Source organism: Neoarius graeffei, chromosome 9 (genome assembly GCF_027579695.1).
Source record: "Neoarius graeffei isolate fNeoGra1 chromosome 9, fNeoGra1.pri, whole genome shotgun sequence".
NCBI classification, from domain to species: domain Eukaryota; kingdom Metazoa; phylum Chordata; class Actinopteri; order Siluriformes; family Ariidae; genus Neoarius; species Neoarius graeffei.
The window spans coordinates 71,724,285-71,866,592 of record NC_083577.1 but is presented as its reverse complement, the minus strand read 5'-3'; the positions used below and the strand labels follow the sequence as shown (position 1 = coordinate 71,866,592).

The 142,308-nt window shown below is 41.6% G+C and overlaps 3 protein-coding genes across 4 annotated transcripts; 1 reads left to right on the top strand and 2 right to left on the bottom strand.

Moving 5' to 3' along the window:
* The first annotated feature begins 22,760 nt into the window (after positions 1-22,760).
* Positions 22,761-29,986, top strand: ihha (Indian hedgehog signaling molecule a). Its single transcript, XM_060928847.1, has 3 exons — positions 22,761-23,874; positions 25,877-26,138; positions 28,303-29,986. The coding sequence occupies exons 1-3, from the start codon at positions 23,575-23,577 to the stop codon at positions 28,980-28,982; spliced, it is 1,242 nt and encodes a 413-aa protein (XP_060784830.1). The 5' UTR covers positions 22,761-23,574; the 3' UTR covers positions 28,983-29,986.
* Positions 29,987-30,732: 746 nt separating this feature from the next.
* slc23a3 (solute carrier family 23 member 3) lies at positions 30,733-46,055 on the bottom strand. The gene is made up of 12 exons (XM_060928845.1): positions 45,924-46,055; positions 39,130-39,266; positions 38,964-39,034; positions 38,754-38,827; positions 36,487-36,668; positions 36,111-36,210; positions 33,968-34,166; positions 33,457-33,707; positions 33,183-33,288; positions 32,927-33,094; positions 32,733-32,828; positions 30,733-30,971 (listed from the first exon to the last, which is right to left on the bottom strand). Exons 1-12 carry the CDS (start codon positions 46,053-46,055, stop codon positions 30,733-30,735), a joined length of 1,755 nt encoding a protein of 584 aa, XP_060784828.1.
* A 4,948-nt stretch (positions 46,056-51,003) lies between these two features.
* Positions 51,004-92,884, bottom strand: LOC132891332 (myc box-dependent-interacting protein 1). 2 transcript variants are annotated; one of them, XM_060928844.1, is made up of 19 exons: positions 92,706-92,884; positions 89,962-90,042; positions 87,126-87,180; positions 86,937-87,031; positions 83,777-83,872; positions 83,560-83,670; positions 83,303-83,395; positions 77,425-77,510; positions 63,732-63,807; positions 63,582-63,637; positions 62,865-62,934; positions 58,287-58,409; positions 58,058-58,150; positions 57,093-57,114; positions 56,539-56,732; positions 56,205-56,243; positions 53,364-53,423; positions 53,139-53,240; positions 51,004-51,339 (listed from the first exon to the last, which is right to left on the bottom strand). In XM_060928844.1, exons 1-19 carry the CDS (start codon positions 92,790-92,792, stop codon positions 51,238-51,240), a joined length of 1,641 nt encoding a protein of 546 aa, XP_060784827.1. In that variant the 5' UTR covers positions 92,793-92,884; the 3' UTR covers positions 51,004-51,237. The 2 variants fall into 2 exon arrangements, with proteins under 2 accessions (XP_060784827.1, XP_060784826.1); XM_060928843.1 differs by lacking the exon at positions 56,539-56,732 and having other exon boundaries at positions 57,097-57,114.
* Positions 92,885-142,308: the final 49,424 nt, after the last annotated feature.

The following is a 142,308-nucleotide window of genomic DNA, read 5'->3' as shown; positions in this document are numbered from 1 at the left end:
CTGTCCTATCCAATAAAGGTGGAAAAAGCCCAAAAAAGAGAATAATTTAAAAGCAGTGCCAGCAAACATAAGTGCAATCAATTCAAGTAATAGTTAAGAAATAAAGGGTTTACAAAACAAGTTGGAGAATTCATTTAAAAAATTTTAGTAAGCTTTCTTGTTTTTTTTTGCCATTTTTTCCACAGCGCAAGCTAACGGCTACAAAAAACCTGGTGTTCTACTGAGCGGAAGTATACACCCCATGTCCCCCCCCTTCCCCTTTCGCATAGATTTTGTGGATGTCATAGGAGAGAAATCAACAACAGATATCAAAATCAAAACCGAACCATAAACAAATTTTTATTTACTTATTTATTTAATTTATTGTTTGATTTTTTTCCCCCTTTGTGATGGTCACGGAGGTGATCTGATCCATTTAAATAGCTGCCGGAACACAGAATGAAATGAAAATAGCTGCCGGATCCGACGACGGAGGTTCCGGATCTTGTTCCGTCATGTTCCGGCTCAAATTAAGCCCTGAGTGCAACAATTTAACGTTCCTCAATGTAAAATTGCAAAGAGTTTGGGGATCACATCATCTATGGTACATAATATCATTAAAAGAGTCAGAGAATCTGGAGAAATCTCTGTCTGCAAGAGACAAGGCTGAAAACTGACATTGGATGCCTGTGATCTTCAGGCCCTCAGGAGACACTGCATTAAAAGCAGACATGTGTCTGTCGTGGAAATCACTGTATGGGCTCAAGAACACTTTAGAAAACCATCGTCTGTGAAAACAGTTCATTACTGCATCAATAAATGCAAGTTAAAACCAGATATAAATATCATCCAGAAACACTGCCACCTTCCCTGGGTCCTCTTTTACGATGGACTGAGGCAAAGTGGACAATTGTCCCGAGATCTGACGAATCAAAAGTAGAAATTATTTTTAGAAATCATGGACAGCACATCCTCCAGGCTAAAGAGGAGAGGGACCATCCGGCTTGTTTCAAAAGCCACCGTCTGTGATGGTATGAGGGTGCATTAGTGCACATGACATGGGTAGCTTGTACATCTGGGAAGGCATCATTAATGCTAAATGATATATACACGTCAGAGCAATATGCTGCTATCCAGACACAATCTTTTTCAGGGAAGGCCTTCCTTCTTTCAGCAAGACAATGCCAAACTGCTTTCTGCACATATTAAAACTGCATGGCTCCACAGTAAAAGAGTCTGGGTGCTAAACTGGCCTGCCTGCAGCCCAGACCTGTCTCCCGTTTAAAACATTTGGCGCATTATGAAGCGCAAAATACAACAAAGGAGACCCTGAACTGTTGAGCAACTGAAATTGTATTACAGGCAAGAATGGGACAATATTCTTCCTTCAAAACTACAGCAATCAGTCTCTTCAGTTCCCAAACGTTTACAGTGTCGCTAAAAGTAGAGGTAATGCACCACAGTAGTAAACATGCCCCTGTCCCAACTTTTTTGAAATGTGTTGCTGATATCAAATTAAAAATGGACATATATTTTTCAAAAAACAATAAAATTTCTCAGTTTCAACATTTGATGTGTTGTCTTTGGACTATTTTCAATGAAATATAGGCTTTCCATGATTTGCAAATGATCACATTCTGTTTTTATTTACAGTTTACACAGCATCCCAACTTTTTTGAAATTGGGGTTGTAGCTTCCTAGAATACTTTGCTTTGACACTGAGCATCTCATCTCATCTCATTATCTCTAGCCGCTTTATCCTTCTACAGGGTCGCAGGCAAGCTGGAGCCTATCCCAGCTGACTACGGGCGAAAGGCGGGGTACACCCTGGACAAGTCGCCAGGTCATCACAGGGCCGACACATAGACACAGACAACCATTCACACTCACATTCACACCTACGGTCAATTTAGAGTCACCAGTTAACCTAACCTGCATGTCTTTGGACTGTGGGGGAAACCGGAGCACCCGGAGGAAACCCACGCGGACACGGGGAGAACATGCAAACTCCACACAGAAAGGCCCTCGCCAGCCCCGGGGCTCGAACCCAGGACCTTCTTGCTGTGAGGCGACAGCGCTAACCACTACACCACTGTGCCGCCGACACTGAGCATATATATTTTTTAAAAATCTTTCATAAGACCATCTAAGTTGATCATATTATCTTATTGCTTGATAGCCAGCAGTCATTGCCTAAGCACACACTCATATATACTTTTTGAATGCCCCATTCCAGGTTTTGTCCTCCGTTGTTCTTATAAGAGCATCCACTCTTCTAGGAAGGCTTTCCACTAGATTTTGGAGCACAGTGGTGGGGATTTGCCCATTCAGCCACAAGAGCATTAATGAGGTCAGGCACTGATGTTGAGTGAGGAAGTGTGGTGTGCAGTCAGTAATCTAGTTCATCTCAAAGGTGTTCAGTGGGGTTGAGTTCAGGGCTCTGTACAGGCTACTTGAGTTCTTCTACATCAACTTTAGCAAGCCATGTCTTTATGGAGCTTGCTTCAGGGGCATGTTTGGGCCACTTAGGTCCAGTAAAAGGAAATTACAATGCTATATATGCTTTTGACCATCAGGTGTCCACAAACCTTTGGCCATATTGTGTACCTGTTACAAACTTTATCTCTTATCACCTGTTCTTGCAGACACTGATAGAAACACTGATGTTATTTCAGGACACATTCTCTATATATTTTGCATGTGCTGATATTTTTATGTCATTATTAAAAAATAGTTACATTTAGTTCTCCATTTAGGTATCTGTAAGCAGAGGTGGACTATAACGAAGTACATTTACTTGAGTACTGTACTTAAGTACACTTTTTGAGTATCTGTACTTTACTTGAATATATTTTTTTGGAAAATTCTGACTTTAAATTCACTACATTTGAAAGGCAACCATCGTACTTTTCACTCCACTACATTTCTATCAAGATCCTTGTTACTCGTTACTATGAAGCAGCTTTGAAAGTGGATGTTTTTTTTTTTTCCTGAAACGTGATTGGTTTTTTCGCAGGTGACACTGAGACAGCCGATCAGTGATCACTAGGGTCATGTCACGTCCATAGACTGTATAAAATCAAGTTCAGTGATTTCGCAAGAGCATTATTTAACACGATCAGTTGATGGCAGAATGGAAGGAGGCGGTTCTTCTGGAGAATGCACACACACCCATGGCCCATGAACCCATGTTTCAGTTTTCAGAAAGGATTAAAGATTTGTTTCATTTTAAATGTTTGCTTTGCTTGCCTAAAACGAACCACATCACAGCCTACAGAAGCTCGTCATCTGACCTGCGGAAGCATATTGAGGTATATAAACGTTTTATTCCAAGAGAAAGCTTGCAATGAAGTTGTCTGTGCTTTTAGAGCTAGCGATAATGTTGCAATAGCTATGCAGTCTGGTTAGTCAAATGACTTTCTATGGATTTGCCTGCCAAGTTGTCGTAGCCTTGTCCACGGTCAACATTAACACATAGCTTGGACACTGTTAGTTAGCATGTAAAAACAGAGTTATGCTAACATGAATAACGTTAACTTATCTGAAGTCCTTTCAGAAATATGTTTTGCATAATCTTGCCAAATAAACAGAATGTAGAAATCTTTCTTTTCTAGTAGCGTTAGCTACTCAATATGATGAGTTTGAAAAGCGTTTGCTAGCATGTCAGGTGGAGCTTCACTGACTAGCTAGCTTAACATTAAACCACCATGATGGCACAGCATGCGTTCATTTTGTGAATTCACATTTCTATCTTTGGTAACGGCATTAGGTTTTGTAAGTGTTGTGGCAATAATACAACGATGCATTGACAGAAAATATACTTTTCATACTTAAGTATTTTTAAAAGCAAGTACTTCAGTACTTTAACTTAAGTAAAAAAAATTGACTGTACTTTCACTTGTATCAGAGTAACATTTAACTAGTCGGATCTGTACTTTGACTTAAGTAATGAAGTTGGGTACTTTGTCCACCTCTGTCTATGGCCGAATCCCATTTCACCCCTTGGACCAACCCCTTGGCCCTTCCCCTCCATTTTGCGCGTTCACGTGAAGGGGTAGGGGTATCCCAATCCCAGTTAACGCGGAGGGGTAGGGGAAGGGGTAGGGCTTCTGTACCCCTCCAAACGGAGATTTTCCTGGAGCTGACTCCGAACGAAGGGGTTTGAGTGATTTCCCACAATGCCATGCGGATTTCAGCGAGATTTCATGCGGATTTCAGAAAGATGGCGGTTCCCGCGGCGAAAGATTGTCATAAATGTATTTTCTCCATTATTTACGTGTTTTAAGTTGTTATCCAGAGGAAACACGCCGCTTGATTCGCTTTCGAGCTGAGAATGAGCAGCGATTTCTGAAATCCAAGCTGCTGCTAAAAAGCTTTGGGAGTGAGTATTGTTTTCGGTTGCTTGACTGCGTACGTTTTGTTCTGTTATTCTCGCTTTTATTGTTTACATGAGTGTTCTGACACCTCATTCTGTCGGATGTGGTGCACGAAGCGCCAAAGATATCCCATTCAGTGGTGTTAGTTAACAAATCACACCCTGCCAGCAGAGATTTCTGCCTTTGGCTCTGACTGTAGCGGCTGGTCGCAGCCAATGACGCGTCGCGTTTTGCTAACGTAAACGCTGACGGAGGTACGCGATGACGTATGCGATCGTTGAAGGGCTATCCCAATACGTAAGGGTTGAATTTCAAGCCCTATCCCTTGTAGCTCAGTTTCAAGGGGAAGGGCCAAGGGGAAGGCGGAGGGGAAGGGGGAGGGGTAGGGGTAGAAATTAGAATTGGGATTGGGCCTATAAGTCGCCTACATCTACTGCAGCCTGCTGAAATGAAACTTCAAAAAATTTAATGTATTAAATGTTAAATTAGTAGTCATTTAGATAAACATATTATTAAAACCTGGAATGATAGTGATCCACTGTGAACTTCCTGGAAGAAATGTGGTCAAAAAAAATCTTGACTGACCATGATTGGACTTCATTTAAATGGCTTGTGAAGTCAAATTGTAAAAAAAAAAAAAAGGACAGTAGATCTCATGGCTATGTTTAAGAGTGAAAATAAGAGCATTTCCACATGCACAAAATGACGAGAACTCAGAGGATTGGGACTAAACAGCTGTGTGGCCAGAAGAAAACCACTTGTTAATGAGGCTAATCAGAAGAAAAGGCTTCAATTTGCTAGTGAGCAGAAAGATTGGACTCTGGAGCAACGGAAAAAGGTCGTGTGGTCTGATGAGTCTGGATTTACCCGATTCCAGAGTGATGGGAGTGTCAGGGTAAGAAGGGAAGCACATGAAGCGATGAACCCATCACACATAGTGGCCACTGTACAAGCCTCTGGAGGCAGTGTTATGATCTGGGGTTAATTCAATTGGTCAGGTCAAGACTCAGCAACGTTATGGGGCAATAAAATGAAGTCAGGTGACGACCTGAATGTACTGAATGACCAGGTTATTACATCAATGGATTTTTCCTCCCTGATGGCACAAATGGTGAAAGAGTGGTTCAGGAAGCATGAGGAATCATTTTCACACATGAACTGGCCACCACAGAGTCCTGACCTTACGCCCATTGAGAATCTTTGGGATGTGCTGGAGAAGACTTTACAGAGCGGGTCGACTCTCCTGTAGTCAATTCAAGATCTCAGCAAAAAAAAAAACCTGTGCAACTCTGGATGGAAATAAACGTTGTGATGTTGGATAGTTGTTGAAACAATACCATGGTGAATACATGTTGTAATCAGAGTTAAATGCAGTTCAAACAAATATTAAATTGTGCCTTTTTTTTTGTCCGAGCCATGTACATGCAAGCATTTGGTGTCCCCCAAAAAAATTTAAATTAACTAAATGAATGAATTAGTCATTTTTTCAATAACGTCTGAGAAAATCCTTGATAGGATGAATTTCTTTTCACCCTTTTACCATTTTCATGGCAATGAAATAACCTTTTTCTGAGAAATCAGTGACTCACAGAGTAGGCGCCTGTTTTAACTCCCTGTAATGTGGTGTCGCTTAGTTAGCTTATTTTTCTGAGTCTCTTTTTCCTTGGGGTTTCTCTGAATCACCTTTACTATGGGAATGATAAACTTATCCTCATTCTACAGACCTTAACACAAACACCTAGCTACATTTAGGGCAGCCTATTGCGCTATGGTTTTACACACAGATGATGAAATAGGACATTCACCATCAAAGTCCACTGTGAGGTATTTATGGAGAATAATTTTCCTCCATCTGAAATGTGGAAAAAAGGAGTCTTGTTTTCAGGTTGTTTGCTATGGTTGACTTGTCCTTAGGTGAAGAAGAACGAGCTAAGTCTTCTGTGTCCTGCTTCCTAACCTCAGAGTTAACCCCAGACTCCGTCTGCCCCCACGCTGCACGACTTAAATAGGGACAGTATGGGGCTTTATGGCAGAACCTCGGATAGAGAGTGTGTGCATGTGTGTGTGGAGGTGGCAAGGCAGTGATTAATGCTGTTTATGGTGATTTAACGTGTTTATGAGAACAGTATTCTGCACAGTTTGGCTAAACCATAATTGTCTGATTAATCAGTTATGAGGTCGCACTGACTCAATAACAATGTGCGGTAAAACGACAGTCAACAATGGAAACAGTTCCTTCCTATTAGAAGAAGAGTTTAACTCTGTAAATCATAATGGAATACTAAGAAGTATTCAAGACCATTTTGATATCTTTAATATTTACTGTGTGTGCTGCCTTCCTGAAAGTGATGTGACCTTTTTTTTTTTAATCATCAATCATAGTTTGCTACTACTACATTTGATTCACCATGCCAGAGACATTAGGGAATGTACTTGGAATATAATTTTTAAAGGTCTTTTTTTTTTCGACAGGGCTGCTATTCCTTAAATGTAACTATTCTTTTTTTTTTAACACCAAAGTAATAATACTTTGATGTGATTATCATTTTATGTACTTTACCCACCCGGGCAAAGAGGCAGGGTCAGTTGAAACAGTGTCTCAGCAATGTGTGACCTAGATTCTTTCCTTACGTTATCTCCAAATGTCTGGCATTCACTGACTACTTGGCTCTGATGGATGTATTTTTATTTAAAATAAAATTTGTTATTTGACTCCCTTTATTTTTTCACCCTCTATCTATATAGCGGGCGGCACGGTGGTGTAGTGGTTAGCGCTGTCGCCTCACAGCAAGAAGGTCCTGGGTTCGAGCCCCATGGCCGGCGAGGGCCTTTCTGTGTGGAGTTTGCATGTTCTCCCCGTGTCCGCGTGGGTTTCCTCCGGGTGCTCCGGTTTCCCCCACAGTCCAAAGACATGCAGGTTAGGTTAACTGGTGACTCTAAATTGACCGTAGGTGTGAATGTGAGTGTGAATGGTTGTCTGTGTCTATGTGTCAGCCCTGTGATGACCCGGCGACTTGTCCAGGGTGTACCCCGCCTTTCGCCCGTAGTCAGCTGGGATAGGCTCCAGCTTGCCTGCGACCCTGTAGAAGGATAAAGCGGCTAGAGATAATGAGATGAGATGAGATGTTTCAGTAGGCGGGCGGCAAGGTGATGTAAGGGTTAGCACTGTTTCCTCATAACAAGAAGATCCTGGGTTCGAGGCCGGCGAGGGCATTTCTGTGTGGAGTTTGCATGTTCTCCCTGTGTCCGCGTAGGTTTCCTCCGGGTGCTCCGGTTTCCCCCACCGTCCAAAGACATGCAGGTTAGGTTAATTGGTTGCTCTAAATTGACCGTAGGTGTGAACGTGAGTGTGAATGGTTGTTTGTCTCTGTGTCAGCCCTGAGATAACCTGGCGACTTGTCCAGGGCGTACCCTGCCTCTCGCCCATAGTCAGCTGGGATAGGCTCCAGCTTGCCTGCGACCCTGTAGAACAGGATACGCGGCTACAGATAATGGATGGATGGATGTTTCAGTAGGTTAGACAAATGATCTAATGCAATGATACTTGGATGGATAGATGTACTTTTTTATTGATTGATCCCCAAGGGGAAAGTTGTGACATGAATACGCAATATACCTTAAAATTAGTCCATTTCTGTTTTCTTGAAATTGAGTGTTTGTCATGAGTAGGAATAGATTCCCAGGAAATCTCAATCCAGACATTACTAACACCCCTTGCTGTAAAGATCAATATTGACCCTTGTGGTAATTATAACTTCCTCAGCATGACTAACCCTACTGGGGGATATGTCAACAGCAAGCTTTTATGATTTGGATTCCCTGATCAAGGTCGGGTGAAATTTTATTTGGTTAACTTCAATATTTATTTCTTACCACTGCATTGCTGACCTCTGCTGTGCTCCCGGTTTGCCCTAAAACATTAAAATGAGTTTTAAAATATTACTCAGCAAGCGCTACAGTTTACATTAATGGTATCGTGCTGCCGGATATACAAAAAGTGCTTTTAATATCTGCGTACTTCCATCTAAGAACCAATTTGCTTCTAGTTATGACATTATGTCATGATGAAAAAGCCTGTGTATAGGAGCAGCATGCGCTTTCTGTTCTCTCCCTTTCTGCCTTGTCAATCAATGAGGAAAAAAGTAGTTAAATCTTGCTGTTAGCCATACATGTAATTACAGCTTGCCAAACTGTTACTAAATATGCTCTCACTGGGTTTCTGGTTTTGTTTTTTCCTCCCCTTTCCCCTTTTGAAGGAGTTCTAATTGGTGGAGACAGTGTGTCAGGATTAGAGGCTGGGTGTTTTAAACCCCAACACCCCCCAAAACCACACGGTCCCCCCTCCTCTTTAGGCTCTGAACTGCGTTGCAGTTTCTGTGAAGACTTCGCAGATCTGTGTTTACTGTGGTCTGCTTTTCAGCACCTCTGCACTGTTCCCAAATGACACCTACTGTACAAAACCCTATCCCAGGTCACGGCTGCAAATATATTCTCACACACAATACGGGCAGGGATACGGGTGGACAATCTGGCTGCACTTTGTTAGACCAGACTTCTTTGCTGGCTTTCCTTTCAGCTCGGTCTGGAAGAGCATTTCCCTTTAGGCTGTTTATCATACAGTATGCACGAGTTACACTTTAACCAATTATGATAATTAGAACAAAAGCAAATACGGTGAACGTGAACAGAATTGTTCACTTATTGGTGTGTAGAAATGCAAATATCAGGAAGGTATTTCCGCACATTCCAGAGGGACAGAATTTTGAATCGGCTTTAAATTATGGAGACTACAAAATGAACCATGACTGATCTAGTATATCCAGTACTGATCTGTTTAAAATCCGAAAGCCCGGCATTTGACCTTTACGACAAGACCAAAAATGACCATCGTATTTGTGTTATTTGTATTATTTGTATGTCAGATGCCATGGTAGCAGCCTCCTGCTCTGATGCTGTAGAGAACAGATCTGGAGGTGTAGGACAGGTGTATGAACGCAATCAATCAGCTTCTATCATCACCTCGTCCTGTCAGTGCTGTCGACTCTGCGTCCACTTCACTGAAGGTGCTGCACTTTTGGTGCACCTCAGCCGTCTCCACTCCACACACTTCCTGTCTCAGCAGCACGGCTTAAGCAAACACAGCACACAAAAGCCCCACAGTGCCACAGCCTGTGAGCCAAACGTGTGATACTGTCTAAGCCCTGGTCCACGCTACTGTTGGAGTTGCTCAGCCAAGGATGTGTTTGTGTTCGGTTTTGATGAACATTTGATCCACTAATTAAACCTTCTTCTTCTTCTTCTTCTTCTTCTTCTTCTTCTTCATTTTATTAACTCTCAAACTCATACACAAGGCGTAAACGGACATGATGTGTGAGAGGAAAGAGAGACCAGACTTCACACGATACCCAAGACAGTATATCATATATGATATATCATCACACAATATATCATTACACCCTGTTGTCCCTCAGCAGCATATATCTAACAGGCTTGTACTTGGACCACGTGTTTGGTTTCATGTTAAGTGAAATAGAATTGAAACAAATGAGCAATCAGTAGAATCTTTGGGAGTAACCTGAAGCAATTGTGTGCCCACACAATAAATATATGAAGAATAAAAAAAGCATGGCCATGTAATGCCCATGCCCGCTGCCTGACAAGGCTGACCTCCTGCTGGGAGCATGGAGCCACATGTCTGTGTATTGGCCAGACTGAATTTCCTACATTCACCTACCAGGCTGCTTAATGCTACAACCTCAGATTAATCATTTGGCCTAGGTGGAAGCAGCAGTGGACACGGAGTTCATACATGTTAAGCAGAAGTACCTTAAAGGTCGAGTTTTGCTTTAAAATATATAAAATATTTGATACAGCCTGTGCATTAAGTTTACATAATGTCACAGTACAGCCTCACCCTCATAGTAGAAGCATTTTGAGTTTTAAAGTATACAGATCATTAATAGCTTGTTTACAGTTGCTGTAATTTTCCATAATGGTACTGCTGTACAGGATGCCTGTTATGGTAAAAGAGTTTCAATATCATATCAGCTGAGTACTAATTAACCTGGCTTTGGCTGCTTGTTCATAGGAAATGTGTGCGACACAGCATCATACTTGAGTTATGTCGCTTTTTATTTGCTTTTTTTTCACGACTGTGTTGCAACAGAGTTCAGTAGACCTGGAGCTGTGAAAGGATCCGGTAATAAAAGGCTAAAGGAGACCAATCTATTTACCTCCTTCTCTTTCTCTCTTTCTCTCTCTCGCTGCTTCCCCTTTATTCCTCAGGTAAAACATTTACAGACACTCAGTCAATAAATGTTCAAGCTGTTCTGTCAAGTGAACTTGTGCAGGTAATGCAAAACCTGCCCATTCGAGACTTGTCGGACAGCTCAGACTAAATCTTAGTTTCAACTGCTCGGGCTTTCTCTGCCTTTTTTAAAGCAGGTTTGCTGATTTTTGTGGGACGAAGGATCTTTGTTTAGCCTGTCAAATAAAACCTCCAGTTTAAATAAACAAAACGTTGAACTTGTCAAATAAAAACCACCAACTTGTTTGATTTTGGAACAACCATTTGGAAGGGTTGAACTTTCAGTGGTTTCACCAAGAATCTATACACGACTGCTTCATGTGCAACCTTTTTGGGTAGGAATAGGTCAAATAAACATTTAGATGTGAAAAAAAAACACACACACACAAGTACAAGCCAAAAAAATGTTGGACTTGGTTGGTCAGTACAGCTTCCTTCATTTTCAAAACTCTCTATTGTATCTCTCATCGTATTACATACTCTACAACACAGACATTAACAAGTCAAAGAATAGATCTGAGTAGTGGCACACACATGGATTTATATGTTTATAGTGCCAAAAAAACACACCACTGAGTCTGGAGTCCAACACAGCTGGACATTGAACTGATGTGATTTCCTATCACATCTGGCCTTACAGACCACAAAGTTTTCTCCCATTCTCCGTCCATCGCTCTCTCTCGCTCTCTCTGTTTCACACACATACACGCACACATACATACGCACACGCACTGGTCTAGCAAAGTCCACTACTGCTCTAAAAATATCAAGAGCTGCAAATGCAAATAATTATATAAAAGCTCATGAGCACAAATATATAAATATAAAGTACATAATGAATTTATTGATATTTGCTTTTTCAGAGCTGAGGGAGTGGCGGAGCAGTGGCGCACCAGAGCGGCCCTGGTGCTCTTTAAAGTGGTGCTCTGGGCTGTGGGAATGTACGCTTTTGGGTCGTGGCACTGAGCGATGGTGAGCAACCCTGGCTTTCACTCACACAACATCCCTGATCGCTTCGCTTGCCCGTTCAGGCTATACCTTTCATTTCAAGAGCTTTCCATAACACGCCAGCCACCATATTAAGTGTCAGGATATTTCTGCCTTTCCTCTCTCTAGCTCTCTTTCCATCTCTCTCTCTCTCTCTCTCTCTCTCTCTCTCTCATTTTCTCATTTTGTTCCTTTTTCTCTCTTCCTGTACTTCTTATTCTTTTGCTCTTAATTTACAGAAGTCTAATTTATGTCCCGGAAAGGCTGTTCTAAAGAGATAGTGTATATGTTGATTAAAGCTTAGGAGACAATGGCATTAGTCATTATTATTTCCACTGATTAGGAAGTCGATCCGATGAATTCTGCTCTTCTGAAGTAGCGTGATTGAGCGCCAGCTGTTGACGCGTCCACTCCAAGATCAGACGGTGGTGTTTTGGTTACGGTGCATCTGGACGCTTGTCTCTGATTGCACTTGTCTGCTTTAAATCACCATTGATGACAAATTTGAGCTGAGGTGGGGTCTTTAGCACACGCTAGCTTGGGCCAGCAGCAGCTCCCGGTTTTCGGTGGCTGTGTGGGAGTTGCCATTATTACTTCCTTCAGATTTTAATCTTTTGTGAACATGAAGTTTATTCAATGAGCCCATTTCAATTTCCTTCCTACTCTGGATTTCAACTTTCAATTGTGAGTACACACTGAAACCCTCCACCCATGTCTATATGTGGAAATAAAGTTCAAATGACTATAAGTAGATATCCTTAGATGTACGGGAACTTTATAAGTTGTCCGTCACGTGAGCTGATCATTTATGAGCCGATTATTTAAGTTTTAAACGCTCCAAATTTAAACTAATGGCCGTCATGTGCGTAAAGCAGTTAAATCACTGACTATAACTCTGCTCGGATTGAAGTCTATAAAGCAAAGCAGTAGAGTAAATATAACCTTACTGTAAACATCCTGCTCAGTATAATTGCCATAGCGCAGTTCCTTGACGTATAGCTGTGCTCAACCAGGCCTTCTTTTCTCACCTCTGCAGTCTACACGAGCTGAAAGAGCTTTGGACTAATTTAAACACAACACATATCTGTAAGTGAAGGTACAAATACAGTACACACACAAATCGTGATGACAGAAAAGCTATCAGCAATAAATCAGACTGTGGTTTCTGGATGATATAACTAACTCCAGTCAGTCTGCTACTTTTAAGAACTTTTTCTTCAAGCATTCCCCTTGATGATATGTGAGCCTGCATTCATTGCAGTGCGGTATTTTTGTCCATTATGGTGCTAGGTGAGCACGTTTGTGGTGTGGCCGTGTTTACCTGTGGTCAGATCTGCTATACTGCCCTGCTGTGAGCCTTCGTCTACATATAGGTGAGAAAGGGAGTGAGGGGACCTGAAAACAGATGCGGAAAAAGTTAAAATTAGAAGAAAAGGCCCTACTATTTTTCAGTACTACAGCCATAAACAAAATACCAGTCAGAATGACCAGGGTGTTCATTCACTAATTTAATTGGTTTGCTAAATACTGAACCTCACATAAAACAAAAATAATAATTAAAAACAAAAAAACAACAACCTTTGTACATGACTTCGTCATTCAGGTACAGACTTATCTGATAAATCGTCTGTCCCTCTCCAGGTGTCAGTCATCCCACGTGCTAACTGTTTTTAACCTTTTACAGACTCTGTGATTGATGAAACAAAAGGGATAGAAGCAAGAAGCAAAAGAGAAGAGGAGAGAATGGGTCCTGCGTGTCCATATTGTATGGGTTTGTCTCGTGATCCTCTGTGGGATGCCGCTGTCACCCCGGCTGTGGCTAGCTGCTCTGCTGCTGCTGCAGGCTTCAAAGAGTGCAAGCCTGCCCACAGCCCTAATTAGAGGGTCCCTGCCCGGAGCTGGGGACAAGCTAGCGGAAAGTGTGCGCAAGTGCACACACCACGCTTCGCTAGCAGCAAGCCGACATGGGCCGGGGATGAAGGGAGGAGTAGCGACCTCATCAAATCTGTCCCATGATTCCTCTGCTTTTCTCTCTTATCCACAAGCACACTTTTCTCACTTCCTGTTTTATTCTCACTTCTGTTTTATTCCCTGTATCTTCTATGTGAACACCGTACAGAGAAAAGGACGCATTGAAAGAAATGTCTTGATTAATGAAAGATGAACAGCAGCTAGCAGGAAATTACATGTAGCGCTCATGTTATAGCTTCTATTCACGTACGTGTGCGTAACAACCCAAGACAGCTGCTGTGGAGATGGATGTGGAGAAACATGTGCCGCCCAAAACCCCAAACCCAAATGAAAAAACAATCACTATGCTTCAGTAATTGCCATGACAACTCATCCTCATCCCTCTCTTTCCATTATCCTCTCCTTCCTTTTTCGCTCCGTAAGCAGACTTGGTATACTAAGGCTGTTTATGTTAACGCTGGTCCATCATTGTTTATGTTACCTCAGGTTTTAACTGTTTTAACCATATTGTCACAGCCTAGTTAAAGGAAACGGGCTGTTAGCCAGCACACAGCTGGCAGGGCCAGCAGCGGTGTAGTAAAATATAAATATAATAAGAACGTTTTTGAGCTGGTGTATCCATTCTGAGCAGTGAAACATCACCACAATGACCACAGCTGTGGCATACGTGCAGGAACGAGAAAAAAAAAAAAAAGGCCAGGCCTCAGGAGCCTAAGAGAAGGAGCCAGCAGGAGCAAGGAGTAGGCAAAGATGTGCAGCATGTGCTTCAGCTCCATATTTAATGCTGGAGTCAGCACGTTTGTCCTAAACATTGGTAGCATCCTCATCAACTTCAGAGACATGCTCGTGATTCTTTGCTTCGACTTTAAACGACTTATAGTCTCTATACGTGTATGTCTTCACTTCACATCTGAATGGAACTGAATTTGTCACAGGATCTATTCCTAGTGTGATGCAATAACAGTTTTGAAGACTAAATTTGAAATTAAATGCTGACAGTCCAAGACCGAACTGCTCTTCCTAATAACAGTCTTATATTTAGCTGAGAGGATTTAGGCCAACGGAGATCAGGGAGGATTTTGGGTAACCAGGAAAAAGGAAAAAGAGGAGGTGGTTCTGAAGGTATAGCAACAGAAAGAGAAAGCGAGGGGGCAGCTTCCACAGGCTGCCATTGATGCATTGAGTTATTCAGGGCTCTGGACTTTGGGCCTCAATTACAGCTATTTGGCAGGAGCACTTACGCAGAGAGACGCGGCTGTGGCAAGTCCGGACCACGCTGCCCGACCCTTCGCTCTTCCCCTGGGCAGTGCTTTGTTTTTTTAGCAGGCCGCTAGCTCAGGCCGCTTTTAGCCTCTGCTTTTAGACATCTCTGGTATTATTTTTTCCTTGCTCGCTCCAACGATGGCCTCAGCCGTTCAGGGAGCCCAAGTGCTTGGAGAAGGAACAAAATGATCAGTCACTGACAGTGTGCTTCCTGTATGCAAAACATTCTATGACATGAGACTCATCTCTTCATTTTGCCCCAAGAAAACCTTCAACCCCTGCTGATTTCAGTGTAGAGCTGGATTAACTAATGCAGAGACTCAAAAGTTTGTGATTGAGGCTCTTATAATGAAGAGAGAGAGAGAGAGAGAGAGAGAGAGAGAGAGGACTTCTCCATAAGGCTGTTGGGGACAGCAGGAAGTGGTGAGGGCAAAAAAACAGCAACTATTACCTTGAGGAGAACGAAAGGCCGACTGAAACACCGAATCCCACCGCAATCCACAAGAACGCCAGTCCTGCAGTATAAAAACAACTAAAAACAGAGTTGTTTACTATTTAATACCAGGAAAACACCATTTTGCCTATGCTCTCTCTCTCTCTCTCTCTCTCTCCCCCAATATATCTTTTGTGGGTTAAGTCCTTGGGTAGCTCTAGTCCTCATGTGACAGCCTTTCGCTTACTTTACTATCACTGATTGGCTGCCGTTATGTGAAAAGCACTCATCTCCCCCTGGTTTATCCCTCGTGTCCTGTCATTTCACAAGAGAAAATTAATAACTCTGCTACATCAATGGTCTTGGGCTGCAATATAAACTGCTGCAATCTCGCTCTTACTCTCTCTCTCTCTCTCTCTCTCTCTCTCTCTTTCTCTCTCGCACGCCTGATGCTCAGCAACCACTGCAGCACTCATAGGCATTCAGACTGCGGGCTCTGCTCTTCGAGGGTGGAAGGGAATTCTGATTGGATATGAATTTCGATTGGATATGAACACAACAGTCTAGTTCAACAGGCAGGCCTTCAGGCAGCCATGTTCTTAAATGTATTTCCTCTAAAGGGACATGGTTTACTCTCTCTAAAGGACACACTCCATAGGATCCAGACACTCTGTAATTGGGTCTCTGTGACCTACTGTACAGTTTTATCTGACATACAAGTCCAATATACTAAAGCTGCTTTCATTTCAGCCATAAAAAGATATTTATTACAAGTGCAGTGTTGCATATTCTCCTGCCTTTCTAAGCGATTGACACAAATTAGGCAATTAAACTCAACACCAGCTCCATTCAATGAAGAGACAAATTATTGTAAGTGATGAGCAAAAGCATGGTGAAAGAGTGAATGAGGATGAGAGAGCAGTCTTTTTTTGGAAGAAAGAGTAAACGAGAATGAGAGAGCAGTCTTTTTTTGGAAGAAATAGTGAACGAGAATGAGATAGCGGTCTTTTTTTGGAAGACATAGTGAAAAAGAATGAGATAGCAGTCTTTTTTTGGAAGAAATAGTGAAAGAGAATGAGATCGCGGCCTTTTTTTGGAAGAAACAGCGAACGAGAATGAGATACGGTAGCAGTCTTTTTTTGGAAGAAACAGTGAACAAGAATGAGATAGCAGTCTTTTTTGGAAGACACAGCGAGCGGGAATGAGAGCAGTCTTTTTTATAAGAAATAGTGAATGAGAATGAGATAGCAGTCTTTTTTGGAAGAAATAGCGAACAAGAATGAAATAGTGGTCTTTTTTTGGAAGAAACAGCGAGCGAAAATGAGAGCATTCTTTTTTCTGAAGAAATGGTGAATGGAATGACATAGCAGTCTTTTTTTGGAAGACATAGTGAAAGAGAATGAGATAGCAGTCTTTTTTGGAAGAAATAGTGAATGAGAATGAGATAGCAGTCTTTTTTTGAAGAAATAGTGAATGAGAATGACATAGCAGCCTTTTTTGGGAAGAAATAGTGAATGAGAATGAGATAACAGTCTTTTTTGGAATAAATAGTGAACAAGAATGAGATAGCGGTCCTTTTTTGGAAGAAACAGTGAACGAGAATGAGATAGCGGTCTTTTTTGGAAGAAATAGCAAACGAGAATGAGATAGCGGTCTTTTTTTGGAAGAAATAGTGAACAAGAAGGAGATAGCAGTCTTTTTTGGAAGAAATAGTGAACGAGAATGAGATAGCGGTCTTTCTTTTTGGAAGAAATAGTGAACAAGAATGAGAAAGCGGTCTTTTTTTGGAATAAATAGTGAAAGAAAATGAGATAGCAGTCTTTTTTGGAATAAATATTAAACGAGAATGAGATAGCAGTCTTTTTTGGAATAAATATTAAATGAGAATGAGATAGCAGTCTGGTTTTGGAAGAAACAGCAGATGAGAATGAGATAGCAGTCTTTTTTTGGAAGAAACAGCGAACGAGAATGAGATAGCAGTCTTTTTTTGGAAGAAACAGTGAACCAGAATGAGATAGCAGTCTTTTTTGGAAGAAATAGTGAACGATAATGAGAGCAGTCTTTTTTTGGAAGAAACAGCGAACGAGAATGAGATAGCAGTCTTTTTTTGGAAGAAATAGTGAATGAGAATGAGATAGCAGTCTTTTTTGGAAGAAATAGTGAACGATAATGAGAGCAGTCTTTTTTTTGGAAGAAACAGCGAGCGAGAATGAGATAGCAGTCTTTTTTTGGAAGAAACAGCGAACGAGAATGAGATAGCAGTCTTTTAGAAATAGTAAATGATAATGAGATAGCATTCTTTTTTTTGGAAGAAGTAGCGAACAAGAATGAGATAGCAGTCTTTTTTTCGGAAGAAATAGTGAACGAGAATGAGACAGCAGTCTTTTTTTTGGAAGAAATGGTGAATGAGAATGACATAGCGGTCTTTTTTTGGAAGACATAGTGAATGAGAATGAGATAGTGGTCTTTTTTGGAAGAAATAGCGAACGAGAACGAGATAGCAGTCTTTTTTGGAAGAAATAGTGAATGAGAATGAGATAGCAGTCTTTTTTTGGAAGAAACAGTGAATGAGAATGAAATAGCAGTCTTTTTTGGAAGAAACAGCGAACGAGAATGAGATACTGGTCTTTTTTTGGAAGAAGCAGTGAACGTGAATGAGATAGCAGGTTTTTTTGGAAGAAACAGCGAACGAGAATGAGATAGCAGTCTTTTTTTTGGAAGAAACAGTGAGTGAGAATGAGATATGGGTCTTTCTTTTTGGAAGAAATAGTGAACGAGAATGAGATAGCAGTCTTTTTTGGAAGAAACAGTGAACCAGAATGAGATAGTGGTTTTTCTTTTTGGAAGAAATAGTGAACGAGAATGAGATAGCAGTCTTTTTTTGGAAGAAACAGTGAACGAGAATGAGATAGCGGTCTTTCTTTTTGGAAGAAATAGTGAATGAGAATGAGATAGGAGTCTTTTTTTAGAAGAAATAGTGAACGAGAATGAGATAGCAGTCTTTCTTTTTGGAAGAAATAGTGAACGAGAATGAGATAGGGGTATTGTTTTGGAAGAAATAGTGAAGGAGAATGAGATAGCGGTCTTTTTTTAGAAGAAATAGTGAACGAGAATGAGATAGCTGTCTGTTTTGTTAGAAATAGTGAACGAGAATGAGATAGCAGTCTTTTTTCAGAAGAAATAGTGAATGAGAATGAGATAGCAGTCTTTTTTCAGAAGAAATGGTGAAAGAGAATGAGATAGCAGTCTTTTTTTGGAAGAAATAGTGAACGAGAATGAGATAGCAGTCTTTTTTTTTAAGAAATATCGAATGAGAATGAAATAGCGGTCTTTTTTGGAAGAAATAGTGAACGATAATGAGAGCAGTCTTTTTTTGGAAGAAGCAGCGAGCGAGATTGAGATAGCAGTCTTTTTTTGGAAGAAACAGCAAGTGAGAATGAGATAGCAGTCTTTTAGAAATAGTAAATGATAATGAGATAGCATTCTTTTTTTGGAAGAAGTAGCGAACAAGAATGAGATAGCAGTCTTTTTTTGGAAGAAATAGCAAATGAGAATGAGATAGCAGTCTTTTTTTTGGAAGAAATGGTGAATGAGAATGACATAGCGGTCTTTTTTTGGAAGACATAATGAATGAGAACGAGATAGCGCTCTTTTTTGGAAGAAATAGCGAACGAGAACGAGATAGCGGTCTTTTTTGGAAGAAATAGTGAACGAGAATGAGATAGCAGTCTTTTTTTGGAAGAAACAGCGAACAAGAATGAGATAGCAGTCTTTTTTTGGAAGAAATAGCAAATGAGAATGAGATAGCAGTCTTTTTTTTGGAAGAAATGGTGAATGAGAACGAGATAGCGCTCTTTTTTGGAAGAAATAGCGAACGAGAACGAGATAGCGGTCTTTTTTGGAAGAAATAGTGAACGAGAATGAAATAGCAGTCTTTTTTGGAAGAAACAGCAAACGAGAATGAAATAGCAGTCTTTTTTTGGAAGAAACAGCGAACGAGAATGAGATACTGGTCTTTTTTTGGAAGAAGCAGCGAAGAAGAATGAGATAGCAGTCTTTTTTTTGGAAGAAACAGCAAGTGAGAATGAGATATGGGTCTTTCTTTTTGGAAGAAATAGTGAACGAGAATGAGATAGCAGTCTTTTTTGGAAGACACAGTGAACCAGAATGAGATAGTGGTTTTTCTTTTTGGAAGAAATAGTGAACGAGAATGAGATAGCAGTCTTTTTTTGGAAGAAACAGTGAACGAGAATGAGATAGCGGGCTTTCTTTTTGGAAGAAATAGTGAACAAGAATGAGATAGGAGTCTTTTTTTAGAAGAAATAGTGAACGAGAATGAGATAGCGGTCTTTCTTTTTGGAAGAAATAGTGAACGAGAATGAGATGGGGTATTGTTTTGGAAGAAATAGTGAAGGAGAATGAGATAGCGGTCTTTTTTTAGAAGAAATAGTGAACGAGAATGAGATAGCTGTCTGTTTTGTTAGAAATAGTGAACGAGAATGAGATAGCAGTCTTTTTTCGGAAGAAATAGTGAACGAGAATGAGATAGCAGTCTTTTTTCAGAAGAAATGGTGAAAGAGAATGAGATAGCAGTCTTTTTTCGGAAGAAATAGTGAACGAGAATGAGATAGCAGTTTTTTTTTGGAAGAAATAGTGAACGAGAATGAGATAGAAGTGCTTGATTTTACTCTTTACTTCTCTGTCCCACATGAGGACAGACAGACCTAAACAGAACGAAAATATCGTATTATTAAATACTCTGCAGAACCAAAATACTTTATCCACACAAATAATAAAAAATATAAATCAATGCCAGACCGCAAACGTTGGTAAAATTTGCTTTTGAAATGGGCACAAAACCACAAGCTTCATTTTGGCAAATATTTGAGGAGCTAATTTAGAAGACGTGCGGCTGTTTTTCTTTCTCGTTTAAGAAAGAGCTAACAGAGTGCAAGTGTCACAGATCTAGCTTTTCTCAAAGCTTTTGCCACCGGCCCACCGACAGGCAGACTCATCGACAGAGGCACACAGTCCTCCATCTGTGTAAGTGGAGCATCCTCACTCTCTCTCTCTCTCTCTCTCTCTCTCTCTCTCAGTGCGGTAAAATAAGAGCCGCGCCTGTGAAAGCTTGTTCCTAATTATACCCTGCCCTCTCCCCCTTACCTGCTCCATCTGCAATTAGAACAGTGGAGCCCTCAGGAGAGTCGTGCCACTGTCCATCACCTGAGTACAGCCTGGTAAAGACTGCAGCCCTGTGACTGAAGATTAAATTAGGCTGTATTCTCAAAGACAGAACAATACTGTATATGCAATCACTTTGCTGATTGTGGATAACTGCTTCGTGCACTTTGCTTCTCTGAGCTGGTGCTACAGAGGTTGTTGACCTGGCAAATTAGAACCATGATATGGAGTATGAGCACTGCTTCTTTTATGACTTACAAATTATCCTGTGAGGAAAAGGCTGATTTTACTTTCTTCCTTAGTAGCTAAATCTGTTCCAATTTAAACACTTTGGACACAAGGGAAGATTCATACTTTATAGAGGAATAAGCACACGAGGTGGCAGACGTCACCATGAAAACGAGATTTATTACCCCCCAACTCCGACCTCACACTCTTCTCATCTCTGAGAGATTTATTACACCCCTGCTCCAAAGGAGGGAGGGTATACTGGTTTACTTACCTCTGTCTGTCCGTCCGTCGTCTGTCCGAAACACCCTTTTTCTCAGCAACCATAAACCCTAGCCACTTGGTACTTGGTACCAAACTTCAGCTTGGGGTTCTATACCGTGTATACCATTTTCAGGTCTGTCGCACATTGACTTCCTGTTTATCGACTGAATGTATTTACGAAACATACAGCATGGATTTACAAAATTTTCATCACATTTTTCTCAGCAACTACAATTCATATGTAACTGCTTGATATTTGGTACCGAGCTTCAGCTTGGGGTTCTATACCATGTATACCGTTTTCAGGTCTATCACACATCGACTTCCTGTTTACCGACTGAATGTATTTACGAAACATATAGCATGGATTTACAAAATTTTGATCACATTTTTCTCAGCAACTACAAATCACAACTGCTTGATATTTGGTACCGAGCTTCAGCTTGGGGTTCTATACTGTGTATACCGTTTTCAGGTCTGTCGCACATCGACTTCCTGTTTACCGACTGAATGTATTTACGAAACATACAACATGGATTTACAAAATTTTCATCACATTTTTCTCAGCAACTACAATTCATATGTAACTGCTTGATATTTGGTATCGAGCTTCAGCTTGGGGTTCTATACCGTGTATACCGTTTTCAGGTCTGTCCCACATCGACTTTCTGTTTACCGACTGAATGTATTTACGAAACATATAGCATGGATTTACAAAATTTTGATCACATTTTTCTCAGCAACTACAAATCACAACTGCTTGATATTTGGTACTGAGCTTCAGCTTGGGGTTCTATACCGTGTATACCGTTTTCAGGTCTGTCACACATCAACTTCCTGTTTACTGACTGAATGTATTTATGAAACCTATAGCGTGGATTTTGATGCTATTTCAAGAAGCAAAATGCTATTTCAAAATGACAGTTTACCAGGATGCTATTTGAAACCCCTGGCGAGAACACTGTCCATCCATCCATCCATCCATCCATCCATTATCTGTAGCCACTTATCCTGTCCTACAGGGTCGCAGGCAAGCTGGAGCCTATCCCAGCTGACTATGGGCAAGAGGCGGGGTACACCCTGGACAAGTCGCCAGGTCATCACAGGGCCGACACATAGACACAGACAACCATTCACACCTACGGTCAATTAGCCTAACCTGCATGCCTTTGGACTGTGGGGGAAACCGGAGCACCTGGAGGAAACCCACGCGGACACGAGGAGAACATGCAAACTCCACACAGAAAGGCCCCTGTCGGCTGCTGGGCTCAAACCCAGGACCTTCTTGTTGTGAGTCGACAGTTCTCGCCCTGGCGAGAACACTGCTCTTTACTTATTTGTTTCATGGTTAATTATTTCTTGAAGTCAACATTCATAATAAGTGTCCAATTCCTTCGATCGCTCGCATTCTGATATAAGCAAGAGCGGTGGCTGTAGCTCACAGTTGATCTTGTTAATCCTAGTATGTAGACTTCATGCAGACTTAATACATCACTCCTCCTTCATGCTTACTGAAATCATTAGAATGGACACTTTAGCTAATACAATAATGTCATTATTTGGTCATTCATTTACACTCAAGAACCAAGTGTCCTATCCATACTTGGATGGTACTAACACTTTGCCAACTCATGACCCGGAACCTAGATACACTACTAATCAAATGAGTATAACAAATCAGTGCAGTCGGTGTGTGTGTGTGTGTGTGTGTGGTTTGTATATCTACTCACGTGTGCGCACGCTCACCGGGTCAGTGTAGGAGGAGGAGGAAACGAAGGCTGCTGTTAGTCTGAGGTTTGAGGTGACTCAGGGCCACAACACTGCGCGCCGATCCGCGCCGGAGACCAAGTGCACTTTAGTGATCAATGCAGAGGTTGGAAAACTGTGGTGTAGTACACAAAGTGGGAAAACAACAACAGTCCTGCTGCATCAGCGGCGTGCTTGCGTGCGTGTGTGTGTGTCAGAGTGGCCGAGTCGGCGGTCCGTGGCAGAGCCGGTGTGTATCGCGGGGGAGGAGGAGTGGCGCAGGCGGGCAGCATAGGGGCAGGAGTGCAGGAGCGCCAGGGCGCGGTCTTCTTTACTGATCACTCCAGCTCCAGAGGCGAGTGGACGAAGTGCGCCAGAAAGGCAAAGACGAGCGCAGAACATGAGGATTCCTCCTCACAGCAGCCGGCTCTCAGTCTGCCCTGTGCACCCTGCCAGTGTGTCACTGCGCACCGCTTTCTGCGCCAAGTTAGCCGAAATCCACGGACTTACCCGGCTTCCGAAATAAATGGACTCGTTCTCGTTTTCATTTGGCGTATGGAGAGGCACTGTCCTCTCGGCACCACCGGACCTTGCTTTTGTTTTGACGCTTTGCGCTTCTTGCGCCGCATGCCAACCTCTCCGTAGACCGCGCGTCCTTTTTTACGCACAGACCATGACGAGGATAAAAGCAATAAGGAATTAAAGATCCTTCGATTCATTGATTTAATAAGGAGCTGATAGAAGGAGAGTGCGGAGGAAAAGGGCTTGACAGTTTGAGTTTCACCCTTGACCCGTTGGCCCCCGGAGCACTCCGTGTTTGGGGGCTTTCTTTGGGGGTAATGCGTGTTCCTGCGGTGCTGGGGCTCCTGGTCGCCTGCGCGCTGATCTGCGCCCCGGTGAGTGAAGCGTGCGGCCCGGGCCGGGGATACGGCAAGCGGCGGCCTCCTAAAAAACTCACGCCACTCAACTACAAGCAGTTCAGCCCGAACGTGGCCGAGAAGACGCTGGGCGCCAGCGGCAGACTCGAGGGCAAGATCACGAGGAACTCGGAGCGCTTCAAGGAGCTCACGCCCAACTACAACCCCGACATCATCTTCAAGGATGAGGAGAACACGGGTGCGGATCGGCTCATGACCCAGGTAAGAGATTCGATTACGGGGCCATTAGGAGATGCGCTCGGCGCCGGGGATCCGGTTACACGGCGCGTTTGGAGCAGCAGCCGCGCACCGGTCCGGGTCTCTCTCTCTCTCTCTCTCTCTCTCTCTCTCTCAGACACACACACACACACACACACTGCTATCGATCGCCGCTGCTTCTGCTTTCATCTGGACCACGTTAAAGAGGGATTGATCTTTCTGAAGGCTTCTTCTACACCCAGTCACAATGTTCATCAGCACCTGAGGCTCCTGTCATTTTCAGTGCAACCCTGGTGGCATGGCTCTGTTTTATATTTCACTAAACAGTCCTACTGCAGCACTTCTTTGGACTTCATACTTCTACACTGCACATGTAAACATCTGCAGTGTCAAACTCTAAAGTGTTGAAGTCCAGTCCAGCTGAAACAGATGAGTGAATTCAAGATTAGTTTCATTTAACATGACTCAAATTGCTTATTTGCCAAATCCTATTTCCTTTTTTAACCCCTCTCCTCCTTAATTGCTACCCCTTATGAATTTTAATCAATTCTTTTACAGGTCTTACAAGCAATTCTCTCTCTCTCTCTCTCTCTCTCTCTCTCTCTCTCTCTCTCTATATATATATATATATATATATATATATATATATATAATGGTCAAAGTTTGATCTCAGACATGGAAAATAGTTATCAAATAACTGATAGTTGATTAAAAAAAAGCAGCATTCAGACATTCACCATTATCTCGCCCTAAATTCTGAAATGCATCCATGTTGATTGTTTCAAAAATAATCAAAATTCATCATTTGAATTTTATTCCGCATAACAGTGTACTTGCAAGGAGGTAACAGGTGCTTTACTATGACAGAAAGCTCTATTAACTGCCAGCACAATCATTTAATAACACTTGACAGCATCTTATATGCCTTATTTAGGGCCCATAAACCATCTGACAGTTACGTCAACAATAATAATAATACAAAATATATATATATCGCCAAAGCCGTTGTGGTTTTTTGCTTTCAGAACAAATATTGCTGAAAATAGCAGGCTGTCGTGTTTGTGTTCTGTGTGTTGGCAGCGTGGGCTTGTTTCTATAATGAAAGTCAAAATATGACTAATATACAAGGAATATAAAAACTTGAAAATGTGAAAATACCATATGTCAAAAGGGAAAAAAAATATGTTGTTAGTATTTTTCCAGGCTTCTTTTTAAAACGATGAATGAATAAAGGTGCTATGCTGTATATCATGCCTTTGGGTGGGGGAAAAAAAACCCCAAACAAACCTGCTGTTATAGCTTGATGAAACCATCCTGCCACTATAGTTTGCTAACATGTTTGTGGAAGTAAAAATGTGTAACTGCTTGGCATTTGACACAAAATATTAACCCAGGGAATTTCATCTATGATATATGTCACGTTTCTATAGGTTAGACATTTCGAGATCATGGATAAAGGGGTGCAGATGTTTGTATAATCTTTTTGTAATATGTTTCTATGTAAAATTTCCTTGACTCTGCAGTATAAATGCTGCTTAAGCACTTTTCATGTGTAGGAGACACGTCACATTGTATGTGCTGCTATGATCATAAACTTTGACCATCTCTGGTGGTGAACTTTGTGCTTTGCTGATCACTCGTTGATTGCGTGTCAACATATTTTCCTCTATTACTATGAGTTAAATCTTCTTCGTGTTACAGTCCTACTTACGACCTCTTTCCAATCCTCACTCCCAGCATAATTTGCCATTAATATTATTGATCTTATATTAATTATTAATACCAAATGTGTATCCACGAACGGATGTGTCTTACTTTAACCACTGGCTGTTTTTTTGCTTGTAGAATTCACCAACGCACTATCCGTACACCTTTTCGGGACAGAATTAGGCCAATGCTTAGTCTTAGTCTCAATGATGAAGCAGACCTGCATTGCTCTAGTTTCCAAAGAACTGCATTTTCCATCTTACGTGTATAATCTTGATGCAAATGTCTGATCTTGCAGCGTTGTAAGGACAAGCTGAACTCGTTGGCCATCTCCGTCATGAACATGTGGCCAGGTGTGAAGCTGAGAGTCACTGAGGGCTGGGATGAAGACGGCAATCATCTTGAAGAATCGCTGCACTATGAAGGCAGAGCAGTAGATATCACCACCTCTGACCGTGATCGTAATAAATACGGCATGTTGGCAAGGCTGGCGGTGGAGGCTGGCTTCGACTGGGTTTATTACGAGTCCACAGGACACGTCCACTGCAGCGTGAAGTCAGGTAGGAACAAGACTTCACACTTTAAGGCTATCAGATTGTCAAGGTCATACCAATGTCACATTTTAGGCTGCAGTACTGATTTATGATGAATAATCAGGAATATTTTAGAAGTGGGACAGTCGTCACCTTTAATGTTATAGCAAGCAGATTTCTTGGGTCAGAGATAATGTACATCCATGAACATCACATCCATGCGGCATTATAATAATGTTATAATAGTTAAATGCTGCTCAGTAACGTTATCCTTAGACTAAATGACCATTATATACTGTTTGTTAATTATTACTGTGCAATACACAAACAGCTGGAAAGTACTGGATTTAATTGTTTGCCTGTTAATTGAAAAGTGTACCTTTCAGCCGATACGTTTACAGCCACGGTTAGTTAGTCACGCTAATATTAGACATTTTGGACTAGACACACACCAGATTCAACAACAAGAGTCGACAGAAACGTCGATGCTTGGCGTGATAGACTCCTGGGTGTGGCCAGTTTGGCAGTAGTGCTCAGGTGTGTCCAGCTGTGGATTGTGGTCTGTTCTCATTAGTAGGTGAGGTAAGTGGGAGACTTGGGTTGGAGGTGATGACCAGGTAACAGACCACATCATTAGGCCATAAACACCTCCCTATACTCATGTCATTCGGGAATAAATTACCAACCAGGAAGGAAAGACTGGAATTTTGCTAGTTATAACTCTTCCATTGTCTGCGTTATCAAAATCATCTCTTGTACACTGTGAGTAATGTTTGACTGAATCAGAGCTAATTCCTTACTTTGTCAGGAGCAGATCACTCTGTGTCCTTCTTCGCCCACTGACTTGTCTATTCTTGTTCTATACTTTTTATTATTTGTATATTTTGTGACACTGGAACAGGTAATTTGTCCATTTCAGTCAGAAACAATGTTGCATGAATAGATTTTGACCTCTTTTTGCGCTCTTTTTAGACACACACACAAAAAACCTGACCCTATGTCTGATGACTCGTGTGTTAACGCAACACTTAAGTTTGAAAAATGTCTGGTTTGGGCCCCTGTTGGGGAACGGGACTTCTGTGTGTGTGTGGACGTTTATGAAGCACTTTTGTTATCACTCTGATATGGAGTGCAAACACAGGCAAGCCCTGTTGTCTGCACCAGCCTTATCAAAGTCCTTTATAGGTGTGTGCTGCCACGCAACGAGCAGGACCGCTGCATGTGACTAAATGGTATTGGATTAGGTCAAAATTGAATATGATATTGGACTGGTGTTCTGAATTTGCAAGCTAATCATCAAAGCGCATGATTTTGCTAGCTTTGTTCGTCTTTTTTTTTTCTTTTTTCCTTTTTACGTAGCGCTGCAATATTTTTTATTTTAGTGGAGAAGAGATGCGGTGATATTCTTATGTGATCCTGTGACCCATTCAGTCAAAGCACACTGACCTCTAAACCCCTCCCTTTGTAGTTGTAGAAACAGAGTTTCATAATGTGTACCTTTGGGTCCTATAATGTAGGTGTGGAAAGGGCAGAGAGCAGCCTGAGAGAGCGAGAGACTAGGTGAGACAGAGCGTTAAAGGTAGAGCAAGTTACTAAAGTGCTTCTGAGATGATTAACCTGCTCCTTTGTTTTCCAGATGGTTATTCCGTTGTTCCTTTTCTAAGATCTCTTATCTCAGCTATGTCTTATCACCTGGCCTTGGTCCTCACCTTTCCCAAATATTTGTGTTCGGCTCTACGGAGACTTGACTCTCGTTGCCGGCTCTATAGCATCTTGCAAAGGCTGACCCAGTCACTTTTGCAGGAGGGAAGCCGAGCCTGCGTTAAAGGCCTGTGGTTATTTATTAGCTTATATTGTATTTTTATGCGTCGACTCAAGTTGAGCGAAAAGAGAAAACTCATTAGCTTTAAGAATGGTGTTTAAAATGTTTGCCTGCACGCAAAGTTGTTTTGCCACTGTAGCCGACTTTCCATTTTATTGACGCGCTTGGATCGAGTTAGTTAGAGAGGAGCAGAGAGACAGCGAACGGTGGAGTGAAGTATCACAGCATTCACATTCAAATCAATCACTGCTTAGTGTAACGGATTCCTGTTTAAGTTTAGAAGTGTTTTTATAGCCAAGTGTTGCTGATTATTGTTAGTCGTGTCAGACAAATTTCTAAATAATGTGTGTGTCTGTCTCTTTTTATAAGAACACTCTGTGGCTGCTAAGACAGGTGGCTGTTTTCCGGGAGGAGCTCTGGTCAGTCTTGAGAATGGGAGCAGGAAGGCCATGCAGGATCTGCAGCTCGGTGAACGAGTCTTGGCATCGTTGCATGGTGACGGCAGCGGGCAGCTCATCTTCAGCGAGGTCATCGCTTTCTTAGACCGCCAGTCCTCCAGCCGCACACTGTTTTATACAATAGAGACAGAATCCGGTGCTACGTTAAGCCTCACCGCTGCCCACCTTGTGTTTGTGGCTGAGGGGAACTGCTCGGGCCCGGCGCCCAGGGGACAGCTCAGGACTGTGTTTGCCAGTCAAGTGCAGCTGGGTCAGTGTGTGGTTTCGGCTCAGGGCCCAGGACAAGAAGGAAGGCTGTCTCGGGTGATTAGGGTTCATCTACGGGAGGACACTGGAGTGTTCGCGCCTCTCACCATGCACGGCACAGTCGTGGTTAATGACATTGTGTCCTCCTGCTATGCCGCCATGGATGAACACTGGCTTGCTCACATTGCTTTGGGCCCACTAAGGGCACTTCATCTTTGGGGAGGGCCGATGGGCCACCAGGCTGAAGGGGTGCACTGGTACTCCTCACTACTGCACTGGATAGGAACACACATAGTTGACCCGAAACACTTTCACCCCTGGAGTGTGATCGCTTCTGACAGATGAGAGGGAGAGAAATGAAATGAAATGAAATGCAAGAGAGAAAATCAGACAGAATGAGAGAACTGGACAAATGAAATAATTTTGTCCCACGAAAAAGCTTTTCTCTTTAAAGACTTGCAAAGTGCAGTAATTCCCTGGGCGCGTTCTCACTTGAAGGACATCCCCGAAACGATTAAAAAAACCCACATGTAAAAATATTCGAAATGGGTTTCTTTTATTGCCTACACTGGAGCATACTCACAAACACACAAACACGCACACTTCTACACATATGTGCATACATGATATTAATAACCATGAGGTAATGCAACAGAGGTAAGCTGTAGATAAATTAGCTCAGGTAAGCAGTAGCTCAGACATAGGAATGCAGTCTTAGTCTGTCTGATACTGTAGCTGTTTCAGTATAATAAAGCGTTATATGGAGATAACATGGGCTTGGGACACACAATCAAATGCAGTTATTATTAAAAGGCAACTAAGAAAAATCAACCAGATCTGCTATTTATCAGGAATTGTCACTCCTGATTCTGTCGTACCATTGTCTCAGTTATTTGTTACGTCCTATTCCTCTCTTACAAGTCCAAACTTTTCGACTTTTCATCGCTGTAATGTTTCATGTTTTTCCTGCTGGAAATGTTCTTTGTAACTTTATCACGTATTTAATAGTCACATTGTACACTGTATTTCTACATATAGCATACACAAGGGGTAAAATACACAACATTGCGACCTTAGTTATACTAATTAAGCTATACTGTGCTACTTACTATTTATTAACTTCACTCAGTACAGATGTGTCAGACAGCAGCCTGGTCAGCATCCTTTGTAAATGCTCAGTATGTTAATTCCCTACGTATGCTTTATGGAGTGATACTCACAATCTGGCGTGCTTTATTTACCTTTTTTTTTGTGGCATTATTAACTTTTTACCAAAAAGATGTCAAAATTATATGTTCATAAAAATATTTAAAGATCTATTTTTCAAAATTAAACTATATGGAAATATGTGGGTGCCTCTCCTGTTTTTTTTTCTTTCCTGTTACAACTTCCATGGAATATGATCATTTATTCTATCCACATTCACTGGATATGAGCAATCGTGCGCTCTGATTGGTCACTCTACTACTAGGATATCAGCTCATATACTGTGAGTAGAGAAAAACAAAATGGCGGAGCGTGTTGCTGAACCAACCGAGGATGAAATAAAAACTAGCCGAAAACAAAATATACCAGAAAAAAAACCCAAAAAGCAACAAAATATGTAATAAAAAGTATTTGATAGTAAGAACGTCCCCCCCAAAAAAAATTATTATCGCATTTTTCACAAATTGTTCCTGTCATTTCGCTGGTTTGTTTACATTCTAAGTGGGAATGATTTTGTCAGACATTTTGTATAAAGTTTTTATTTATCGAATTTGCAAAAAAATGAAAATAAAAATGTTCTGTTTCTCAAAATCCAGTGAATGTGAATATAATAAAATAATTATTCCACTCAATCTCATCGTACATGGATTATAGCCGACTCGGCGTTATGCATCTCGTCGGCTATCAGCTCACGTACGACTCGATTTCGTAGAATAACTTAAATATACAGCCAGATTTGGCATCATGCTTCTCATTTTAAACCAAGAGTCCTGGTAACAGAACATTCCATGAAAGACCAATGTTATGACAAAGTGCAACATAAAAACATCCAGTATTTGCTGCAGTTCAGCTTTATCAGCAACACGTACAGTACATGCTGTCGATCAGTCTACTGAGGTAATAAGTTTGACATCTCTGCAGACGTCACTGTGATTTTCTCCACCTCCAGGCTCCTACAGGCACAGAAAGGAAAGGTACGGAGACCGGGCCAATCCAGCACTTTCCTCACAGGTTGTGGAACCTCGTACACGGTCACTAGGCTTTGGCTGTTTTCTTGGGGCTTATTGGCTAACGATTGTATCTTCTTAGAGCTCTGATCCCGTTCAAGCCCCCTCTCAGACAGGGTTCCTGGATCACAAAATGACATGTGTTAAAGACCAGGTTCTTCTTCTATAATAATAATAACAACAAGACCATCAATGACGGTGTAGCTCACTCCGGCCCCGTCTCGTCCAGAACGAACGATCTAAAGTGGGCTACCTTGCACAATAAATGTTGCAAGCTATATACACTATAGAAGCTACATCCACCTGAGGAATATCTACCTATTTGCCAGAAAGAATCCAAAACGGCGAACGAGAAGAAGCGATTTTTGTTGAACTGTTCATTAAGACTTAGTCCATAACTTCATTAATAATTGTAATTAAGAAAATCTGGGTAGAAGTTATATGCACACTGGGTACCCCTACCTTCATGCTAGAAAGAATCAAAATCAGTGAAGAATTGGGGGAGAAGAAATGATTTGTATGGAAACTGCTTATGAGGGCTTAATTACTCCATATCTTCATTATTAATTGCAATTATGCAAATTTGGGTAGAAGCTACAGATATGCACCCCAGGCAGACCCACCTTCCTGCCAAAAAGAATAAAAATCAGTGAAGAATTGAGAGAGAAGAAGCGATTTTTGTGAAATGTGGACAACGCCGGACAGACTACACATGATGGCATAAACTCATCGCCTGTCGGCCGGATGAGGAGATAATAATAATAATAATAATAATAATAATAGAATAATTTTAAAAGAGAATATTTACATCTTTTGGGGAGGGAGGGAGGAAAGAAAGAAAGAAAGAAAGAAAGAAAGAAAGAAAGAAAGAAAGAAAGAAAGGAAATAAGGAAGGAAGCAAGAAAGAGAAAGGAAGGAAGGAAGGCAAGGCAAGTTTATTTATATAACACATTTCATACACAGTGGCAGTTCAATGTGCTTTACAGAAGTAAAAGCAAAACAGTAAACAATAGAAAATAAAATTACATAAAATAAATGGAGTAGAAATAAAATAATAAAATGAGATAAAAGTTCAATTAAAAAAACAAAAAAAAACAGCAGAATAAAATAGAATAAAACTTAAGTAAAATTTAAAACATGGAGAGACTGTAAAAGTAAAGAGTTTAAGGAAGGAAGGAAGGAAGGAAGGAAGGAAGGAAGGAAGGAAGGAAGGAAGGAAGGAAGGAAAAGAAAGAAAAAGGAAATAAGGAAGGAAGCAAGAAAGAGAAAGGAAGGAAGGAAGGAAGGAAGGAAGGAAGGAAGGAAGGAAGGAAGGAAAATAAAGAAAAAGGAAGAAAGAAAGAAAGAAAGAAAGAAAGAAAGAAAGAAAGAAAGAAAGAAAGGAAGGAAGAAAAATTAAACAAGCAAACAAACAAAAAGAAAGAAAGACGGGAGATATTAACATTAAGAGGATGAAGAAAAGAAACAGAGAAAACACAAAGAAAGAAAGAAATGAAGAAAAGAGAAAGAATTTGAAAATTGTGGCAGGGAGAGAAAAAGAAGGGGCAAAAAGGAATGAGAGAGAGAGAGAGAGAGAGAGAGAGAGAGAGAGAGAGAGAATAAAGATGAGAAAGAGCATATCAGAATAGCAGGGAAAAAAGGGAAAAAGAAAGGAGAAACGAAAATAAAGAGTAGTCCGTAAGTGAGAGAAAGGGGTATATACAGTATATACCTTCACTGTGTGTGTGTGTGTGTGTGTGTGTGTGTGTGTGTGTGAGAGAGAGAGAGAGAGAGAGAGAGAGAGAGAGACAGAGTCAGACATTCCACCTATATGTTTCAAAGGGAAAAGTCCATCAATTTTATAAAATACACTGTATTTTACAGGAGTGCATGTGTTCAGTACCTGAAACTGTGTGGTCCAGTAGAAAAGACAAAATGCTGATTAAAAACACAGGCAGCATCAGACAAGACTGCAAAAATATATCAAGACCGTGTACACCTAAATGCAGAAAGATCAAACTCAGTGCACGCCATCCAAAATGATCACATGACCCTGTTTTCCAGTGAGATGAGAATGTCTGAATGTCTTCATCCTACCAGTGTCGATAAATCCAGACTGCATTCTGAACCAGTGAGGAAGCACTAGAGACATGAACACTGTGAAGCCGGTGTTGAAAATGTTGCGCCCCGAGTCCACATCTGTGTACTGGAGGTACGTTATTCCTGTCGCTGCAGCCACTGTGTAGGTCACACTGAGGACAGCACCTTGAAATGGTGAGATAAAGATAGAAATTTATACCTAAGGTGTGATCTTCATAGGGTTTAGAGTGTGTGAGGACGAAAGGATGATCACCATGGATCGCCAGAGGGACTGAAGTGAGCAGCTGAGTTAGTTGTAGGAACAGACCAAGAACCAGCAGCATCACAGCGGCGAGCTGCACTGTGGCTCGAGACCCACACTGAGAGAGAGAGAGAGAGAGAGAGAGAGAAATGAAAGCATTAGTGTAAAATATACCTGAAGATCTCAATCCCTAAACCCTTAAGTAAAGACTCTTGTACATTCAGAAGGTTTCATGCGATTGAAACGAAACATCACTGAGGAACCACTGTAAGGTTTTCCATTGTACCTGGCTCAGGCTGGTCATACATGCATTCGGCACACTGCTGCAGAGCCCCACTGGCGCCCCCATCAGCCCGGCGAGTACGCTGCCCAGCCCCTCAACACTCACCCCCCTGTTACACGCCTGTGCTGGAGGTGTAGGAGCTTTCAGGAGCCGGGCTGTTAACACATACACCACCTGAGAGCTGATACAAGAGGACAACCCTGCTGCAGTTCCAGCTGCAATACTATCACCAGACAGCAGGGGGAGCCCAAGACCTGCACGTAGAAAGGAGACAAAACTGCCTAATCAATCATATTTGGGAAAGTATTAGCTTGTGCTATTTAGCTATTCGAATTTAGTGTTGCAAAATAAAAGTTGATACTAATACGATCAGGAAAGTCTATATTTTCATACAAACCAGACCAACACTACAAGAAACAAATCACCTCAGGCCATGTCTGAATACGTAAATAAGACCCTTCTTTCACAATATCAGTGTCTCCTTTATGGATCATGATGTTCCATGTGAGAATACTTGGTAAGGGCAGGCTAAGCCACGTTGCTGAAGGATCTGGAGAAAGCAGGTTCGATGAATTTGCAGCCATCCAATCCTGAAAAGGGGTTGCGTTTAAACCATCCTTGAAAAGCAGTTCAGAGACAGAGTGCGAAGTGATGCATCCCCAGTGGTGCAGGGCAGCACACACAATCCACACCAGCAGCACAGACAGCAGCACCTACACACACACACGGGATGCTAATGTAACCCTAGTCTTAACCGAGTTCATCTCTGGCAGTATTCTGGAGCTTAGAACATCTACTATAGAGCAAGTAAGCTTCAGTATTGGAGGAAATGAATCAATAATGATCAGATTAACATTTCATTGGACCCTCTTTCATTACGGTAAAGTCATTGTATATGAAGATCACTCATAAATAGAATGTTATTTATCTAAAGCATATTATTCATGTTTATTATTTATTAACAGTAGGCTACAGTAGTCAGAGTCCACAACAAGAATTGTTTTAAACTTCATTAGTGATTAAAAAAATGATAAAAGCATGTCAAAGTATCTCATCTCATTATCTCTAGCCGCTTTATCCTGTTCTACAGGGTCGCAGGCAAGCTGGAGCTTATCCCAGCTGACTACGGGCAAAAGGCGGGGTACACCCTGGACAAGTCGCCAGGTCATCACAGGGCTGACACCTAGACACAGACAACCATTCACACCTACGGTCAATTTAGAGTCACCAGTTAACCTAACCTGCATGTCTTTGGACTGTGGGGGAAACCGGAGCACCCGGAGGAAACCCACGCGGACACGGGGAGAACATGCAAACTCCGCACAGAAAGGCCCTCGCCGGCCACGGGGCTCGAACCCGGACCTTCTTGCTGTGAGGCAACAGCGCTAACCACTACACCACCGTGCCGCCCTCGCAATAATAATAATGCTTCTTGAAAAATACAATAAAACACATCCTTACCATCAAATACTTTCATTCCATATTTTGTTGCTTTTTTTTAGTATTTTTTGTGGTTTTGTTTTCAAGTAGAGTTTCTATCCTTGGTTGGCTCAGCAGTACGCACCGCCATTTTGTTTTTCTCTACTCGTGGTATACGAGCTGATAGCCTAGTAGTAGAGCAGCCAATCAGAGCGCATGATTGCTCATATCCAGTGATTGTGGATAGAATAAAAGTCGTCAATACACTTCATTTATTAAACTCTAAAATATTATTCCAGAGAACATTATGCAGTGCAATAGTTGTTTTTAGATTTAAAAAAATTGAATTATATTTAAAAAAAAAACATCCAAGTGCAAATGCTTGGTTCAATCGGTTTCTTTATTCCTAGTGATTCTCACAGAGATGTACTGTAGTTAATTCATTACTGATTTTTGTAAAGTTTTTTACTGTAAAGTTTTTGTTTTGACCTTTTAATTTTTTAGATTAGAAAATGCTCTAAACCTACCTAAAGATTACATGGTGCTAAATAATGTTTTTACAATAACTTAATAAGTAAAGTGCATCGAGGCGGCACGGTGGTGTAGTGGTTAGCGCTGTTGCCTCACAGCAAGAAGGTCCGGGTTCGAGCCCCGTGGCTGGCGAGGGCCTTTCTGTGTGGAGTTTGCATGTTGTCCGTGTGGGTTTCCTCCGGGTGCTCCGGTTTCCCCCACAGTCCAAAGACATGCAGGTTAGGTTAACTGGTGACTCTAAATTAACCGTGAGTGTGAATGGTTGTCTGTGTCTATGTGTCAGCCCTGTGATGACCTGGTGACTTGTCCAGGGTGTACCCCGCCTTTTACCCCGTAGTCAGCTGGGATAGGCTCCAGCTTGCCTGCGACCCTGTGGAACAGGATAAAGCGGCTAGAGATAATGAGATGAGATGAGTAAAGTGCATCGAGTAATGAAGTTAACATGTGAGGAGCATGTGTGTTAATATTTAAATGAAATATACAGATGGTAGCGAATGAACTATGTGATAATTTATTAAAGCATGTGATGTATAGACAATATATTAAGATATTTCATGATTTCTGCATCAACTAAATTATATAATCATATATTATATTATCTTTAATGTAACAACTGAATAAAACAGTTCTTGGTACTGGACCCAGAATTTGTTCTCGGTTGCGTATTTAGTATCATGGAAACTTGCTGGATGTAAATCTGTACTCACTGAGAGCATACTGACAGCGGAGCACAGCGAGAGCTTTATGTGGGCAGACAGAGTCCAGCAACGCAGGTGCTGAGACAGACACACCAGCAAAACTACAGTCCTGAAAACACAAGTACATGTGTTTGCTTGTATTTGACCTATGCAGAGATCTAGCCTAACTCTTTTAATTTAACTATGTGAATTCAATAAAACCATATCTTAAAATATTTTTATTATCCATTCATAAGTATGCATGTCCAATAAAACAGAATAACTATTTAGTATGATTATAATTTATCATTTCATAAACAGGAATTGCAAAACCTTGTGTACTAATCATCACATGCAGTACCACCATGATATGATATCGTGAAGCACAAGCTAAAGTGATGCTCACAGCAGAGCAAAGCCCCAGTGGTCTGAGCAGAGCAGAGCTGCCTCTCTGTAGATGGAGAATCCCAGCATGCAACACACAGGAGTGAGGACGAGTGGGCCACATCGGGTCAGCATGGCTCCACCCACACCACACAAACCCACTGCCAACTGCACCAGACCTGCTACTACAGACACGCCCTGCAACTAAACAAACACGCATTAACAGAAGGATGGATCAGTAAATGCTGTCAGGAAAAAAAAAAGCCACTAAACTCGGGTACAAACACTTCAGTCTCGTAGAAAAAGGGCTAAACTACGTATATAAAGGAGGTGCATGTAGAAATATAGTTTTTGAAGAAGAAACCTTTATTTGTCACATGCACACTTCAAGCACAGTGAAATTCATCCTCTGCATTTAACCCATCTGAAGCAGTGAACACATGCACACACACCCAGAGCAGTGGGCAGCCATACTACAGCACCCAGGGAGCAGTCAGGGGTTAGGTACCTTGCTCAAGGGCACTTCAGCCCAAGGCCACCCCACATCAACCTAACTGCATGCCTTTGGGGGAAACCGGAGCACCCGGAGGAAAACCACGCAGACATGGGGAGAACATGCAAACTCCACACAGAAAGGCCCTCACCGGCCGCTGGGTTCAAACCCAGAACCTTCTTGCTGTGAGGCGACAGCGCTAACCACTACACCACCGTGCCGCCATTAGTTTTACTCTGAAGGGGAATTATTAGACATAGCATGATATCAGATTTTCTTTTCTCATACTGATTTAGAAACCTTCATTAATACTCATCTGATTTTTTTTTTGTAAAAACCACAAAGCTTTAACAAAAAAAAGTAAAATTTTAAAAATCCAGTGTCTTGACACAAAAAGCCCTTACACTGCAAATACAATAAAGTATAAAGCATAAATATAATTTTTTTGAATGAATAAAAACAATCATCACTTTATTATGTAAACATCTCATCTCATCTCATTATCTCTAGCTGCTTTATCCTGTTCTACAGGGTCGCAGGCAAGCTGGAGCCTATCCCAGCTGACTACGGGCGAAAGGCGGGGTACACCCTGGACAAGTCGCCAGGTCATCACAGGGCTGACACATAGACACAGACAACCATTCACACTCACATTCACACCTACGGTCAATTTAGAATCACCAGTTAGCCTAACCTGCATGTCTTTGGACTGTGGGGGAAACCGGAGCACCCGGAGGAAACCCACGCGGACACGGGGAGAACATGCAAACTCCACAAAGAAAGGCCCCCGTCAGCCACTGAGCTCGAACCCAGGATCTTCTTGCTGTGATGCGACAGTGCTAACCACTACACCACTTTGCTGCCCACAGGGCTGAATCAAATTCCTTTATTTCTCTGATACCTGATTATTCATTCATTTATGCTAGTATCAGCCCAATATTGATTCTGTTTTGGTGCTATCTCTAGCAATTATGCACCTTAATAAAAACAACGCACCATTTTTAATACCATACTGACATGAGTTTGATTCATGTTAAACATGGAAAGTCTGAGAGCATTGTTCCTGGGGAATGTAAACTAAAGTGTATGTCATCTCATTATCTGTAGCCGCTTTATCCTGTTCTACAGGGTCGCAGGCAAGCTGGAGCCTATCCCAGCTGACTACGGGCGAAAGGCGGGGTACACCCTGGACAAGTCGCCAGGTCATCACAGGGCTGACACCTAGACACAGACAACCATTCACACTCACACCTACGGTCAATTTAGAGTCACCAGTTAACCTAACCTTTGGACTGTGGGGGAAACCGGAGCACCCGGAGGAAACCCACACGGACACGGGGAGAACATGCAAACTCCACACAGAAAGGCCCTCGCCGGCCACGGGGCTCGAACCCGGACCTTCTTGCTGTGAGGCGACAGCGCTAACCACTACACCACCGTGCTGCCCCTAAAGTGTATGTCTCTGGTATATTTATATTGTAGATATAATTGCAGAGTACAATTGTAATTCATTAATTGTGCAATTAATTGTAGAGGATCTTACAGACCACTGTTGTTAATGTGGCAAGCAAAAATATCCAAATATATTTTTCAAGTGAATAAAATGACAATTTTACAGTGCATATACAGCAATATACTGTATATTTACAGCTCTTCTGTCAACTAAATAGGTTCGACAGGTTGTGTGGTAAAGTAGGTTGAAGATTATAGCACCCAGTCAGTGTGGTGCTGATGCTGTGAGGTAATAGGAAGAGGGGTGGTCTGAGGGTTCAGGACCACGGACAGCAGTGCAGCACCTCTCTCAGTTGGTGTGGCGGGACCTCAAACTGCTCTGATTGATCACACTGCCCCCTGCAGGCTGCATGGCTCCCTGCACAAACAGAAAGCAATTTACATCAGGCCATAAAGAAAGGTTTACAATTATGATTCAGATTGCCGAGAAGCCGAAATGCACCATAAATCCTGATTTGATTGCTTTACAAAAAGGTATGGCATTGGGGACTGACTTGGCCGTGCACAAAGCAAGACAAGAGCTGGAACCAGGAAGTCCAACGATGGAGCCTGGATCAATGGCAAACTGAGAACAAGATAGAGAGTATAGATCCAATGTAACACACTGTCCATGTAGAAGGAGTGGGAAAATGACAGAAAAAGTAGAAAGAAAATATTTACCGTGATCCAAAACAAGTCTGGAGGAGTGTAGAAACACCAGAGTAAAAGAACACAGAGGCAGCTGTTTTTTCCTTCTCAGCCTGAGGCACTAATGCTCCAACCACCAATGCACACAGAGAGGCATGGACCATAACATGCTGCACACCAGAGAGAGAGAGAGAGAGAGAGAGAAGGGGGGGCTGTTGGTCTCAGGCTAACAGACAAGAATTTGTGTAAACTTGCTAAAACCTTTCTTGATTAACAATACTTTGTATTTTATAAAGTACAGGAGTTAAATTAGGATGGACAGAGAACAGAGGAACTCTAGTCCTTTGGTACAGCATTTAAACATGTTTGATATTGATAGTATAAGCCCTAATAATAACAACGAGACCGTCAATGACGGCATAGCTCACTCCGGCCCAGTCTAATCCAGAAAGAAGAATCTAAATTGGGCCACCTTGCGCAATAAATGTTGCAAGCTATATACACTATATACAAGCTATATGTAGAAACGACATACACCCTATAGGAACACCGACCTATTTGCCAGAAAGAATCCAAAACGGCGACCGAGAAGAAGCGATTTTTGTTGAACTGCTCATTAAGGCTTAATTAGTCCATAACTTTATTAATAATTGTAATGAAGCAAATCTGGGTAGAAGTTATATGCACCCTAGGTACCCTTACCTTCATGCCAGAAGGAATCAAAATCGGTGAAGAATTGAGGGAGAAAAAGCGATTTGTGTGGAAACTGCTCATTAGGGATTGATTAATTACTTCAGATCTTCATTATTAATTGCAATTATGCAAATTTGGGTAGAAGCTACGTATATGCAGACCTACCTTCCTGCCAAAAATAATAAAAATCAGTGAAGAATTGAGAGAGAAGAAGCGATTTGCGTGAAATGTGGACAGCGGACAACACATGATAACAAACTAATCGCCTGTTGGCCGCGTGAGCTATATTCTGTATATATGGACTATACAGTGGTGCTTGAAAGTTTGGGAACCTTTTAGAATTTTCTATATTTCTGCATAAATATGACTTAAAACATCATCAGATTTTCACACAAGTCTTAAAAGTAGATAAAGAGAACCCAGTTAAACAAATGAGACAAAAATATTATACTTGGTCATTTATTTATTGAGGAAAATGATCCAATATTACATATCTGTGAGTGGCAAAAGTATGTGAACTTCTAGGATTAGCAGCTAATTTGAAGGTGAAATTAGAGTCAGGTGTTTTCAATCAATGAGATGACAATCAGGTGTGAGTGGGCACCCTGTTTTATTTAAAGAACAGGGATCTATCAAAGTGTGATCTTCACAACACATATTTGTGGAAGTGTATCATGGCACGAACAAAGGAGATTTCTGAGGACCTCAGAAAAAGCGTTGTTGATGCTCATCAGTTTGGAAAAGGTTATAAAACCATCTCTAAAGAGTTTGGACTCCACCAATCCACAGTCAGACAGATTGTGTACAAATGGAGAAAATTCATGACCATTGTTACCCTCCCCAGGAGTGGTCGACCAACAAAGATCACTCCAAGAGCAAGGCGTGTAATAATCGGTGAGGTCACAAAGGACCCCAGGGTAACTTCTAAGCAACTGAAGGCCTCTCTCACATTGGCTAATGTTAATGTTCATGAGTCCACCATCAGGAGAACACTGAACAACAATGGTGTGCATGGCAGGGTTGCAAGGAGAAAGCCACTGCTCTCCAAAAAGAACATTGCTGCTCATCTGCAGTTAGCTAAAGATCACATGGACAAGCCAAAAGGCTATTGGAAAAATGTTTTGTGGATGGATGAGACCAAAATAGAACTTTTTGGTTTCAATGAGAAAAGTTATGTTTGGAGAAAGGAAAACACTGCATTCCAGCATAAGAACCTTATCCCATCTGTGAAACATGGTGGTGGTAGTATCATGGTTTGGGCCTGTTTTGCTGAATCTGGGCCAGGACAGCTTGTCATCATTGATGGAACAATGAATTTTGAATTATATCAACGAATTCTAAAGGAAAATGTCCATCTGTCCATGAATTGAATCTCAAGAGAAGGTGGGTTATGCAGTAAGACAACGACCCTAAGCACACAAGTTGTTCTACCAAAAAATGGTTAAAGAAGAATAAAGTTAATGTTTTGGAAAGGCCAAGTCAAAGTCCTAACCTTAATCCAATCGAAATGTTGTGGAAGGACCTGAAGTGAGCAGTTCATGTGAGGAAACCCACCAACATCCCAGAGTTGAAGCTGTTCTGTATGGAGGAATGGGCTAAAATTCCTCCAAGCCGGTGTGCAGGACTGATCAACAGTTACCAGAAATGTTTAGTTACAGTTATTGCTGCACAAGGGGGTCACAACAGATACTGAAAGCAAAGGTTCACATACTTTTGCCACTCACAGATATGTAATATTGGATCATTTTCCTCAATAAATAAATGACCAAGTATAATATTTTTGTCTCATTTGTTTAACTGGGTTCTCTTTATCTACTTTTAGGACGTGTGAAAATCTGATGATGTTTTAGGTCATATTTATGCAGAAATATAGAAAATTCTAAAGGGTTCACAAACTTTCAAGCACCACTGTATACAGATGATGATGACCTGTGTGTAGCATGGAGCATGAAAGCATGGTAGCCTGATGTGAGAGGGCCAGCACCAGATGGAGAATGTATAAATCAGTAAGCAGCCTATTATATACAGTGGATATAAAAAGTGTACACACCCTGTTAAAATGACTGGTTTTTCTGATGTTTAAAAAAAAAAGAGACCACGATAAATAATTTCAAAAATTTTCCCACCTTTAATATGACCTATAACCTGTACAATTCAATTAAAAAAACAAACAAATCTTTTTGAGGGAAAAGCATCAAAAATAAAAAATGTATAATAAGCTGGTTGCATAAGTATGCACACCTTTAAACTAATACTTCGTTGAAGCACCTTTTGATTTAATTATATTCAGTCTTTTTGGGTCAGAGTCTATCAGCCTGCCACATCTAGACTTGGCAATATTTGCCCACTCTTCCTTGCAAAAGTGCTCCAAATCTGTCAGATTGCGAGGGCGTCTCTTGTGCACAGCCCTCTTCAGGTCACCCCACAGATTTTCAATTGGATTTAGGTCTGGGCTCTGGCTGAGCCATTCCAAAACTTTTTTGGGGTCATTGTCATGCTGAAAGATGAAATTCCTCTTCATCTTCAGCTTTCTAACAGACACCTGAAGATTTTGGGCCAAAACTGACTGGTATTTAGAACTGTTCATAATTCCCTCCACCTTGAATAAAGCCCCTGTTCCAGCTGAAGAAAAACAACCCCCAAACACAATGCTGCCACCATCATGCTTCACCGTGGGTATGGGGTTCTTTTGGTGATGCGCAGTGTTGTTTTTGCACCAAACATACCTTTTGGAATTGTGGCCAAAAAGTTCAACCTTGGTTTCATCAGACCAGAACACATTTTCCCACATGCTTTTGGGAAAGTTGATGTTTTTTTTTTTTTTTCAAAATTTAGCCAGACCTGGATGTTTTTCTTTGACCCTACCTCATAGTCCAGACATATGGAGAATACAGGAGATTGTTGTCACATGTAGTACACAACCAGTACTTGCCAGAAATTCCTGCAGCTCCTTCAGTGTTGCTGTCGGCCTCTTGGCAGCCTCCCTGACCAGTTTTGATCTTGTCTTTTCATCAATTTTGGAGGGACGTCCAGTTCTCGGTAATGTCACTGTTGTCCCATATTTTCTCCACTTCTTGATGACTGTGCACTGTGCTCCATGGTATATCTAATGCCGTGGAAATGTTTTTGTCCCCTTCTCCTGACTGATACCTTTCAACAATGAGATCCCTTTGATGCTTTGTAAGCTCTCTGTGAACCCTGGCTTTGGCTGCAGGATGCAACTGAGTAAATGTCTGAACTTTATTTGGGGTTAATCAGTCATTTTAATTAATGGCAGGTGTGAACCCAAAAAGACCGAATGCTGTAATTAAATCAAAAGGTGCTTCAACAAAAGTATTAGTTTAAGGGTGTGCACACTTATGCAACCAGTTTATCGTACATTTTTTTTTATCCCCCCCTCCCAACAGATTTGTTTGTTTTTCAATTGAATTGTACAGGTTATAGATCACATTAAAGGTGGACAAAGTTTTGAAATTATTTATCATGGTCTCTTTTTTTAACATCAGAAAAACCTACCATTTTAATGGGGTGTGTACACTTTCTATATCCACTGTATATAGAAACTATCTATATGTGTGTGTGTCCATACTAGCTATAAAGCCTATTTATTTATTGCATGTGTGAATACATATATAGACATAGTGACAGCTTGAAGCTGAGTGTGTGCTTATAGCAGAGCGGAGCGACGTGCCATACTTAAGAGAATATGGTAATGCTTCAACCTGATTTGTTTTTTGTGACCATAGGGAACCTCATCAAAACTGCAAGGCAACGTATCTCAAACATCTGACCACCGGACAACGAAATTTGTATCTTTATTCACACAAGATAGGTTTTTATCCAGTGCTTATTTTTAATTTGCTTTTTTTTAAAAATGTGGGATTCTTTACCAACACATTTTACATTCACTCATCGGGGGCTTTGCTTTCAGGCAATGCCTAAATACAGGGTGTCTCAAAAAAATGTACCCACTCTTTAAATTACAATAAATGCATTGTTTATTGACTTAGAAACAAGATTGGTGACCGTGGTCTTCCTGAACGCTCCTTATGGATACCATGCACAGTTCCACCTGATTCAAACTTGTCTCGGATACAAGCAATGGTGTGGCGTGTTGGAGGATCTTTGTGAAAATGTCTTCTAAATTGTCTTTGCACTTCCATGATGTTTTTATGCTTCCAGTAGCACTTTACGATAAATTTTCCTTTCTTCAAAACTTAGTCGTACTTTTGCAATTACAGTATTAGGGCTAATTTGATCTGAAAAGAAATGAAAGATCCAAGGAGTTATGAGGAGTCAAAATGTGAGTACATTTTTTTGGGACACTGTGTGTATATATATATATATATATATATATATATATATATATATATATACACAGGGTGTTTCAAAAAATTTGATATAATTTCACAAATCTTTGCTAATTCTCATTCAATTGACCTCAAATTTTAACAGCATGTTTAATATTTTTTGTTTTTAACCTTTTTAGCTATAGAAATGCCATTCGCTGGAAAAGAAAAGGCGTTTTGTGTGTTAGAGTACGCTCGAACAAGACTGTGCAGCGTGCATTTATGAGAGAATTCTCTAAAAAAAAAAAAAAAAGCACTGTTACCAGAAAAGACTGTTACGAAAGACATACTGCAGTGTGTTTGTTTGGCAGGAGCTGGACTACCGACTTGACGTGTGCCGTGTCTCAGGCGGTGCAAATATTGAAAATTTGCTAAATCGTTCATGGAATCCACATACCTTTGAATTTCTCATTTGAATTTTGAGGAATAAATCTTATATTGCTCAACATTAAGCCTGTTTAGTTTCATTTGCCTAGACTATGTAATTTCTGGGATATTTACATCTCAAATTTTTTGAAACACCCTGTATATTAGCTTTGAATGTCTGCATTGGCTCGCATGGTCTGAATCCTTTTTCCATGGACGGTGTTGGAATCTTGTTGGCACAGCATCAGGTTTGACTCTCACGTGACCTGTGTAGCCCAAGAGCTCAGCCTGTAGATTCCTTTCAGAGCAATCGAGTTCAAAACGGTCCTCGCAAACAACAGAATTTCTACTGAAGGAGAGTTTCTAAAGCGTGACCTGTTCTCAAGTTGTGTAGCCACTGTTTAGCAAGTCGTTTATGTTGCTCAGGTGTCAGCAATGGAACAGAGGAAAAAAATGCTTTCCTTTATCACGTTTATTATTTTTGCAACCATGTTTTGTACATCCGGCTACATCACGGCGTCAGGAGCAGCGAGCCATTCGAGATACAGGAAACCCATCAATGATACTATGCCATACTGACCTTTGGCACCACCCACAAAATGGCTGCACTCATGAGTGAACAGGAATACAAAAGAATTTTAAAGCACTGCTTTATGCGACACAGTGTGACAGTACGGGAGAGTCAGAATGCTTTTGTGTAAAATGTGTAATATTTCCAGCCTGTGTTTATTTTTTGATGCTGGAACCCTTTAAGGAGGGTTAGATTATTAACATAAAATGTGATGTTAGATTTAATGCTTTGCACAGATTTGCAGGAAAAAAAAAATCAGATATCATTTAGATGCCAAATTGGACAAACAAAAAGGGAAAACTGAAAATTTAACCTCAGGTCGTGCAAATATAGTTGAATTAAGCTTTTAGGACATAAATGTACACCTTTACCATGATATTCCTGTAAGTAATTCCAGTTTAGAAAAAAAATAAATAAGTAAAAAAATACAAACTTGTGCTTTTAGTGAAAATTATAATTAACCGATGAATGCTTATAGACACCCTTTGTACTGGTCATTATATGAATTTCATTACTCAGGATCAGAATTACAAACAACCCACATCACATACAGTACAAAAAAAACCATACAAATAATCTCACACACTTAATATTTGACTTGATGTTATTTTTGTAAAGAAACTTTTATTCAACATTGCAACATCTGCATGCAAATATGTGAATGTATTTAAAAAAAGGTATAAAAAAAGAAGACGACAACCAATAAACCCAAGTGGTAGCAATGATTTAAATTTAACCTGGTGCACAGTTGCTAGCGTATATATTGACGTAACACTTAATTGAACAAAGTGATTCTTTGGCAATCCTTTCGGTCAGAGGCAAAGTGAATTACAACAAACACCTCATACCTGCAGTGCCAAGGCTATATTTAGCACGAGCGGAGGACGGCGATCCACTTTAAGATTCTTCAGTGTGTCAGCTTTATTAAACTCCTGCTGAGGACATGCTGCCATCCACTTACAGCTGTCTGGCTTCACCATTTCCGCTGCGCCAGGTCAGTAGAGAGCAAATCCTCTTAGTTCTGCAGCTTTTGCTTTCAGTAGGAACCGAATCCCTTCAGGAGACTGTATTATTGACAGAGTGAATGCCTTCAGAGAAAGGCCTCCCTCTCTCTCGCTCTTTTTTTTTGTGTGTGTGTGTGTGTGTGGTTTAAATCATATGATGACCTTTGACTACTGGATTGTGAAAGCCGAATTGTTTGTGATAACTACCTGGATGTTTCCACTTAATCATTATCTTCTCTCAGAGGAACAGGAACACTGAACTCTGTGCAGAATAAGCGCACTAGATTTTAGGCCTGTGAGTGCATTTTTCTTTAAAACTAGACTGCCTTTCAGATTTTTCAAATTTAGGTCATAAAAAGCTTCAACTCTGGGATGTTGTTGGGTTTCCTCACATGAACTGCTCGCTTCAGGTCCTTCCACAACATTTCGATTGGATTAAGGTCAAGACTTTGACTTGGCCATTCCAAAACATTAACTTTATTCTTATTTAACCATTCTCTGGTAGAACGACTTGTGTGCTTAGGGTCGTTGTCTTGCTGCATGACCCACCTTCTCTTAAGATTCAGTTCATGGACAGATGTCCTGACATTTTCCTTTAGAATTCGTTGGTATAATTCAGAATTCATTGTTCCATCAATGATGGCAAGCCTTCCTGGCCCAGATGCAGCAAAACAGGCCCAAACCATGATACTACCACCACCATGTTTCACAGATGGGATAAGGTTCTTTTGTGTTTTCCTTTCTCCAAACATAATGCTTCTTATTTAAACCAAAAAGTTCTATTTTGGTCTCATCCATCCACAAAACATTTTTCCAATAGCCTTCTGGCTTGTCAACGTGATCTTTAGCAAACTGCAGGCAAGCAGCAATGTTCTTTTTGGAGAGCTGTGGCTTTCTCCTTGCAACCCTGCCATGCACACCACTGTTGTTCAGTGTTCTCCTGATGGTGGACTCATGAACATTAGCCAATGTGAGAGAGGCCTTCAGTTGCTTAGAAGTTACCCTGGGGTCCTTTGTGACCTCGCCAACTATTACACACCTTGCTCTTGAAGTGATCTTTGTTGGTCGACCACTCCTGGGGAGGGTAACAATGGTCTTGAATTTCCTCCATTTGTACACAATCTGACTGTGGATTGGTGGAGTCCAAACTCTTTAGAGATGGTTTTGTAACCTTTTCCAGCCTGATGAGCATCAACAACGCTTTTTCTGAGGTCCTCAGAAATCTCCTTTGTTTGTGTCATGATACACTAAAGGGTTCGCAAACTTTCAAGCACTACTGTAAACATGCATCACAATGACCAAATTTCAGAGGGAACTAAATTTCACTGATTTTATGAAATTGAAAGGCTGTCTAGCTTTAATTTTTATTTTTTGCTGCAAACAATTAGCAATTTACTGCTTTATAGTAACAAATTTCACATTTGATCTCTCTCGCTCACACACACCTTGAAAAATATAAAAGCATGCTTGAATATGGCACTGTTTCTTTAGTTTGATATTTTTGCACAAATACATTTAACCTTAACAATAAATAATCAATCCCACACTGAGCAGTCTTTGCTCTGTTTCTAGGGCAGGAGGGCCATGATACTGCAACTCAGGTGCATCATTTGCTAATGTCGTTTCTCGAGTATGCAATGAGTGAGTGGTGGAAGCACCGACTATAAGAGACTGTAAAATGACAGTTATACCATACTGAATCAACATCTGTTCATAGTGCACCAGGGATTTAAACAAGCTGTCTATGCACAGTCTACTATACATCACTGCTACTCTTTTCATATCACCACATCTCAAACTTAACAGTTATTCCACGAAATAGAGTCGTACATGAGCTGATAGCTGATGAGGTGCGTAGCGCTGAGTTCCCTATAAGCCATGTACAAAGAAATTGAGTGGAATAACTTTTATTCTATCTACATTCACTGGATTTTGAGAAACAGGACATTTTTATTTTTTGCAAATTCAATCAATAAAAACTTTATATAAAACATCTGACAAAATCATTTCCACTTAGGCGAACTTCTTAAAACCTATCGATGGCTGCACAAATCGTCAAAGTGTCCATCTTGCTGTATAGAATAGTTTTAGACATTTATTTAATTAACATCGAGGTACAGAATAGCTTTAGACATTTATTTAATTCTTCTTTGGACATTTCAGCTCTGTAATTTTCAAACTTCTTTGAGCTTTTGAGCCACTCTTTAAAAAAAAGAAGGTTCTTACTATCAACTACTTTCATTCCATATTTTGTTGCTTTTTTTTTTGAGGTTTTGTTTTCAAGTAGAGTTTTTATTTCATCCTAGGTTGGTTCAGCAACACGTGCCGCCATTTTGTTTTTCTCTACACCCGGTATATGAGCCGATATCCTAGTAGTAGACTAGCCAATCAGAGCGCATGGTTGCTCATATCCAGTAAATGTGGATAGAATAATAAACCATATCTGGTGAACAGTAAAAAGGAGCATATGGTAGTAGGATTAAATTAACATTTATTCGAGCTGACTTGACAGTAAGCTACACAAGTTTAGAAGAATATTATTCATGGCTTAGAAGCAGAAGGTGGACCTGGACAAGAAAGCCACCTCAGCAAGAGAACATAAAACACATCTACACACTTCACACAGAGATAAGCATGCTTAGATCTCATTCACACAATGATCATATGTATACTGTAGGTATGTGTACTGTAGAATATCATGTCTTCATCGAGGACACAGAACAAAATATCACCATTTACAAATGCACTGGCACAAGAATAGAAGCAAATACACTCTTATAATGAAGTACATGAAGGACAAGTGTGTTTTCGACCCCGTAAGTGTTTTCTCTAATGAAACCGAATCAAATCGTACCAACTAGACCCCCATCAAGTGCTTCAGTAATTCGCTTATCCTCCTTCAGTGAGATGTAATTAAATTTTTCTGAAGCGTAAAAAAGTCAAGATTACGCACAAGCACTTGATTGGATGAAGCTCTTTCATGCTTTCTCATTAGAAGAAGTGTCTTAATGAAGGAAGATCAATAAGAAAGGAGTAAAACACTCTTCGCACACAGCACATGGAGTGTGCATCAGGTTTTATCTCTGCCTCTGTGCAACTCGTGACCAGGTTCAAATTCATATCAGATATACAGTGATGCACAAGGGAAGTTACAGTTCCAAGTGAACTAATGCACACATGATGAGCATCTATAAAGAATTAAAAACATGACAGGAGGTCTATGGATTACTAAGAAATCCAGCTAAGTGTCCAGTCCATGGCACTTTACGCACTCATCAGGCTCTCTTTTCACTGTCGTTTTACTCGCAACGTACAAAAATAAAACTATAACCACAGAGAAAGAGGGTGGAATAAATATAGTATAGTGCATATTTCTGCTTGAACAATGTGACCCATCGGATTATTAAAAAAAAAAAAAAAAAATCACAGCAGAAACTGAAATCCTTCAAGCCCAAGAAATGTGACTCACTCTCTCACACACAGAGAGAGAAAGAAAGAAAGAAAGAAAGAAAGAAAGAAAGAAAGAAAGAAACACACAGAGAAAGACAGACAGAATGCTGTGGCAGGAGTAGTAAGATATTATTACATATTAACAGTGGTGAAACGTGACTATTAGAGCTGGGACTTGAGCTCAGCCAAACCTTAGCCAGACACCAAAAAAGCAACAGGGCAAAGGATTTTGTAAGGGATTAGCGGCAGGCTGCCAGGTCGCTCTGTTGTGTATAGCTGTCGATGTTGATTTTAAAAGTAACTAAGTAAGTAAATTACATCGAGAAATGAACACTTAAGTCTGAGTGAAAAATACTGTCATGATCGTGCAGCATGGAAGAACAGTTTGGAGACAGAAATCTTAGTTTCTCGGTCGTTAGCCTGTGCTACTTGCTCTTGATAGCACTGGCTTGACTGCTTTATTAGCATTCGCCAACACTACTGATGAACGCTATACCGGCTGGAAGGTGACTTCACTGCTGCGCTGATGGTGCCGGCTCGCGGTTAAGCTCGCATTGGCCTTCGAGCAGGCTGAGGGTGATACATTTTTGGTCTCTCCCACTATAAATCAAGCTCTGTTTAGTTAATTCATCTGTCACTTCTTACATAAATGTACACTGCCATGGCCTTCTGTCCCGGCAATGAAGTCCTAACCAATGAGTGAGCAGCTCTAAACTCTTCTCAGCCTAGAGACAAAAAAAAAAATTCTTATTGGATAACTATTTTAATGTTTTCAGGACAGTAACGCTTTCATTTGAGGTAAATTTGATAGAAAATGAGGCCAAATTAAAATTAGAAGAGAATAATTATAATGAAATTATAAAAGAATGAAAAATAAATAAATAAATAAATACAACATTTGAAATGCTGACATGTTTGGGCCGTCTCTGAAGGCCTAGAAGGCTCTGATGGTTCCCCTGTGCATATTAACATATCCGGAGAAAAGGGGTCACGGACATGTCGTGCATTACTATGAAATAATGTTTTGTTTTTTTAAATAAAATGAAAGAAATATATTTACATTGCCTTAAAAAAAAAAAAAAATCTGAGGGCCAGACAGGGCACAGTGTTTATGCTTATTTTTCTACCTTTTCTCCTGAGTGGAATATCTGTTCCTTACTGTCTAAATTAGCTGCATACGTCACTGGTAATTAGCTGCATATATTTAGAGTTTGACAGTGTGACAGTAAATTTGAGTACTTTGAGGTCTGCTAGTTAGAGTCTCTACTATAAATAATCATGAAATGATCAAGTTCTCCTAATTCTCAGCCGATATTGGATTATATCTATTCAAGGAGCATCATGCACACGTTCTCATCTGTATTAGTAAAATAGCTATATTACTCATAGGTATTATTTACTGACTTCCTATATTCATCTAGCTGTTTTAAACTGACAAGAAAAGACTTAAAAGCTTACATGGATGTGTGTAAATTCTGACTGGGACATATATGTCTTATAGCTGTGTACAACATCACAACACAAAAGTCCAGTATACTGACAAAGTCTGACAACCCCTCTGTATATTCGAGTCCCATGTGCCGAAGTGGGCTGCCTGCGTCGCTGCAGTGACAATTCGCATATTTCCCTTCTCAATGAGCATCCAGAAGTGTAAAGACGAAAAAAGGAATCACGAAAAGAACAAATGGCGAAAGTCATATCCTGGCTTTTACATCTTCCGTGTGAAGTTCTCAGGAAACACTCCTTTTTTGCTGAGATCCTTCATCTGAACCCAGTCAGCCTCTTTTACTCCCATTAACCAACCGTCATCCTGCAAAACACACACACACACACACACACACACACACACACACACACACACACACACACACACACCTTTAAAGGAGAACTGAAGTCATTTTTAAACTTGCTTTATTTCTTAATTAATGTGTTATTCAATTACGTTTTCGGTTTTAGTAACCTTATATCATGACTCGTATTGGCAACTAATTGCAATTAAATATACTTCTCGGCCTATTCAGTTTTTAGCCATGTTGAATGTCGTTCGTTTGGTCCATGACAGGCATCACTTATCTGCACGATCTTCACGAGACTTGTGCGAGACGTGAAAACATGAAGTGTCATACTCGGCATCTTGCGTCACATTTATTCCACCAAATGAACGGTTTTCCAAATGAAATATTGCACAAAAATGAGTTTAAATGACGATTACTGCCTACTTTTTTTCAAGCTTTCCTGACTGCTATCAAAACAAACAAGTCTTCCGGCTTGTTTACAGCAGCATTTGAAAGAGGGCGTGCGTGTTTGACAACCCTTGTGTCTGAAATTGCTCCCTACTCACAGTACTATATAGTGGGGACGCCGTTTTGTAGTGCTGTCCGAAACCGTAGTGAGGATTATTTACACTCTATATAGTGCACTCAAAGTATGCATCACGAAAAGTAGTGTACAACCGATGGTCACTAACCAAAGCAATATATCCCATCATGCATTGCAGTCACGCTGAAAGAAATCAAATTAAAAGTCTCAAATTTGATTTAATAAAAGGCAGCGGCAAAAAAGAAAGTATTCAAGCCTTGATTTAAAAAAAGAAAACTGAAAAGATGCAGGTACTTTGTATTGATTAATGTGGGAAATGCACCCAGTATAATATGGATTTAATCACAAAAATGCATGCATGTATTTATTATTTTGAAAACCCACCAGCCAACTGATCTGGCACGTTTTAAATACCAGCGCGACGGACAAGTGTCCGAAAGCATTTTTTCATTTTACCAATGAGCTCACTATATAGTCCTCTAGTGAACTATATAGGGAGTAGTGAACGAATGAGCAATTTCAGACACAGGGAACATTGACAGATGTTGGTCACTTTGATTTCCACTGTACGTTTTACTTCCGTCCTACGATGTCTTGCACAGGTCTCAACAAATCTTGTTTACGGCCATTGCTTTGACATACGGACTGATATATTACAGAGCATATTTCAAACACTGGGCGGCACGGTGGTGTAGTGGTTAGCGCTGTCGCCTCACAGCAAGAAGGTCCTGGGTTCGAGCCCCGGGGCCGGCGAGGGCCTTTCTGTGCGGAGTTTGCATGTTCTCCCCGTGTCCGCGTGGGTTTCCTCCGGGTGCTCCGGTTTCCCCCACAGTCCAAAGACATGCAGGTTAGGTTAACTGGTGACTCTAAATTGACCGTAGGTGTGAATGTGAGTCTATGTGTCAGCCCTGTGATGACCTGGCGACTTGTCCAGGGTGTACCCCGCCTTTCGCCCGTAGTCAGCTGGGATAGGCTCCAGCTTGCCTGCGACCCTGTAGAAGGATAAAGCGGCTAGAGATAATGAGATGAGATTTCAAACACTCATAACTTGCTATAGCAGCGACAAAATAGCTATCAGAAATGCATTCCTATCTTTAATAAAATGAGATAAATAGAATTTTGATGATAAAAAAATTTGCCTTCGGTTCTCCTTTAAAATATTCTGATCTAAGCTGTTAGAGATGAGGCATATTCAAGTGTGGAATGATCTAGTAATTCAAGAAGCTCTTAGAAAGACACACACCATTCTATTATGACTAAAATGCAGATAAAAACAGGAGGATTGCTGACCTGTTCCTCTGGGTTATCATACGTCACTACAAGCACCACATCTCCTGCCTTCATCTCCAGCTCATCTGAGTCATTGGCAGCATAATCATGCATCGCTTGGACCTGAAGTGAATAAACGGAATGGATTTGTTTTTAATCAAGCAGTCTGGGGATGGTTTTGTTCACATATCAACAGCAACTCGAAACAGGTTTGTAAAAAGTGCGAGATCAGAAATCTAGACTTACTTTGTACAGGAAGCTTGGTGGCATTTCTACCTCCGTGCTCTCATTAGTTGTTTCCACTGTCTAGAGGTAAAGAGCAAATGTATGAGTATTTAAAGAGAAAAAAAACCCCACAGGATTCTGCTTCCTCTAAAAATATTGGACACTCATTTTGCCTCTAGCATCTACGTCCAGTGTCTTGCAAAAGTATTCATCCCCCTTGGTGTTTGCCATGTTTTGTCACATTACAAGCTGGAATTAACAGATTTTTGGAGGGTTGGCACCATTTGAGTTACACAACATGCCTACAACTTTAAAGGTGCAAATTGTTGTTTTATTGTGACAAACAATAAGATGAAAAAACAGAAATCTGGAGTGTGTATAAGTATTCACCCCCTTTCATATGAAACCCCTAAATAAGAGCTGGTCCAACTAATTCACTTAAGTCACATAATTAGCTGATTAAACTCCACCTGTGTGCAATCAAAGTGTCACATGATCTGTCACATGATGTCTGTATAAAATCAACCTGTTCTGGAAGGACCCTGACTCTGCTACACTACTAAGCAAGCAAAATGAAAACCAAGGAGCCTCCAAACAGGTCAGAGACAAAGTTGTGGAGAAGTATAGATCAGGGTTGGGTTATAAACAAATATCCTAAACTTTGAATATCCCAGGGAGCACCATTAAATCCATTATAGCAAAATGGAATGACTATGGCACCACCACAAACCTGATAAGAGAAGGCCGCTCACCAAAACTCACAGACTGGGCAAGGAGAGCATTAATCAGAGATGCAAAAAAGACACCAAAGATAACACTGAAGGAGCTGCAAAGCTCCACAGTGGAGATGGGAGTATCTGTCCATAGGACCACTTTAAGCCATACACTCCACAGAGTGGGGCTTTATGGAAAAGTAGCCAGAAGAAAGAGAAAGGCAGTGCTTAAGAAAACACGTTTGGAGTTTGTCCAACAGTATGTGGCAGACTCCCAAAACACATGGAAAAAGATTCTCTGGTCAGATGAGACTAAAATTTATCTTTTTGGCCATCAGGGGAAATGCCGTGTGTGGTGCAAACCCAACACCCTGAGAACACCATTCCTACAGTGAAGCATGGTGGTGGCAGCATCATGCTGTGGGGATATTTTTCATCTACAGGGACAGGAAAGCTGGTCAGGACTGAAGGAAAGATGGATGGCACTAAATACAGGGCAATTCTGAAGGAAAACCTGTTCAAGTCGGCCAGAGGTTTGAGACTGGGACAAAGGTTCATGGTCTAGCAGGACAATGACCCAAAAACATGCTGCTAAAGCTACACTGGAGTGGTTTAAAGGGAAACATTTAAATGTCTTGGAATGGCCTAATCAAAGCCCAGACCTCAATCCAATTGAGAATCTGTGGCACAGCTTGAAGATTGCTGTACACCAACGCAACCCATCTAATTTGAAGGAGTTGGAGCAGTTTTGCCTTGAGGAATGGGCAAAAATCCCAGTGGCTAGATGTGCTAAGCTAATAGAGAAATACCCCAAGAGACTTGCAGCTGTAATTGCAGCAAAAGGTGGCTCTACGAAGTATTAACTTGGGGGGGGGGTGTATCTATGCACTCTAGATTTCTTTTTTCATCTTAAATTACTGTTTCTGTCACAATAAAACAACAATCTGCACCTTTAACCTTTAAACGTTAATCAAAAGAAATTTTAAATTTTGAACCAGTTCACCATTTTGACAACACACATCTAATCAGTGGGAAAACACTGGGAGTGACATCAGAGTGAAATATCGGAAATTATTATACATACACGCCACTTTTTCCATAGAATAAAAACATGTATTCTATTCCCTTCTAGTGGGTTTACTGATAGCATGCGACATCATATCACTTATCCTCCATGTATTACACCACTCTCCCCAATGGAGAATGAGTGTGCAATATTGTTACAATATTTCACGTTGTCAAGACAACACGACGTCACACGTCAGACCTCAAGCGAAGATCCAATGACAAAACTTTTCTGCTACGCATGCACAGAACCATTTGTTCGTCGGCCAGGAAAGAGAGAAGACACGGTAAATCCAGTGCTACTGCTAGGATTAGCTATGCTGTAATTAAGCACTAAATAAATAAACTGAAACTGAAGAGGCAATGAACACCAGAAAGGCTACAAAAACTTCATTAGATATTAATGCATATTTACAAGAGAGAAACAAGCCAACAGACATAAAATAACTGGAAAAGAGACACGTCAGGGATGTAAAACTTCCATGCTAGTGAGTGACCGTAACAATTTGTCAACAAACATGGCCGTGAGGTTTGCTTTGTTAAAAGTGGAAGATTTTGAGAGAATTTTGGCTGCCAGGTCACTCCGCTGTGTGTAGTTGAAGTTGATTTTATAAAGTAACTAAGTAAATTACATGGGGGGGATATATAAATAAAATATTCGGCTTGACTCATCTTTGACTCATTCAATATCATGCTAGTTGAATGGAATATATCTGATATACTACTCAACGCCAGACAATATTATTTAAATATATGTTACTCAGAGCCGTGATGTATTTCATATGAAAAATACAAGCTATTCACCACGAAGATAAACTTCATATCTTTAAGCCATCGTGTGATTTTCTTTTTATTATTATATAGGACACAAACAAAAAGTACCCAAATTTATCAAAAGAAAAGAATTCATCGATTTCCTTATGAATGACATAGAGAGATTGATGGCACAGTTTTGGATCTCCATGTCCCAGATGTTGCTCGTATGAAAAATACGGTACGAGTGGCATATTTCCTAGTAAAATACTCATGTCCATATATCATCACCTAGTGATGCTGAAACTATGTACTGTATGTGGATACTCACTGATGCTGGCTGTTCTGTGGTAGCTGCACTTTCTGCTGCCTACAAAACACAGACAGACAAAAGAAAAGAGGAAAAATGCACAGAGAGACAGACAAATAGAGAAGGACAAACACAGACAGAACACAAAAACAGCAGCAACATAAATCTCTGCACTCAAACATATAAACACCCAGTTCAACCTACTAATTAACACTACGACTTCTACTACCACCATGCCCCAATTGCCATGCCAAGTGACGTCATGCCTGACTGGTGGTGCCCGCAGCAACATGCCTTCAGTCTGGCTCCTCATCAGCCAGTGAAGGCATAGGCACAGTCTCATCTAGAACAATACCTGAGCCCCATCACTTTGCCAACCCTCAGCCTTCACCGACTGGGACCCATCATCCCAAGTGGGCTCTGCAGCTGGAGCATGTACTGGTTGGCTGCCATCATCATCATCCCAGGTAGGATAAACAGGCTGGGCAGTACACACAGGCTGACTGCTATCATCATCCCATGACTTGGCTGCTTCAGTGTAGCTTTCATCTTGCTGCAGGGGGGCGAGGGTGAGGGAAGGTGGTAGAGGGCAGTGGATAAGGGGCATATGGAAGCCAGGTGGAACCATGGCCAGGGATCATTCAGAGGGAACAGTGAAGGAGTGTGAAAGATGTGAGCATTGCTATAACTGCAGATTTATAAACAAAAAATTGGTCTCGGTCGAGAGTAAAGTGCTCTTTTGTGGAGAAATACCGAAGAGACTTGAAGATAAGATACTGAAGACAGACAAAACAGAACAGAGACATTTACACATACGTAGTAAATGTATAAGTGTATGTCATTTGAAAGAAAAAGGAAAAGGGAGGGCAACCCTTGGATATGGATAACGAAGACTGAAAGTTTGTGCACTTACCTCCCATGAATCCCAGTTCTTCAGTGCATCATGGTAAAGAGAAGAAAAAACAAGATCAACTGTGAGCTACTGCTGACTTGCGTATCCCCCCCCCGCTCTCGCTTATATCAGAATGCAAGCAATCGAAGGAATAGGACACTTATTATGAACGTTGACTTCAACAAATAATTAACCCTGAAGTAAGTAAAGAGCAGTGTTCTCCCCAGGGATTTCAAATAGCACCCTGGTAAACTGACATTTTGAAATAACATTTTGCTTCTTGAAATGGCATCAAAATCCACACTATACATTTTGTAAATATATTCAGTCGGTAAACAGGAAGTCGATGTGCGAAAGACCTGAAAACCGTACACATGGTATAGAACCCCAAGTGGAAGCTCAGTACCAAAATGTCAAGCAGTTGTGATTTGTAGTTGCTGAGAAAAATGTAACGAAAAAAATCGTAAATCCATGCAAAGTTTTGTAAATACATTCAATCGGTAAACAGGAAGTCAATGTGTGACGGACCTGAAAACGGTATGCACGGTATAGAACCCCAAGCGGAAGCTCAGTACTAAATATCAAGCAGTTGTGATGTGTAGTTGCTGAGAAAAATGTAACGAAAATTTTGTAAATCCACCCCATGTTTCATAAATACATTCAGTTGGTAAACAGGAAGTCAATGTGCGACAGACCTGAAAACAGTAAATACGGTATGGAACCCCAAGCTGAAGTTTGGTACCAAGTGACTATGATGTGGTTGCTAAGAAAGTGTGTTTCGGACGGATGGAGATACGGACGGACGGAGGCAAACCAGTATCCGCCCCCCCCACCCCTTGGAGCAGGGGTATAATAGTTTAAAAAATGATGCAGAATGGATTTAATGAAATGCCAATTTTTAAAATGTTCGCCAAAAAGTGGTTTTGTATTGTGAAGTCTTGTGTGTGTAATATTATATAAAACATAACACAGTGGAGAAGACCTGTGGTGCTGAAACAGTGGCTGCCGGTGTGGTGGCTGCCTGCAGTGCATCCAGGTCCATGTCCAAAAGATTACTAGTGACTGGAGCATCAAACTATCAGAGGGGAAGGAAAAAAAAAAAAAAAAAAACCCAGTCTCATTACCTTTTCATGGTTTTCAATGTTCTTAGAGATTCTCCCAAGTATGTAACAAACACACGGAAACTGCGGGTATAAAAATAGAACACTGACTTGTGTAGGAGACGTAACACTAATGCTGACAGCAGAAGCCTCATCGAACAGGTTAATAATGTTATTCTGCTTCAGGTCCTTGGATGGAGTGACTTTAGGTGGTGGAGGAACTGCAGGTTTCAGCTGTTGCACACAAACACACAAACTTTAACAGCATACAATACGTGGAAAAATGGTGTTGTAGTCTTACAAAGCAATTCATCACAAAAGCACTAATATACTATACATCCCTCATGTTTTTGAATGAGCAAAAGGAAAATATATACAGTACTGTGGAAAAGTCTTAGGCCACCTACAACCCCGATTCCAAAAAAGTTGGGACAAAGTACAAATTGTACATAAAAACGGAATGCAATAATTTACAAATCTCAAAAACTGATGTTGTATTCAAATAGAACAAAGACAACATATCAAATGTCGAAAGTGAGACATTTTGAAATGTCATGCCAAATATTGGCTCATTTGAAATTTCATGACAGCAACACATCTCAAAAAAGTTGGGACAGGGGCAATAAGAGGCTGGAAAAGTTAAAGGTACAAAAAAAGGAACAGCTGGAGGACCAAATTGCAGCTCATTAGGTCAATTGGCAATAGGTCATTAACATGACTGGGTATAAAAAGAGCATCTTGGAGTGGCAGCGGCTTTCAGAAGTAAAGATGGGAAGAGGATCACCAATCCCCCTAATTCTGCGCTGACAAATAGTGGAGCAATATCAGAAAGGAGTTCGACAGTGTAAAATTGCAAAGAGTTTGAACATATCTACAGTACATAATATCATCAAAAGATTCAGAGAATCTGGAAGAATCTCTGTGCGTAAGGGTCAAGGCAGGAAAACCATACTGGGTGCCCGTGATCTTCGGGCCCTTAGACGGCACTGCATCACATACAGGCATGCTTCTGTATTGGAAATCACAAAATGGGCTCAGGAATATTTCCAGAGAACATTATCTGTGAACACAATTCACCGTGCCATCCGCCGTTGCCAGCTAAAACTCTGTAGTTCAAAGAAGAAGCCATATCTAAACATGATCCAGAAGCGCAGACGTCTTCTCTGGGCCAAGGCTCATTTAAAATGGACTGTGGCAAAGTGGAAAACTGTTCTGTGGTCAGACGAATCAAAATTTGAAGTTCTTTATGGAAATCAGGGACACCGTGTCATTTGGACTAAAGATGAGAAGGACGACCAAAGTTGTTATCGGCGCTCAGTTCAGAAGCCTGCATCTCTGATGGTATGGGGTTGCATTAGTGCGTGTGGCATGGGCAGCTTACACATCTGGAAAGACACCATCAATGCTGAAAGGTATATCCAGGTTCTAGAGCAACATATGCTCCCATCCAGATGACGTCCCTTTCAGGGAAGACCTTGCATTTTCCAACATGACAATGCCAAACCACATACTGCATCAATTACAGCATCATGGCTGCGTAGAAGGGTCCGGGTACTGAACTGGCCAGCCTGCAGTCCAGATCTTTCACCCACAGAAAACATTTGGCGCATCATAAAACGGAAGATATGACAAAAAAGACCTAAGACAATTGAGCAACTAGAATCCTACATTAGACAAGAATGGGTTAACATTCCTATCCCTAAACTTGAGCAACTTGTCTTCTCAGTCCCCAGACGTTTACAGACTGTTGTAAAGAGAAAAGGGGATGTCTCACAGTGGGAAACATGGCCTTGTCCCAACTTTTTTGAGATGTGTTGTCATGAAATTTAAAGTCACCTAATTTTTCTCTTTAAATGATGCATTTTCTCAGTTTAAACATTTGATATGTCATCCATGTTCTATTCTGAATAAAATATGGAATTTTGAAACTTCCACATCATTGCATTCCGTTTTTATTTACAATTTGTATTTTGCCCCAACTTTTTTGGAATCGGGGTTGTATTTTTTTTAATACAAACTTTGTTATAGATTTCTATTTTATGACTTCTACATTATCAAGTCAGTACAAAAACATTTTAGGAGTCCAAACATTTGTTTTCCAGCACAAAATTAAATGTTACAGAAAAAAAAAAAAAAAAGTTTGTATCTGAGCAGCATATTACAGAAGAGATTAAAAAAAGAAAAAAACAATGAAAATTACTGGGTTTTGGTGCAAAATTAAGAAGCAAGTGTGACAAAGTGTCCAGAAGAACTGTGGCTGGTTCTGCAAGATGCTCAGTAAAACCTACAGCTCATTTCCTTATAAACCTGCACTCATTGTACCGGAGACTACTTTTTTTCCCCCCAAAGCAAAAGGGTCGTCTCACACCAAATATTGACTTTGTTTAATTTATTACGGGTTACTGATTATCCATCCATCCATCACCTGTAGCCGCTTATCCTGTCCTACAGGGTCGCAGGCAAGCTGGAGCCTATCCCAGTAGACTATGGGCAAAAGGCGGGATACACCCTGGACAAGTCGCCAGATCATCTCAGAGCTGACACAGAGATAAACAACCATTCACACTCACATTCACATCTACGGTCAATTTAGAGCCACCAATTAGCCTAACCTGCATGTCTTTGGACTGTGGCGGAAACCAGAGCACCCAGAGGAAACCCACACAGACGCGGGGAGAACATGCAAACTCCACACAGAAAGACCCTCATCGACTGCTGGGTTCGAACCCAGGACCTTCTTGCTGTGAGGCAACAGCGCTAACCACTACACCACCCCTACTGATTATGGTTTATAATATTTTTGAAACATTTAATTTCATTATTTTAAGCCATTTTTGGTCTACAGCGTTTCTTTACATATGCCCAAGACTTTTGCACAGGACTGTGTGTCTATTTATTTTATTTTTTTCAAAAAACTGATTGTGTATTCTGCAATAAGAATGATGCTCTCAGTCTCCAGGGCAGATTTTATAAAGGCAGCTTCAAACACTGATAATTAACAGTTATTCCACGAAATAGAGTCATACAGTACATGAGCTGATAGCCGACGAGGCACGTAGCACCAAGTTGGCGATAAGCCATGAATGAGGAGATTGAGTGGAATAACTGTTTTATTAAATCCACATTCACTGGATTTTGAGAAAGAGCATTTTTATTTTTTGCAAATTTGATAAATAAAAACTTTATATAAAATGTCTGACAAAATCATTTCCACTTCGAATGTCAACAAACCGGCGAAATGACAGTAGCAATTTGTGAAAAATGCTATAATAATTCTTGAAAAAAAAATTCTTACGATTAAATACTTTTATTCCATATTTTGTTGCTTTTTTTGTATTTTGGGGGGTTTTGTTTTCAAGTCGAGTTTTTATTTCATCCTCGGTTGGTTCAGCAACACGTTCTGCCATCTTGTTTTGCTCTACTCATGGTATATGAGCTGATATCCTAGTAGTAGAGTCAGGCTTGTAGTACTCAAGTTCAGGACTCTGACTCAAGTCCAACTCATGCCCCAATTTTAAAGACTTGTGACTTGACTTGGACTTGAGCACTGGTGATGTGGACTCGTGCATTAACTGCATTCGGAGTCGGAAACTGGAGACGAGGACAGATTTTTACGTAACATGCCATAATAATTTGGCATAAGATATTTATATCTACATTAATTTTTGTACCAATTTCGTGCAAGAGTGTCACACGTGTGCGCCTTGGCACGTATATCAGATAGACTCTCGGGTGTGCTCCGGACAGTGCGTGCGTCAAGCGGACTCTCGTATGCGCACCGTAAATGACTTGCATCCGCACAAGATTAAAGGCGCAATCAACGTGCCGATATAAAAACTGTGAAAACATACTTACTTTGCGAAGTATTGAGTTGCATTGCTGATACATTACCGAGCCTCATTTCCTTGTTTGGTTTCCTGATTTCCTGTTTCTCGTCTTTGATAGCCTGTTTGTGCCTCGCTCGACCTATTGCCTGCCGTTCTGGATTGTTTACCTGTTTTCACTTGTATTAATAAACACACCTTCTGCACTTCCATCCGTCTCCCAACCATTTCTGATAGAATACTTCACACTCCCTGACAAAAGAAGTACCTTCACCTGTTCATACGTCATGCTCAGGAACAAACTAATGTTAATGGCGCTAAAACAGCCACCGTCAAATGGTGCAGCTGGAGTCTTGTTCTCAGACTCGACTCGGCTCAATAGTGGACTCGACTCAAAGTTTTTTTTTAATGACTTCGACTTGAGCACTGAAGCTAACTTGAACACTGGGGACTTGAGACTGGACTCGAGGTTTAGTGACCCAACTACGACACTGAGTAGAGTAGCCAATCCGAGTGCTTGATTGCTCATATCCAGTGAATGTGGATAGAGTAATGTATGTTAGTAAATGTGTGCAAGGGTGTGTGTTACAGGAGACAGATCTTAAAACTGAGTAGTTCCAAAAGCAAAGAGTGGGCATTAGAGAATATTAAGATCATATTTAGAAAGGGAGCTGTAAACATCTGATAACATTTTCACTATTCAGTGACACTAATAGCATTTTTGCCTAAAACAAATTCCCTTCATCATGCTATAGGGTATGCAAACATTTGCACCCCAAGTCCAAGAAAGCGTGACTAGTGCGAATATAATAAAACAGAGGTGTTCGTGAAGGTCTCCATTTCAACAACGCAAAATTACGTGTACCTTTGATGGAGATTTCGGGATAGCTGGTACTGCTGGACTCAGGGTGTGATTGGTATCTTGGCTTTGGTCACTGGAAGATCAAGAACAGATATAAAATTATATAAATCTAATCACACGACACCACTGACTACGTGGTACTTTGTACACTCATGCTTGTTACAGATCAGTCCAAGCCTCACTGGTCTGCACTGCAAGCCTTATCCTCTGTAGGCAGTTCGGTGCTTAATCTGGATATCAAACTATATGCATTATCCATGCAAAGAGCCCGATACACACTGGCTTCTTTCATAAAACCATTCCTCACATGCTTGGAGTGGGCTGACAGAGAAAAACGCATCTGTCCAAACATACACCGTGAGGTTATAGAAGCTAACAAATTTTCATCTCACACAAGTGGCCAGCAAAAAGCAGCGCACAAAATAAAGAAACTGGAGCACACACACAGACACACTGCTGGGCTGCCGCTGTTACCTCCTTTGGATTGTTGAGCTCTTCTCCACTCGGCTACCTGTTTTTCTGTGAGAGTTGTGATGGCGTTCACTGATTTGTTCACTTATTAGATCTCTAATTTCTTTACAGAGCAGTCATAATGAGCAGATTTGATCATGAACAGACACTGAGCTGCCATCTCTCTGAAAATAAATGGATTGTAAATATGGCTAAATAATAAGGACAATATTCTGACCATTGGAAATGATTAATAAATACACGACTGACCTGGACATGTCTTGATTCTCCAGTTTCACCAGTGTATCATGCATATTTTGGCTCAGCTGTGAGAAACAAATTCAACATAAGTCCATACAAAACAACAATAAGCTACTTTTACATAGTAGAACATGCATTTTGTTTTGGCATGGACATTACCTTTCCAATTTCTCTGTGAAACTTCTCCTCCAGACCAGCCACGCTCTGGAAGGTGTTCACATAGAAACCAACACGACTAGAGGAGAGAGAGAGAGAGAGAGAGAGAGAGAGAGAGATTAAAAAACAACAACAAAAACCCACTAGAACTGTGTAAACTCCCTATGGAGCACTTGCATGTGACGTCACAGCCGATCCAGATTGTGACAGACGCCATCGTGTCGGTCAAACGCCATATTCCGCCTTCTACTTCTGGTTCTACTTCTACCTTTTCTTCTGGAAAACCCTACTATATACAATTCTACTACAACGGCTGTGGCTACAAGCTCTCCCTACCTGTGCACGGTTTTTATGTTTTTTGTGTGTATTTTTGCATGTTGTTCGTCTGTACCAGACTTCAATATCCACTACAACCGTATGGACTTGCTGGACATTGGTTTTCAGCAGAAAATGACGGTTTGTAGCAATTTCCATCGCATGCACAACATTCCGGACGAGAAAAAAAAAAAAAAAAATTCCGGGCGAGACCAGCGGGGTCTCCGTGGATTGTTATCGGAAGCAAAGCGAAGGAGGCGGCGCCGGGAACGGAAGCAAAAGCGAGGCTACAGGTAGAGCCGGCCTGTTGACCAAGCTCAGAAAACAGCCACTCAAATCTCCACTGCCAAGCCTCTATCTCTCCAACGCCAGATCCATGTAAACAAGACGGACGATTTGGAATTACCTTATTCTATTCTATAATCGGCTGGTCAGTGCTATACTCAATACTTAAGTGACTTACCCATCCAGTGAGGATCATTTTCTTGTTTACAAGATGCCACATCTGAGTCGCTGACAAATCCTGAATTTCTGTAAAGAAAACTGTCCAGAGATTTATAAGCACGCAGTGCTTCACCACTGAACAGCGAGGGAAAGTTAAATGAGGTAAATTATACACGTCTGGGTATTCCGCTGGCAGTTCAAAATCCGGTCGTGAAAACTCCGTCCGGAAAGCCATAAGGGTCACAAATCTGTAGATCGTTTATTTTAGACATATATCTAGTTATCTGTTCATTAGAAAAATGAGCCGTGTAGTCCGTCGGTTGAAATTGATCCATTCTGTACAGAGTGCAGCAGTATTCAGCGGTGTTTTTGACCGACACGATGGCGGTTGTGTACGTTCCGGTCACGTGACTGCAAGATCTCTATAGAATACCCCCTGCTTACGAGCCGGTCATCATATATTGCCATACGTAAGGGAATTAGTTGAACTAGAATGCATTTCTGCAGAGAAAATGCAAAGTGTGCTTGCTGAGCTGTAGCAGAAGAGCCATCATGCTTATATATAAACAGCAAACATGGTAATAAGGAGCATAACAGCTAGTATGTTAACATGCTAATGCTAACATGCTAACTGTTAACATACAAACATGCTAAGGCTAATATGCTAACAGCTAATATGCTAACAACTATCATGCTAACATGCCAACAGTGAACATGTTAACATGCTAATGACTAACATGTTAATTGTCAGTATTCTAACATGCTGAGGCTAAGATACTAACAGCTAACATGCTAACACTCTCTGGCTGACATACTCAGCAAACAGCTGGGATGCTAACAGGCTAATGCTAACATGTTCACATGCTAATGCTAACATGCCAACAGGCTAACATGCTAATTGCGAACATGCTTAACTGTGAACATACTAACATGCAAATGTTAACATGCTATCAGCTAACATGCACATATGCTAATGCTAACAGCTAGCATGTTAACAGGCTAACAACTTACATGTCAGCTGTTAACTTGTTAACATGCTAGATGCTAGCTGAGGTTAACATGCTAACAGCTAACATGCTCCGGCAAACACACTAACATGCTAATATAATATGGCAAACATGCTAACTGTTAGTATACTAACATGCGAACAACTTGCTAGGTAACAGCTAGCATGCTAACTGCTTTAAAAAAAATAAAAAGTAAATAAATTAAAAAAAATAAATATAAATATAAATATCTATCTATCTCACACACACGTATTCCTAATAAAGTGGCCATTAAGTTGATTTGTTGTCAAAGTCTCAAATGAGCAGATCATTGCCAAATGATCACCTATTGGGGGGGGGGGGGGGGGGGGGGGGGGGGAGAAATGGAGGGATGACTCAGTAAAGCTTCAAATAATTAGCCCAATAATTATCCCCCCTTTGAAACATCGGACCGGAATAAATTTTCCTTCGTGCACATCTTCAGATGATATACTGCAACTCAGTAAAGTTGCATCAAAATCCATCAAACCGTTTAGGAGGAGTTGCACTTACAAGACACATGGACAGATGGATAGGGTATTTAAAAAAATAAATAAATAAATAAATAAATAATAATAATAATAAATAAATAAATAAAAAAAACCCTCAGATCTGTCCAACCTTCCAGCAACAATTGACATTTACCATGCAGTACAAAGTCATAAAACATGCTGCCCAGCAATGTAAATTTTCAATAAACACTATAGCCAAACATTTGTTGATGCCTGATCATCATACCCATATGTGGATCTTCCCCTAACTGTTGACACAAAGTTAGAAGCAAACAACTGTAAAAGAGGTCTTTGTTTGCTGTAACATTTCAATTTCCCTTCACTGGAACCAAGTGGCTCAAACCTGTCCCAGCATTACGATGCCCCTGTGCACAAAACAAGCGCCATGAAGACCTGATTTACCAAGATCGACACTGAACTCGAGTGGCCTGTCCAGAGCCCTGACCTCAATCCCAATGAACACCTTGGGATGAACTGGAAAGCCCCAGGCTTTCTTGCATAACATTAGCGCCTTACGTCACTAATAATTTTGTGGCTGAATGAACAAATCCCTACAGCCACGCTCCAAAATCGAACCGAAAACCTTCCCAGAAGAGTGGAGGTTATTATAATAGCAAAGGAGGACTAAATCAGGAATGGAATGTTCAAACAGCACATAGGTGTAATGGTCAGGTGTCCACAAATTTTTGGCCAAAGCCTTAACTTCAAACCAATCATACCAAAATATCACAGAACAAGAAAACGTGAGAACAATGCACATTGTAGTTCCCATAAACACACATTAAATAGATACCCCAAGACCTAAATGAACTCTGGAAAGATATTCTGTTTTTGCTGCCTTGTTCCTGCTCATTACCAGTGCTGGATATGGATTTAAATCCACCAGAGGTTATGTTTCGAGGCACTCAGATGGCAGCCATCCCCCTCAACAACCAGCTAAAACATAGTGACAGCTAGCGGAGTTTAAACAGGAATGACAGCTGGTGAAAGGGAAGTTGGCACAATGGTGAGATTAATGCTCCAAGCTATTAGACCATCAGTGTTCAGAGGCTGGAACAACAAACATGGGCTCAGCTGGCCAAGCGAATAGCCATCAGTGATCAGGTAATAATAACAAGCTCGTTTTAAACAGGGCAACGATAAGAAGAATGTGAGATTTATTTTCAGTCTCAATTATTCAGTTAATCAGGGCAATTCCAGGATTATGGATTTGACACTTACACTCGCACTGGCTAATAAAATGTCTCACAGCAGAAAGAAACTTGGGGTTAGTGAGTCACTTTACACGTCATTTATCCTCTGGAGGATCTTGCAGGCAAATCTTAAAAATCTCATATTAATTGATGTTTCAAATACATCAAAATTTCTCAGTGTTGTAATTGTGATATTAAAACAGAAACTTTTGTAAGAGACTAAACATTTTATACAAACTGAATAAAAAAAAAAAACAAAAAAACAAAAAAAAACAACCCTGGTTTAAAGGAACAGTCCACCGTACTTCCATAATGAAATATGCTCTATCTGAATTGAGACGAGCTGCTCCGTACCTATCCGAGCTTTGCGCGACTTCCCAGTCAGTCAGACGCAGTCAGACGCGCTGTCACTCCTGTTAGCAATGTAGCTAGGCTCAGTATGGCCAATGGTATTTTTTGGGGCTGTAGTTAGATGTGACCAAACTCTTCCGCGTTTTCCTGTTTACATAGGTTTATATGCCCAGTGATATGAAACAAGTTCAGTTACACAAATTGAAACGTAGCGATTTTCTATGCTATGGAAAGTCCGCACTATAATGACAGGCGTACTAACACCTTCTGCGCGCTTCGACAGCGCATTGATCTCTGAGCTCCGTATCAATGTGCTGCCAAAGCGCGCAGAAGGTGTTAGTACGCCTGTCATTATAGTGCGGACTTTCCATAGCATAGAACATCGCTACGTTTCAATTTGTGTAACTGAACTTGTTTCATATCACTGGTCATATAAACCTATGTAAACAGGAAAAACGCAGAAGAGTTTGGTCGCATCTAACTACAGCCCCAAAAAATACCATTGGCCATACTGAGCCTAGCTACATTGCTAACAGGAGTGACCGCGCGTCTGACTGACTGGGAGGTCGCGCAAAGCTCGGAGAGGTACGGAGCAGCTCGTCTCAATTCAGATAAGAGCATATTTCATTATGGAAGTACGGTGGACTGTTCCTTTAAAGACCAGAAAGTATCATACGTATAACTTGAATAAACACAATTATAGATTTGAAAAAAAGTTTCATATTTTGGGAATACAGCATTAAGAAACTAGAAGAAAACTCATGTCCACACGCATTTGCACCGAGTGCGCGCCACAAAATCTAATTACCATGCACCTGTTCTGGATTAGAGCACAATCACGGCACACTCTTATAAGGACTCTGAACACACACACACACACACACGTGTCTGAAATCACTCACTACATAGTGAGTTTGCTGTTTTGTAGTGCTGTCCAAATGTATAGTGAGAATTATTACACCCTATATAGTGGACTTGTAGTATCCCACAATGCACCGTGAAAAAGTGGTGTACAACCGATGGTCACTAACCAAGCAATATATCCCATCATGCATTGTGGTCACACTGAAAGAAGGGGGAGTGTGTTGGGGTGAATGGATGGAGGAAGAAACACATTATAAATGGACATTCAAGTACAACTAAAAAAATAGTAAAAGAATAGAAAATAAGCTAAAACAGAATAAGACAAAATACAAAAATAAAATTTACACCATAGAACGAGGAATTTATCAAAAGCCTCAAATTTGATTTAACAAAAGGCAGCAGTGAGGAAGAAAGTATTCAGCCTTGATTTAAAAGAACTGAAAGATGCAGCAGATACAAAGTACTTTGTATTGATTAATGTGGGAAATACGCTCAGTATAATATGAATCACAAAAATACATGCATGTATTTATTATTTTGAAAATCCACCGATCGACTGATCTGGCACGTTTTAATTGTGCGACAGTAATGACGTGAATAACGGCACGGCGGAGTAGTGTCCGAAAGCGTTTTTTCATTTTACCAATGAGCTCACTATATAGTCCTCTATATAGTAATTCCCTATATAATGAGTAGTGCATGAGAGTGATTTTGGACACAGCCACAGACTTTGCGAAGTAACATGCAGTACCTAGAATATGACGTTACCAAGCCTGATATTCTGTGTTTATGCTCTGGTTCTTGACCTTGTTTCCCTGGTTTTCTTGACCCTGCTTACTGTTACCTCTGATATTCCGTTTGCACCTCGTATGACCCTTGCCTGTTTCCTGATTCTGTCTTTGCCTAATGTTTTTGAACCATTTGTCTGCTGATTTTCTAATAAACAAACACTTTTCCTGCAATTATATACATCATCTGCTTTTTTACAGGACACTCGGTAGAGTGCATACCTCCACCAAGCCACATTCAGATTTGCATCAAAATCTAAATAAATTATTCCTTGGCCCACCTTTCCTCAATTTCATCAAAATTCATTCATCACTTTGAGTTACATTGAAAACGTGCAATAAATAATAATAATAATAATAATAATAATAATAATATCCTGATTCTGCACATATCAGGGCTCGACATTAACTTTTTAATCCATTTGTCCAGTCGGACAAGCAGCAAGATTTCTCTCTTGTCCTGATCATAACCTTTTATTACTGTGTATTTACTACCTCAATGAAAGGAAAGTGGTTAACAAAGTTTATCAAAAAGCAGGTATGATAATGATTATGCTTTAATTATTTATAATTTTTCCAATAAAATTCAAACTTTAACTGGAACAATAAACAAAAAACTATCCGAGGCCCCATTATGGTGCAAGTGTGTTGTTAAAACCCATTACCTGATCTGCAGTTTTAAGAGTTAGACTCACTCAAATTCAAAGCTTCTGGAGGAAATAAAAGTTACATCTTGATTAATCCAGCAAAACCTGAAGTATAAATTAATTTATTGAAATGAAAATTTGGACATGATAATGGAGACAGAATCACGTTGTGAATGAAAAAGCAAGAGTGAGTTCGGCACGGTCGTAAAATTCCCGCAAAATATTTTACAATATTTGTGATCGTTAACGTGAACCATGCAAAAGAAAAATACAATACAAAGTCTGAATGAAATGAAGATTTAGCACATATTTATTGTACTCTGCTTCCCCGGAATTTTGTAAACAACAACGCAACATGGCCGGATCACTGAGGTGACTGAACTAGTTTTGTTGGAACTTTGATATAACTAGAATAAATTGCTATAGATATGGTAATTTTCAAGAAATATTTGACTTGTCCAATCAGCCAGGCAGATATGAATTTAACTTGTCCGGATCAAAACATTTGGTTGTCCTGGACAGTCGGACTACTGTTAAATGTTGAGCCCTGAATATCCAGATTTGCAACAAAATCTAATCAATTGTTCCTTGGCCCATGGCCCAGCTTTCCTCAATCTCATCAAAATTCCTTCATTACTTTTGGAGTTACATTGGGAGCAGAAACAAATCGACGTGAAAACAACCTCTTTCAACAAAGTTGGTGCAGGTAAAAACTGCCATATATTTGTCGTATAAACAATGAAATTTGCTTTAAAAATGTGAGCAGAGAAATTAAAAAAAACACAGTGAAATATGAATGAACATTTTAAAAGTAGTTTTGTTCCTATGCTCACAATGTTATTTTTCCATAGTAAGGCAGACATTTGTATGGAATGACCCATGATTTATATCAGTGCTGTTGAGTTCTTAATTCTGATTGGAAGTGTTGTAGTAGAGTCACTAAACCTCAAGTCTGAGTCCAGTCTCGAGTCCAACTCGTATCAAAGTCATTTAAAAAATAAAATAATAATAATAATAAATTATTATTATTATTATTATTATTGAGTCGAGTCTACTATTGATCTGAGTCAAGTCCGAGAACAAGACTCCAACCGCACCATTTGACAGTGGCTGTTTAAGCACCATCAACATTAGTTTGTTCCTGAACATAACATATGAACAGGTGAATGTGCATTCTCTTTGTCAGGGAGTGTGAAGTATTCTGTCAGAAATGGTTGGGGGACAGATGCAAGTGCAAAAGACTTTTCTTTTCTAACAAACAGTGCTGATAAAGCTAATCTGCTGAACTCGTACTTCCACTCAGTATTTATCGTTGATGCTTCAACACCTCCAAGTGCTGCTTACCGTCCTACAAATGCACCAGACTTCTCACATCCAGTTCACCATTACTGAGGTCATCAAAGTTCTAGAGTCACCGAATCCAATAAAAGCATGTGGACCAGATAACATCCCTGGAATGCTCTTAAATTGCACGGCTCAAGCCATCGCCCCATCACTTTGTCAACTGTTCAACTTATCGTTGTCACTTGGGTCAGTTCCAGCAAGCTGGAAACGTGCTAACATAATGCCTGTCTTCAAAAGAGATGACCCTTCTCGGGCTGCAAACCACAGACTAATCTCATTGCTGTGCATTGTCTCGAAAGCACTAGAACCCTGCATCTTTGATCATTGTTACCAACACTTGTCCCCATTTCTGTACCATCTCCAACATGGATTCCTTAAAGGGAAGTCAACAGTAACACAGCTACTAACAGTCTACCATGACATCGTGGAAAACTTAGCAAGTGGCAGAGAGGTTGACACAGTCCATCTTGATCTATCCAAGGCGTTTGACAAGGTGTCGCATCAGTTACTTCTCAGCAAACTTCAGAGTTATGGAGTCTCAGGCTCACTACTGCAGTGATTTCAGAGTTATCTGTGTAACAGACAGCAGCGTGTTGTCTTAGATGGAATATTCTCTGACTGGTTACTTTTGACATCTGGTGTTCCACAAGGCTCCATACTTGGACCACTATTGTTCCTTGTCTACGCCAATGATATGCCAAACTATCTTCAAGGTGAGTCTAAGCTTGCCCTTTTCGCTGATGATTCGAAGCTTTATTGAGTCATAGATTCAAGATCCTGTCAGCAATCTCTCCAAGACGACATTGTGTTCACCGCTGGAGTGTTGACTCCACAATGACATTCAACATATCTAAATGTAAAGTCTTGCACATGTCAAAGGTCTGAAGTCGACACCAACCATTACCATCTTGGTAACCAGGACCTCCAGCAAGGTAACCACATCAAAGATCTGTGAGTCACTGTTGCGAGTGATATGACGTGGGGTAAACACATCGAAGACATGTGTATCAAGGTCAATAAGACACTCTGTCTCATAAAAAGAATCTGTGGAAGAGACATCACTGACATAAGAATAAGGAAACTTCTATTTTGCTCGTTGGTGAGGCCCAAGCTAGAGTATGCCTCCTGTGTCTGGTCACCATACACTGCAAAACATCACAGGCTGATCGAGAATGTACAACGTAGCACTACCAATATCCTGAACTATCCTGAGGACAGGACATACACTGAGAGGCTCATCTACCTCGAACTGCAGCCACTGGAACACAGAAGAGAGATGACTGACCTGGTCATGCTGTACAAGATAAGGAATGGGTCTATAGAAACTGAACTTAAACAGTATCTTCTTCCAGTTATATCAATCTACAAGACACGTAACTTTGACAAGAACAGCCTCGTCCAACTTACAGCACACCATAAGCAGACTTACTATAGGGCTTCATATCTGCCAAGAACTATAGAACTATGGAACAGCCTACCAACTGAGCTGAAAACCACACCAATGTCCTTAACGAAATTCAAAAAACTAATTTCTGAACACTATCACCAGAGACTATCATCCTATTAGCCACCTCAGTGACTACGTTTACATGCACATCCAAATCGAGCTGCTGTCAGTAATCGAGCTGAAGGTCCCAGCAGGGTTCCAGAGAAATCCAATCATACATGCACACAATGAAATCGGGCTATTGTGTGAGGTGCATTGTGCACCCGAGCCACAGGTGGCGCAACACGCCCCATCGTGTTGGTACACTTCCGGTTGTCGTCATGAAGAGCTATTCAAGAGTGTAAACAAAGTTATCAGTTCCGTGTTCTCCATTGCGCGTTTTTCTCCCGTCCATGAATTTTAATATATTCAACTCCTTAAGCTGAATGAGCATGAACTCTGTCTCCTCATTGCTCCAGAAGTGCACGTTTCTGCTTGCTTGTGGCAGTGGGGGCGTGGTCAAGCGCTGGTCTGTGACAGGAGGGCGGAGCCAGGGAAGGTGAGTGGCAGAATCACTTCACCTGACGGTAATTAACCTGTGTTTGTGTGTCTTCCCAGTAACCGCGCCCTATTTAAGGAGGCAGAGGGAGAGCAGAGGGGACAGCTCATAAGGGACTAGAACACAGCGCGCGTGCGTGTTTTTCTCTCAAGAATAAAAGTAGGCTGTTAAACTGAAAAGTCTGACAATAAAAAGCCTATTAGTACCAGAAGCTTTGTCCTGCCGTCCTCTGTGCTCCACCCACACTTCAGAGAGCTCAACATCGCCATTTTCTCTTCTTCGTTTGTTCCTCCTGACCTCTTCTGCTGCTCGCTACTACTGTTGTCATGCTGACCGAGGCTGTTGTGTTTCCCGCTTGTGGTCTCGTCACTCGTCACTTCTGGAAGTAGCTCGACAACTAGCTCGATAGGGTATACATGCACAAAGTAGCTCGGCAGAAATCGCATAAACTAGGTCGTGTAGCTCGATTCCGAGAAATCAAGTTCGGCTCAATTTCAGCCGAATTAAGGTGTATACATGGCATTTTGAACTTCGATTTCAGTCGAGCAACGGCAGAAATTCGATTCTCTCTATGTGCATGTAAACGTAGTGAGTGACTCATTATATAATGAATGTCTAGTATTCTTGATAAGATATTTAAATGTTAACTTTTAGACCATTCCACTTTTGCCATTTCAGATTTTTTAATGCAAAACAGTTTTAAAAAGTCTAATGTCCTTGGTGAAATTCAAAAAATTAATTTTTGAATACTATCACCAGATATCATCCTATCAGCCACCTAAGTTACTCATTATATAATTAAATCCAGTATTCTTTGATAAAATATTTAAATGTTATAACTTTTAGACCATTTCACTATTCTTGCTATTTCATATTGATTTTAACATAACGTAAAATAGTTCCAAGTAGTATTTCCTGTATTTTTCAATGTTATTACAATAGGGGAAGGTTGTCAGTTGGGACGCAAGTCCTGCATCCTCCTATCACACTTTTATCGTAAATAACCCTGATTTTTTTTTTGTCTCTATATAACTATATTTAGCTCACTTAATATATTATATACTATTGTACCTTAAGTTGTAAATAGTGATGAATAAATTAAACTAAAACAAAAAGGTGTGTTTATTAATACAAGTGAAGACGGTAAACAATCCAGAATGGCAGGCAAAATCATAAAACAGTGAAACAGGCAATAGGTCGAGCGAGGCACAAACAGGCTATCAGACTCAGCAGAACCAAAGACAAGAAACAAGAAATCAGGGATCAGGAAACCAAACAAGGAAATAAGGCTCAGTAACGTGTCAGTGACAACTCAATACTTCGCAAAGCAAGTGTGTTTTCACAGGTTTTATATAGGTGCACTGATTGCACCTTAATCTGTGCAGGTGTGAGTTGTTTATGGCGTGAGAGTCCACTTGGTGTGCACATGCTGTCTGGAGCGCACCTGAGAATCTATCTGATGCACACGCCAAGGTGTGCAGGTGTGACACTCTTGCACGAAATTAGTACAAAAATGAGTGTAGATATAAATATCTTAAGCCAAATTATTATGGCATGTTACAAAAAATAAAGAAAAAACCTGAGTCCTCGTCTCAAACTTACAAGTCCGAATGCAGTTTATGCATGAGTCTGAGTCCAGGTCCGAGTCATCAGTGTTCAAGTCCAAGTCAAGTCATGAGTCCTTAAAATTAGGGCACGAGTCGGACTCAAGTCCAAGTCCTGGACTTGAGTACTACAAGTCTGCTGAGTGGTCAGGTACAGTGCCTTGCAAAAGTATTCATACCCCTTGAACTTTTTCACATTTTTCCACCTTACAACCACAAACTTAAAAGTTTTTTATTGAGATTTTATGTGATAGACCAACACAGAGTAGCACATAATTGTGAAGTGAAATGAAAATGATAAAATGGTCTTCAAAATTTTAAACAAATAAAAATTTGAAAAACGTGGTGTGCATTAGTATTCAGCCCCGTCCTCGGATACCTCTAAATACAATCCAGTGCAATCAATTGCCTTCAGAAGTCATCTAATTAGTTAATAGAGTCCTACTGTGTGTAATTTACTCTCAGCATAAATACACTTGTTCTGTGAAGGCCTCAGTGGTTTGTTAGAGAACACTGAAGAACAAACAGCATCATGAAGACCAAATAACTCACCAGACAGGTCAGGGATAAAGTTCTGGAGAAGTTTAAAGCAGGGTTAGGTTATAAAAAAATATCCCAAGCTCTGAACATCTCAAGAAGCACTGTTCAATCCATCATTCAAAAATGGAAAAAGTATGGCACAACTGCAAACCTACCAAGACATGGCCGTCCACCTAAACTGACAGAGCGAGCAAGGAGAGCACTGGTCAGAGAAGCAGCCAAGAGGCCCATGATCACTCTGGAGGAGTTGCAGAAATCCACAGCTCAGGTGGGAGAATCTGTGCACAGGACAACTATAAGTCGTACACTCCACAAATCTGGCCTTTTTGGAAGAGTGGCAAGAAGAAAGCCGTTGTTGAAAGACAGGCATAAGAAGCCATGTAGGGGACACAGCAAACATGTGGAAGAAGGTGCTTTGGTCAGATGAGACCAAAGTTGAACTTTTTGGCCTAAATGCAAAGCGCTATGTGTGGCGGAAAACTAACACTGCTCATCACCCTGCACACACCACCCCCACTGTGAAACATGGTGGTGGCAGCATCATGCTATGGGGATGCTTTTCTTCAGCAGGGACAGGGAAGCTGGTCAGAGTTAATGGGAAGATGGATGGAGCTAAATACAGGGCAATCCTGGAAGAAAACCTGTTGGAGGCTGCAAAAGACTTGAGACTGGGAAGGAGATTCACCTTCCAGCAAGACAATGACCCTAAACATACAGCCAGAGCTACAATGGAATGGTTTAGATCAAAGAATATTCTTGTGTTCGAATGGCCCAGTCAAAGTCCAGACCTAAATCCCATTGAGCATCTGTGGCAAGACTTGAAAATTGCTGTTCACAGACGCTCTCCATCCAATCTGGCTGAGCTTGAGCTATTTTGCAAAGAAGAATGGGCAAAAATTTCAGTGTCTAGATGTGCAAAGCTGGTAGAGCCATACCACAAAAGACTTGCAGCTGTAATTGCAGCAAAAGGTGGCTCTACAAAGTATTGACACAGGGGGGGCTGAATACTAATGCACATCACATTTTTCAGATTTTTATTTGTTTAAAATTTTGGAGACCATTTATTATTTTCGTTTCACTTCACAATTATGTGCTACTCTGTGTTGGTCCATCATAAAATCTCAATAAAAAAAACAAAAAACAAAACTTAAGTTCATGGTTGTAAGGTGGAGTTCAAGGGGTACGAATACTTTTGCAAGGCAATGTATTGTTGATTAATTCACTATAACAGCAGCTAGGACAGTATGGCCAGCTGTGAGGTTTATATTTATTTGCATATTGTAATACAGGAGCATTTCTATCCCGAGACCTTACACAGGGACTTGAATGGCAGATACACCACATGAATTTATATTTAAAAAAAAAAAAAAAAAAAAAAAGCACGTAACCCGACAAGCTGGGTTTTTCTTATTAAATTCAAGATGAAAAAAGGGAGGCTGGTGTTGAAATGACTGTTTATAACACCTATAACACGTGATAAGAAATTATTTTAAATGTAAATTATGGTAAATGTAAATGGATTTAAAATAAATAAAAAGGGTATGATGTTCTTTAATAAATAAAACAAAATTAGTGTTGGAAAATTAGTGTTGCATAAAGCCTAGGTCACAACCGGACGTACGATTTTTTGGCCATGTGATTTTTGGCGTTTCCCAAATCGCTGCGTTTTTTTTGTTCGTGGAGAAAGACGCAGGTTGGCCGTAAGTTTGTCTTGCAACCTGAAAAAAGCATAAGCGCCCGTAGAGTTTGACAGGACAAAGAACCTCTGCAGCCGGTCTGCGGCCAGTCTACGGCTTGAAAATCAGCACGTCACACGTGCACCCTCCGTGCGTTTCTTGCGTTTTTTGCACGTAGACCGGCCGTAGAAGCACGTACGGCCGGTTGTGACCTAGGCTTAAGAGGAATAAAACATTTTGGGACACTGATTGATTAAAACAAGTATATTAAAAATTACATTTAAAAAAGTGCCCTACAACAGTATGTCTGTAGTTACTGGGTGCATGTAACATTATGCAGAACAAGAAGAAAAAATAAATAAAAAATTAAAGCGCCCACTACACAGTAATAGTTAATTAAGCACTTACCTGTTCCAAAGAGATGGCAGCTCCTCTTGAAGATCTACATTTATATCTTCAAAAACCTTCTGTGCCCTCTCCAACTCTTCTTCCGCCTATTCCACAGACACATGGGTTCAAATAAAATATGAGGACAAAGATGATCATTAAAGAAATAAAGCGTGATTAATCATCTACCAACTTCAATCATTTAGCTATGCTAATATGTTTTATAATGTAATACGAGAGCGTCAGTGACGCAGTCGTGCACACGGCCGTACCATGAGAAACCAGACTTGTTTGTAATTAGCCAAGTTGTTCTTCCTGAGAACAATTACAATTTGATCTTCAAAACAAAAATAATCAAAATAAAAAAAAACATTGAAAACTCAGGGAGGAGTAGCGATTTTCCTGAAAGTTCGTTAACCAGCCTAATTAGCAACTTGTTAATAAGAAATCACAAAACCAGGGAGCAACTTTTGTGCAGACTTATTAGATCTTCCAAACAAAATCAAAATCCATTGAAAACTCAGGGAGGAGTAGCAATTTTTGTAAATTGTGGACTGACGGACAGATGGACTGCATGTGATGGCATCACCTATAACCAGGGAGCTAATAATAATAAGTCATAAAAGGCAGTGCTTGAATAATTTAAATCATGCAATAATGTTAATATACGTTTTATATGCACTGGTACACTATGTTATTTGGTATATTACTTGGTTCAGTTGGACAACGCTGTTAGCAGCAAAACAAAATCGCTAACAATATTAGACAAGACAAAGTACCACGTTGAGGAAAAACGGGCAAAGTTTCCTCCTTGACGCAAGGAGTGGCGCAAACATATGCGTTTTTAGATGATGTATTTTCCTCCTCAATGACAGTGCATTTATATTAGAAACCGTAACTTCCATCTCCAATTGGAAATGGGAGACTTCTTCAAAAGTACATTAAAAGAAGTTAATGCATTTCCATGTAGCCTTGCTCTACTGCATGCTTCAATATAATACTCATCTCTCCACATGTGATGCAAGAGCATTCTAAACTACACCATGCAGATCTATGAATGGACACTCACAGTGGGCATAAGTCATCACTGCCTAACTCATCATTTCTTTAAGTGCATGAAGGCTTAATAGTCCACTGTTAACACTTTTACAAGAGCTCAGTCATTTTTCCAGGACGTTGTCCATTTTCCATGATATCAGGGTTCTACCTAGGCCTTTTCAGCGTACTGGGACGACACGCAGTGTTTCCTTACTGCTATGCCCACAATATTGCCGACACGCCTGTAAAAGTTGTCACTACGCTAATGAAAAAAAGTTGTCAACCTTGAAAACATGGTCTTTTGTTTAAATTTCCTCTTGTTATCCACACACGGCGATGGGGACGGTGTGCCACTGTACGAATGTTCTATGGACAAACTCCACTCCCATCTACATAAGCATAGTGCAGAGCTGCCCAAGTAGTTCATCGTGGAGATGGTCACTGATCGTGTTAGTCCAGTTTACCTCATTCCAGGGGAGTGTTTAGCCTATTTTTGGGGGTGCTCAAGCACCCCCAAAAACCAGCTCAGCACCCCCTAGCTCAGCACCCTCAAAAACACTGCTTTTGGACATAATTTTCAGAAATAAGTGCCCTTGCGCACCGCACAATGAATGTGTGAGTGGGCGTGTGTGTGTTCTTGAATTCACCTGTTACGTGATAGTTCTATGACCAGTAAAATACCTCTCCTCCTTGCGTCCCCTCTGATTGGGTTGCCTGTCCGTGCGAGTGCTTGCTACGACATGGTGTTTTTGTTTTTTTTTTTAACTGGATTCCACGCCGATGAGGAACTCGAAGTAGCACCTGAGTATTACTGGCATAGCGAGATGTGAAGGTACGGACTGGAGTTACAACTGTTAAACACAACACAATAATATGCATAATGCAATATTGATGTTCCCTGGTCTATGAACAGAATGATAAAAACGACATTTATCATCCATATCGAGATACTTTTGTGCAGAGCTGTACAAGTACTATGGTGCTAGACCACCGTGTGTTAGTCAATTTTATTTAATGTAACATAGCGTTTACCCCTGCTGTCAGCTCTGGGGGCTAAGCACCCCCAAAGATCAGATGCTAGAAATCACCCCTGCCTCATTCCTTATGCTGCGTTTGCGGTAAAGTGTCATCCGTGTTAAGAGGCGCTTACGTGCCATGCATGTAATACGTGCCGGTCCCCAAGTTAGATCTGGATAGTCCTGTCTTGTAATTGAATGGCTGAAACTGAAAAAGCTGACACTTGGTGAACATCAGCTGCTTGTTTTCTTCTTATTCCATAAATGTGTCACTAATATAGTTGAAGACCTTATAATTAATTTTCAATCACAGCAACTTTTGGCAAACTTAAATAAAACCCCTGGCAAAAAAAATATGCAATCACTACTCTTGGATGAGGGGAAATAAATAAATTGTATTTAACAGTTGAACATTCTGGCTTTGTAAAATGTACCTCAAAAAAGTTCAAATGAAATTGTAATTAATGGCACTTTTTTTTTTTTAAGATTAAGTAGAGGAAAAAAATTCTGGAATCACTCAACGATGAGGAAAAAGTTATGGAATCATGAACCATAAATAAAAAAAGTACTTCATTGCATCTCCTCTGGCTTTTATGACAGCTTGAACTCTGAGGCGTGGACTTCACTAACAAAAAACAATACTCTAGGTTCCAACTTTCTCGTATAGCAGTTAACAGATCAGCTTTGTAGGATGGAGCCTTGTCATGGACCTTTTTTTTTTTTTTTTTTCAATTTCCACCATAAATTTTCAACTGGATTGAGATCCAGACTGTTTGCTGGCCAGGTCATTGAGTTGATCTACCTTTCCTGAAGAAAGAAAAAAAAAAAAGTTTTAATGCTCTTTGCTCTGGGTCAAGATGAATTATCATCCTAAAAAAAAAAAAAAAAACCTGTCCAAAATTTCAATGTCCACCTGTGTATTTACTATAGAGGTAATTAATGACTGCCATCTCCGCAGGTCCTTTACCTGACATGCAACCCCATATCATCAATGGCTGGAAATTTGCTTGTTTTCTTCAGGCAGTCATCTTTATGTATGGTTCCTTGGAACGGCACCAAACAAAAGTTCCAGCATTGTCTCCTTGGCCGATGCAGATTCGTGATTAATCACTGAATTTCATTTTCATCCAACTCATCCACAGTCCACGACTGCTTCTCTTCAGCCCACTTGAACCTTGTTTTCTTCCGTTTAGGTGTTAATGATGGTTTACATACAGAAAAGCCAAACGTAAATCCCATTTCCTTCAGCCAATTTCTTACAGTTCAGTCACAAATATTGGCTCCTCTTTCTGCCCATTTCTTTTGTTGTGCATTTTCTATTTTCAAGGCACATTGCTTTGAGTTTTCTGTCCCGACGATTTGACATCTTCCTTGGTCTTCCTGTAGGTTTCCCTTTTACAACCTTCCCATTTTGTTTGTACTTGCTCCAAATTTTAGACACAGCTGACTGGGAACAACCAACATCTTTTGCCACACTCCGTGTTGAATTACTTTCTTTAAAAGGAGCTATGCAGAACCTTTATTTTTAAATACATTTCCGAGTGGATAGCATCTCCATCCTTGACTCTTGTATGCTGCATAAATGTGAATTTAAAAAAAAAAAAAAAAAAAAATTATATATATATATATATATATATATATATATATATATATATATATATATATTTTTTTTTTTTTTGAGAGTTAAAAATCAGCCATAAAGTTGGCATTCGAGCTGCCCCGCTGAGCCAGCCAGCCCTGAGTACGTGACGTCACAGCGGGAACCGGTGCTATAGACCAAAGCCAGACTCAGCAGGCGAGAGTGGTTGCAATGGCCTGTTTGTTCAGATTTATTGGAGATTCTTCGGATTCCTCAGATAGTAATACATCTGACTGTGATAGTCCTGAAATTGGAGTGTGTGTACATACTATTGCTATAGACGTAGAACCGTATCAATTCGAATCATCGGAAAGTGAATTCGATAGTAACACATCAGCCACGGAGGCCCCCACTTTACGAAATAAAGCCAGAGAACAAAGCCGTCTAGAGAATTGGATGGATTTGAACTGACAGCCTCATGTGACTCTCATTAAAACAGGATAGGTGTTATAACTTATGCAACATACATGTACATGCATGCATTTTTCACTGTTAAAATGTAAAAGGCTAATTAAATAATCAGATGAACTGAAACAATCATATTCTGAAGCAAATTAAATAATCTTATACCAGTAACTTAAAATACACAATACAAGTTGCATGTATTAATATAAATGCAGGTAAACAACAGGTGGTGTAACCAAATGAGAGTCGCATCTTACCCATCTGTGTTCTCGCTTCTTGAAGGCCGAGCTTGTGGCTGATTGTTTTGAAACAATCCGACTTTCAGTTCTTTGTTCATTCGCTTCTTCCACGTAAAGGCGAGATATTGCTGCTGAGGCAAGCATATCCAGTGGAGATATTTGACGGCTGGTCCACTCATTCTCCATTTTCTCCATGCTGAGTACTCCGCCATTACTGCTCGGCTCACACCCTGGGAGAACTGGTGCAACTGAACTTACTTTCCTTTTCTTGTAGTTTTCTTTTCCTTTAATTGTTGGTACTGCACCCTCTTTCAATATGGGCTTATAGCCAATGCTCCTCAACAGATCATAGGTCTTGTACGAGTCTTCAATAAAATGTGCAGAGCAGAGGAGAGACCACTTTGTAGGTGCCCAAGCCGTGAACTTCTCGCAAAACGCGTCCAAATCTTTGCAGTTTGAACATTCTTGGGCTATTAATGCAACGTAAATCCACCTTCTCTCATGTTGCTGCACCAGCCAGCAACACATCTATGTGGCATGGCGATAAATTAGCTCAAAACGGAGGATCGGAGTTGCAGTCAGATCTGTGTTTTAGTATAGCGGAAATGGCGATGAGACCGATAGACTTCCTGTTGTGACATTACGGACGTCAAGGTCATTCAATCAGACGGCTACCTATATGAATCATTTTAATCGTAAAAGTTACTATATTAGATTTATTGTTAACGCTCAAAACTATTCCTGTGCCATTCTTGAGTTCTCAAGGCATTTATAAACGAAAGTGAGGCCATGGTTCTGCGTATCTCCTTTAAGGACGTTTTATTCTAATCCTTTCCATTGTTTCAACTGATGGCTCTCTTGTCGGGGCCATGTTTCCTGTCAATCAGCCAGATGCAACAGCTCATTAAAGTCTACAAGCACTTTTTTTTTTTTAAACTGCAGATTAATTTGCATATTTAGGCTTGTGTGGGTATTTGTTTTAGAAATGCAAGTTATAGGGTAATTCTATAATTTTTTTCTTTATCATTGAGTGGTTCCATAATTTTTTTTCCTCTACTTGATCTTTTTTAAAAAAAAGTGCCATTAATTACAACAATTTTATTTAATTTGAGGTATATATTTTACAAAGCCAGATTGTTCAGCTGTTAAAATTATTTTGTGTCATATCTGATTTTTTTTTTTTGCTACAAAGTAAAACAGCTGAATGAACATCCTCCAAGAGTAGTGATTCCATATTTTTTGCCAGGGATTGTATTACCCCCCCAAAAAAAAGTGACTTTCAGGGAGGCCTGCAAGTGCCAGGAAATGCACTAGAATGCATCTCTGAGCATGGAGAACCCATGAGCTTTCAGGAGCCTAAAGTGGCCCCCGAACCCCCAGCTGTTATGACTAGTGCCATTACGCTGATATTTTGGTCTAGTTAGAACCCTGGATATTACCATGTTTTCAAGGATGTGCAAGAGCCTTGATAAAGCCAAGATCTTCTGATTCAGTTGTGCTTGCCTTTGTAAGTACAGCACCATGCAGCTTATCAACTAAGTGCATTTAATCTGTCTCATTACCTGACACCTGGTCAGGTTGGTCTGAGCGACATTATGAGCAGAGAGAATTCCTTGTGCCCATCCCGGAGTGGCCCGCTCCAACAAAGACGGAGGCTTATTAAAACAAGACAAAAAGAAATGTAAAAATGAGGACTGATTCTTGCAACAAACACATCCGCATAGTCAATCAGCTCAAGACACCTTCGGAAATGGACAATGGAACAATTAATCTATTCTTAGGAGTGTCAGAAAGTATAGTATGGTCTAGCCACACTTACCTTGGACATTTTAATCCCTCCGTCCTTCTTCTTGCCCTTGTTCACTGCAGCGTAGGTGTGGCGGGCACTGTCGTAGTCCACCAGCTTTCGGTCACGCTTCGCTATTCGAGCCTTAAAATGGAGTTATAGTACACAAAATCATTCAGGTAGGTGTTTAGGCAAGAAGACAAGCAAATATCTGAATGTCCGATATTAGTTAGAGCATCAGTTCTCCTACCTTAATATCAGGAAATTGGCCCAAATAAGTGTCCATGGAGATTAAAGCATGATCCACGAGTTTTTGGTGAAAATCTGTCCACAGAAGGTCGGAATCCTGCAATACACAATGTGCTGTACTTATTTTTAATTTTTTTTTATTTAAACTACACCTCTGTAATTTGTATTCTAACCACTAACTAATTCTGCATAATGTAAGTTCAGTAACAGAGTAGCACAAAATCCACTCAAGGTAAATGTAGAGTGGATATATAGTGTACGCACCCCATTTAAAAAAAACAAAAAAAAAAACAAATGATAAATAACTTCAAAACTTTTCCCACCTTTAATGTGACCTATAACCTGTACAATTCAATTGAAAAACAAATCTGTAGGGGGGAAAAATAAAAAACAAACATACAATAAGCTGGTTGCGCAAGTGTGCACGCCCTTAAACTAATACTTCATTGAAGCACCTTTTGATTTAATTCCAGCATTCAGTCTTTTTGGGTCGGAGTCTATCAGCCTGCCACATCTAGACTTGGCAATATTTGCCCACTCTTCCTTGCAAAAGCTCTCCAAATCTGTCAGATTGCGAGGGCGTCTCTTGTGCACAGCCCTCTTCAGGTCACCCCACAGATTTTCAATTGGATTTGGGTCTGGGCTCTGGCTGAGCCATTCCAAAACGTTTTGGGGTCATTGTCGTGCTGAAAAATGAAATTCCTCTTCATCTTCAGCTTTCTAACAGACACCTGAAGGTTTTGGGCCAAAATTGACTGGTATTTAGAACTGTTCATAATTCCCTCCACCTTGATTAAAGCCGCTGTTCCAGCTGAAGAAAAACAACCCCAAAACACAATGCTGCCACCACCATGCTTCACCGTGGGGATGGTGTTCTTTTGGTGATGCGCAGTGTTGTTTTTGCACCAAACATACCTTTTGGAATTGTGGCCAAAAAGTTCAACCTTGGTTTCATCAGACCAGAACAGATTTTCCCACATGCTTTTGGGAGAGTTGATGTATTTTTTGCAAAACTTTAGCCGGGCCTGGATGTTTTTCTTTGATCCTACCCCATAGTCCAGACACATGGAGAATACAGGAGATTGTTGTCACATGTAGTACACAACCAGTGCTTGTCAGAAATTCCTGCAGCTCCTTCAGTGTCGCTGTCGGCCTCTTGGCAGCCTCCCTGACCAGTTCTCGTCTTGTCATCAATTTTGGAGGGACGTCCAGTTCTCAGTAATGTAACTGTTGTCCCATATTTTCTCCACTTCTTGATGACTGTCTTCACTGTGCTCCAAGGTATATCTAATCCAGTGGAAATGTTTTTGTCCCCTTCTCCTGACTGATACCTTTCAACAATGAGATCCCTTTGATGCTTTGTAAGCTCTCTGTGAACGCTGGCTTTGGCTGCAGGATGCAACGGAGTAAATGTCTGAACTTTATTTGGGGTTAATCAGTCATTTTAATTGATGGCAGGTGTGAACCCAAAAAGACAATGTCAAAATTAAATCAAAAGGTGCTTCAACAAAGTATTCACTGCAAAAAATTGAAAACTGAATTTGAGGAGAAAATTACTTAATACTAGTGAAATTATCTTGCTGCACTGGCAGATATTTTTGCTTGATAAGACATCTTAGAATAAGTTGGCTGCAATCTAGAACTAAGTTTAATAATCTCAGAATTGGTGTCTTGTATTCTTCTAATAGGAAATGTTAGATAGTTTCAACTATTTTCACGATATTTTCACTTGCTAAGATATCATTTTTTGCAGTGTTAGTTTAAGGGTGTGCACACTTATGTAACCAGCTCATTGTATGTTTATCCCCCCCAATAGATTTGCTTGTTTTTCAATTGAATTGTACAGGTTATAGGTCACATTAAAGTGCATATCATATATATATATATATATAAATAAATATCCCTTTACACACTCATCCAGAAGGGTAATTTTGCACAAGGTCATCGGTCTACAGCAGAAAAAAAAATAAAACACGTCTGGAAAAATCCCAAGGGAGTCTGGAGCCAGATTCATGACGTCACCTGCGGAAGCGCCAGCAGGCTGCGAGAGCTTTGCATGGTTTCAGTGCACAGTCTATGTAGACCAAGTGCTCCCATTTCTCCCTCATTGTCCGGTCTTTTGGGAAACGAGGAGTACTAATCCCATCAAGATTGGTGTTGCTACACCCTCCTACGATACATCTGTTAACCATTTTAATAATTACGCGATAACGTTGAAGAAATTTGCAGAAAACCACCAGGTCGTTTTCTCATAAACAAACCAGCGCTGATGTAGGATTCAGAAGGAGGCATCTCGCACATGATGTCACAAAAATCAATTTTTGTCGGGAAATCCAAATGCCAAGATTTTTCAGAGGCGGACCAATTCGCCTCAAATGGCTTGATTTTAACTGAATTTTTCTGGTATTGTGCAAGGTAAAAAAATTGCACAAAATGCAAAAATGTGACAGATATTTGACCAAAGTTTAATATAAAACAGGAGAATTACATTGATCTTGCTCCTGAATTTACCCGTGATATGCACTTTAAAGGTGGGAAAGTTTTGAAATTATTTATCGTGGTCTCTTTTTAACATCAGAAAAATCATTTTAACAGGGTGTGTACACTTTATATCCACTGTACAGTGTATCTAAAATGACTCAAAGATGGTAATAATGTTTCCAAAGACATATGCAACACACAAACTCTAGATGGAGTGAGGTGTATTTGTTGAGATGTGGTTTGTGCACCAGACAGACGGTGTGCATCGATTTCTATTGATTTTACCCATGAGGACTTTTAGCCTTATGGCACAGTGTGAAACTGTTTAAATGTAACAGAGAAGCAAGAAAATAATAAACTCAAATGCCTTAAAATGCTTTGCATGGAATCAGCAGACTACTATTAAATCTAATTATTATACTCATTACAACCTTAAGACCTAAAGCATAAACACAACAGCTATCGTATTCTTCTAGTACATTCCTATCATAAACGAACAAATACAACATCCAAACAAAATTGATTTTAAGTGAACAGAAAAGCATGAAGATCTGTTCCGTGTGAGGAGGGGAAAAAAAAAAATTGTCTTCCATCACAATCTTGTCCACACAATCAATCAATCAATCAATCAATCAATCAATCATTCTCAGTAAATGATAAAAAGTAGATAAAGCAGTAACCTCTGCAACGGAGTCCATTTCATCTTTGCCGTACCACTCCGGTTCGTACATATCAACTAGGCACTCCTGCACACGTTTGGAGGACTCGTGCATCGCTGTTGAATAACAAAGATGGAACAAAGCAGTGGAAAAATACAAGGAATAATAACCCACAATACAAAACAGAAGACCTGAATGTAATGAAACTACCTTTCACAGCGGCCAAATAAGCCCGCAGGTCTTTCTGCAGTTTGGTGCCCTCAGCCTACACAAGAAAATTAAGTAGACATGAATGTGAAATGCAGGTAGATACAAAAGGAGGAGGAGAATTTGCAACGCTGAAATTACACACACATATCCATCCATTATCTGTAGCCACTTATCCTGTGCAGGGTCACAGGCACCCTGGACAAGTCACCAGGTCATCACAGACACAAACAACCATTCACACCTACAGTCAATTTAGAGCCACCAATTAGCCTAACCTGCATGTCTTTGAACTGTGGGGGAAACCGGAGCACCCAGAGGAAACCCATGCAGACATGGGGAGAACATGCAAACTCCACACAGAAAGGCCCTCGCCGGCTGCTGGGCTTGAACCCAGGACCGTCTTGCTGTGAGGCAACAGTGCTAACCACTACACCACCATGCCACACGCACAAACAACTGTGCAAAAGTCTTAAGCACCCTATTTTGTTCATACAAACTTTGTTATAGATTTCTATTTCATGATTTCTACATTATCGAGTCAGAACAAAAACACTGAGTTCCAAACGTTTCCATCCATTCCAGATGATGAAAACATTTTAGTCATGGACATTTCAGTTGTCACACAACCTGAACACATTCACCCCATGAAATATCTGGAAGCTCTGATACAAAAGATGTTGAATATACTTCAACAGGAAGTTACATCATCTGAATTTTCTGAAGATTATGGGAAGGAGAAAAATAATTCTTTCAGTCGTATTGTGATATTAACGGACAAGATGTTTTGAAATCCAGCACTGTTGCCGAATTATCAGCTGACAGTAAGTCATTTACTCAGGAATTTACTTAAGTAAATCATTAGGCCTGATGTTGTGATCATGGGATGCTGGTTAACTGCATTTTGTCAATTCTATGCCAAGAATAATCAAACCCCTGACTCTGAAACCTGGTCCTTATTGAACATCAAAATGCAGCCACTGTCACCCAAGAAAGCCTGTAAAAACACTGTTGCCTGAGATACCTGAATTTATTTTCTTCTAATTGACATTGAAAAATTATTAAATAAGTAAATAAATATATATTTTAATAATTTCTTTAATGTCGATTAGAAGAAAATAAATTTAAAGGTCCCATGGCATGGTGGTTTGTTGATGCTTTAAACGGGCTCGTGGAGGTTTCCGGATGTTATATCCGCAGCCTTTCTCGAAATGAACCCTCGGCACGTAGATATAGCCTCCTGGGAGAAAGCCCCATTTCAGCGCTTTTCCCAGTACGTCGTTTTGCTAAAGAGAAGCAGGAGGCGGGGAAGGGTAGAGGGTGGGGGCGGCTCTTATTAATATTCATGACATGTAAACGTGTTACCTCTGATTGGCTAACAGCACTGTGACGCTACCTCCAGTGAGTCAGAACAAGCGGATGTGAGTGTCTTACTATGGCGAGAGAGAAGGAACAAACCGTGAAGGGAAAAAATACCACGCGCTGACGTCATTAAGGTGCAACGCGAGGAAATAAAATAAATTCAACAAATGTTTGGGTTTTTACTGAACAAACAAACAAATAAAATGAACGAGTGACTTAAAAAAAAAATGTGGGTGTCTTTGTAAAAACTGTTTTGATTGGCTATTATAACAGAGCATGCTGCATGCTTTTTGGTTTTGTAGCGCAGAGTACCTGGCTAACTGCAGGAAGCGGTTAGCTGCACAGCTAATGTAGCCATTGCAAGGCTAACGCACCGATTTTAAAACACGGCAAAACGACTTAACAGTTATACACTTACTTGTTCGGTGTTTGTTGCTGATGCGGCAGGGATGCTTGGTACGGACCCAGGCTTCAGTGACAGTTGATGTGCAAAACCTGCCCTGTACTGTCCCAAGTTGTGGAAACATTCCTCAGGAAAATGCTTCCGACAAACATACACCGTCTTAGGTAGACTCGACGGCGTATTATTGGAGTAAATAAAATTAAGCCACTGCGTCTTCAGGGGCTCTCCCGTCGGTATGGGGAGCGTGGGGATCATCTCCCTTGCTGACGTCGGCAAGGGAAGAGCTTCTCAATGCGCCGTTTTGACGCGCCATTCTCAAATATTGGGCATAGTTTGGTTTACACATTATGAAATTTCTAGCCACTGGGGTGACTTAAGAAGGTCAGAGGAACTCATTTTAACATTAAAAAACCTCAGAAAGTGAAAATTTCATGCCATGGGACCTTTAACAGACAGACAGACAGATAGATAGATAGATAGATGCAAAAGTCTTAGGCACCTTTTTCCCCCCATACAAACTTTGTTATAGATTTCTATTTTATGACTTCTACGTTATCGAGTCAGTACAAAAACATTTTAGGAGTCCTAACGTTCATTTTCCAGCTCAAAATTAAATGTTACAGAAACAAAAATGTATCTGAGCAGTATATTACACAAGAGAGCACTTTTCAGATTAAAAAAAGAAAACAATGAAGGCTACTGGGTTTTGGTGCAAAATTAAGACACGAGTGTGACAGTCAAAGTGTCCAGAAGAACTGTGGCTGGTTCTGTAAGATGCTCAGTAAAACCTACAGCTCATTTCCTTATAAAACTGCACTCACTGTACCTGAGACGACTATTTTTTTTTTTAAAGCAAAGGGTTGTCTGACACCAAATATTGACTGTTTCATTTATTATGGCTTACTGATTACTGTTTATAGTATTTTTTCTTCATGTTGAAACATTTAATTTCATCATTTTTAAGCCATTTTTGGTCTATGGCATTTCTTTACACATGCCTAAGACTTTTGCACAGGACTGTGTTTTATAACAAGGTGAAAAATGATAGTGTAATGAGTTGTTGTGAGTTCTCACTAGCTGCTTGTTAAAGTTAATCACTCCTTCTTCAAATGCAAGGTCTTTGGTCTCGTCTGCCTTGCCAAGCTTCTGCAGAACCTGAAAAATGAACAGTGTTTCAATGCTTAGAGACAACATTCAATGTGAGAAGGGGGGGAAAAAAAATCTCATCATTAATTTAATATGTGTGAAAGTGTCACTGATCCAGGGCGAACGTAAAATCCATCGTCATTCGAGTAAAGAAAGCTCAACACCACTATACTGCATCCTGTACTTTAACTTTAAAGTAAGTTACAAAATCTGATCCATGTTTTAGACTGAACAAACGTTTGTAATAATTCAGTTAAGGATATTGCATACTGTAATATAAGCATGCTCCATTTAAAATGTGCAAAATGGAGTACATCGCTTTTTCAGATACAAAATCTCAACATCAATCCTTATGCCACTGTTTACATGAGACTGTTAAAATAATATTAAAATGTTGACTTGTTTGGGAGATTCCTTTATTCGTTCATTCATCTTCAGTAACTGCTTCATCACAATGGATCTGCATCCTGTACAAGGAACACTAGTTGTGAGGCAGAAATACACACTAGATAGAATGCAAGTCCATCACAGAGCACCATGCTCACACATATTCTCAGACAGGGGCAAATTAACATAGTCAGTCCACTTTCAAGCATGCTTTTGGGACATGTGAGGAAAGAAGATGCCTTTATTTTCTGCATATACAGTACCAGTCAAAAGTGTGGCTGAGAAAACTACCTTTGTGAAGGTATATCATTTCACCCCCCCTTTTGAAGGTTAGATGCTGAGGACAAATGCTTTTGGTTCCATCCATTATCTGTAATGTGCAGGGTTGCAGGCAAGCTGGAGCCTATCCCAGCTGACTATGGGTGAGAAGACCTGGACAAGTCGCCAGATCATTGCAGGGCTGACACAAAGGGCTCACATTCACACCTACGGTCAATTTAGAGCCACCAGTTAACCTAGCCTGCATGTCTTCGGGGAAACTGGAGCACCCAGAGGAAACCCACACAGACAGACACGGGGAAAACACGCAAACTCCACACAGAAAGGCCCCCGTCAGCCACTGGGCTTGAACCCAGAACCTTCTTGCTGTGAGACAACAGTACTAACCACTGCACCACCATGCATTTGGTTATGGACTGTAAATACAATGTGTCATGAACACTGCCTACAGGATTTGCGCAGGAATAAATAAACAAACAGGGCTGCCAGTACAAATATTGGGCCCTTTGACAGGATAATGCACTGACTCAATGACACATTTTTGTTCCCTGGGGTCCAAATGGCCCCCCTGTCTACTTCCATCCTGATGCCCTATGTCTGGCTGGAGTCTCATCACATCGCTCCTGTGGAGACATGTTGAAAGTCACACTTGGAAGACGCTCTGGACACTTACAGTAATGCTTTTATGGCTGAGGATTACAGTTGACTTGCTAACTTTAGGACTGCAGTTGTCATGAACAGTTTTGCCCTCAAATTTCCATCAATGAACAGTTTAAAACTTCAACAAAGCAGACTCAATGACATTTTTGTTCCCTGGGGTCCAAATGGCTGCTTCCATCCTGATGCCCTACATCTGGCTGGAGTCTCATCACATCGCTCCTGTGCAGACATGTTGAAAGTCACACTTGGAAGATAGCTCTGTTAAAATGAGGATGGGTTCCCCTTGAGGTTTCTTCCTCATGTCGTCTGAGGGAGTTTTTCCTTGCCACCATCGCCACAAGCTTGCTCACTGGGGATAGATTAGGGATAAAATTAGCTCATGTTCTCATCTCATTATCTCTAGCCGCTTTATCCTGTTCTACAGGGTCGCAGGCAAGCTGGAGCCTATCCCAGCTGACTACGGGCGAAAGGCGGGGTACACCCTGGACAAGTCGCCAGGTCATCACAGGGCTGACACAGACGACCAGTCACACTCACATCTACGGTCAATTTAGAGTCACCAGTTAACCTAACCTGCATGTATTTGGACTGTCGGGGAAACCAGAGCACCCGGAGGAAACCCACGTGGACAACATGGAAACTCCGCACAGAAAGGCCCTCGCCGGCCACAGGGCTCGAACCCAGACCTTCTTGCTGTGAGGCGACAGCGCTAACCACTACACCACTGTGCCACCCTAGCTCATGTTTAAATTACCCACACATGCCCCCTTTATGGTACTCCTGCAAATGTTGACAAAAACTGCAGTGTCCCCAGGAAAGCAAATTGTCCTTTCCAAAGATTGGGCCTTAATGTCTAACTGATGGGATGCTCTATAATAGTGATATTTGTTTGTGTGTGTGTGTGTGTGTGTGGGGGGGGGGGGGGGGGGGGGGGGGGGGGTTAGGAGAGACAGAATGCCCACACTGAGAGGCAGCTGGCCTGCAGGATGCTAAACACAGCTCACTGCAGGATCAGTTAAAGGGGAAGCCTCGATTCAGAGATCTTATGTGATGTCTTCCAGGCCCGTGTCCTTGGCACACAGAGCTTCCAACGTTTTACCCTTCATTCATTCATATGAAACTGCAATCATAGCATAGCACAGCACAGCATAGTATAGTACAGCCTCCTGTGATTAATCTGCATCGCCTTTAAACAGGCTGGTATTGATAACAGGATAGTGGAACGCAATGATAATTAGGACACGGTAGTCGAGCATCGATCATTCAGTGGACACAAAGAAAGATGAAGAATTAATCCTGTAATGACATTCTAGTAATAAACACGTAACTGGGTTTTTTTTTCTTACCTTTTCTTGAGCCCTGGTTATTTTTTTCTGTACGTTACTGGCTATTTTTCCTGCCGAAACCCCTTTACCCATCGACAGCTCGGCCATTTTGTCTCTTTTATATCTCTTAAACGGAAATCTGAAGAGCTATAATGTCAATCGCATTGAGAAATCGCACGCTTGTCCACGAGAACAGCCGCAAATTGACGTTCCGTGGGTCGTTACTATAATAAAAATAATGTCCGTTTATTATAGGGAAACCTGCACGCGCACGCAAGATGCGCGTTCCCGAGATGAAACGTCGTCTTAAAGGGACAGCGCACGTTAAGCTTTGAGCTTGTGGGCGGGGTTTGCCTGGCTGTGTACGACCCGGAGAAACAAATCCTTCGGTATGTTTTAAAACCGATTAAAGTCTCAAACGTGCACGTTTCCACACAGACACACAAAATTCAGGAGCATTGTATTGCGAGACGCTTTTCCAATAAACATTTCAGACTCTATATGTGTGTTTTAATCTCATTTCTTCTCATCTTGTTTCATAAGCTGAGGATAATGCTAATCAGCATTTTTTTTTTCAAAAGCAATTTACATTTACAAAAGGTGGTGTAGTGATTAGCACTGTTGCCTCACAGCAAGAAGGTTCTGGGTTCAAGCCGAGGGATACAGTGGTGCTTGAAACTATGTGAACCCTTTCGAATGTTCGATGTTCCTGCATAAATATGACCGAAAACAACATCAGATTTTCGCACAAGTACTAAAAGTAGATAAAGAGAACCCAGTTAAACAAATGAGACAAAAATATTACACTTGGTCATTTATTTATTGAGGAAAATGATCCAATATTACATATCTGTGAGTGAAAAAAGTATGTGAACCTCATACTCAGTCAGGTGTTTTCAATCAATGGGATGGCAATCAGGTGTGAGTGGGCACCCTGTTTTATTTAAAGAACAGGGATCTATCAAAGTCTGATCTTCACAACACATGTTTGTGGAAGTGTATCATGGCACGAACAAAGGAGATTTCTGAGGACCTCAGAAAAAGTGTTGTTGATGCTTATCAGACTGGAAAAGGTTACAAAACCATCTCTAAAGAGTTTGGACTCCACCAATCCACAGTCAGACAGATTGTGTACAAATGGAAGAAACTCAAGACCATTGTTACCCTCCCCAGGAGTGGTCGACCAACAAAGATTACTCCAAGAGCAAGGCGTGTAATAGTCGGCGAGGTCACAAAGGACCCCAGGGTAACTTCTAAGCAGCTGAAGGCCTCTCTCACATTGGCTAATGTTAATGTTCATGAGTCCACCATCAGGAGAACACTGAACAACAATGGTGTGCATGACACGGTTGCAAGGAGAAAGCCACTGCTCTCCAAAAAGAACATTGTTGCTTGTCTGCAGTTTGCTAAAGATCACGTGGACAAGCCAGAACGCTATTGGAAAAATGTTTTGTGGATGGATGAGGCCAAAATAGAACTTTTTGGTTTAAATGAGAAGCATTATGTTTGGAGAAAGGAAAACACTGCATTCCAGCATAAGAACCTTATCCCATCTGTGAAACATGGTGGTGGTAGTATCATGGTTTGGGCCTGTTTTGCTGCATCTGGGCCAGGACGACTTGCCATCGTTGATGGAACAATGAATTCTGAATTATACCAGCGAATTCTAAAGGAAAATGTCAGGACATCTGTCCATGAACTGAATCTCAAGAGAAGGTGGGTCATGCAGCAAGACAACGACCCTAAGCACACAAGTCGTTCTACCAAAGAATGGTTAAAGAAGAATAAAGTTAATGTTTTGGAATGGCCAAGTCAAAGTCCTGACCTTAATCCAATCGAATTGTTGTGGAAGGACCTGAAGCGAGCAGTTCATGTGACGAAACCCACCAACATCCCAGAGTTGAAGCTGTTCTGTATGGAGGAATGGGCTAAAATTCCTCCAAGCCAGTGTGCAAGACTGATCAACAGTTACCGGGAACGTTTTTGTTGCACAAGGGGGTCACACCAGATACTGAAAGCAAAGGTTCACATACTTTTGCCACTCACAGATATGTAATATTGGATTATTTTCCTCAATAAATAAATGACCAAGTATAATATTTTTGTCTCATTTGTTTAACCGGGTTCTCTTTATCTACTTTTAGGACTTGTGTGAAAATCTGATGATGTTTTAGGTCATATTTATGCAGAAATATAGAAAATTCTAAAGGGTTCACAAACTTTCAAGCACCACTTTAGGCTCCAGCTTGCCTGCAACCCTGCACAGGATAAGCGGTTGCGGATAATGGATGGATGGACATTTACAAGTCTTTAAGTTTAAATTTACACAAGACGTGGCTGCTCTGGTATCCAACCCAACAAGTAAATTTTGAGCTGAATGAAATGATTATGCATTGTGATCCTTACAGATAGTGTGTGTGTGTGTGTGTGTGTGTGTGTGTGTGTGTGTGTGTACTTCAATAGTGTGTATACTGATCTGCAGTGTAAGTTGGCTAAGATGTAATATAGTGAACTAGCCAGAAAATAAATTTGTCTGCTAAAAGATGGCTTACATTGCAAACTGACTGCTGTGGGAAGCCATGGCCTAATAGTTAGAGCAGCAGCTTTGGGACCAAAAGGTTGCTGGTTTGATTCCCTGGACCAGTAGGAATAGCTGAAGTGCTCTTGAGTGAGGCACCTGACTGCTGCTCTGGGTATGCTGTATGTTACTTTGGATTAAGAGTGTCTGTTAAATACCATGTGATGTCCAAATTGTATTTATAACTTAAAAGCAAGGTAGATATTTTATTATATTTCTTGTAATTCTCTTAACATCCTGACAGCAATGAATAAATCAAATGCTCTGACAATAAAAAGAAAAAAAATCTGTCCACTGTGGCAGTCACAGGGCTGTAAAAACCCTTCCAATCATTTCATTCATGGCCTACCTGCCTTTTTATGTGCACTCTTCCCATGCACTCATTGCACATGACCAGAATCTTCCACAAACTAGGTCTTCATTATTACTGACATATTGTTAAATCTAGCATGTAAGTCAACAGCTATGAGTACTAACAATAACCGTGCTTGTTTTTTACATTCATTATGATAATGTTTTAGGTGTTTTCTTGCATGTGAACAAGACAAGAGGTACTTGGATATGGCACTGACATGCTACACACAATGCTCTCTCTCATGGACTCGTCCTCCAGCAGTAGTCAGGCAGTGCACGTTCATGTGTATTGGAGGGGTGGTTTTGGAGGGTGCACAGATGGGGGGTGGGGGGTGGGATTTTTTTGGATTGAATATCTTCAAAATATAGCTTACTCTTGCTGGTTTTGCCAAAATTACCTACTCTGACATTAAAAGGAGACGGCCTTTCAATTTCATAAAACCGGTAAAATTTAGTCCCCTCTGAAATTTGGTCACTATATCTTTATTTCTGTAAGATCTAAAAAAAACCCAGGCCATTCTGTGGCTGGGAAGTTATTTAATTTGAGTGGATTCCCTGGCAAATAATGTGCATGAAATTGCTCACTTTGTGCAGTCAAGCAGACAGAGGAAATCCGTGTGCGCATACACACCTTTTGGTGTCTTCTTCTTCTTCTCTTGGGTTTTACGGCAGCTGGCATCCAGTGTTGCATTACTGCCATGTACAGGTTTACCTTGACCGTGCACTGACAGTTACATGTTCTGTCACTAAACGAACAGCTGATCACACTGAGGTGCTCACTGACTGCCGATATTTATTAGTTTGGTCCTGCTTTTCCTTTCCTTCGCAACATAATGTCTTTCCGTCTTGCTTTTTGTTACTGTAGTCGGTCTTTCACGTTTCATTTGTGTCCTTCATTTTCCTTTCCCGTTTCAAATTTGTATCCCACAATGCCTTGCATGAACGGGGAAAGCCCACCATGTGATGCATGACGTAGTATCTTGGATTGCGTCACGGTCAAGCAAGAAATAATAGTGGAGAATTTAGGGCCACATGACCCTAAATTTGTTAATTGTTCTATTTAAAAAAGTTAATAATAAAATCAGAAGTCTGTGATTCGAATTCAGTAACTTTTGGTCCACTAAACAAAAATAATTGGGTGTCAGGGAAAATTATTTTTATGACCTAAACTTGAAAAATCTGAAAGGCAGTCTACCTTTAACTGTTATAATGCATTTATATACATCTCTGTGAAAGGAGAACTATGATCCGAATTTTGAGATGTCTCTGTGTTTTATGCCATACAGATTTTTCTATTTCTTGCTTGTAGTTTGAACACTTGTTGCACTTTTTGTGCTTCATGTAGTCAATTGGGCCGGCACGGTGGTGTAGTGGTTAGCGCTGTCGTCTCACAGCAAGAAGGTCAGGGTTCAAGCCCCGGCAAGGGCCTTTCTGTGCGGAGTTTGTATGTTCTCCCCGTGTCTGCGTGGGTTTCCTCCGGGTGCTCCGGTTTCCCCCACAGTCCAAAGACATGCAGGTTAGGTTAACTGGTGACTCTAAATTGACCGTAGGTGTGAATGTGAGTGTGAATGGTTGTCTGTCTATGTACCAGGCCTGTGATGACCTAGCGACTTGTCCAGGGTGTACCCCGCCTTTCGCCCGTAGTCAGCTGGGATAGGCTCCAGCTTGCCTGCGACCCTGTAGAACAGGATAAAGCGGCTAGAGATAATGAGATGAGACTGTCTTGTCTTCTATGACAAAAAAATCTCAATCTGTCTCACCTATTAGAAGCTTCAGTGCTGCATCCTGAGGTGCACCCTGTACAGGAAGCTGGTTTGGTTAGGGATTTTATTTGCTATGCATTACAAAGGGCAATCTTTAAATTAGCAATTTATTTCATTTAGTTTAACAATCCTTTCTATTGAACAGTCATTAGCCACTATGAGGGAAATGGTGAACGTCCCAACATGATGTACTGATGTATTTGTACCACATGATGGCGACAAAACGTTCTTCATAAATTTTGTTTCCTACAATGTTTACAAGATGAAAGAGACACCCAAATCATTAAAAGAAATATCTCATCTCATTATCTCTAGCCGCTTTATCCTGTTCTACAGGGTCGCAGGCAAGCTGGAGCCTATCCCAGCTGACTACAGGCGAAAGGCGGGGTACACCCTGGACAAGTCGCCAGGTCATCACAGGGCTGACACATAGACACAGACAACCATTCACACTCACATTCACACCTACGGTCAATTTAGAGTCACCAGTTAACCTAACCTGCATGTCTTTGGACTGTGGGGGAAGCCGGAGCACCCGGAGGAAACCCATGCAAACAACATGCAAACTCCACACAGAAAGGCCCCCATCAGCCACTGGGCTCGAACCTAGAACCTTCTTGCTGTGATGTGACAGTGCTCGCCACTACAGTACATCACAAAATTAAATGTTCCAGAAGAAAAAAAAAGTTTGTTTATATCTGAGCAGCATATTACATAAGATAGCACTTTTCAGATTAAAAAAGAAAACACAATGAAGGTGGGTGGCACGGTGGTGTAGTGGTTAGCACTGTCACGTCACAGCAAGAAGGTCCTGGGTTTGAGCCCAGTGCCTGGCGAGGGCCTTTCTGTATGCAGTTTGCATGTTCTTCCCGTGTCCGCGTGGGTTTCCTCCAGGTGCCCTGGTTTCCCCCACAGTCCAAAGACATGCAGGTTAGGTTAACTGGTGACTCTAAATTGACCGTAGGTGTGAATGTGAGTGTGATTGGTTGTCTGTGTCTATGTGTCAGCCCTGCGATGACCTGGCGACTTGTCCAGGGTGTACCCCGCCTTTCGCCCGTAGTCAGCTGGGATAGGCTCCAGCTTGCCTGCGACCCTGTAGAACAGGATAAAGCGGCTATGGATGGATGGAACATAATGAAGCCTCCTGGGTTTCGGTGCAAAATGAAGAAGCAAGTGTGACAGTCAAAGTGTCCAGAAGAACTGTGGCTGAGCACTCATTGAAAGAAAGAAAGCACAACTTTATTCATCACACACTTGGGAAATTCCGCTCCCCATTTAACCCATACATGCACAATGAGCACACGCATACATACCAGAGCAGTTAGGTGCCTCACTCAAGGCCATCCCATATTAACCTAACCACATGTTTTTGAGTTGCAGGGGAAACCCACACAGACAACATGCAAACTCTGCACAGAAAGGCCCCCACCGGCCTCGAACCCAGAACCTTCTTACCATAAGGCGACCATGCTAGCCACTTACACCACCCACACCTGTACCTCAGACTACTATTTTTTTTTTAAAGCAAAGGGTCGTCTCACACCAAATATTGACTTTGTTTCACTTATTATGGCTTACTGTTGACTGTTTATAGTATTTTTTTTATGTTGAAACATTTAATTTTTGCACGGTGGTGTAGTGGTTAGCACTGTCGCCTCACAGCAAGAAGGTTCCGGGGTCAAACCCAGTGGCCGGCGAGGGCCTTTCTGTGTGGAGTTTGCATGTTCTCTCTGTGTCTGCGTGGGTTTCCTCCGGGTGCTCCGGTTTCCCACACAGTCCAAAAGACATGTAGTTAGGTTAATGTGGGGCGGCCTTGGGCTGAAGTGCCCTTGAGCAAGGTACAACCCCGATTCCAAAAAAGTTGGGACAAAGTACAAATTGTAAATAAAAATGAAATGCAATGATGTGGAAGTTTCAAAATTCCATATTTTATTCAGAATAAAACATAGATGACATATCAAATGTTTCAACTGAGAAAATGTATCATTTAAAGAGAAAAATTAAGTGATTTTAAATTTCATGACAACAACCATCTCAAAAAAGTTGGGACAAGGCCATGTTTACCACTGTGAGACATCCCCTTTTCTCTTTCCAACAGTCTGTAAACGTCTGGGGACTGAGGAGACAAGTTGCTCAAGTTTAGGGATAAGAATGTTAACCCATTCTTGTCTAATGTAGGATTCTAGTTGCTCAACTGTCTTAGGTCTTTGTCGTATCTTCCGTTTTATGATGCGCCAAATGTTTTCTATGGGTGAAAGATCTGGACTGCAGGCTGGCCAGTTCAGTACCCGGACCCTTCTTCTACGCAGCCATGATGCTGTAATTGATGCAGTATGTGGTTTGGCATTGTCATGTTGGAAAATGCAAGGTCTTCCCTGAAAGAGACGTCGTCTGGATGGGAGCACATGTTGCTCTAGAACCTGGATATACCTTTCAGCATTGATGGTGTCTTTCCAGATGTATAAACTGCCCATGCCACACGCACTAATGCAATCCCATACCATCAGAGATGCAGGCTTCTGAACTGAGCGCTGATAACAACTTGGGTCGTCTTTCTTCTCTTTAGTCCAAATGACACGGCGTCCCTGATTTCCATAAAGAACGTCAAATTTTAATTCGTCTGACCACAGAGCAGTTTTCCACTTTGCCACAGTCCATTTTAAATGAGCCTTGGCCCAGAGAAGACGTCTGCGCTTCTGGATCACGTTTATATACGGCTTCTTCTTTGAACTACAGAGTTTTAGCTGGCAACGGCGGATGGCACGGTGAATTGTGTTCACAGATAATGTTCTCTGGAAATATTCCTGAGCCCATTTTGTGATTTCCAATCCAGAAGCATGCCTGTATGTGATGCAGTGCCGTCTAAGGGCCCGAAGATCACGGGCACCCAGTATGGTTTTCCTGCCTTGACCCTTACGCACAGAGATTCTTCCAGATTCTCTGAATCTTTTGATGATATTATGCACTGTAGATGATGATATGTTCAAACTCTTTGCAATTTTACACTGTCGAACTCCTTTCTGATATTGCTCCACTATTTGTCGGCGCAGAATTGGGGGATTGGTTTATCCTCTTCCCATCTTTACTTCTGAGAGCCGCTGCCACTCCAAGATGCTCTTTTTATACCCGGTCATGTTAATGACCTATTGCCAGTTGACCTAATGAGTTGCAATTTGGTCCTCCAGCTGTTCCTTTTTTGTCCCTTTAACTTTTCCAGCCTCTTATTGCCCCTGTCCCAACTTTTTTGAGATGTGTTGCTGTCATGAAATTTCAAACGAGCCAATATTTGGCATGAAATTTCAAAATGTCTCACTTTCGACATTTGATATGTTGTCTATGTTCTATTGTGAATACAATATCAGTTTTTGAGATTTGTAAATTATTGCATTCCATTTTTATTTACAATTTGTACTTTGTGGGCGGCACGGTGGTGTAGTGGCAAGCGCTGTCGCCTCACAGCAAGAAGGTCCGGGTTCGAGCCCCGTGGCCGGCGAGGGCCTTTCTGTGCAGAGTTTGCATGTTCTCCCCGTGTCCGCATGGGTTTCCTCCGGGTGCTCCGGTTTCCCCCAAAGACATGCAGGTTAGGTTAACTGGTGACTCTAAATTGACCGTAGGTGTGAATGTGAGTGTGAATGGTTGTCTGTGTCTATGTGTCAGCCCTGTGATGACCTGGTGACTTGTCCAGGGTGTACCCCGCCTTTCGCCCGTAGTCAGCTGGGATAGGCTCCAGCTTGCCTGCGACCCTGTAGAAGGATAAAGCGGCTAGAGATAATGAGATGAGATGAGATGAATTTGCACTTTGTCCCAACTTTTTTGGAATCGGGGTTGTAATTTGATTATTTTGTAAGCCATTTTTTGTTCTCCAGCATTTCTTTACATGCGCCCAAGACTTTTGCACAGAGAAAGAGAGAGAGAGAGAGATATTGCTGAAGTGTGAATAATGAATATCAAATTAATTCTATAGTAACAGCATCTCTCCATAATGACTGGTTATCACCGCTGAACCGCTCCACCCCCCCTGCTTTTGTCTCCCGAATGGTACACTCCAAACAAAGCCGTGAGCGCTTGAGCGACTGAACTGAATTGAACTCGGACCATCGGACCGAACGGAAGGGGGTTTGGTTTAGTCCCGCTCATTGAGAAGCTGTTAAACCGGATTATGATTCAAAGGAAAGGCGTTTTCTTTTTGTTTCTCCAAGCACTCGCATGTCGGTTTGGTCCTCCAGTGTTGTTCTGAATGATAGGTGTGGATGGGGAGATGTTCACCTGTTCTGTGCTTCTCCTTAATGAAGAACAGAAGAACATGGCCGTGAAACTCGGTGGAGCGGTTTATTAAAAAGACAAGACACTGCAAATGATGCTGAGGGTTTAAACTCGAATAGACATCTAATAGCACCAAGGAGGACATCAGGCTCCAACTCCTGAATGAATGAATGAATGAATGAATGAATGAGTGAGTAGGAGGAGGAGGAGGAAGAAGAAGAAGAAGAAGAGGAGGTGGTGGTGGTGGTGGTAAGTTGTTATTGTTTTGTTTTGTTTGTTTGTTTGTTTTCCCCCTCCTCTCATTTCTGAGCATCATAACGTTTCAGAAGCTTCTGGACTTTCCTAGTTCCTGTGGGTGAGTTTACTGATAAGTGGGACGACATGAGAGCCATTTAACACCAGGCATTACTGGGCAATTCAAAAGACAATAACCAAGGGTCTTTATGGCAGAGAGTGACTCTTATTATTATTTTTATTATTATTGCATATATCCCATATGCACGGTTACACATTAACGATGTTGACCTTAGGAGCTGCTGGAAATGACCCCTGAGCTCCTGAAGGCGGTGTTACTATTGTTATTGTTCTCCCAGCAGCCACACTGATGTCTCCTTTTGTTTCATCGCTCCATGCTGTTGTGTTTGCGTCTGCAGACGTGCCATGCCATGCCATCCCATCCCATCCCATCCCATCTGATGGAAGAGATGGAACGCACTCCGGACTACAATCACTGTCTGTTTCTTTCAGTGATTTTATTAGATCATGGTTGCACATAAGTGCCTGTGATATCATTTTAATGCTGCTTTGTTTGAACTTGGCTTGGAATAACCGCCTGGGAGGAAGTCACGTGTTCAGGCTGACTGAAAATCTGACAACATTGATAGGGTCCCCCTCAACACGCATGCACGCACGCGCGTGCATGCTTGAATCATGTGATTCTTGAGACTGGAGATTCCACTGACTTTTTTTTTTTTTTTTTTTGCCTGATTGGTTTCAGAATAACGAACTATCTAGACAGACATTGAGAAAGGGTGGCATAGTGGTTAGCACTGTAGCTTCACAGCAAGAAAGTTCTGGGTTCGAGCCCAGGGGCTGACGAGGGTTTTTCTGTGAGGAGTTTACATGTTCTGTCTGTGTGGGTGTGCTCCAGTTTCCCCCAAAAGAAACTGCAGGTTAGGCTAAAGCCCGGCGTACAGGGGCGATTTTCCATCTTGCGACTTTTTGACGTAAGTGAAAAATGGCTTTGCGTGTGGATATTTGCGACAGCGATTTATTTTTTGTTGCTTGCGACAGATCGTAGGTATCAAACATGCTTGATATTCTGTGACAAAAAATCGCCAGTTGCTGACTTGTTGCAGATATTGCTGTGTATCTTTGCAGTAACGAAGCGATCACTTCCAAAGGCTGCTCTAACCATTGAGAAAGGGTGGCACAGTGGTGTAGTGGTTTGTACTGTAGCGTCACAGCAAGAAGGTTCTGGGTTCAAGCCCGGTGGCCGACGAGGGCCTTTCTGTGTGGAGTTTACATATTCTCTGTGTGGGTGTGTGCTCCAGTTTCCCCCAAAGGAAACTGCAGGTAAGGCTAAAGCCCGGCGTACACGTGCAATTTTCCATCGTGCAACTTTTTGACGCAAGTGAAAAATTGCTTCGTGTGCGGATATTTGCGACAGCAATTTTGTTGTTGTTATTGCTTGCGACAGATTGTACAGTAGGTATAAAACATGCTTGATATTCTGCGACAAAAGCTCAGCAGTTGCTGACTTGTTGCAGATATCGCTGCATATCTTTGCAGTAACGAAGCGATCACTTCCAAAGTCTACTCTAAACATTGAGAGAGGGTGGCATGGTGGTGTAGTGGTTAGCACTGTTGCCTCACAGCAAGATGGTTCTGGGTTCGAGCTCAGTAGCCAATGAGGGCCTTTCTGTGTGGAGTTTACATATTCTCTCTATGTGGGTGTGCTCCAGTTTCCCCCAAAGGAAACTGCAGGTAAGGCTAAAGCCTGGTGTACACGTGCAATTTTCCATCGTGCAACTTTTTGACGCAAGTGAAAAATGGCTGTGTGCGGATATTTGCGATGGCGATTTTTTTTTTTCCCCATTTTTTTTTTGTTGCTTGCGACAGATCGCAGGTATCAAACATGCTTGATATTCTGTGACACAAAATCTCCAGTCGCTGACTTGTTGCAGAGATATCGCCGCGTGTCTTTGCAGTAACAAAGCAATCACCTCCAAAGGCTAAGCCAATCCCTGCCCATGAAGTACCGGTAGTCACGTGATTTCCACATGACTTACATCCCCCTTCCCAAATCGCCCACTGGTCACAGATAACGCACACGCAGCTACCCCAGACGGGAAACTTGCGTCCAAAAATCACAATACACTTGCGACGAGAAGCTTAATTGGTGGCTTTAAATTGACTGTAGGTGTGAGTGTGAATGGTTGTTTGTCTCTGTGTGTCAGCCCTGCGATGATTTGGTGACTTGTCCAGGGTGTACCCCACCTCTCACCCATCGTCAACTGGGATAGGCTCCAGCTTGCTCACAGGATAAGCGGTTCCAGATAATGGATGGATCGACGTTGAGAAGGAATTCTCAGTGGGAAAACCATGGCTTAATGGTTAGAGATGCAACCTTGGGACTAAAGGTTGCCGGTTTGATTCCCTCGACCAGCAGGAATGGCTGAGGTTCCTTTGAGCAAGGCACCCAACTGCTGCTCTGGGTATATGTTATACATCACTCTGTATAAAAGCATCGGCTAAATGCCTGTAATGTAATTCTTCCAGAAAATTTCATTTTGGTCCCAAACTCTTTCTTGGCGCTGGGGTGGTACCATCAAGCGTCGGCTTTGTATATCTGTCATATTTATTTTCTACCTGGGATGATAGACGTGGTGTACATTTAATTACCTTTTTTTATTGAGATGAACTTTTAGGGTGTTTTTACACCTGTTCTTTTTGCTCCAGTTCAATTTGTTTTTCTTTTTGGTGTGATTTGTTTGGGCAGGTGTGAACACAGTAATCACACTCGGGTGTGGATCAAAACAATCACACCGAGACCCTGTAGAGGAGGTGGTTTCGGTCTGGTTCCGAACCAACGCTGGAACGGTTTATTTGTGGTGGGAACTTGAGCCAACCAAACTGCCAGGTGTATGCCACAAGTTTGAGTTAAATGGCTCCCATAGCCAGGTGTTTTGGGGTGGGTTTCCTGATAACGTTGCACTTTAGGGCTAAAGAGCGACTTTAAAGACACTCTTAAGCTACGAGCGTTGTCCCTGTATGTGGTTTTCCCAAACTCCGTCGTAAGAAGCAGTCTTAATTGTTACTTTGCTGAGAACGTCTTTGCAGCACATGGCCTCGATATAGGCAGTAGTAGTTTCTAAAGTCATTTAGTAGTTGCTAAATCCAGTCGATGAGGTCACATGGCGTTTGTTTTTAACCAAAAACCAATGAAATATAAAGTGTTGAAATGTGTTAATATATTGTATCGTTGTTCAAATGCAAATATAATGTGGTAATTGAGAATTGAAACAATTTTACATTTTTGGACAATATTTTTTATTCTAAGCATTTTTTTTTATTAAACAGACATTTACATGAAAGAATGAGCAAATAAGCTAAATGATTCAGTAAATGTTTTCCCTGTGCCTGCTCATTTCACTGTTACCCAGTCATGCAGTCAGGATTATTTGAACTGTTCTCCACAATGCCAAATTGGCAACGTTCTCCCTTTATATTAGATAGACAGATATTTATTCTATCCACATTCATCGTGCACTCTGATTGGCTACTCTATTACTAGGATATCAGCTCATATACTGTGAGTAGAGAAAAACAAAATGGCGGCGCATGTCGCTGAATCAACCAAGGATGAAACAAAAACTCTATTTGGAAACAAAACCCCCAAAAATACAAAAAAAAAGTGATTAAAATATGGAATGAAAGTATTTGATGATAAAGTATCTTTATTTTTCAAGAATTATTATTATAGGGCGGCACGGTGGTATAGTGGTTAGCGCTGTCGCTTCACAGCAGGAAGGTCCGGGTTCGAGCCCCGTGGCCGGCGAGGGCCTTTCTGTGCGGAGTTTGCATGTTCTCCCCGTGTCTGCGTGGGTTTCACTACTAATACCTTCTGCGTGCTTCGACAGCGCATTGATACTGAGCTCCGTATCAATGCGCTGTCGAAGCGCGCAGAAGGTGTTAGTACGCCTGTCATTATAGTGCGGACTTTCCATAGCATAGAAAATCGCCACATTTCAATTTGTGTAACTGAACTTGTTTCATATCACTGGTCATATAAACCTATGTAAACAGGAAAAACGCGGAAGAGTTTGGTCGCATCTAACTACAGCTCCAAAAAATACCATTGGCCATGCTGAGCCTAGCTACATTGCTAACAGGAGTGACAGCGCGTCTGACTGACTGGGAGGTTGCGCAAAGCTCGGAGAGGTACGGAGCAGCTCGTCTCAATTCAGATAAGAGCATATTTCATTATGGAAGTACGGTGGACTGTTCCTTTAAGAGTGAACTAAAGCACTACTTTGGCTCCAGTGTCGTTTGGGGAAAACTACATTAGCTTAACGATGGCTCTTGAGAGGCAGTTAAAGACGCTCTCAACCTTAAGAGGCTTTTGGCAAACCCATCACTGCTCAGTCATCTGAAGGCAGCATGTCTTCTTTGCAAAGGTGAAACAGTATGGACCCTTTTCACGTGACGTCACGACAAACGCGGCCGCCATTTTGGACATGTACTACCAGTAGTTTACCACAGCCAACATTGAGGAACGGCAGCAAAGAAAGTTTTTACTTTCAGCAAGACTTCCATCATGCCACTATATTGTTGTGCACCTGGATGTAGTAACCATCAACAAACAAGGCAAGGTTTATCATTTTATCAGATCCCGACGGAGAAGATGGATAGCGGCGATTGGCAGCCCTCGGCATACCAACGCTTGTGTAGTGACCACTTTGTTGGAGGTAAGACGAATAAAATTAGCCAGAAAAGGCATTACATTGCTGTTAACATTCTGTGGCGGCGAGTGTGTAACCAAATAGGTTAAAATCACCCATTGTAACCTCTTTGTTCTTCTGTAGTAGCTATTGTTGACTAGCTAATGTCAACAAGTAGCTGGTATGTTACTGTAGCAATGTTTACGTTCAGTCATTTGGATGACTTTTAAAACCTTTCAGTCTCAAGTTTTTCCTTTACTGTATTTACTAGTTTACTGTAATTATGATCCGGCAGCTATTTACACCGGATCCAGTGTAAATAGCTACCGGAGCCAACGTCCGAGGTTCCAGAGCGCGCTCCGGCTTGCTCCCCTTCAAATTAAGCAGCGCGCTCCGGCTTGCTCCCGGAGTGCTCCGGCCAAGGTTCCGGAGCGTGCTCTGGCTTGCTCCCCCTCAAATTAAGCAGTGCGCTCCGGCTTGCTCCCGGAGTGCTCCGGCCGAGGTTCCGGAGCGCGCTCCGGCTTGCTCCCCCTCAAATTAAGCAGCGCGCTCCGGCTTGCTCCGGAGCAAGCCGGAGCGCGCTGCTTAATTTGAGGGGGAGCAAGCCAGAGCGCGCTGCTTAATTTGAGGGGGAGCAAGCCGGAGCACGCTCCGGAACCTCGGACGGAGCACTCCTGGAGCAAGCCGGAGCGCGCTCCGGAACCTTGGACGTTGGCGTGTATGGCGATGGGTTTTTAACGACATAGGTATACAGATCATGTGGGCCGAAGTCAGGTAAAGACGAAGGCTTCGTGTACTTCTGTACGTCAGTGAACAATCCTGGTGGAAGCAGGTAAACGTCGTTCTCTAAGCCTGCTAACCTCAATTTTTGCAAATACCTCTCCCTCTGCTCGCCCTGTAAATGCCCTATGTCGCTGGATAGCGAAGGTGTTTTCTGCATCTCGCTCCTTTTTCTTTTATGTTTTTCGTTTGTCGCCTTCCTCGCATTCAAACTGATTCGAGCCGAAGTCCACTACATGTCCAAAATGGTGGTCGCATTTACGAAGGTCACGTGACTGAAAAGGGTCTATAGGCCCTGTCCACATGGCAACGGATTCAGGTGAATCTGATAAAATTGTTTATCGTTTCGGCCTGGCGTCCACACGGCACCGGCGTTTTGGGTGCCCCAAAACGAAATCTTTTGAGAACGGAAAGATCTGGCAACGGCGCCGTTGCGAAGTCGTCTGGATGAGTAGAACGGATTTGTTTACGATGATGTCACAACCACATGTGCTTCACGCCGGGTAGAAGCGTAACGAACTCGATGCGAGTTGTCAACAAATCCTATAACTTGGTTCATGAAACGCGCTTACAAAATATTTTCACTGTGAATATTTATTGTGTAATGGTGCAAAGTGAGAGAGTGAGAGTCAATCCCGCCAGCAAAAATAGGGAAAAAAAGGAGCGATCTCATCTCTTCAGATGTTGGTTTAAGTCCTACAATACATTCCTCAAAAAGGGCGTAGAAGAACAAATTAATCCATCAACGTGTAGCATTCAATTTATTCTGGACCATTAAAGACGCCGCCTTCCGTGTAGAATCATACGTCATCCTCGCCGCCATATTGGATGGGTCAAAGCGGAGAATAAAGATGCCTCATTCATGTGCTGCGTTTAACTGTACCAACAGGTTTGCCGTCCAAACGAGATCACATGGGATTACCTTTCACAGGTGAGACTGGAAAAATACTTTTCATTGTATTTGGTCATTATAACGTAATTTTACAAACAGATTTTTCTGACTTTGTGGCTAAAGTCCTGTTTTTCTTTTTTGTATTGTCATTTGGACCCCCTTGAAAATGAGATGTCACATCTCAAGGGGTTATCCTCAAAATAAATAAAAATAATATTAAGTCTCGCGCATAAGTTTGTGCATGCGTCCTTACTTCTATTGTTGTGGTGTCTCCGATGGGACCGTCTTACAGCGCACCTAGAGGTGTGGCATGTGTATTGCATCATTCAGCAAGCGTTGCATTGCCATATGTACCCGATATTTTACTGATCTGTTGCCCATGTGGACGCGATATTATTATTATTATTATTATTATTATTATTATTTTTTTAAATCTCGTTGCCGTTGTCGTGTGGATGTAGCCATAGTGTTTTAAAGTTATTGTTATTTCCTCAAAGTGCATTCAGCATTCTGCTGGTATAGTTTTGCCTGGTATATTGCCCAGATAATTACCCGAGTTATGAGCAACTCTGTTGTTGCTCCACGTTAAATTGCACAGCAATGTTTCTCTCACAGAAAAATGCACCAGTCCAGAACACAGAACCTTTTTTTCTGTATTTACTTTTTGTCCTGCCCTAGACACCTTAAATGGCCTCAGAAATGTTTTTGCACTCACCACTAGCTTTTATTATTACAAGAATGATTATAGTTATTATATGACTACAGCTACAACTGGAATGTGCTGATTCTGTTAGCATTTGTAATTATTGTACCATCCAGCATTAAATAAAATTAAAATAAAATCTTACAACATTTGTTTGAAAGTCTAGAGCAAGATATTTTATTTTACAAATAACACTTCAGATATTGTTTTAAAGCAAGACACCCTTTCAATTTCATAAAACTGGTGAAATTTAGTTCCCTCTTGTCAGTAAAGGCATTGAGAGTGACAGTGCTAGCCAAACTACAAACATGGCTACTCAGGATCACAACGCCCAAAGAGCACAGTGCCCCCTGTCACCGGCTTATTGAACTCAGCTGTCACTCCTTCATGACTCATCAGCCACACTACTTAAGCCACACTACTTAAGCCTCACTCTCACTCCCCCTCACTGTGAAGTATCGTTCTGTTTTCCAGTCCATACCAAGCCTTTCTATCTCTGACTAGTTATTCTGACCCTCGCTATCTCTCTGTCTACACTTCTTGTATTTTCTGTATTGCCCTGTTTGCTGATCGACCGACCCTCGCCTGCCTTTTGACCACGTTTCTAGTTTTGTGATTTGGCTTCGTTACGAGTTGGCTACCCTACTCTCCCCTGTACATACATCCGTAAGTGCCTGCACTCTGACAGGATGCTTCACCTACTGTGGATGCAGCAGAGCAGGTGAAGCAAACTGCGCTGAATGCTCAGGGACGTCTCTTAGGAGAGCATCAACAGATGCTTGCAGACCTCAACATCTGGATGGCGCAGCTTGCAGCTGTGATGTCGCAGGCCCTCCTAACGTGCCCTGAGGCTTCTCCAAGTCCCGCACTACAGCTCCCCATTCCGGAGAAATAGGCCGGGGATGCGCTCACCTGTAAAGGATTCCTACTTCAGTGCTCCATGTACTTTTCCACTATGCCTAACATCTCTGATGAACATAAGATTGCTAAATTTCTTTCATGTCTCACTGACAAAGTGCTACAGTGGGCTAGTGCCATATGGAAGAATGGAAGAGCGCACACGACTTCCTATGAGCATTTCCTCAAGTTGTTTAAGAGAGCATTTGATCATGAGCCCGAGGGGATTGAAGTTGGCGAGAGTCTTCTCACCATCACACAGGGTTCATGAGGAGTCACTGAATATGCCCTAGACTTCAGAACTCTAGCAGCAGCCAGTGGATGGAATGAGCCAGCTCTAAAAGCAGTGTTTCACCAAGGTCTTCAGCCTGAAATTCTCAGTGAACTGGAGTGTAGAGACAAGCAACTAACGTTGGGCTCCCTCATTGACCTAGCAATATGGTTGGATCATCTGCTAACCAACCGGCCCTCTCTCAAGGATCACTCCAAATCAGTCCAGCCCTCTGAGGATTCCGCACCTATGGAAGTTTCTCACACCTGTCTGAAATGTTCCGAACGTGAAAGGAGGAGAGAGGGTCTCCGCTTCTACTGCGGGAGTTCAGAGCATCATATCAACTAGTGTCCTATCTGATTAGTCTTGCACCAGCCCAGTTGAAGTCATAGCTCATGTAGTGAGTTCAGTAAGAAAGTTTAATGCACAGTCATTTAAAGTACCTGTGTTGTTAAAACTGGTATCCTCCACACGCGTTCTGTCTGCCTTTGTCGACTTAGGGGCAGAGAGAAATTTCATCAACAGCATGATTGTCCAGAAGTTCGACCTGCCCACAACCCCTCTGCAGAGTCCACTCAGCATCAGGACCGTCAATGGAGAACCAAAAGGTGATGGTCTCCTCACCACTCGTACTGCTCCCGTTCACATTTAGGTGGGAGCACTCCCCTCTGAACTCATTTCCCTCTATGTGACCACCACTGTCAATCATGACCTCATTCTTGGGTACCCTTGGTTACAGCTTCACGACCCACTAATCTCTTGGCAGAACAAGGAAATTCTCCAGTGGTCATCCACATGTTTCCAGAACTGTCTCTCACATCCCCAATTCAGTCTCTCCTCTACCTCAGTAGAGAGTCCACAGCCTGATTCCATGGAGAATGTTCCTGAGTGTTACCTGGACTTGAGAGAGGTCTTTAGCAAGGGGAAAGCCTGCGGGCTACCACTGCATCACCCAAATGATTGTGCCATTGATCTTCTACAAGGCACATCACCTCTACATGGTCACATCTATCCCCTTTCTCAAAAGGAACACTACAATGGAAGAATACATCCAAGGCTTTGCCAACTTCTATTGTCGCTTTATTAGAGGCTTCAGCATGATTGCTGCTCCCCTAATGGCCCTGCTCAAGAAGGGACCCAAACGTCTCCACTGGAACCCTTTGGCAGAAGAAGCCTTTAATCGGTTCAAGGGTGCCTTCACCTCCGCCCCGGTCCTGCAGCACTGTGACCCGACCAAGCTATTCTCGGTTGAAGCTGATGCCTCTGACACAGGAGTAGGGGGGGGGGGGGGAGTCTTGTCCCAATGTTTCGGCGAGAGACACAAGTTGCACCCAGTGGCATTCTGCTCTAAGAAACTCATATCTGCAGAGGAGTGGAGACATTGGCTGGAGAGAGCCATGCACCCCTTTGTGATACTAACTGACCATAAGAACCTAGAATATCTCAAGAAAGCCAAAAGACTCAACCCATGCCAAGCCAGATGGACACACTCTTCACACGTTTTAATTTCACGATTTCGTTCTGCCCAGGGTCCAAGAACACCAAGGCAGATGCCCTGTCTCGTACTTTTGACACGTCATGTTGTGACCCCGTAACTCACCCCATTCTCTCACCCAACTGCTTCATCCAATCTATCACTTGAGACCTAGATCAGGAGATAAAGAACTCCCAACCATGGACAAGCCTGATCAGTCTTCCGCCTGGCCTCCTTTACGTCCCGAAACACCTCAGAGGGTGACTCATCACCTGGGCTCATGCATCTCCCACCATGGGACATCCTGGCAGCCAACGAACTTATCAAATGCTTCGGAACAAATACTGGTGGGAGAACATACTCACTGAAATTAACCAGTTCATCACCTCCTGCTCTGAGTGTGCCCAGGCAAAAGTTCCACGAACCCCCTCCCACTGGTAAGCTTTGTCCTTTCCCGATACCTCAAAGACCCTGGTCCCATCTAGCCATTGATTTCATCATATACCTCCCTCCCTCCCAGGGCAACACCACCATCATGGTGACAATAGACAGATTTTCCAAAGCTCTGAAACTCATTCCACTACCTGGTATCCCCACTGCACTCCAAACAGCTGAATTGCTGTTCCAGCAGGTGTTCAAGTACTTTGGCATTCCAGAGGACATAGCGACTGGGGCCCCCAATTCATCTCACACTTATGGACCTGTTTCATGGAACAGGTAGGGGTCTCAGTAAGTCTCGTATCTGGTTATCACCCCCAATCTAACAGCCAAGTGGAACAGGCCAACCAAGAGATTGGATGCTTTCTAAGAATCTTCTGCATAAGGAACCAGGAGGACTGGTCTTGATTCATTCCTTGGGCCGAGTATGCACAGAACTCACTCAAGCACAACACTATGCAACTAACACCCTTTCAGTGCATACTCTGCTACCAACCACCCCTGTTCCCCTGGGACGACACACTGACGCAGGTACAAGCAGTTGAGGACTGGTTCTCTCGTAGCCAAGCCATATGGGAGGAGGTACATCAACGCATTGAGACGGTTAACGCCAAGTATAAAGAATCACAGACAAACACAGAAGCAACAGCCCAGATTTCTCTCCAGGTGACAGAGTATGGGTCTCCACAAGAAACCTCAAGGAACCCAATACTTGCCAGAAGCTCTAGGCATGCTACATTAGCCCATTTAAAGTACTTTGGCATATCAATGACGTCTCATACAGGTTAGAGCTCCCCCCTCGCAGCCGGCTATCCCCCATGTCTCCTGTCTGAAACCTGCCATTCCGGGCCCTCTTGCTGAGAATGTTCCTGTCCAAGAGCACCCACCTCTAAGCCTAGATGGTGAGCCCATCTACCAGAAAAACAGAATGCTTGATTTCAGACGCAGAAGAGGTTGTGTATCTGGTAGATTGGCAGGGCTATGGACCAAAGGAACAAAGCTGGGTGGGAGCCAAGGACATTCTGGACCCTCTGCTAAAGCAAGAATTCCATGCACCTAGGGGGAGTGTTATGGGAGGTGAGATGTGGTGAGTAGGATCCAAGAGCAGAACACTGACCAGTAAATCCAATGATAGATTTAATAGGAGTAAAAATAAACCAAAAATAACCCAGAAAAAACTAGGGACAAAAAACGGGGCAGGCAAGGACAAAAAAACGCTAGCATAAAAAAAAAGTCTAGACAAAAAACTTGAGACAAAAACATAGCACAACAAGCATAAAAAAAAGACAAAAATTTAGTGCAAAAAACTGTGATGAGGAACAGGCAAAATAGAGAGCAAAAATCCAAGAAGCAATAAGGGCATAGAGATAACATGAAAAAACCGAGAGGTTCTGGCAAAGTCCCCTTCTGAGAACGACCCTTTTATACACAGCAGAGCAAACCAGGAAGTGAATGCCGGCAAGATGAAAGTCCTGTCTGAGATCCAGATTGGCGCTGAACTGGGAGATGATAAATCTCCGGAGTGGAAGTCCGGGGTGGAGCATGACAATACACCCCCCCCCCCCAATAAGTGCCTCCAGGTGCTTTAGGAAGACTGTCAGGGTGTTGTCGGTGGAACTCAGTGATGAGTGTTGCATCCAGTATGAACCTGGTGGGGACCCAACTTCTCTCCTCAGGACCGTAACCCTCCCAGTCCACCAGGTATTTGAGTCCTCTACCTTCAGCAGTTTCTTGACTGTGTAGGCCTCGCCGCCATCAATGAGCCTGGGAGGAGGGTGGGAGCAAAAGACTTGGAGACCAGAGGTTTAAGCTGAGATACATGAAAGGTAGGGTGAACATGTCGCACAGTGAGGGGTAATGCCAGTCTAACAGAACATGGGTTGGTTACCTTCTTGATGAGGAAGGGTCCAAGGAACCTGGGTGCTAGCTTGCGAGAGATGGTCCTAAGTGGCAGGTGGCGCGTGGAGAGCATAACTTGTTGACCTACTCAGTAGGTGGGTGCCTTGGAGTGACGTTTGTCGGCCTGCCTCTTGGATGCGAGTGCGGAGCGAATGAGTCTTCTCCGGGCCAATGCCCACGTCCTCCTGCAGTGGCATATAAAAAGCTGGGCTGAGGGTACAACGACCTCTTACTCTTGGCTGGGGAACAGTGGTTGTTGGTAATCTAGTGAGGAATGGAGAGAGACCTGTGGCAGAGGAAGGGAGAGTGTTATGGGCATATTTGATCCAGGGTAGGTACTTGCTCCAAGAACTGGCATCCCTGGACGCCATGCACCTGAGTGCAACCTCCAAAGCCTGGTTCGCCCGTTCTGCCTGGCCGTTGGTCTGGTGGCTACAGGTGGCCCCGATGAGATTGCAGAAGGCTCTCCAGAACTGTGCAGTGAACTGAGGACCCCGGTCAGAAACAATGTCGGTAGGCAGACCATGTAGGTGGAAAACGTGGTGGACAAGTAGTTCTGCTGTCTCTTTGGCTGAGGGGAGCTTGGGCAGAGGAATGAAATGGATGGTCTTTGAAAAACGGTCAATAACAGTGAGGATGCATGTGTTGCCACCTGAGTTGGGGAGTCCTGTGACGAAGTCCAGGGTGATGTGAGACCAAGGTCGATGTGGAGTTGGGAGGGGTCTGCAAGCCGGCAGGGGGTCGATTGGCTGTTTTGTTCCGGTAGCATGTGTCGCAGGCTGCCACAAACTCCTGGATGTCCTCCTTGATGGATAGCCACCAAAAGCGCTGCTGGATGAGTGCCAGGGTTTGGGTGGTTCCCAGATGACAGGCCAGCTTGGAGCCATGACCCCACTGCAGCACCTGGGTTCACACAGGACAGGGAATAAACAGATGGTTAGGAGGAGTGTTGTTGGGGTTACCTTCACCGGGGTCCTGCTCCAGGGCCTTCTGCATGAGCGTCTCAACCTCTAGAATGGCGGCTCCCACCAGGCAGCATGGAGGAAGGACTGTCTCGGGCGGCTTGGACTCCTCTTGGTGGGAAGAGAACATCCTGGACAGAGCGTCGGGTTTGCCATTCTTGGAGCCTGGGCAGTAGGAGAGTGTGAAGTTGAACCGGGAGAAGAAGAGACCAATGGGCTTGACGGGAATTAAGGCGTTTGGCAGACTTGAGGTACTCCAGATTCTTATGGTCTGTCCAGACTAGGAAGGGGAGCTCCGACCCCTCGAGCCAGTGCCTCCACTCCCCCAAGGTTAGTTTAACAACCAGTAGTTCTCGGTCGCTGATGTCGTAATTCCGTTCGGCTGGGGATAGCCGGCGGGAGAAGGAGGAGCATGGGTGGACCTTGTCACTGGCTCTCTGGGATAGTATAGCTCCGACCCTTGACTCGGAAGCATCGACCTCAACAATAAACTGCTTGGTTGGATCGGGTATGGTGAGAATGGGTGCTGTGGTAAATCTGTACTTGAGCCTGGAAAAGGCTTTATCTGCTTCATCCCCCCACTTGAACTTGGTCTTGGTCAAGGTCAGGGCTGAGAGAGGTCCGGCCACCGTGTTGAAGTCGCGGATGAAGCGCCTGTAGAAGTTGGCAAACCCCAGGAAGCGCTGGAGCTGAGATGGGGTGGGCCAGTCGGCGACTGCCTCCAGCTTGAGGGGATCCATCTGGATCTTTGCTGGAGAGATGATGAACCCCAGGAACGAGACAGAGCCTTGGTGGAACTCGCGCTTCTCCGCCTTAATGAACAGCTTGTTCTCTAGCAGGTATTGAAGAACCTGCCGGACGTGACCCCGATGTTCCTCCAAGGAGCGAGAGAAAATCAAGATGTCGTCCAGGTAAATGAAGACAAAGGTGTTAGTCTCCCAAGACGTTGTTAACTAATGCCTGGAATACCGCGGGCGCGTTAGTCAGGCCAAAAGGGACTACAAGGTACTCATAGTGGCCTGTGGTGGTGTTGAAGGCAGTCTTCCACTCGTCACCTTCCCTGATCCTAACTAGGTGATAGGCATTGCGTAAGTCCAGTTTAGTAAACACCTTAGCTCCCTGGAGTAGTTAGAAGGCTGCGGTCATGAACGGTAGTGGGTAGCAGTTCTTGACCATGATGGCATTGAGACCTCAATAGTCAATGCAGGGACAGAGTGACCTTGTCCGTTCGGCGGGTGAGAGGTCCCTTGGGTGGCGCCGTCCTGGGCAGGAGGTCGATCCTGCAATCGTAAGGCCTGTGAGGAGGGAGGGACACTGCTTGGGTTTTACTAAAAACTGGCTTGAGGTCTAGATATTCTGGAGGCACGTGAACGAGGTCGGGAAACTCATTGGCTGAGGGCTGTGGTGGTTTGGTAGGAGGCAGAGCGGAGTTCAGGTAAGAGGCCAGGCAGGAAGGACTCCAGCCTAAGATGGTGCGATCAGTCCAGTTTAAGTGGGGGTTGTGCTGCATCAACCAGAGTAGTCCAAGAATAATGGGAACGTGAGGGTTGTTCATGATGTGAAGTTGTATCGTTTCAGAGTGATTGCCTGAAATCCTTAGGGTGAGCAGGGTGGTGAGGTGAGTGGTGATGGTCAAACCAGTGCCACTGAGTGTCATGATGGTGAGAGGGACCTCGAGGGTGAGTAACGGGATTCCGAGATCCTTGGTGGTGGCGGAGCAGATCAGGTTCCTGTCCGCCCCCGAGTCGACGAGTGCCTGAAGATGGTGATGCCGGTTGTTGTGCATGATGATAATGGGGAGCAACAGTCGGTCAGCAGGGGACTGGTTCCAAGCATTGCCTACCAGGGCCCCTTGATTAACTGGTGGGCTTGTCCTTTTTAGTGGGCAGGCTCGGCAGATGTGTCCTTGCTGACCGCAGTAGAAGCAGGCCCCCGTGTTCCGCTGGCGCAGTCATTCCTCGGCTGACACCCATAACCGATCTACCTGCATGGGTTCGACGAACGAGGCGGGAGGTGGAGAGAAGTTGAAGCTGAGGCAGCTCTTCTCTCTCCTCTGTTGTAGGACCCAAGTGTCGATACAATTGGCAAGGTCCGCGAGAGTGGTGAGGTCCGACGGCAGTTCCCGAGATATCATTTCGTCCTTGATGATGTCGGACAAGCCACGTAGGAACGTGTTGACCTGGGCATTCTTGTTCCAGTTGCATGATGCCACCAACGTCCGGAACTCGATGGCATAGTCCGAGGTAGATCGGGGCCCTGCCGCAGCTCCATGAGCTCCCTAGCTGCTTCCTGACTGGACAGAGAGTGGTCGAATGTTCGCCTCATTTCCTCAGAGAACTCCTTGAAGCTGGAACAAAAGGGCACGTCGGCGTGCCAGACTGCTATTCCCCATTCCCTGGCCTTGCCGGTGAGGAGCGTGATGACATAAGCTACCCGGGAGCGTTCTGTGGGGAAAGCCATAGGTTGTAGTTTCAGGGTCAGCGAACACTAAGACAGAAAAGATCTGCAGGTACCTGGTCCCCCACTGTAGGGGTGAGGCGAAGGAAGTCTTGGTTTGTGGTGAGCAGCGGTGGTGGGAGGTGAAGAAGGAGGCAGCTGGGCAGGGGTGGGCATGGCTTGGGAGTGCTGGAGTTGTGTGGCTAGAAGGTTGAGTGAGTTGGACAGGGTGGCCAGGTTCTGGGTGATCTGCTTGAGTTCCTGTTGGTGGGTCCCGAGGAGGGCTCCTTGCTACTGCATAGCCGTTCTCAGATGGTTCAGTTCTGCTGGATCCATGTTGGCCAGAATGTACTGTTATGGGAGGTGAGATGTGGTGAGTAGGATCCAAGAGCAGAACACAGACCAATAAATCCAATAATAAAGATTTAATAGGAGTAAAAATAAACCAAAAATAATCCAGAAAAAACTAGGGACAAAAAATGAGGCAGGCAAGGACAAAAAACGCTAGCATAAAAAATAGTCCAAACAAAAAACTTGAGACAAAAATGTAGCACAACAAACATGAAAAAGGCAAAAATGTGGTACAAAAAACTGTGACAAGGAACAGGCAAAACAGAGAGCAAAAATCCAAGAAATAATGAGGGCGCAGAGACGACGTGAAAAAAAAGAGACGTTCTAGCAAAGTCCCCTTCTGAGAATGGCCCTTTTATACACAGCAGAGCAAACCAGGAAGTGAATGCCGGCAAGATGAAAGTCCTGTCCCAGATCCGGATTAGCGCTGAACTGGGAGTGGAAGTCCGGGGTGGAGCATGACCAGGAGAGGGCACCCCAGGAAGAATTTAGCTTCCAGAGGGAGTTCCACAGGGTGGTCTGCCAGTAAAGGCATTGAGAACGACAGTGTTAGTCAAACAACAAACATGGCTACTCAGGACTACAATGCCCAAAGAGCACAGCGCCTCTCGTCACCGGCTTATTGAATTCAGCTGTCGCTCATTGACTCCTTATCAGCCACACTACTTAAGCCTCACTCACACTCCCCCTCATTACGAAGTATTGTTCGGTGTTTTCCAGTCCATAACAAGCCTTTCTATCTCTGCCTAACTTTAGTTATTCTGATCCTCGCTATCTTTCTTTGTCTACACTTCTTGCCTTTTCTGTATTACCCTGTTTGCTGATCGACTGACCCTTGCCTGCCTTTTGACCACGCTTCTCGTTTTGTGATTTGGCTTCATTACAAGTTTGTTACCCCGCTCTCCCCTGCACATACATCCGTAAGTGCCTGCACTCTGACACCTCTGAAATTTGGTCATTGTGATATGTTTATTTCTGTAATATCTCAAAAAAAAAACCAGGCCATTCTGTGGCTGGGGAAGTTATTTAATTTGAGGGGATTCCCTAGCAAATAATGTGCATGAAATCGCTTGCTTCATACAGTCAAGCAGAGAGAGGAAGTCTGGTGTGTGCATGCGCAAGTCTTCATTGACTGGGCACGGACCCAGTTATGTCATTTTACCGCGAGACGAGGAGCTAATCATAACATTCGCATTGCAAGTTCAGTACTCAAGTTGTGATAGAAAATATGACCGAGCCAATGGATCCTACACATCAAATGCTGGATAGTATATTTCGCCCTATTGTAAATATTGTAATTACGGAAGAACCTGCTGCAATTAGCCCAAATATGTATCTTTTTGAGGCGAACTTGAGCTCGGACTTGAGGTCCGTTTTTCACTGAGTGTATTCTAGCCAATATTCGTCAGTCATAACGAAAATTATGTATTGATTTCAGTGTAAATGTTATTCCTGTGCATTAGTTTACATAGGTCTTTTTTTTTTTATCATTGCGATGGTGAAGACTGCTGAGCAAAAATGTGTGTAGACTATACACCTATATTGCATAACTTCTGGTGAACCTCTTGATTCGCCATCATACTGTGCAGTTTATTTCGTTGAGCAAGACACTTTATGGCTGTCTTTCACTGTGGCAGTGGGGACGTGGTCAAGTGCTGGTTTGTGAATGGAGAGTGAGACCGGTGCGGGGTGTGTGTGTGTGCAGTGAGAGGATCTCTTCCCCTGGCTGAAATCATGTTGGTACAGTGGCACACAGTTTATTTTGGAACTGCTGAAAAGTGTGTGTTGTGTTACGTGATAGTTAAAAAATAAAAGTGAAAGTGACGTTGATCCTGCCTGCCTGTTACATTCATCTTTTTTATTTTTGTTTGTGCTAATGTTTTTGCCAAGCATGGTGATCAGAAGTAATAGTTTTGGGAATACGAACCCTCCTTTATAATGCCACTAATAGACTTTCCTAAACTCGACTTTCGTATAACCTCGTGAATTTCCTGTATAACCCACCCATTTCAGACATGAGCCCAAGGAGAGAAAAAAATCTCAAGTTTGATTGAAGGAGTGACAGGATATATAATATATCCGATTGCTGATATTTATTAGTTTGGTCCTGCATTTACTTTCCTTCGCAATACAGGGGCTTTTCTTCTCACTTTGTTACTGTAGCCGGTAATGCGCACACTCGCGTGCTCCATTGTTCACTCAGGTTGCAAATTTGTATCCCACAATGCATTGTGAACGGGAAAAAAAAACCCCCCCCCCAATGTCATGTATGACGAGGTCATGGCGAGGCAAGAAAAAAATGGTGGAGAATTTAGGGCCACGGGGCTTTAAATTAATTAATTAATTGTTCTTTTAGGGGAAAAAAAAGTAACTAGACTGCATTTCCGCAGAGAAAATGCAAAGTGTGCTTGCTGAGCTGTAGCAGAACAGTTAGCATGTCAACATGCTAATGTTAAAAACTAGCATGCTAACAGTTAGCATACTAACATGTTAATAGCATACTAACATGCTAAAAGCTAGCATGTTAACATGTTAATGTTAACATGCTAATAGATAACATGTTAATAGATAACATGCTAACAGCTAGCATTCTAACATGCTAATGATTAACATGCTATTTGTTAAAATTCTAACACCTTTAAGGCTAATATGCTGACAGTTATCATGTTAACAGCTAACAGGCTAACATGCTAATGGCTATTATGTTAACTTTTAGCATGCAACACGTTGAAGGTAACATGCTAACAGTTAGCATGCTAACATACTCAGGCGAACTCGCTAACAGGAAACATGCGAACACTGCATGCTACCATGCTAATCCTAACATGTTAACAGCTCTCATAATAACATGCTAACAGTGAACATGCTAACAACTCGCGAGCTAACAGCAGGCATGATATCATAATGGGTAACATGCTAACAACTAGCATGGTAATACATGAGTGCTTATATGCTAATTGCTATCGTGTGTGCATGTAAGTATTCCTAATAAAGTGGCCATTGAGTTGAAGTTGATTTGCTGTCAGGTAAGAAGAGATGAGTGAAAACCAAGGAAAAGACAAGTGCAGGTCTCAGATGAGGGGATGGATCTGTGCAGGGACTTGGCCTGAGGCATCAAGTGAAGTTTCTTGAAGTTTGGTCACTTGGTTAAAAAAATTGGAGAGTGAAAGTTTTTCTCCTGAAACACCATTCATTTTCAATGGGGCCAAAAATCAATGCAAGCCTATGGAGGAAAAAGGGATGAGGAAAAATATGAGTGCGGGTCAGAACCGATTGCATGTATGTGTCAGGGGAGTTGGCCTGAAGTATCACATGAGGTTTGGTGCATCTGCGATGGAGCGTGTCTGAGTAGGACGATTCAATTCATGAGCCCTATTCATTCTCTATGGGGGAAAAAAACCAAAAGAAAAATGACAAGAGAACGGGCTCGTTGATCCAAAAGCTGTATACAAGCACACTACACCACTTCGGGCCAGACGTCTCAGAGTTGGAACGGTGTCTCTATCTCGAGCGCCCTAAGGCAAGCACACTAATAAAATAGGAAATCTGTGATTTCGGGTTCAATAGCTTTTGGTCCTCTAAAACAAATAATTGGGTGTTGGGGAAAATTCTTTTTATGGCCTAAATTTGAGAAATCTGAAAGGGAGTCTAGCTTTAACAATAATAAGCATCAATCTATAACTGACAGGGTTCAAATAGCTGTGTAACTACTGTAGATGTCCTTGGGGTTGTTGCCCATAGTATAGGTCAGAGTCCTTTTGAGAGTAAATGCTTTGGCTTTCGCAACATTCTGTTCCCAAAAGCTGATGTCGGGGGGAGTCTTTACACAAAGAAGGTTTTCTTTCATTTTAATTAATTTAATTTATTTTTTAAAAACTGTTCTTCCATGTCGGGACTCTTTGGGGGGAAAAAGAAGGTATGTTCCAACCAGGGGCTTAGCCAGGATTGGGAAGGTTGGGAGTGTTTTAATGAAAGTAGTGAATTATATTTTATTAGGCATTTAACACAAATTTAGGGGTGGCACGGTGGTGTAGTGGTTAGCGCTGTCACCTCACAGCAAGAAGGTCCGGGTTCGAGCCCCGTGGCTGGCGAGGGCCTTTCTGTGTGGAGTTTGCATGTTCTTCCCGTGTCCGCGTGGGTTTTTCCTCCGGGTGCTCCGGTTTCCCCCACAGTCCAAAGACATGCAGGTTAGGTTAACTGGTGACTCTAAATTGACCGTAGGTGTGAATGTGAGTGTGAATGGTTGTCTATGTGTCAGCCCTGTGATGACCTGGCGACTTGTCCAGGGTGTACCCCGCCTTTCGCCCGTAGTCAGCTGGGATAGGCTCCAGCTTGCCTGCGACCCTGTAGAACAGGATAAAGCGGCTAGAGATGATGAGATGATGAGATTTAACACAAATTTTTATTGATTAACTTAATAAAATATTATAACATGGTTTAAATTTAGTTTCTTATTCATTAACCAGAACTTTACAAATCACTGTAATTATCAATAGAATCTTCTACAAATTCCTGCAATAAAAGCAGAAACTTTAATTTCTAGTGCACTTAAGAAACAAAATTCAAATTGCTGTAATCAAGTCCTATTACACAGAAGACATCTTTACTAAATACGACAAAAATAAATATTATTTCTGTGCATTAGATAGTTTACATAGAAGGTCCTTTTTTTATTTTATCATTGCGATGGTGAAGACCGCTGAGTGAAAATGTGTGTAATTAGACTATACATCTATATTGTACAACTTCTGGTGAACAACCTATCGATTCGCCATCATACTGTGCAGTTTATTTCGTTGAGCAAGACATTTTGTTTTTTTCTTTTTAATGAGATTCAGACGACTCTGAAGATTAATATAATGAAATATATACAACTGAAAATAATAGATACCTTTAACAAGTTTTGATTTTATGAAATATACATCATGCAAATGTTGCATCATAAAATGTTAGGAATCATTTTGATTCTATTAAAGTGCAATAAACAGGAGTTAAAAATAAGTGAAATTAGGTTACAAATGAAAGGAAATTTTCCTGTAATTGCTTGAAATGTAAATACTGTAAACAATGCAAAAAATTAAATAATAATGGTAGTTTATGAAAGTGCTATTTAAGATAAAATAAATCTTGGTGAAAGAGAAACCAATCGAAACCGAAAGAGTGAAAGTGATCATGCCGTTACCATGGGAACCATCTTTTGGCTCTCAGCGCGCCGAGTCTGGTGTGACTGAGGAAGGGGACAAGTTTTATGTTTTCATCTAATTTAGGTCATTTAAAAACTATAATATTATTTGGCAGTGGGCACATAGGAAAGTGTCAAGTATAAAGTTTCTATCAATATGTTTATCAGGCTTGTATGATAAACTCGTGAAGACATGACCTACTCATTCTAAACCTGCCGAGCTTCGCCGGCGAAGCTCTCAAAACTCGTAGTATTTTGCTTCCATTCAAGTCTTGTTTTGACGTCTGACCAATAAGAGCGCTACATTTTTGGCAGTAAATTTATTTTCTTGAATTAACTTCCATTTATTTTTTTCGCGGTCCAAATCCTGCGCTCTGATTGGCTGGCGAGCAGGTCCGTATCCTACGGTACGGACCCCGGTTACGGACCTCTGGCGACTCGCTCATTCACAACAACAGCATAGTATCTTTTTTTTTTTTTTTGTCAAATTTATCTTTTTTTTAATAAGATTTATTTATAAGATTATCAAAAATCTTATACATTTTTGCAGGCATTTCTCAGGAAAATAGCATTAATTTTACAGCATGGATAGTGATAAGTCTTCACAGCGAAAGCGAGTTTTACTACCCTGAGGAAGAAGAAATAAAATAAAACATTTCAGGAGAAAGCTAAAAACCTCTAACTTGCTAACGCCAAGCAAAAGCATGGCTGAATACTGAATGACTCCTATTTGTATAAATAGGGAACTACATAGGCGGCAAAATGTAGTTTTTTTTTTTCCTGCCATGGAAGTGCACTTGTATACCGAGGAGGAAGCCATTTGCATTACAGCCGTGAATTAGGATTCAAAATGGCAGCTTGCCCCGTCTCGGTTTTACCTTTCGGCGCTCTCGTTTTCTGTTAGAATTTGGTAAAGAAAAAATAAATATATTATTTACCAGCTTAAGGTCGGTCCGTATGGTGAAATACTGTGACCTCGCCCTTGAATACTGACCTCAGCCCAGAGGGCCTTGCTCAGTACTTTCAAGACCTCGGTCACGGTATTTCACCATACGAACCTCCCAGCTGGGAAATAACACACATGTATATATTATATACACACACACATAAAAAACACACATACATACATGCAAACAAATATATGTGTGTGTGTGTGTGTGTGTGTGTGTGTGTGTGTGTGTATATATATATATATATATATATATATATATATATATATATATATATACACACTATATATATATATATATATATATATATATATATATATATACTATATATATATATATATATATATATATATGTGTGTATGTATATATATATATATATATATATATATATATATGTGTGTGTACCATGAAAAAGTTCCTTTTTTTCATAATTTAATTCAAAAAGGTAAACTTTCATATATTCATTACATGTAAAGTGAAAGATTTAAAGCCTTTTTTGTTTTAATTTTGATGATTATTGCTTATTGCTCATGAAAATCAGAAATCCAGTATCTCAAATTATTAGAATATTCCCTAAGATCAATCAAAAAAAGGATTTACAATACAGAAATGTCCAACTTCTGAAAAGTATATTCATTTATACACTCAATACTTGGTTGGGGCTCCTTTACCATGAATTACTGTATCAATGCGGTGTGGCATGGAGGTGAACAGTCTGTGGCACTGCTGAGGTGTTATTGAAGCCCAGGTTGCTTTGATAGTGGCCTTCAGCGTATCTGTATTTTTGGGTCGGGTGTTTCTCATCTTCCTCTTGACAATACCCCATAGATTCTCTATGGGGTTCAGGTCAGGCAAGTTGGCTGGCCAATCAAACACAGTAATATCATGGTCAGCAAACCATTTGGTAGTAGTTTTGGCATTGTGGGTAGGTGCTAAGTCCTGCTGGAAAAGGAAATCCGCATCTCCAAAAAGCTCATCAGCAGATGGAAGCATGAAGTGCTCTAAAATCTCCTGGTAGATGGCTGTGTTGACTTTGGACTTGATAAAATACAGTGGACCAACACCAGCAGATGACATGGCACCCCAAATCATCACAGACTGTGGAAACTTCACACTGGGTTTCAAACACCTTGGATTCTGTGCCTCTCCACTCTTCCTCCAGACTCTAGAACCGTGATTTCCAAATTAAATGCAAAATGTACTTTCATCTGAAAAGAGGACTTTGGACCACTGAGCAACAGTCCATTTCTTTCTCTCCTTAGCCCAGATAAGACACTTCTGGCATTGTCTCTCGCTCAGGAGTAGCTTGATATTAGGAATGCGAAAGTTGTATCCCCTTTCTTGAAGATGTCTGTTCGTGATGGGTCTTGATACACTGACACCAGCCTCAGTCCACTCCTTGTGAAGCTCTCCCAAGTTCTTGAATCAACTTTTCTTGACAATCCTCTCAAGACTGCGGCCATCCCTGTTGCTTGTGCACCTTTTCCAGCCACCCTTTTCAGCAATGACCTTTTGTGGCTTACCCTCCTTGTGGAGGGCATCAGTGATCATCTTCTGGACAACAGTCAAGTCAACAGTCTTCCCCATGATTGTGGTTGTGTGTACTGAACTAGACCGAGAGATACACTGTATTTATACTGTTTTACTCAAACTCGAAATGAAATATTCTAATATTTTGAGATGGGTTTTTTTGTTTTTGTACTGTATGCCATACTGATTAAAATTAAAATAGGAAAATGCTTGAAACATTTTAGTGCGTAATGAGTCTATAATATATAACATTTTCACTTTCTTAAATAGGGCGGCACGGTGGTGTAGTGGTTAGCGCTGTTGCCTCACAGCAAGAAGGTCCGGGTTCGAGCCCCGTGGCTGGTGAGGGCCTTTCTGTGCGGAGTTTGCATGTTCTCCCCGTGTCCGCGTGGGTTTCCTCCGGGTGCTCCGGTTTCCCCCACAGTCCAAAGACATGTAGGTTAGGTTAACTGGTGACTCTAAATTGACCATAGGTGTGAATGTGAGTGTGGATGGTTGTCTGTGTCGGCCCTGTGATGACCTGGCGACTTGTCTAGGATGTACCCCGCCTTTCGCCTGTAGTCAGCTGGGATAGGCTCCAGCTTGCCTGCGACCCTGTAGAACAGGATAAAGCGGCTAGAGATAATGAGAAGACTTTCTTAAATAACTGATGGAAAATATTGAACTTTTTCACAATATTCTAATTTTTTGAGATGCACTAGTGTGTGTGTGTGTGTGTGTGTGTGTGTGTGTGTATATATATATATAAGTGCACGTGTGCCGGGCACGCCCTGGGAAACCGCTGATCGTCGACAAAAATGTCCAGAGAAATGCACAAAATTACTTCTCAAAACAACTAAATTAACCAAAATTTTGGTTAGCACGGGTTAGTATAAAATTTATAGGCCATGTTTGGGGATTTATGGCCATGTTTTTTGAGAAATGACCATGTAAAATACGGCTGCACAGCTCGCTAGCTAAGCCTATGATTCCAACATTTAGCTAACACTAGGCTACTAATCTGCACCATCACTCCAGTTGTTTTGAGGAATTTTGTACGGATCATAACCGCTAATAAACTCTAATTTCTGCATATATATATATATATATATATATATATATATATATATATATATATATATATATATCCTTCACTTCTTTCTGATTAAGATTATCCAAGTAATCTGGTAGTAGAGCTTTTTTAAGCTGTAGTTTTCTTCAAGCAACAGACACCGGACATCTTCGCTTGGCTTCAGACCACCCATAGTGATGAAAAGCACAAATGTGCATATGCGCCTGAAGCAAGCCAATCAGAATCGGCGTTACAAATTGGCAAGAAAAAACCAAAATGACGAACACAGGGGAGGCGAGGTTGGTTAATACGTCTTGTTTTTTGTAATGTACTTGCTCAAATCATTTTTGTGCTTTAAGACGCCGACCATAGGTGTGCCCGAACAGACCCAACTCACTACAGTATTTCTGCCCGAACATCTTGGTGAGGCAAATCGGGCATTTGGGCAATGCCTGGCATTGAGGCTTGTGTTCTCATGTGATTTTGTAATGGTGCATTTTGGTTCACTTGGATTTTTCTGTGTCTGAACCAAACTAAGGGGAAAATGCTCCAGGTTTACAAAGTCAACAAATTATTTGGACCAGAGCAAACTATAGGTGTGAAAACACCCTTAAAGGTGGTGATCATCAGTGATCTAATTATCTCATCTCATCTCATTATCTCTAGCCGCTTTATCCTTCTACAGGGTCGCAGGCAAGCTGGAGCCTATCCCAGCTGACTACGGGCGAAAGGCAGGGTACACCCTGGACAAGTCGCCAGGTCATCACAGGGCTGACACATAGGCTACGTTTACACTAGACCGTATCTGTCTCGTTTTCTTCGCGGACGCACTGTCCGTTTACATTAACCCCCCTGAAAAAGCGGGGAAACGGGAATCCGCCAGCGTCCACGTATTCAATCTAGATCGTATCCGCTCCGGTGCTGTGTAAACATTGAGAATACGCGAATACGCTGTGCTGAGCTCTAGCTGGCGTCTCATTGGACAACGTCACTGTGACATCCACCTTCCTGATTCGCTGGCGTTGGTCATGTGACGCGACTGCTGAAAAACGGCGCAGACTTCCGCCTTGTATCACCTTTCATTAAAGAGTATAAAAGTATGAAAATACTGCAAATACTGATGCAAATACTGCCCATTGTGTAGTTATGATTGTCTTTAGGCTTGCCATCCTTCCACTTGCAAGTAATAAGTGATATGCGCTGGGATCTCACACACAGCGGCTCAGTCCCGAATCGTGGCTTGTTCACTTCACTCGCGCGCTCTGTGAGCTGCGCAGGGCCGGAGTGCGCACCCTCCAGAGGGCACTCGCTGTTCAGGGCGGAGTGATTTGGAGCGCAGGATGCCTGCGGAGCCGAGCGTATCCGCGTATTGGTGTTGCTGTGTGCACGGCTAACGGTTTTAGTGTCAACGCGAATCGTTTTAAGAACGTTAATCTGATGATCCGCTGATTCGACGTAATGTAAACGTAGCCATAGACACAGACAACCATTCACACTCACATTCACACCTACGGTCAATTTAGAGTCACCAGTTAACCTAATTTGCATGTCTTTGGACTGTGGGGGAAACCGGAGCACCCGGAGGAAACCCACGCGGACACGGGGAGAACATGCAAACTCCGCACAGAAAGGCCCTCGCCGGCCACGGGGCTCAAACCCGGACCTTCTTGCTGTGAGGCGACAGTGCTAACCACTACACCACCGTGCCGCCTGGTCTAATTATGTACCTTACTTTATTTTAAAGGTATACTACATCATGTTTCATGGTTAAAGGTAGACTGCCTTTCAGATTTTTCAAGTTTAGGTCATAAAAAGAATTTTCCCTGACAGCCAATTATTTTTGTTTAGGGGACCGAAAGCTCCAGAATTCAAATCACAGACTTCCAATTTTATTAGGTTTTTTTCATAGAACAATTAATGAATTTCAGGCCACATGGCCCTAAATTCTCCGCTATTTTTTTTCTTGTTTCACCATGACGCAATCCAAGAGGCTACATCATGCATCACGTGGTGGGCTTTCCCTGTTCACGCAAGGCATTGTGGGATACAAATGTGAAACGGGAAAGGAAAATGAAGGACGCGAATGAAACATGAAAGACCGACTACAGTAATGGAACGCGAGAAGAAAAGCCGTTATGCTGCGAAGGAAAGGAAACGCAGGACCAAACTAATAAATTTCGGCGGTCAGCGAGCACCTCCGTGTGATCAGCTGTTCGTTTAGCGACAGAATGATGTACTGTAACTGTCAGTGCACGGTCAAAGTAAACCTGCACATGCGCACACGGACTTCCCTTCCTCTGTCCGCTTGAGTGTGCAAAGCGAGCGATTTCATGCACATTATTTGCTCGGGAATCCCCTCAAATTAAATAACTTCCCAGCCACAGAATGGCCTGGTTTTTTTTTTTTTTTTTTTTAAGATATTACAGAATTAAACATGTATCACAATGACCAAATTTCAGAGGGAACAAAATTTCCCCGGTTTTATGAAATCGAAAGGCCGTCTAGCTTTAAATATACTTTTGATGGTACGACACCATCTAAACATGTCACATCTAACACTTTTATATTGGCATTCTAAGATGTTGCTGTATCTTGCTTGTCTGAGGTTTTTGGACGATTTTAGTCGTACGACTTTTTTTTTTTTTTTTCCTCCCTTGGATTGAATTAATTGCTGAGGCTTTGGGAGCCCTGAGTATCGCCATAATTGCTTATGTTGTAGAGAAGTGGACTCCTCCACAAAGGATGAGTTGGCTTTACCAGCTCAGTAAAAAGGCTTTAAAACATTAGCGATTGCCTTTCATCTCTTAACACATCACTTTGATTTGAGCCTGATGATTATTCAATTATTCAAGTTGATTGCTCATAAATCAGACCCCCTCCTGCACACCCTTTTTCATTGGGATTGCGTCTCCTTGCTTTGATGAATGGATCTAGCGTTTAGCGAGAGATTTAAATTGATAACAAAGACACTCAAAAAGTCTGTTACAGCACGACAGTGCGACAGTCAACACTATATATTTCTGTATGTTTTATAAACGTGGAATATAAAACATTTTAAGGACTTCTTTAAGGATTGTGTTTAATTTAATTTAGATTTTTCTTCAGGGTTTTTTTTTTTTTTGTATAGTGTCTTGTTTGATTTTTCCAGTTTCTGAAAGAGGATTTTAACTGTGAGTGAAGACTTTGATTTCTATTATTTTTCTCTAGTTATTCACCTCTCTGAAAGGTCAATGTTTTCACTTTTATGTTTTGTAATAGCTGTTTCTCTGATCCTGTTCATTTATGACTGTTCACAGCAAACTATATGAGCCACCTTGAACTTTTCATGTCTTATTGGTGTGAAGACATGATGCCGAATTTAAGCCATTAGACACCTTGGGCACATTTCAACTACAGTATGTCTATGGTTCAGGCCCGGCGCCAGGAACAGTTTACTAAGGGGGCAATTAGAAATCGCAAGGGGGCAAATATTTTTCATATAGTGTGTAGTAGTGATGGCGGTCTGACAATGTGTTTCAAACAATTAACTGCGCCAATCACAAAACCACGGCCCCGAAGGTTGCTTTAGTACGGGAAAATCATGTGGCATATTACCAGGGCACTTGCGCTTTATCAACACCCGTGCCCACCTGTTAACCCTCCCCTCCAATTTTCTCACAGACACGCGTTACAACCGGAAAGATGCCAAACATAAAACAACACACACAAACCTACAGGCAAGTCCTTTAAATTTAAAATACATACAAATAGCTCCGCGGCATGAAAACAAAACGTCAATGCAAGTCTAAGGTACTTGGCTCAGCGGCCAAAATCATAATTTAAAAAAAATCAACAGACCCCGCGGCTGCCAGTAATAGCCTTCCTGACTCGCACTGAGTCAACACTAACCACTTAATCCGCGATCCCAGTTTAGGCGTGTAGGGGTCTAAACACTCTGAAGTGATGAATTTTCACCCCCGCTGCATGGGGGGTGACGTCAACGACACATATTCTTACGCTATTTGCGCACAAAGCGGACCATATATGAACACATACACCGACATAAACGGAGATAAATTTAGCCTACAAAGAAAGAAAATGGATTCACAATATTGTGATTGAATTCGTTTAATTCGGTGGGGGAAAGACTACTCCTGTAAACTGACTGCATATTGCAGAGACAGTGCACTTGTAAGTGTAGACTACATGTAAAACCCCCGCCCGCACGACCCCTCCCCTTGTCCTTATCACAGGTCTGTGTGCGCGCGGCTGTGTCAGCATTTCACACATACACCCACAATAACAATTCAGAAAACAATTAAGTGATCTGAGTCTCCGTTGAGGGGGCGGGGCTGTAGCCACAAGGGGGCGACGCCCCCTTTCGCCCCCCCCCACGGCGCCGGGCCTGCTATGGTTATTAGATCATCTGGCCGATAGACAACGAGTTTGCCATCGTGTGTTGTCTATCGTCCACATTTCACGAAAATCGCTGCTTCTCTCTCTCTCAATTCTTCACTGATTTTTATTCTTTTTGGCAGGAAGGTAGGTCTGCCTGGGGTGCATATAGCTTCTACCCAAATTTGCATAATTACAATTAATAATGAAGATATGGATTAATTAAGCCCTGATGAGCAGTTTCCACACAAATCGCTGCTTCTCCCTCAATTCTTCACCGATTTTTTTATTCTTTCTGGCATGAAAGCTAGACTGCCTTTCAGATTTTTCAAGTTTAGGTCATAAAAAGAATTCTCGCTGACACAGAATTATTTTTGTTTAGTGGAGCGAAAGCTTCTGAATTCGAATCACAGACTTCCAATTTTATTATTATTTATTTATATTTTTTATTTTATTTTTTTTTTTAAATAGAACAATTAATAAATTCCGGGCCACATGGCACTAAATTCTCTGCTATTTTTTCCTGCTTCACCATGACCCAATTCAAGATACTACGTCATGCATCACGTGGTGGGCTTTCCCCGTTCGCGCAAGGCATTGTGGGATACAAATTTGAAACAGGAGAGAAAAATGAAGATGTGAGTGTGCAAATTAAGCATGAAAGAGCGACTACAGTAACGGAAAGTGAGAAGAAAAGGCGTTTTGTTGCGAAGGAAAGGAAACGCAGGCCCAAACTAATAAATATCGGCAGTCAGCCAGCACCTTGGTGTGATCAGCTGTTTGTTTAGCGACAGAATGATGTCAGCGCACGGTCAAGGTAAACCTGTAGATGGCAGTAATGCAACACTGGATGCCAGCTGCTGTAAAACCCAAAAGAAGATGACGGCGACGCCTGTGCGCACGGACGTCCTCTGTCTGCTTGGCTGCACGAAGCGAGTGATTTCATGTACATTATTTGCTAGGGAAGTAATTCCCTCAAATTAAATAACTTCCCAGCCACAGAATTGCCTGATTTTAGATATTACAAAAATAAACCTACATCACTGATGAAATTTCAGAGGGAACAAAATTTCACTGATTTTATGAAATTGAAAGGCCATCTACTTTGAAGGTAGGGGTACCTAGGGTACATATAACTTCTACCCAGATTTGCTTAATTACAATTATTAATGAAGTTATGGACTAATTAAGCTTTAATGAGCAGTTCAACAAAAATCGCTTCTTGGTCAATTCCTCACCGTTTTGGATTCTTTCTGGCAAATGGGTCGGTATTCCTAGGGTGTGTATATAGTCTGTATATAGCTTGCAACATTTATTGTGTAAGGTAGTCCACTTTAGATTGTTCCTTCTGGACTAGACGGGGCTGGAGTGAGCTACGCCATCATCGACGGTCTCGTTTAGACTTTTGGGCTTGCTACTAGCAATAATTGCTGAATTAAACGTAATTGCTTTAATGGGCTTTCAAACGGATTTAAATGAGCATGAAATTTTGGTGAGGGTCTTTTAAAAAAACAAAACGCACAATAGAAATGTATGAAGGGGGTGTAAATTTTTGCACTCAGCTGTAGAACTTTTAAAAAGGTTCTCATCAGTATTATCCTAATTAAAAGCTCTGTCTCAATAATGAACATTAGGATGTTTCTGACGTCCCATTCGCACCCAAATTGTATAAAACCGACTCAGTGCTGTGATGCTGTTTTAATCACGCTTTCTCTGAGTAATTTTTCAATTCACACCTCCTCGCTAACTGCTAATTAACATGAAATGGGTAAAAGGGGGATGGGAAAAAAAATAAACACCAGAGGGTATTGATCCTGTTATCAGGAACCTATCAGGTGCTCATAGAAACAATAAGCAGTGGATTTCTAGGTAATGTAAATGCCACATACGGTATGTCTCGCGTCCCTGTTTTCTGTCAGCAGGTAATACAACCGTCACCATGGCATTAGCTCTAATCTGGTAGCTTGTAATGGAGTCTGTGGGGAAGACGTTCAGAGGTGCTATCTGATTCCCCCAATTGTGTCATATTGGAGAAACATGAGACCCAGTCATCAATAATTAAATAGAATCGACTTTGTAGTTATTTCATGGCAAAAAAACAGCAAATTAAATTACATCACAGACACAGCTGTGCTTAAAAGATTTAAAAGCTTTTGGGCTGTGCATATTTTATTGACCAGCAAATGGCCTGAGGGAACTCGGACAGCAGAATGATACAGCAAGCCCAGCATTATCTCCGTGATGAAATTATAAATGCATTTCTGCTGGACTTTGAACCAAGCTTGGGAAATTATGGAAAGAATGGAAATTTGTAGTCTTGAAATTGAGACTGGGATACTTTTCCATATCATTTTGGAAAATGTGAATAAGAGAGTTTTGCAGGAAATAATAATGGTGATGCATTATTATGTGCTCGAAATAATTTAGTTGCTCAGATGTACATTATAGTTTTTGTATAGTTCTATAAAATAAACATACCCCGTGTCTGAAATCACTCACTCGTTCACTACTCCCTACTCACTATATAGGGAATTACCGTACTGTCTAGAACATTATATAGTGAGCTCATTGGTAAAATGAACAAGACGACAGTCATGTATATCCCTCGCCCTGTATACTAAGTTTCAAGATGATATTTGTCACATTTTTCAAGTTGTGTTGCAGGAAACCAACCCTACCTCTTTACACTGACCTCAGCAGTCCATGGCATAAACCCACCCGACCTTTGGTCCAAGTGAGCTAAAAATTTAAATTTCTCACATTTCTTAGTATCAAAAGGCACACATACATTACTCAATCAACACATACACCAACTTTCAAGACCATACCACTCATAGTTTTCATGTTCTGCTCCGGAAACAAAACCTACTCCTAAGACTAACCTGAGAGACTAAGTCTGAAATTGTTTCCATGGAAACATGAAAAATAAAAATTTCTCAAATTTCTTAGTATGAAAAGGCACATGTACATCACTTTGTTAACATGTATACCAAGTTTCAAATCCGTATCATGAATAGTTTTGGATATATGCTACGGAAACAAACGTTGCTCTTAGAAACCTAAGTCAAAATCTTTTTTTTTTTTTTTTTTAATGTAAAAATTTGAAAAATAAATTTTTTTCCCCCCAAAAAATCCAAAATAACAAAAGGTACCAGTTGGCATGTTGCTTGATATGTATACAAAGTTTCATGAAGATATCTTCAGTAGTTTTAAAGATATGGCCCAGAAACGAAAACGTGACCGGACGGACTGATGGAACCGGTTTCTATATCCCCCACCAAACTTTGTTTGGGCAGGGGATAACAAATGCTTTTGGATACTAGTCGGTTGCACTGTTATTTACGTCATTACTGTCGCACAATTAAAATGTGCCAGATCAGTCGGCTGGTGGGTTTTCCAAATAATAAGTACATGCATGTGTTTTTGTGATAAATACATATTATACCGAGTGTATTTCCCACATTAATAAAGTACTTTGTGTCTGCTGCATCTTTTCAGTTTTTTTTTTTTAAATCAAGGCTGAATACTTTCTTCTTTGCCGCTGCCTTTTATTAAATCAAATTTGAGACTTTTGATTTGATTTCTTTCAGCGCGACCATAATGCATGATGGGATATATTGCTTGGTTAGTTGTACACTACTTTTCGTGATGCATTGTGGAATCCTTTGAGTGCACTATATAGGGTGTAATCATCCTCACTATCTTTTCCGACAGCACTACAAAATGGCGTCCCCGCTATCTAGTGCCCTATATAGAGCAATTTCGGACACAGGGTTAGTCTCTCGGGTTAGTCTTAGGGGTAGGTTTTCTTTCCGGAGCAGAACTTGAAAACTATGAGTGGTATGGTCTTGAAAGTTGGTATATGTGTTGATTAAGTAATGTATATGTGCCTTTTGATACTAAGAAATGTGAGAAATTTAAATTTTTAGCTCACCTGGACCAAAGGTCCGGTGGGTTTATGCCATGGGTTGCTGAGGTCAGTGTAAAGACGTAAGGTTAGTTTCCTGCAGCACAGCTTGAAAAATGTGACAAGTAATATCTTGAAACTTGGTATATAGTTGGCATATAGGGCAGGGGATATAGATGACTCTGTCTTGTTAGTTTGGTCCTACGTTTCCTTTCCTTTGCAACGTAACATCTTTTCACTTTCCGTTACTGTAGTCAGTCTTTCATGTTTCATTCGCACACTTGCGTCCTCCATTTTTCTCTCCTGTTTCAAATTTGTATCCCACAATGCCTTGCGCGAACGGGGAAAGCCCAGCACGTTATGCATGACATAGTATCTTGAATTGCGTTATGGTGAAGCAGGAAAAAATAGCAGAGACTTTAGGGGCATGTGGCTCTAAATTCATTAATTGTGTTTTATTTAAAAAAAAAAACTAATAAAATTGGAAGTCTGATTCGAATTCGGTAGCTTTTCGGTGACGGGGCGCTGCGAATCCTGGCTGTTGTAGTTCTGAGCGGCCATGTTTGTAGTTCAATTCGCGCTGCTGACTTCAGCACCTCTACTGACAGATCGCAATGCATGATGGTATATATTGCTTGGTTGGTGACCATCAGTTATACACTACTTTTCACGATGCATTGTGAGATACTTTGAGTGCACTATATATGGTGTAATAATTCTCACTATACATTTGGACAGCACTACAAAATGGCAAACTCACTAAATAGTCCACTATATAGTGAGTAGGGAGTGAATACGGACACAGGGATTAGTGCCTTAGTAAAGTACTGGGCCCACCCACCAAGAGTTGCCAGAACACATGCAGTGGACCTTGGGATCGATTCTGCAAGTCTGTACTGAAAGGATTGATGCTGGGTTTATTTATTTATTTTCCCCCCCCAAAAGATCTTCCCTGAAGTGGTGTTCATGATGGTGTTGGAGAGCGCTGTCTAACAATCCAAAATCTCCCAGAAGTGTTCAGTGGGGTTGAGATCTGTAGTCCTTGTGAAAGCCAAAGCATATGATTTTCATCCACATGAAACAATGTCCACTGCCTGGACAAAAAAGTCACGCACACTAATTTCGTTGAACCGTCTTTAGCTTTGATTATGGTGCACATTTGCAGTGGCACTGTTTCAACAGCCTTATGCAACATCACATTTATTTCCATCCAGAGTTGCATTAATTTTTTGCTGAGAGCTTGTATTGACCACAGAAGAGTCGAACCACTCTGTAAAGTCTTCTCCAGCACATCCCAAAGGCTTTCAATGGGCTTAAGGTCAGGACTCTGTGGTGGCCAATTCATGTGTGCTTCCTGAACCACTCGGTCACTATTTGAGCCTGAATTTTATGCCCATGACATCAGGGAAGGAAAAAAAATCCACTGATGCAATAACCTGGTCATTCAGGTAGTCGGGTAATTTCCTTTTATTGCTATATAATGTTGCTGAGTCTCGACCTGACCAACTGAAGCAACCACAGATTATAACGCTGCCTCCAGAGGCTTGTACAATGGCCACTATGCATGATGGGTTTATCACTTCATGTGCTTCCTTTCTTACCCTGACACTCCCATCACTCAGGAATAGGGTAAATCCGGACTCCTCAGACCATATAACCTTTTTCCATTGCTTCAGAGTCCAATCTTTATGCTCCCTAGCAAACTGAAGCCTTTTCTCCTGATTAGTCTCACTAACAAGTGGTTTTCTTCTGGACACACAACTGTTTAGTCCCAATCTTCTGAGTTCTCACTGCATTATGCGTAGGGAAATGGTCTTACTGTCATTTATTAAACATAGTTCTGAGTTCGACTGTTTATTATTTAACAATTCGACTTCACCAAGCATTTAAGTGATCTCTGATCATGGTCAGTCAAGATCTTTTTCCAACCACGTTTTTTTCCACGAAGTTGACAGTTCATCACGATCCTTCCAGGTTTTAAAGGGGAACAGAGGGCAATATATAGAGTAAATATAACAATAAAACACACATTGATGAACCTTATTCAAGACTTACAAAAGTTTTTTTGTTCTAAGGTTGGAAAGTTATAGTGTTTTGAAAGTAGCTCAAGCAAACTATTTCCGCAGTTTGAACAGCCCGCCATGATATTAATTTTATCCAATCAGAATGCACGTTCATTTTCTCTGCGTAACACTCATGACGTATGTATGTGCCCAGTTGTGTTGGCTCATTGAGGTTGGGAATAGCACGTGTGAAATACCTGTTTCTGCCTCTTGCGACGATTTCGCAAGTCCACGGGTGGCGCCTATCTCATTGCAGCAAATAAATTCTGCTGGACTCGTGAGCAACTCCACGTTACATTTTCCGCACGAGCACCACGCCGTGTCACCTGCACGCAGACGCTCTGCCCCACGCTCGCCATGCCCATGGTCAGCATCAGTCTCATCCTCGCCGTCATCCTCGCTTTCTTCTCTTATTTCATCACCGGAGTCGAGAGTACCTCTCCTAGGTTCAAACTGGTACCCTTCTAAGCCATAGCCTGCTTGCAGTGTGTCTTGCGGGATCTCTTCGTACGATTCGACAGAGCTGTCGCTTTCACTTGATGCGCCCGACGCCATGATTACACGCTTCTCTCCTAGTGCAGTGGTTAGCGCTGACGTCACGGTCTTTTAAAAATGGCGACTCTTGTGCCGTTTAGCGTACCGACTATTATATTTACAATTACTAAGATATTTCGTTGTTTTCTAGTATATAAATTTGATAGAATACTTAAGAATACGTTACTTTGTCACATCAGCAACTGTATATATTATATTTGGTACCCCTTTAATAATGTGTTGGACAGTTCTTAACCCAGTCCCAGTAATTTCAGCAATCTCCTTCGTTGTTTTCTTTGCTTGATGCAAGCCAATAATTTGACTCTCTGAACCACAGTAACCTCTTTTCCACAACGTCTTCAGACACGGTTGCTTTAAAAAAAAGAGAAGCTACTCAATGCATCAGTTAGGGTTAAAAGAATTGTCAGCTGAAACACATTAGGCGGCACGGTGGTGTAGTGGTTAGCACTGTCGCCTCACAGCAAGAAGGTTCTGGGTTCGAGCCCAGTGGCTGATGCAAGCCTTTTTGTGTGGAGTTTGCATGTTCTCCCTGTGTCTGCGTGGGTTTCCTCCAGGTGCTCCAGTTTCCCCCACAGTCCAAAGACATGCAGATTAGGCTTAATTGGTGGCTCTGAATTGATCGTAGGTGTGAATGTGAGTGTGAATTATTGTTTGTCTCAGCCCTGCGATGATCTGGTGACTTGTCCAGGGTGTACCCCGCCTCTCACCCATAGTCAGCTGGGATAGGCTCCAGCTCGCCCGTTAAGCGGTTAAGATAAGCGGTTATGAATAATGGATGGATGGATGAAACACATTAATCACTGCAGTAATTTCCAGTCAAAGGCTCTTAACTATTTGCTTATTTAAATTCAAATGGTGACTTTTTTTGGGGGGGGGGCAGGCAGTGTGTATACACACACACACACACACACACACACACACTTAGCACTCGTGCATTGCTCTAACTATAAAGAAATGTGTTTTGCTCAATGATTGGGTGTTCTCCCAAAACTCATTTAGTGTTTCATTACCACGGCACGCTCATAAAAAGGTTCTCTGTGAGGAGAAAACAAGATGCAGATGTGTGGACACCCATGCTGCTACCGTGAGGGGTGTTAACTGAGGGAGAGGGAGGCTGAATGAAATCCAGGCAACGTCTGATTTAATGAAAGCAGTTATGCAATATACGGAGAGGAAGACAGCATGTAGGGTCCTCAGAGGGACAGATCACATTTATGTTACATTACAGCACACCTACCATTTTTAGATTTCATTTGAGAAGCGTTTAAATAGAGCGAGAGTGCAAATAAAGGAGAAAATGAGAGACCGAGATAAGACCTAAAAGAAACCGAGGAGTACAAAACGAGTGGAAAGGAGATGAAGCGGTGGGGAACATGAGTGAGAGTGCATGTCAATGTTAATCCTATTATCCCTTTTAGTGCACTCCTTCTCACCGTCTACAGGTCATCTGCGTGGATACTCGTCCAGGAAGCCTCAGGTGAAGCAGTGACTGTGATTTAAAGACATCCTGCTGATTTTACTGATTACAAACTGCAGCAATGCTGCATTTACTTCATTTTCTTGTACAATATTTCACTAACAATTTTATTTATGCTGTGAGTGCAGTTACTCAGGCAACACTTGGAGTCTGTTTCCTCAATTTGTATTTTTCATGCTGAACATAACCACAGAGTGAATCTGTGTAAAGCCTAATTGACTTGCTGTCTTCCCTTGCCTCTGTGGGCTGTGATGATGCCCATAGACCGATACACTGACCCAAACTATTTAAGTTATTCCACGAAATCGAGTCATACATGATAGGCGATGAGAAACGTAGTGCCGAGTCAACTATAATCCATGTACGACAAGATTGAGTGGGATAACCGTTTTATTCTAACCACATTCACTGGATTTTGAGAAACGGAGCATTTTTATTTTTTTGCAAATTTGATACATAACTTTATTTATTGTGGTTGAGGGTACACTGTGCACATTCTGGCTGTCGCTTCTCACCAGAGCTTTTTGTGTCATTCTGTACCAAATCACCCAAAAAAAATAAGAATCTAAACCCCAAGTCTCTAGATTTGCATGAAATTTGGGGTACAAGTTGTGTTTGACCCACAAAGTCCACATGTAAAATTTTAGGTTCATGCGACCAACGGTTTTGGAGATAGGGGGCGCCGTTTTTTCACGATTTTCGTGAAAAAAGGGCGTGGCTGCCAACATAACAGGGGTCATAACTCCTGAACTAGCAGCCTAAATGAGACAAATGAGGTATCATTGGAAAGCTGAGAGCCCAAGGAATCCAAATATGCCCTTATTTGCAACATTTGGAGCATTTCAGGGGTGATGACCCTTTGACCTATATTTTGACCTTGAAATTGACAAAAAAGGTCACGTGACGTGATAGGCGGGCCAGACAAGGTTGATTTTGTACCCTAGTAAGGTACCTACAATATATCCAAAAATCTGAGATGTATTCTTTTTTGTTTTGGAGTAATCAAAAGTTGAAATTCATGCATCCTGAGCACTTCAGTGAATAAGTCATTAGAAACGCACATAATGTCAAAACTTAAGTACATATGGGCCTCCACTCTAACTGTTTTGACAATCACAGAGTCTGAGCTTTAGTTAATGGATGAACTTCTTTACTTCAAATGCATAGTCTTGTCCAATGTCATTCTGAATCCAGTAGTCTACAAGGTTTCCTCATCCACTGCCCAGTCAGCACACAGTTTTGCAATTTTCAGGTGATCACGGTGACCGATCGAGTACATGTACACAACATATGAGTAAGCCTTGTAGGCCAAAACATGCATGTGCATGCATCAGACCCAATATAGAGTTTGTTTTTAAAACAATCAGCAACTTAGATTAATAACAGTCGACTTAAAAATCTCTTTTGAAGTCTTCAAAGGTGCTTGAGCACAAGTCTTTCATTCATGATTTACTTACATGCTTCACTCATTCCTAGACTGTAAAAGTAAGAGAAAGATGAGAATGGTTTCTTTTGTTTTAACTTCTTGAGCATGTTCTTCATGAAAATGTGGGGCTACCACTTCCTTTCAAGGGAGTCCAAAGTTTGAATGTTGGTGGAAAACTAACATGTATACATACCATGCATATTGTGTATATATTGAAGCCAATTATTTTGACTTATTCACTGAAGTGCTCAGGATGCATGAATTTCAACTTTTGATTACTCCAAAACAAAAAAGAATACATCTCCGATTTTTGGATATATTGTAGGTAACTTACTAGGGTACAAAATCAACCTTGTCTGGCCCGCCTGTCACGTGACCTTTTTTGTCAATTTCAAGGTCAAAATATAGGTCAAAGGGTCATCACCTCTAAAATGCTCCAAATGTTGCAAATAAGGGCATATTTGGATTCCTTGGGCTCTCAGCTTTCCAATGATGCCTCATTTGTCTCAATCAGGCTGCTAGTTCAGGAGTTATGACCCCTTTTATGTTGGCGGCCACGCCCTTTTTTCGCGAAAATCGTGAAAAAACGGCGCCCCCTATCTCCAAAACCGTTGGTCGCATGGACCTAAAATTTTACATGTGGACTTTATGGGTCAAACCCGACATGTACCCCAAATTTCATGTAAATCTAGAGACTTGGGGTTTAGGTCATTGGGTGATTTGAAGCAGATTTACCCTTTTATTTTATTTTCCCTTTTGTTTTTCTTTTTTGTCTGTGTAGTTTTTTTTATTTTTATTTTTGTCTGTCAGGGATGAGAGTTTTCTGCTTTTCGGCGGATTTCTGCTTTTTCTGAGCAAAAATTGATATGCCAAATCCGTTGAGATTTTTTTTTTTTTCATTGAGGGGGGTTGGGGTATGTTCCTTCGTGATACTCAAGCGTACAACGATGTTACATGTTTACAGTTTCGCCATCTTTAGTCTCGCTAAGTCTCGTGGTAGAATACGTGTTTTCTACAATGTAATTGGCTAAAACATCGCTGGCGAGAGCATGATAGCCAATCATAACAGTTCTTACAAGAGTGTGGGAGAGAACAAAAGCCAATCATAACAGTTCTTACAAAAGTACCCGCATCGTTCTATTTTATCGAAACTTGCACATGTTCATCGTCGCTGCACTTCAAAAATACGTTTCTCTTTCGTATCGGCTTTTTTACTCAAAATGCCGAATACAATTGACAAGCGAGACGAAGCGAAGGTACGTGAAATCGATGCTGGTATAAAAAACAGAGAGACAAGCTGACAAGCTTTTGTCTTTGGCCAAAAGGCTGAAGAAGTCGTCGAAATGATTAAATGAAAATGAGAAGTGACTGAACTATAAATAATTGTATAAAGTGTACATAGACATTATCCCATAAACTTAGCATTCGTTTGATTTAATACATTGAACATGTATATGATAGTCAGTAAATCTGAATTAATGCTGACAGTTTTGAAAACTTAAATATTTCAAAAGACTTTTTGAAATCATATGCAACTAATGAGGACATAGACTGACCTTTTCTCCCTAAGAAATTTTATTTAATATATGAACATTTTGAGAATTAATAAAACTTACGTTTAATGTGAATTTAGTTTGTCATTTTTGTTGATCATAAATTATAACCATACCCTTGAATGTAGAATGTGATTTTATTTTGAATTCAAACAATACTCCTATTGATTTGAAACATATTTTCATGTAAATATATAAAAAAAGACAACAGATTTTTTATCTACTACAGCTCAGATTGCAGGAAAAGTGGTTTGTAAGGCCTTATTTTTCAAAATTTTCCTGGGGGGGGTATCCCTCTCAGACCCCCGGCTTCGGGCGCCATCTTGTTTTCTGCTTTTTTGGTGACCACCCACTCTCATCCCTGCTTTAGTGTTTTGTCCGCCGGTTGTGGTGTAGCTCCGGACCCAGTTTTGGGTTCCCTCCAGGCCTTGGTGCGCCGTGGGTGATGTCTGTGCTCCTCGCTATGGACAGCAGGGAGCTCATTACTCTTTTAATATCGGGATTGTCCAGCGCTCTGTGCAGCGGTGCGTTTGTGCTTGGCGCGGTGTTCTG

Bases quoted from the DNA above. Each gene is read 5' to 3' on its own strand.
- ihha (XM_060928847.1), top strand. From the start codon at position 23,575: ATGCGTGTTCCTGCGGTGCTGGGGCTCCTGGTCGCCTGCGCGCTGATC. The intron at 23,875-25,876 runs GTAAGAGATTCG...CTGATCTTGCAG, and splicing joins CGGATCGGCTCATGACCCAG to CGTTGTAAGGACAAGCTGAA. The intron at 26,139-28,302 runs GTAGGAACAAGA...TCTTTTTATAAG, and splicing joins CCACTGCAGCGTGAAGTCAG to AACACTCTGTGGCTGCTAAG.
- slc23a3 (XM_060928845.1), bottom strand. From the start codon at position 46,055: ATGGTGAAGCCAGACAGCTGTAAGTGGATGGCAGCATGTCCTCAGCAG. The intron at 38,828-38,963 runs GTCAGTCCCCAA...CTGTTTGTGCAG, and splicing joins CTTGCTTTGTGCACGGCCAA to GGAGCCATGCAGCCTGCAGG. The intron at 33,708-33,967 runs GTATTCTCACAT...TTCTACGTGCAG, and splicing joins GCTTAGCCTGCCCTTACCAA to GTCTTGGGCTCCCCCTGCTG.
- LOC132891332 (XM_060928844.1), bottom strand. From the start codon at position 92,792: ATGGCCGAGCTGTCGATGGGTAAAGGGGTTTCGGCAGGAAAAATAGCC. The intron at 83,873-86,936 runs GTTACTGCTTTA...TGTGTATTGCAG, and splicing joins AAATGGACTCCGTTGCAGAG to GATTCCGACCTTCTGTGGAC. The intron at 62,935-63,581 runs GTCAGTCGTGTA...TTGATCTTCCAG, and splicing joins GAGAATCAAGACATGTCCAG to TGACCAAAGCCAAGATACCA.